Below are 144,179 nucleotides of genomic sequence, written 5' to 3'. Positions count from 1 at the left end.
ACTTTATTTTTCGATATTTTCGAATTTGAGACCGGTACAAACGAACATTTTTACGTTACGAACCGGTACAAACGCAGTACAAACGTATAGTATGCAAATATTTATAATTTTCAAAAGTGGTCCTGCTAAGTTCACATTCGTGCAAACTTAGCTGAAAATTTCGGTAAGAGTCGAAAACTAACAACACTAAGCACTATTCATCACTCGCAAAATTACTTATTAACATTTCATAAACTAAACAAGACTTTGCATGAAGTCTTTACTCCCTCAGAAAAAAGAGTAAACTTTTACCGTTCGATTCGGTTCGGAAATAGACGAAAATAAGAATTTTGATTTTTATTTCAAACTTAATTATATATAATTTCAAATACTTTATTAATATTGTTATTAACAGTATTTATCCTTTGTAGTTCTAGTTTCGAGCAGGAATACTATTTAAAATTTCTTTTAGATTAGAAAAACCAGGATTACAAAACAATATATATATATATATATATATATATATTTTCAGTTGTACTACTCATGAATCCAAACTGGACTGGATGCCAACTTTCATATTGTTTGTCATATTCTTATACACCTATCCCTAGGCCCAAGCTTAGAAAAATCGTACATGAAATAAAACTATGTCCTGAAAAAAAGTACTAGGGGAAGTAGGGGCATAATGACCCCCGAGGCAAGATGGTCACCCCGGCATATAAGGGTGTTCCTCTGATGACAGAGAACTGGTACTATTGCATAAGCTGTAGATAGTGTGGCGCGAAGTGTTGAGAAAGGGAGACGTCGCTACCTTCAATAACGTGAGAAATAAGCGGAGAAACCCATTTTCATGGTACGGCGATATAAGGTATGTAGTGAATATTCTACCTTTTGCTGAAAAACGTGATTACTTGAATAAAACATGTTACACACATAGATACTGAAAAAGATTTGGCCATCAAACAATCAGGCATCATTTGCTTGTGGAAGATGGTGGATAGCAGATAAAGGGTTTTGAATGTTATATCGGGATTGAAGCAAAATGGCCCGTTAAAATTGTACAAGGGACCAAACTGTCTTCCTGATCTTTCTTCGTCTTCGATTGGTGTTCTTCCAATCTGAAAACGCGCATGCCACTCGGACCCGTATCCACGGGGCTAGGGGCCCAGGCCCTCCTAAATTTTTCACGGTAGCCTTGCAAATAAACTATAATATAATTGGATCGTCCACCAAACTTCCACCCCCTACGTTTTTAGAATGACTACCGGCCTGATGCCACTCAAGCTTGTCGTTCATGTTGGAATCGAAAAAGGGGTGACGCATGCAATCACAATAGCACGGAATGCACAATTATCGATACACACAGTAAGATAATTCTTAACACACGTATGAAGGTCAGTGCTCCCTGTAACCAAGCGTGTGCCCTTTTTCTGTCATCTGTTGGCTTGTTAGAGACGTAGTCTCGAAATTTTTTGATAGCCCCTCTATTCCACTTTGTATTTTCGTTTTCATTTAGTTTTATTTTAGTATTATTCTCGTTCTTTTAGTTTTCAGCTCATAGTTTTATAGTTGTATAACTAATTGTTTCATTAACATTTTCAATAAATAAGGAAACTAGCATTTACTTATCGTAACAGAACATAATTTTGGTTACTATGTATATGCTCCAGGGAAGGGACCATTTTATCCAAGGGCGTGGGGTAAAACGGTCATTCACAATAGGTCAATTTATTTTCACATACAACTTTTTTGGTAAACCTTTCACGCCTTACACCTCTTTACATTTGTAGAAGAAAGAATAAAGAACATTGTACTGCAAAATCATCGACTATCCATCCATAGCAACGCTGTTATTTTAATTTCAACCTTAAGGTGTCCATTATGCCCCCACTTCTCCTATTTATCTATAGATTGTTGCCAACCTATGATGAAACGAAAGTATTAGAATGATGACAACAAACAAATGGCGAGAAAACCATTGAAAATTCACATTTACTTCTTGCAAATGACGTCGGGTGGCGCATAGTTGCAGCATACAAAAGGTGAAAAGGTTGTATAGACGTTCGGAGGATAAGATTGGTATTTGAGATCGGCCGCCTTCTCTTAAGAAGCTTTCGGAATGCGCTTTTGTCAAGCGGAAGTGAATGGTAAAGCTCAAGAGACTTTTACCTCAAAAGTAAAATGCAACCAGAGAATACCTCTCTTCATCTACTGAAAAATCTCCTTCGAGAAATCCCAATTCAAAAGCTTACAAAAGAGAAGGGGCTTCCAAAAGGAAATGATGGGGCAGTGTGAGGGAAACGTGATTGAAAAAATCCATCTAGACTTAATCTCAGTAAATTGACTTTCTTTCAATAAGATATTGCTGGTTCACCTCTAGAAAAGAGGGAAAATATGAATTATTTATATTACAGAGGGCGATGTTCTTTTTTACTTAATGAAATAAAAGTACGCTTCAAAGCACATTTTCTTGCTTCGTTATTTTTTTAAAAAACTCTATCATAAATAATCCGATTTTGTATATTCAAAAGATATAACCAAAATATTTTATTCTTACCAATAAACTAGTAATTATGTTTTCTTTCCAATGCACGAGAATTGCAAATTTATTATGTGATAACATTTGTAATAAAGTAACGGATTTCGTCCTTAGTTTTTCTAAACATCAATGGAAAATACACTTCATATATCGTATGAGCTCAACTGAATTCAATTGATATAGATCTGACTTGTCATGACAAACTTTACCTTAAATTGTTCTGCAAGCTTGTGAAACATTATGGTTATCTGGCCTTTAGTTTCTAAATTATGTGTAAAATAATTAAATGAGGGACGATTTTCTATGATTAAGCATAAGTTTACTGGTTCAAACACATTACAACTGGCTTCGAGGACATCATCTCACAAAAGCGCACCATAGGTAGAAGTAATCTACCTTTTCTCCCGATGTAAACATCGTATAAAATTTTCCCGGGAAAATTTACTTATGTGATATCGTATTGGTGTGAATAAAATATATACTTTCTAATACCTTATTGCCTCAGAACGAGTACGCCTCAGAACTCTAACAACTTGAAATAAGAAAGAAAAATTCGAGAACATTTTTCGCATTGTATTGTTCGTTCATCCTTGTGCGTACTAGGGGTAGAAATTGTTAATATCACAAGAAACGTACAGGAGCGGACATATTATCATATTTCAGGTAAAGCTACCGCACACCTTTCATTTATCATTGCTATTAATAAAATTTCAAATGTATTAAGTGTGATATATAAAGGAAATACGCTATCGATATATCAGAGTAAGATAACTAAACGAATACGAGTTAGTGTTAAAACAATTTTTATGTAATGAACTCGAAAAACAAAAGGAACGGAACGAGATCCTATGGCGCTAAATTTCTTAGTTATGATGGGTTTAACGGTACATTGTGGGACCGTTCTGAAGGGAGAAGTAAAATTACTTACATTTTATTATTTGTTGTGATAGAGAGAAGTGATAAATGACAACTCACATTAGGTTTTCATCCAGATTTCGAATTTACGGTCAGTTATTGTGCATCTGTGGTGTAGCAGCTAGGTGTGAACTTATTTTTCTTGATGGCCTAGGTCTAAAACTTTATACTGCACTAGTGTGTTGATTATTGGTAGGAGGCAAAATACGATATTTTACGATGAAGTTCCTCGGCCGATACATTAACCAGAGAATTGAGATGTGTAGGAATTGGGACGGAAGGAAGCGGTCTGTTAAGATTGTGTTACATATCATATCAGCATTTATCTGGTGAGAATGAGGAAAACACAGGACAGTCACACTCAGAATGGTTTGAAAAAGTCTTTTTCCATTTTCTCTACCGAGTGTCCACAACGGGAATCGAACCCAGGATCACCCACACCAAAAGCAAAAGTGTTAGCAACTATATTCTATTACGCGGGAACACTTCCTTAGAAACAATCTCGGCTCCAGAACTAAAGATAATGTCAGTTTCCACACTTCATATCACAGTGTTTCTCCCTGGTAAATAACACATTTTCTATTATTAGAGATTACTTCCCTGGCTGGTCGAATTTATTCTTAATCCCAAAGAGAACTGGGTCAATTAACCCGTAGTATTCTCTTCTGTAGATTTTGTATGTATAAACAAATTGAGGTCCTGTTAGCCTTTTCGGTGGTTTCTTCAATCTTGGAAGATTTCTGGAAGAAAATGAAGTTCTTCAATATTTTCTTGAAATTTACAAATATCGCAGAAAATATGTGAGGATTCTTCAGAATGAAAGTCACTAATTCCAATTGAGGTCAATTCCACAGATTTCAGAAATCCCGACAAGATAACAGTCCTTCCTTCAAATGAATTTTTCAGCAATTCAAGATAGGATAGCAATTCTAGGCTGTAATGCAGCCAAGATAAGCAGCATCATTTTAGAATTTCTTACGTAAACCACTAGATTTTAAGTATCTACTAACCTTCTACCAACTGCTCCAGAGTTTGTTTACAGCTTCATCAGTTTGATATTTTCTATACACAACCTAGTTGGACACGGAGGACATACACCGTATCAAGGGAAAATTTTCATAGGATCACATGTAATATGCTTTTAAATAGTATAATGAAATAAATATAATGAAATTTAGCATTTTTGAGAGACTTACTAAACGTATTGCCAAATTCATTCATACACTGAATGGAGTTTCTGCCGTGCCTAATGCACTACCACTCTGCTTCATGATTAAATTTACGCAATTGACACCCCAGTTCACATATAGTACAAGTGGCTGTTTTTCTATATGAGACTGAACGCTTTTCTAACTCACTCTTATTGCGAGTCTTATCGTAACATTGTCCTTGTAGTTTGGCATACGTGGATTTAGTTGAAGTCGTTAATAAAATAACTTCAGTAGTGGATGCTATAGCTTAATGGTTATTGTGGTAGTTCAGCAAAAACACGAAACTTTCATTAAATACCTTTCATTTAAACAATCGAATAGAAAATAAACATTTATGCAAGACATAATTAGGGTTTCCAAATTACCGAACCTCTCTCACAAATTGCCTATGATATAACCATGGCTTAATCGAATGGCAGCAATATCTGTGGTCCTGCCACTAAAATACAAGTTAAATGTCAACCTTAACCCTTTTAGGATTTTTAGTAACTTTTGTTGCCATGGCGTAGTATGTGGCATGGCGCTTATTTAGGTTCTATAACAGGTATTTAAGCCAAGATTTTTATTAGTCAAGTCAAGGATGGACCAAAGAACACCCCAGATGCGTTTTGGAAACAGATGGTCAACTTGGCGGCGCCAAGTTGGAGCGAAGGTGCGTGAAGTTGTCATTTTTTTCAAAAGCAAATTTTAAAAAGTTTTCACGCCTTAAGTTTTCACGATATCAGATTGGTACTTTGCATACGGATTGTGTGTACCATTGAGTATTTCTCAAAGTTTTCCGAAGTCTCTACGTGAGACCGGGGCCGGCCCCAGGCGTGCAAGTTTTCCGAGGGGGTGATTTTTTCCAGAAAAAATCCAGTTTTTTCCGATTTTTTCGGTTCAGTTATATGATACGGACATGTGAGTAATACCGTTGGAAAGGACTCATTATACTAAAGATAATAACGTTTACATCATGACTTTAGGTTAAATAGTAATGAAGCACTAAAGTGTTATAATATATATATATATATATATATATATATATATATATATATATATATATATATATATATATATATATATATAGAGAGAGAGAGAGAGAGAGAGAGAGAGAGAGAGAGAGAGCCTAAATTCAGGCCTTCAACCATGTTTTCCGCACACCAACTATTGTACACAACAACGTATTTTAGGGAAAAAATCAGATCCCTACGTCAACCCAGGCCTTGGTCAGAGGGACAAAGTGTTTTGGTGGGATTTTCAAAAATTCCAAATTTTTCCAAAATTTTCCGGTTCAAGTGTACGATACGGACATGTGACTGATGCCATTGGAAATGGCTTATTATACGGAAGTAAATGGAATTCAAACCATGACTCCAGGTCAAATAGCAATGACGCAATACATTTTTAGATAAACGTATTTTTAAAGCAAAATCCGATTCCTAAGTAAACCCAGGCCCGGGCCAGAAGGGCACAAAAATTTCGACATTTTCTTTTACGAAAAATCTTCTGTTTCGTTTTATTATTATTATTATTTTTTCGTTTCTGGTGTATAGTACGGACAAGCGAGTGGTACCGTTGGAAAGTGTGATCTATCAGCTGAAAAACAAACTAGATATAAACCATGGTTCTACGATAAACAGTAAGGAAGCAGTAGCTGTTTGAGTGAAAGTCTAAAATTTACCTCAGAAAGTGGAAATCCTAAAAGAGTTAAACATGACACAGAAAGTTATTAGATGGGGTGTATTCCACCTGCCTATTGCTCTAATGACGCTGGTGGAATATACGTTGGTGGCTAATGACGTTCATGGCACCGACATCATAAACGTCATCTGAGTATTTTAGTTCTCGTTCTTCATGTTTTCCTTCTATTTGATTTCGATTTATTGATTGTTCATTTACATTGTTATTTTAATTTTACGTTTTGCTGTTCCTTTTGCTAGAATCATAATGGTGTACTCAGTAACACATCTACTCACCAACTTAGAAGTAAGGGATGGTGAGTAATGGCTTTGTATATGGATACAACGTCAGAGTAATAGGTTGTATCTTTAATATTATTCTTTTATTGCAAGCAATAGTCTTAGATATGCTACCTCCAATTTCAGTAATGAATCGCATGGTTTGGAAGTCTACTGTAGATTCCTAATACGTAACGAAACTTACTTGTTACTTTGGCTGAACCAACTGCTTCTAAAACATTGTTTTAAACATTTTTTTGTTCATTAATATTTAACTTCTGATCTCATTTGTGTAGATTCATATGAAATGGTCAGTTTGAGTCAATTAAACACAATTTGTTGGATCACGGGCAAGTTCTTGTAGTTTACATACCCATTACATTAAAAGATCAACCACTCCGATAAATACACTATTAAGGTGGATCACCACCCGGAAGTCAGTACATATTTCAGCTCGTTCCCCTAACTACCGTGCAATGAAACGTTACGTATTTTAAATATTGTGCTATAAGATAAACTTATATTTCAGCTACAACACAAGACACTGATTCATTTGGTTGTCTTCTGATATCGAAAAAGAAAACAAACAAAAGAAAATATTTGATTCGTTTTACAATGAGCACACAATATGACACTTGATGTTAGATCTTACAAGAAGTGCTCAATTTTATGAAATATTTATTTGAATGTGTAATGTACTTTAAAGTAACGATCTTATTACAAAATAGATACCATTATATTGTTTGACTGTTTTTCGTGTCATGTTTCACATATTATTTAAATAATTATTTACAATTAAGGAAATGCATTTTGAGAAGAAACTTGCGCAGAACGCCATAGTACGTTGTTGCCAATTTTTTACGTTTAATTCCTAGATTCTAGCGTTGCAGTTCGAGAAGCGGAACTTAACTGTGAATTGCGGTAAGGGTCAAAAACTAATTTTTTCAGTAAGTATCCAAACAGAATCCCACGATTACTTCCTTTGTTATCTGGCACCAGTAAACACTCGACACTACCTGGCAACGCCGCACTATTCAAGCAATATTTATCATAGCACCGAGAACACCTAATGGTCCACCGTAAGTACGTGTATTTGCTACTATATTTTCTTGCAGTATCAGCAAAATATTGTCTTGAACTGTTTAATAGATTATTGAATTATGATAGCCTTATAGGATTAAACGTTGCTTCTAACTGAAACTGGTCCGCAAAAATAGACTTTCATTTTTAGGTACCATAAAAGAAAATTGGTGTACAATATAAAACAGCTCCTTTAGCCATGGTCACCCGGGACGAGATGCAAGTATTTTCAAAAAATATTTACTTCTTGGAAGTAGAAGTCAAGACATACTAATTAGCTTATTCCATGCTAGTACATCCTATATATGTACCGTGTCATGCGAAAACGAACTAAGCGCCACTTTCATACTTTTAAGAAAATTACGTTTAAAGGTTGATGTCCAGCATTAAGGTAGCCGTAATCTAAAGTGAAATTATGTTTCTTTTTTTTGGAAAGTTGTTGGTTTTCCTCTCTTTTCGATTGTGAAAAACGTTCTAATGCTTATCAAGAACCAATCGTCGCATTTACGTGGATTTTCAAAATTTGGCGCTTAGTTCACTTTTGCATAACACGGTACATATGATTTATGTGCATGCATATATCAATGTGTGTGTATATTCTCGACTGCGTTTGTTTGTCGGTATTTTGTCTCATCCTTGTAATCAGTCTTTTGCCTCACTCCCTTGGAAAAATCCTGCCGGTGTACTCTGCTTGAAGCAAAATTCACAACTTATTCTTACCTGATAACTCATATTATGTGACTTAATGACATTCAGGTTATTCTGAAAATTGTTGTTTCATCGTTAATGTGTAGATACATTTTCAATCCGAAAAGAAGACACATTTAACAATAGTCTAGTACCATGTTGGAAAATTATAATTTGATAGTCAAAATTATTTTCTTAAAAGAATAAGTAATCAAAGTGTTGATAACTTTGTGTACTACTTTACCAGTACATTTTGTTTGGTTTATGGACAATTTATACTTCCAAATTATGTTATCTACAAATATCGAAACTCTCGGAGAATGACTATGTTTGTATGTCTCTCTATTAGGTTTCCCAATTTTTGATAAGATTAAAGCATTACACACTTATTCAATATGTGCAGATCGCCGGTTTCTCATATCCAAATTTGTATGGGCATAAGTAGGTTATTTTACTCGCTGCAACGGCCACAGTCCCTTGCTTCTAAAAATTGCAAGAAGCTTTTAGAAGGCCTTGTTGTAATCACGTTTGTATTCCCTTCTGAGCCCCCTTCCCCACGCTCATCGTCTTATCTTCAAATTCTTTAGTTATTTCTATCTCTCTCCCTTTATCTTCCACTCCTGTACTTTTGTCATTACTCACTCAGGATTCCATCTAGTTTGGTCTCGTTCATTAATTCATTTATTTCTATTTTTACTTCTTTATTTTCAAAATTACAAGTGCAGTTTGTTTTACCACGACACTGTCATTTAACATAGATCAGTGAAAACTTATTCCATCATAAATCTGTTTTCTGCAAATTATGTACTTCATACTTTCTGTTGCTACGAAATTATAACTTCTTAAAAATCTATTCTAATTATGGAAACATAATTTTCTATCATAGTTTTACAAACAATTTGTTCGTGCAATTCTTAATGAAAGCAATCAAGCATTCGTAAAGATAACTATTTCTACCTCTGTTTACTCTTACATCTTATAGGAAACAAATAAATACTTGTAATTCCATAGTATAATTTAATATTGTATCATTTCAAAAATCAGTCACGGGTTAATATTTATCTATCTATTAAAATGCTACAATAGCAGTTAAAAGCGCCTGAGCTCCAACCTATAACTTTGGCATTCAAATCTTTCATTTACGGTTATGTGTGATTTCACGTTTAACAGAGACAAACATTTTAAGTATTTGTACTTTAAATAGTCTAAATTAGTTAACTATGTCTTTTTCATAAAGTTTATGATATAAAATTATTGTTCAAAGCCTTTGTAAATCAATGCAAATGAGTTGAGCTACCATCTTTGGAGTTCTTTTAAACTATATGCTTATGAGCGTTTATATGTTTGTGACCAATCCTTTCGACAATGAGATCTCGGAAACTACAAGCCCTAGGAAGATGACGTTTTCACTGATCTATTGCAAATTATGCGTAGATTGTCCAGTTCTAATTTAAAAAAAATATTGCCATTAGTTCTTTATTACATTTTTACGGATACACTGGTCGTGTTAAAATTAAAATAAAACTAAAGCATCATATCCTACGCATTATACAATCCAACACCACATACTTGTATATAGGGGTTGTATATATATATATTAGGCGTTTGTTTCCTAGCCAAATGATACTGAAAAAGGAAGGATAACCATTTCTCCAGTCTAAGATGAATTTTTATTTTTGGAGTGTTTTGCCCAATGAAGACCATATATAACTGACATTATAATTAATTATGTATGTAACGTATTTGCTTATTACATACTGCATGCAAGAAAGAAAACACTGGTCATACATGACTTGAAAACTCCAACAGGAACTAGGCTTAAATTTTGCAAACGGTGAAAGATATTGAGAAAAAATGATCGAAAAAATCTCCAATTTGTGATACTCCTTGCCGATTTTTTTAAATCAAGACGTCTTTCACTTGTGTCTGTAAAGGGACATCTACAGATGTTGTGAGGAATGAAAAGGAGTTTTATGCTCATATGCGAATGATACGCTGTGTAGAGAGCGCAGGTTCAGCTAGTCTATATATTAAAATGCTAGGTTTATACGTTTGTGGTCAAGAAAAGTTTACGTTTGTCTCCAATCCTTTCTCCAATGAGATCTCGAAAACCACAAGCGTCAGAAACGTGCGTTTTTGCTGGTCGATTCCAAATTTTGTGTAGATTGTCCAGTTCTAATTGAATATTTAAAACAAAACACGTCCGTTATTTCTTCATTACATTTTTGGGAGATACACTGGAAATGTTGAATTTTTTTTTAAAGTAAAGCATTATATCATATGTTATACATTCCAACACTACACAATTGTATATAGGGGTAGTATATCGCCCAGGCGTTTATTTCATGACCAAATGATAATGAAAAACAAAGGATAATCATTTCTCCACTCTAAGATGAATCTTTATTGCTTGGAGTGTTTTGCCCAATGAACACCATATGTCACTGATATTATGATTCATTGTGTGTGTAATGTATTTGCTTATTACATACTGCATGCAAGAAGAAAGAGAACACTGATCATACATAAATTACAAAAACTAACCAGACTCAATCTTGCAAAACAGTGCGAGATGTTGAAAAGAAAAAAAATCTCTCCTTTATGGTACCCTTTGCCGATTTTTTTTTTTTTTTTATCAAAACATCTTTCGCTCGTGTCTGTAAGGGGACATGTACAGATGTTGTGAGGAATGACAGAGAGATTCATGCTCATATATGAATGGTGCACTTTGTAGAGAGCGCAGGTTCAGCTAGTTTATGTTAATATTTAAAGTAAGTAGTAAAATCTTTTAATTTTTAATTGTATACGAAATTGCTGTTGACGGTGCACCTTAATCACATAAGACGTTGGTAGTAAAGACGGTGCACCTTAATCACATAAGACGGTTGGTATTGATACATTACATGACTATCTTTCTATTTCAAAAAATATCACAGATTTCAAAATGGCGGATTTCAAGATGGCGGCGGAGGTTCGTGATTTGCTCTCCCCATTCTTCTTTTGCCAATATGTGAAACTATCACCGTTTGCTTTGTCTATCTTTCACTATTTTCATGATTCAACAGTATATTCGATGTGTTTCAATAACATGGCATAGCCCTTCATCCACCAACTTTGATCCCCTCCCCCTCCGTTTCTTATGGTACACATATTTTCACGTTCTCTATCAGGCGCACTATGTCTCATCCCGCAACTCGATTCATCCAATTGGACCCTTTACTTGTTACAATATACTAAAAACTCAAATCTACTACTCTTATATTAATCATTTTTAAGTGCCCCAAACAATATGAAAAATGAGATAGAAAACTATCATAAGGTGCACAGAATACATTTATAATACAGGGTTCCCTATCATAGAGACCCCTAGGGCATCCTCCCAAAAATGAACACTTTTAAAAGGATCATGGGAAATCACACAACTTTTGTGGAGAATTGTGTGCCGTGTAGGATATCGTTTATGAAGCTGCCATAGTTGAATTCTGAATTATTTCAAAATTAGAAGAAAACTCATAGTTAAATGGTTGTCACCATTGAATTTTGAATTCTTCCATAGTCAGATAAAGCTCAAAGATAAACAGTGGCCATTTCGTAAACAGTGATTCCACGATTTTTAACCTACATAGTTGTTTGCTTTTTAAAGATCTTTTCAACGATATACAGAGTGATCACAAAGCCCCGTTACCCCCTATGTAGTTTATAGATGCTAATGAATTGTTGTTTCATATTGTTGCAGGTGCTGATTAACATGTAAATGATTGCTGATGAGTCTACTTTACCATGGAGGAACGGATAGTAATGAGCACTTTGGCTCACGAACGACTCCATAGAGGAAAATCAATGAGAGGTATTCAGTATAATTTCACTGTAAGCTTTCAAACACCTTCCCAACCAAAACCAACAGTTTTACGGTGGGAGAAAAAGCCATTTACAACGGTTGCATAAAAGATAAGCCCCGCTCAGAACGACCACCAACGTCTGGAAACGTTTGTGAGGGCTGCAGCGTCTATCGAACATTTGTCAGAAAAGTCCATTCGTAAGAGGTCACTAGAATTGGATGTTCCATACTTGACATTACAAAAACATACGAAGAAGCATTTGCAGTTAAAACATTTAAAGCTTCGTTTGCAAACGAATTGAGTGTTAGTTATATGCAAAAATGTCAGCAAGCATGTGGGCAATTGCTCGATGTCTTTACAGCTCTTCTTCAATGGGAAAAGTGTTCCTCTCGGGCAAGTGTGCAATATACCTCAGAACAAAAGCCAGAAACGAGTAAAGAAAATGCACATTTTTATGCAGAACTTTAACACAACCCACTTTAATGGATTGATCGATGTTCTGTCTATTCGCTTGCACGTTTGGAGTGGCCACCCCAAAGTCCTGATCAATCAACTTGCGACAATGCATTACGGAGGCTCATAAAACCAAACGTTGCAGCCATACGTTACAAGACAGTTGACGAACTTAAGGATGTTGTTCGACGTGCATTTACTGCCATCACGCCAACAATGTTGAGGAGAATTTCACCTCGTATTGGAGAAGAATCATACTCTCTATTATGAAAACGATGGTGTACACACAGACACACTAAATTTAATAGTCAAGAATAATCATACTACCTCAAAGTTGTCCTCTGCCATGATCCCACAGTAGTATAACGGGTCAATCCATGGCAAGTGATCGAGAAAAAGAAATATTGCCGCTCTATATTTTGAAAAAAATCTATTTTTTTCATGAATGTTTATACTATATAAGGGCACATCAAAACCACAATTAAATATTTTTTACATCTCGTAGCGACGCAGCTTCTCCCGCCATTTTGCATTTTCTCGATTTTAAACGTCTACGTTATTTTGAATATCCCAGCATGTATTTGTCCTAGCAAATTGAACATTGCTGGGCGTATCCAACATGTACAGAGCAAACACTTTGTTCTCTTAACATTTGTGCCTAAAACCACTTGAAAGAAGGGAAATCGGGGCCTACAGTAGCAACATTTTTGGACATTGAAGACATGTTTGGGAAGAGGAATCAACAGACGTAGAGGTTTGAAATTGTGTGTGCATGTAGTCCGGGATCATACGTTTATACTAAAAAATTTACAGACTTGTAGCTGCTCCCAAAGGCCAGAAAAAAGTAAAGTTGGGGAATTATGCCAATTTGCCATATTTCAATGTCCAATTTCTCCAATGGGCCTGGCTAAAAAATCTGAAATTTTGGGACAAGTTACTCCTTTAGCATACCATAATACACAACAAAGCGTGTTTTGTGTTTTTGAGCAGAACGGAATCAAAGTATTAAGGAATGACGTCATACTCTAGGAGCTGTTTTGTTCACAAATTCAACTGGAAATTCGTTGTTGTGAAGTAAAATAAAATATAATGAATGGCTAGTCCAGTCAAGGCTCTCAAGCTCGTTTCTTTCCTCTAGTTGTGACTCACTGTCTTATCATCCACAGCAGCACTGTTGAAGAATGCCGCTATCAGCAGAAAGCAAGAAAAGACAGAATGCATGCTTGGCGAAAAAAAAGAAAAAAAGAAAAAGAAAAGAAAAAGAAAAAAGAAAATTCCATAAGTACTCATTTCTCTTGCTACTTGCTATTTCAATGATATTCAGTTCTGTTTATTGTTGTTTTGACTGTCAACACATGCAGAGCACTGTTGTCCTGACTTGATCTACATTCCCCAGTCAGTGAGTGTTCACTGACTGTAAACACTGACTCGGGAATGTAAATTTAATAGTTTATGAAATTACTCCAATTCACAATTTTTAATTACTCCAAAATAAATTTTCCGTTTTTTTTTTTTTTTTTTTTTTTTTTACAAATGAGTACATCATACTGAGATAAGTGATACTTTGGGTTTGGCTACACTGTATGTAGTTCTCCAGATATAAGGCGCACAAGAAAATTCTTGATTGAAATATATCGGAATTTTTGGATCAGGTGCCACAAAATTTTTGAACGGCCCGTACATCGAGTTTTCGTATTTTTACGGAATGAGCACATCATACTAAGATTAGTGATAATTCATGTTTGGCTACACTATATGTAGTTCTCGAGATATGAAGCGTACAAGAAAATCTTTGATTGAATGAAATATATTGAAATGTTTTGGTTCAGGGCCCACAACATTTTTGAACTGCCCCTAAATCGAGTTTTCGTATTTTTACGGAATGAGCACATCATACTAAGTTAAGTTATAGTTTGGGTTTGACCACACTATATGTAGTTCTCCAAAAAGAAGGCGTGCATAACAATTTTTTATTGAAATATACCGGAGTGTTTTTGGCTCAAGGGCCACAAAATTTTTGAACGACCCCTAAATCAGGTTTTCGTACTTTTAAGGAATAAGCATGTCATACTGAGTTACGTGATAGTTTGTGTTTGGCTACACTGCAGTTCTCCAGATATAAGGCCTACAAGAAATTTTTTGGCTGAAATATATTGGATCTTTTGTTCCAAAAATGAAAAAAAAAGACACTTGTTACACTATGAATCACCAATAAAAGAACATAGTCCATTAAACATCTTCGACGGCAGACAGCAAATCTTATTTAGTTGTAATCAAAATAACAATAAAATAATAATAATAATAATAATAATAATAATAATAATAATAATAATAATAATAATAATAATAATAATAATAATAATAATAATAATAATAATAATAATAAGGAGAAGAAGAAGAACGAAAAAAATTACATCTTACTTTAGTAACCATAATAGCGAACACTTCCTTACCTCTATCCGATATATATTTAACATAACAGACGAAGACATCCATTTATTGCAAAATGTGAACATAATAACTAATATCCGTTTCTATTTAAATGAACATGTACACTTGCTCAACTTCTAATGAGAATCGAAATTTTCCTAGCCGCAGTGGTAATTCAGTTATTTTAAGGAGATTTCCAATTCTTCGGATCAACTTACTTTTTGCTTTTCCTTTCGTGATATGAAATTAAAACTGAAAAATTATACATTGATTCTGACCATTCCATGAACAGCTTTGTAATTTGTGCTTTTCATCACCCACGTTCTACCAAGTTAAGATGGTAACCACAGCCTTATCTTTTACACTTTTCAACTTCTTTGGAAGGACACAAGTAAATGAATTGGTTTTTCACCAGTTCGGATCATCAATCAAAAAATTTAAACCAGTAATTAATTATGAAGCATTTCTTCTATACAGATTGCATTTGAAATTTTTAGCCGTACATTTACAATATTCATCATGGAGTGGTTTCGAAATATTAATTTCAATGCTTCATTAAGAACAAGGCAATTCATAAATAAAGTCACGATATATCCTGTGATTTTTAAACGGGATTTTCGAAAAGATCCAAACGTATGATCTTTAACGTATTATTTGGTTTGGAATTTTTTAGTTAAGTTACCTATTGTCTTTAGAAGATACATAAATTGAAAATAACAATTCAATAAATGCAAGTTTAGAATAAATGTTTTAATAGAGAGATTCAGGACATCAAAGAAACCAATTTCTCAGTTGCAGTAGGAAAATTTATTATCCAGTTCCATCAAAATGCTTCAACTGATCTGTAAAACAGCTACTAAGGAGCAATTTTTTACTACTCAGCTTTCAAATACTTGAACAATATTTCAGTTGTATAGTCCATTTTATAATGTAAACGATATTTCAATCAAAGCATCATTGGCAAAATATACATTAATAGAGCAAAATTTAGATATTTTCTGCTAATGTTCTACGGCATTTCTCCTATCATTTGATCCCTTGTCGGCAACTCTGGATATTATTATTCTGACTACCATCTCCTATACAGCATTTTAATAACGGTTTCATTACTGATACGATTTACCTACGCCTTAAAACATCAGACTAAAGATGGTATTTATAAAATTGATTTTTTATTATACCAACAGCATTAAGTGTTCCAGCTTTGTAGGATTCAATCACACAGATTGTCTCCCATACCATGTTTTTGGAAACTTGACAAGTTGTCAAATCAAACCGACTTTATCTAAATCCGATATATATATATATAGGGTTAAGTTCCAAAGTTGAGCGTCCATTTCCAGCAATTTTTTTTTTAAATTTGCAGGAAAGATATGGATAATTTGATCGTTTGTGTGCTTGATAATATATAAGAGTCTCGAAAAATCTGCTTATTTGTTATATATAAGCGGTTATAAACATGGGACTATACGGCAAGCGGAGGAAACTACTTGGCGCAAGGTAACCGATCAGTTGCATTGCGGGAAAGTAACGAGCATTTATGTTATCAACCTGGCGAATGTACAAGGGCAAGGAACTAACAGTTTTAACATTTGTGAAGTAATACGTTGATAACGAGCAAAATATTTTAAAAGTTTGTGAAGGGCACGGATTAATGAACCTAATAACAAATTGCAGAATATGTGGAAAGGAGATAACAGCGAAAAAACGTGGCAACAGCGGATTCCCAACTTCGGAATAAATGCATATATATATGTTAAGCTTGTCCTGAAAAGATGTTATATTTACTATTTGAACCCCCGTTCACGAAATTGTGCGTACGCTACATCTTTTCACAATAAGAATAACTTAAAGTTAGATTCAACAATTACGGGAAATTGAAGAGTTAAAGAGTATTAGGAAATGTTTTGAGCCAAAACAATATTTGTTGAGTAATTATGCAAACACCAAGGTGTATTTTAAAGTTCTTCACACTGTCTTGCCTCGAGGCACGATTAACCTATAAATGAGAAGGATCTAGATTACCTACGTAAATCCTTTAAACAAAACTGTTCAATAACAGAATATTGAAAAGTATTAATTGAATGTCGGTTAACCGTAACACAAGATCGAACTTATTTGCACATGAATAAACTTTTTTTTCCAAAACTTTGAAACATTTCCTTTAACTGAAATATATAGTTGAAAACTTTCCTCGTCTCATCTTATCTCAATTTAATAGGACAAGAAGAGATTTTGAGCAAGAAGAATGCAAAGAAAGAGGAAAGAGAAGGAAGAAAAGGAAGAAGTACTGGCATAAAATTGCTGGAAAGACAAAAGATATGAGAGATTCAATTCCGTTACTTCTCTTCATTAACTTTTGAACACTTTAACGCCCTTAACGAAATCCAAGATTGTGTCTATAATCTTTAGAGGTTCAATTGATTAAGAGGAAGCTGGAGTGAATACAGCTTGTATGAACTAATATTAGCTTTTAACAGAGTCAATAAACGCTTTTCATTATATATATATATTCACTGTTGTCATACGTATTTAAGTGCATTAAATGCCAAAAATGTGATACGTAAACGAGAAAAAACGTGAATATTAAAAGTGCAATATGGTATCCTATGTTCGAGGAACATGTGTCTGAAGTGTTTTCCGTTAGCTGAGATTCGAAACCATTTATATGACACAAGTCATTGCCACTGTACTCATATTGCAATCATGTATTTACACAGTTTGTGAGTTTAATGGAGGGGAAGCTGGGGTTAAAGGTGAATCTGAAAAGGTAGGGGACGTCACGACGTTCACCTTGGCTATCTCTGTCCATTGTAATATTTTTAGAAAGATGGGGGACGCCACAGATATTTTCTTGAAGTAGAGGGACCGCGTACCCCTGCGTTACCCCTCATTTTTATCCCTGAGGGGAAGTGAGAGATAAGCTTAAGTAAACTACAAAAAGAATCTTGGAACAATCGGGAAATGAGTTCAAAAGGAGACGTACAGTATTATACGAATGCCGTATGTATTGTTACGTAAATAGGTTGAGCTTAATATTACGCACACACCAAAAAAGTTATAAAATAAAATAAGTAAATAAATAAAATGTATATTTGCGCACTTACTGCGAACCATTTCTTTATTTAAAGGTTACAAACTGAGCTATTAAGAGAGCATGATTTCCATCTTTTTCGCCCGATGACGCGCATTTGAAACAATTAAACGGAATTGCAGTGAATTAAGATCAGCTATGAGTCTTATACGTGGATTTTTATGATGAAACGAGGATCCAATGATAAGTACTGCCGGTGGTCTGCAATTACGTTTAAATTAATATGAATTTCTCTTCTTCTGTTTATGTATTAAAATATTTCTGCCGAAAATTTGTTTCATATTTTGCAAAAGAAAATGTAATATTGTGCTAGAAAGGGCTCATGCAAATATTGACGGCGTAGAGAAGAAACTGTGAATAAATTGTTCAGATATTTATTCGTTGCAGTTCGGCGATAAGCAAAAGTAAAGCTTAACCCCTTCGGGATCCTATGGTACAATTTGTACCATATGCACTTTTCATGGTACATTGCATTATTTCTCTTCTATTTGAGCTTTTTCGTCCGGTTTTTTTTTTTTTGGTTTCCAAGTCCAGAGGCCTTGCAGAAGACATTACGTACGGTTTCAGACCGTCCTGCGTCCAGACATAGGAGGTGATGACGTCATAAGTCAAAAATTTCTTTTCTCATTTTCTAAGCGTATGTTCAATATTTTTTGGCGGGCTTATTTTTCTACGTAGAAGATTGAAATTTTGCACAAATATTCAGTCCACGGAGTAGTATTTAGCAGATTTTTTGTTCCGATGTCAGTGCTAAAAAAGGGGGAACCAGAGGGGCAAAGGGGTAAAAATAGGAATTTTTATCCCAAAAATCCCGTTTTTCGTCATTTTCCCGCCTTACATACATGATAGGACCACGTGAGTCATACCGTCTGAAAGGCAGTTCCATTCTGAAGAGAACGACGGTCGAATTATTATCCTAGGGTAATTAGGGATGTCTCAGGGAATTTTTAAAAAATATACTTCTATATAAGGAAATATGGAGCATTGTCGGTATATATATTTTTTGGCGGGCTTATTTTTGAACGTAGAAGATTGAAATTTTGCACAAACATTCAGTCCACCGAGTAGTATTTACCGGATTTTTTGTTCCGATGTCAGTGCTAAAACAGGGGGGAACCAGAGGGGCAAAGGGTTAAAAATAGGGATTTTTTACCCCAAAAATCCCGTTTTTCGTCATTTTCCCGCCTCACATACATGATAGGACCACATGAGTCATACCGTCTGAAAGGCAGTTCCATTCTGAAGAGAACGACGGTCGAATTATTATTCTAGGGTAATTAGGGCCGTCTCAGTGAATTTTTATGCAAATATACTTCTGTATAGGGTAAAAGTGGGGCATGGTAGGGAAATTTTTTCTGGCGGGCCTATTTTTTCACGTAGAAGATTGAAATTTTGCACAAACATTCAGTCCACCGAGTAGTATTTACCAGAAGTTTTTCCGATTTCTGCGTATAAACAGGGGGGTCCAGAGGGGCAAAAGCTGAAAAAAGGGAAAATTTGCCCCAAAAAATCTCTTTTTTCAGGAATTTCCCGCCTTAGATACATGATGGAGACATGTGAATGGTACCGCCTGAAAGACAGTTCTATTCTGAAGAGAATGATTGGCGGATTATAGTCCTAGGGTAATTAGGGATGTCTCAGGAATTTTTTCCCCTGAGATCATAGTGTTTTATGGTACTTTGGGGCATTGTGGGAATTTTTGATAAAAATTCTCCCGCCCTTACTATTCAAGATAGAAACTTGAAATTTGGCACACACATTCAGTATACCAAGTACTATTTATCAGATTTTTTGTAGATGGCTACGATCACACGGGGGGTCCAGGGGGGCCAAAGTTCGAGAAAAAAATTTTTCCCTCCGAAATTTTCACTTTGACATTTTTCCCCGCTTCTGGCAAGTGGAACCATTCGAAAGCCAGCTCTATTCTGAAGAGAATGAGGTATGAACCATGATCCTAGGATAAATAGTGACGATACAGTAGCTGCTTGACTGAAAGTCTAAAAAATAGCCCAAAAAGCCAGAAGTACTCTCTTACGAAATTTTGTATACACTTGCAGTTCAAATGGAAAAAAAAAGTTTTCATTATTTGTTCTCTTTAGAATTTGTATACTACTTGATGGTGAACAGTTTCAAACTTGTAAGAGTTATTTTCTTAGAAAGAAACTAAAGAATCTACTTCAACTATATGCAGTTTTTAATGGTAATTAGTTGCTACATGAACTGACAATCATCTACTACGATGAAAATAGGTATGTTAGACCTATTAATTTACCTCAATACAACACATCAAACGGTCTGCAATAAATGTTCACAGAATATATTACATGTGCGCTTAAGTATTCCAGTTACTAGAGCACAATATCAGACAAGTAGGCCTATGTGTGACACGAAATGAATTAAAACATTCCGGAAAAATACAATGAAGAAAGACAGACTTAGTGCGTTAGCTTCAATCATTATAGAAACAAATTCTTAAGATATTAGCCCAAAATAACGCTTTGAAGAACAACTTAATAAACATATTTGATGGGAAGAAAAGCTGACCTCAGAAATCGATTTACAAGATGATATAAGTAATTCAGATGATTTTATTATTAATAATGTTAATTATTGGGTCTACCTTGTTGGAACTATCACTCTCCGCCAGTGCTTATCTTCAAAATTCATTACCGTTGACCACTTTGCATTGAACAATCTCGCTTATTACCAACGCGTCTGGAAATGATAATTCTCATATTTTATGATGTAAAGTAATTTATATGCTGTTTTATAATTAGTACAGTCCGCAGAAAAAAAAAACTGCAACATGAGCATGTAAGTTTATTGTGAAACTACGCCTAACAGCCCAGGGAATCAACATAACGTCTAAGTGGCACGAATCACTCAGAAGAAACCTCGGCGTCCTCAACTGTACACTTATTTTGTAGCAAAAGACTTCGGCGCTTCACAATAAACTTACATGCTCATGTTGCAGATTTTTTACTGCGGACTGGACATACAGTTATTGATAGAGTCATAATGACTTTTGCTAAAATATATTAAGGTATCGTTCTACTGCTACTTTTATTCTATTCAAATTGATTCTAAATTAAGACTATAGATTACTACACTTTTGCTTTAAGAAAGCCCAAACGTCCATCGTTATAGAAACAAAATTTAGTTATCTCACCAAATAGGGTAAACTATTCATTTCTTTAAAATGTCTCCACAATAAATGATTTACGGACACAATGTAGAGTTGATAGACAAATACTTATAACGAAATATTTTTTTCAATCACTTGGGTAGTTTTTTTTAAAGAATATTGTACCAAAGAAGCTCTCCAGGTAGTATAAAACTAGCCCTTGTCCATTCTCCCCAGAACAAAATATAAAACTTATTATAGATTTGCTATTTAAATGTTAATGTATGAGTTAGGCCCTAGAAAACAAAATATTTTGAGCTGTTTTGGAGAAAATCACAATTTTGGGTTTTTACCCTGAAGTAGACAATTCTTATTTTTGGGGATGGGATTTTGAAAAAATCGGAGTATTATACACACACGAAATCATATATCTCACAATACTTCCACAACCCATAGAGCAGGTAGCACGTGTGTTCGCAATGATTGAACGTAAAGTCGACAATAAACTGACCCAAGATGTAGACCGGCAAGCAGACAATTTAACACCAAACTCTTTAGTGGCAGTGACGATGAATGCCCAATGTCTGCTACGTGGAATCTTACTGTTTATATTTGAGCTATGGCACAACATAGTCGGAGAAAACAGATAAAAAGATAAAAACATCAGTATATTTTAATGATAATAGAAACTTCGAAATTCAATTTTTCACGATTTCCAGATCTATTGTTGATTCAAAATTAAAATAGATGTAACATGCTGCATACCACGTGCATAATTCTACTTGTAGTGTTGTATAGTAACAGCTTGAAGTATCAAAATCTTTGAACCTTAATGATATAGTTTATCTATTACTTTTTTTCGAATATGGCTAATCAACTCACGAATTAAAATTGTTTTCACATCGTGATATCTTTGTTGAAGTGAAATTTCTCCATAAAAACATTTCTATGTACTGTGATAGACAAATTAATAGGTCTAATTTTTATTTTCTCTTTAGGATATTCTACTCTAACTTTATTTATGTGGTGCTAGGATATTAACTAAAATACTCATGGTTGTAATGGTGTACAAATAGCACACATACATTGGTAAAAGCATTAATCTTCATTCGCAATACTGTCTGACATCTTTATGTGTTCAGAAATACTAGTCTGCTGTGGAAATGGAGATTTGAGACCAAACAAAAGATAAATACTCCTATTGGTGCACAAGCAATAAATGACATATGATGATGCTAACATATTGCCACTAATTACTATCTATTTGTAATATAAGGAAACAGTGTGAGGATTTGTGGATTGTAAATGCAATTCTGGTCCAGTAGTGATTAGTGGAAGTATGTATATTTGCAATTGTAGCATTAATCTATGTATGTATAAACTCATGCATCTGGTTTTGAATCGCCTTTCATATTGCGATGACGGTTATAGATGATTAATGATTACGTAATTGTTTCACAACAGATAAATTAATGCGCCTATTCAGATAACATTCAATCTTTGAAATGGTTTTAGTTCCAGCACCCACACCCACGCGTTAACAAGAATAGATCAGGATTTTATTTACATAGTAGTTCAGCTTACGTGTTTAAGATGCAAATCATTAGTCTGTATAGACGAGAAGCATGAAAATAAAATTTGGTGGGAGATTCCTTAACAAGATTAGAACAAAATAATAGGGAAAATTGTAATCCTTAATCTCAGGCTTCCTTGCAAAGCTAATAGGTTTGCTGCAGTCAGCGCCGTAGCTAGGGGGAGGGGGCGAGTGGGCCCTTAGCGGGCGCTGATAGCAAGGGGGCGCCTAACAAACAAGAAGAAAAGTATTGGAATAGAGTACACTACTTGGCGCACCGCAAAACTATTGGCGAAGTATTAAACCAATATTGTTGTCGGTTTGCAAAGAAATAGATTTGGTAAAAATCAATTCTATATCTCTCCGCTTGCTACACAAACGTTTCAATGAGACTCACAATAAGATTTTACTTATTATTTTAAAAAAGTTATTATATGTCGACGAAGATATTATAGGCCTATGTCGTCCAATATATATGTCGATGACGATTTGTTAATGATTGCGATATACAAGGTGTCGAATGATTTAATAGCTTCCGTGCAGCGTTTTCAAAATCAGAAACAGTCGAAGTCTTAATTACTTGTTCGGTGTTTTGATGGTGATGAACTTTGTTAGTTAATCCCACTTTTCTACCCTATCGGATTTGTCATAACGATGGGAGTGAAGGTATGAAAATTAGAGGATGAAGAGACACACACAAGCTGCTCTTTGCGCGGGAATATTAAAAATTAAGTAAGCAAAGGGAATAATAAAATTTTCAAACTTGAATCAGTTATTGAATAGGAGCTTAATCTGTCAGAACTTAATGAATTTATTCTTTCTCAAAGATTGATCAATACTAGTGATTATTTTTTTAATTTCCAACGACATATGAAATAATTTCAATCTGAAGGAAGATATTGGTATAATTTCTCCATCAACTATCTGTATCGCCAGGATTTTTTATGCATTCATATCTAGTAGTGTGATTTTTTTTATCAACTTGCACACACACAAAGATACATATATATACACGGTATATCTAAGTGCTTGTATGTGTGTTAGTGTATTTTTAATATGTTTGTTAATAATAGGTTTGTCACACTGCCTTTTGGAAAGTCACAGGTAAAATTCACCACTCTGCATGAAAAGACATATATATATAAAATGAACAAATTTCTGCAGGCGACAGAATTAAATGCAATGTAATAAAGGTGTATTTTGAGTTCACAGGTGTAGGGTTACTAGTGTAAAATAATTACAAGTGATTTACGACAGATAAAATAACTGAGTGCATATGAATGATGACTGTAGTAGATATTATTTTACATCAACGGTGTATTTCTGTACAGTGCATAGACCTTGTATTTTAAGTTTACAAGTAGAATGTTAGTACTATGAAGTCATGAAAAGTACTATTGAAACTCGTATCATTGCGAAAATCTACTTGTTTTCACTACAGTTACTTACCCGTATCTTCATCGTCGATGACGCGACAGCTCCGTTCGAACGCACCTCCTCGCCACCGCGCGTGCCCATCAGCTTCGCCTGCCCTGACTCGCTTTGAAAGCATTGTAAAAGAATTGTAACTTTTCAACAATATTATTACATTATTAATATTACATATTATTACATTATTAATATTTATGGGGTCACTTCTGGTGGCTCCCTTTAACTTTATCTTGCCCGGCGCAAATCTTTTGGATATAGTGAAAGAATTAATTTTTCTACAATTATTTCGAGTGGTGTGCCAAAACTTGACCTACATGATAATAAGTAACATTAAATTCAGAACTTCCATTCAGTAGCAAATTTAGTAATAACTGCAATTTCAAAAATAGCGGTATGTAGTAGCTAAACTACATTTTGAATTTTAATATAGCCTATCCATCGGACAATATTGAGAAATTTTCAAAGAATTATATTTCATGAAGTATTTCTTACTGTTAAAGAATCGAAATTAACATGCTATTTGTGTGGTCACACTCAGAACAAAATTTCAAAAGTTTACAATTACTACTGGAAAATATTTCTGTCCTCCATTTCGAACATTTTAAAAGTTTCATGTATTGAAATTTCATTCTTATCGCTAGTATGAAATGATATAAATAGTTGTAAATATGCTTAACTGTTTTCAAAGTGGAACTGTATACAAATCAAAGCTAGTTTTGCCAAAGCAATCTTTGCTAAAATTTGACTTCATGTCGAAGGAGCTGTAATTGTCCCAGCACAACACTAAAAGTGTTTTACAATGCCGAAAGTTGCATAAATTAATTACACGTTCAAATTAAATACATTGACATAGTATTTGCAGGATCCCTATTTGTCGCTAAACCGTGCTAGTTATCAAGAACGATAAACAAGATACATAAAATAGATTGTGGTGTGGCAACGTAAATACTACGACGCGACAAGCAGAAAGATTATCAAAATAACAAATAATGTTATATTCTATTGTATATTGAATTCTGGAAAACTTTTTGATTGGGATACATATTTAACTACCACTACACACAAATTGCTAGAAAGTGATAACTTTAAATGCGGAACTGGACAAAATTATAGCTTTTACTAGCTAAACATCTATGTGTAAATGGGTAAATTCAGAACACTTATTGATGGGGAGCACGTTATTGAACAACGGTGTAGGTTCTGTTTTCAATCACCCTTATACCTTTGTTGTTGAGGAGCCTATCAAAACCGACGAATCACTGGTGGTGGTGCAGCGTGTGTTTCCAATCTCTTCCGCGCTTTGTATCAATAACATTAGAATTATTAGCGTTCAGTGTACCCTTTGGTACCAGCAGGGGCGGATCCAGAGATCACCCCCCAGAAGAGGAAACTTTCTTATTTTATATATAAATAAAAACCCATCCCAGAGATTGGAACTCTGAGAAGTAGCTCTAAGTAGCAGTATTACAACCCATGCCTCCCTAAAAATCCGTCCTGTTTCGGCCCCTGAATACCAGTGAACTTACAGCTGAATATGGAATCCGAAATGCAAGAGGCCCCGCCGGGAATCGAACCAGCGTCACCTACGCCAAAGACACGTCCGCTAATCATATAGGCACAAGATAACTCATGTATCAGTAATAAAGAATAGCACATGACTAATGGCTTGTTTATAATTCGCTTATTTAAAAGGTCATTATTTGTACTTTCAAGAAAAAAAATCTTTGCTCTTCTTTGGTGTTGAATGTATTAGCTTTCCAAACAAGGACATTCTTTTTGCCGCATTATTTAACTCTACGAGGTCTTTCATATTTTCAAATCGGCCCATGACAAAAAGTACTGTGAGTATCAAACTTGTCAAATATCTGTTAAATTGTCTCACAATGCTTGGCTAAAACAGAAAATTCTATGTTAAATCCGAGACTATCCAGTTCAGGGCTAGTCACGATCTATTCTGCAGAAGGTCGGTCACCAAACTGAAAGGTTTATGAAAAAGAGACGAAATTTTCAACTATGAGTTATGTATATCTTTTATGTTAATACTAGCGTTTTCAACGATATCCAGATCAGCTGTTCCTGTTCCCCAATGGAATTTAGAAAACACAATAAAATCTTCCCTTATAATGTATTTCCCTCTGTACATACCTATGCAATGGAACATGCTACCATGAGCGGAAAGTTTCATCTCCCCCCTCCCATGAATGGGTGGAGTGAATTAGCCATTGTATCCGGTACATCCTAATCTGGGAAATGCAGATGTGGGGATTGTAAGTCCTTGGATTGCAAGAAGTTCCCAGTATCTAGATTTGACGGGTTGTAATCATGTCGGATCACAAAAATAGAGATGAGGTTGCCGTAATGTTCCGATCCTGACACTCTATATCGGTGAATTCCTTGCTAGAGAAATTTCACCATCAATAGGTATAACTAGTAGATGAGCTGATGGGCATATATTATTACTCTTGCTTGTAAAGGCTTCAATCGAAGCAATCACTGTACAGTCTTACAATAACACATATAATTAAAAACATGAGGTACCACCATGAAATGGTCCTATGTCCGATCTGAAACAGGTATAGACAAGGAATCCGCTGTGAACATACCTCATGGTATATCGTATAACTATTGTAGGTTAATTTACTGTTATCTAGTAATAATCTACTGATGATACTAACATTTTCGTCTATATACACAGAAAACGAGTAAAGAGCAATACCGGTATATCACATTCGTTTTTATTTATGTTTCGTGTTCTATGGAAATTACTTTGCAATCTTACGTATAATTAGTGTTTGTGTAAAGTGTAAGAACATAAAAGTTATGGACGTTTTAGATTAACATTATCTATGATTAAATTTTGATTGTAACACTTGCATACGTTGCATTTTGATTTATTATCATGTATGAGCACATTTTTTTATTATTCACATAGGTATGGGCTGCAAATTTCACTGGTCGGCATGAAAATCCTCCCACGAGGCCGAAAGGGTGTACCGGATAATTTCGAGACTCTGATTACGAATATCTCATCGAGAAAGTTCCAGCACGTTAGTTTTTTTTGGCGGGGTGCTGTTTTCATAATTGACAGAAAAATCGTATTTAATATGTGTTTTCCGTGTTTGGAGTGCATAATTCTGAATTTTTATCTTAATCCAAGAACTGTTACTAGGCTATATCCAGGAACATTCTTTTCTCTAGGTCACGACCCCCCGAAAACGTACCCCCTCCCGTTGGGATGCAAAGATTTATTGTCGTTCCACACTGCAGACACCAAATCCTAGGCGTTTGCGCCAAGACGCCAAGACATACACCACTTTCTCTCGTGAAACAAATATTTCAGTTTCGAGTTGATCTTCGTGATAGAAGGTGGTTACGCTGTGTCTGCGTAAACCGTAGGTGAAAAATATTTCTGCGTGAAATATTGACGTTTGTGTTAAACGAACATGCGGAGAACTTGCAACAATTTGACAGATTCATTCTGCTACATATGTGGGGAAGTGATTTTCAAGGGACAAAGTAGCTCATTGCCATCCTTTCTGAACACAGCCTACCATCTGTACTTCGGGTGTAAAATCGGCGACCAGGATCGCGTTTCGGCTCCAAAACAAAGTCGTAACTCTTATGCGCGTACTCTCACAGGATGGTTGAAAGGTACACATAAATCGATGCCGTTCGCCGTACCTATGGTTTGGCGCGAGCCCCGTGATCATGTTTCAGACTGTTACTTCTGCCTCACTAATATAAAAGGTTTCTCAAAAAACATGAAGCATAAAATACAGTATCCTAACATAGATTCCGCGAGGAGACCTGTGAAACATGATGTTTGTCTGCGTGTACCCGTACCACCAGATTCATACACCCTGTGCAGTGTTTCATTCGATGAAGAACCTGCTGCTTGTGAGGATGTTGCACAATCTTCGAGTATATAGTCAGATCCCAATTAAGCTCCAGTGCCTGGCACTAATGAACCACATGTGATAAGTCAGGAAGAGCTGAATGATCTGATCAGAGATTTAAACCTTCCCAAGTCTAAGAAACTGTTGCTTGCATCACGACTTCAACAATGGAATCTACTAAACCAAGATGTGAATATATCGATGTATAGGAACAGAGAGGTGAGCCTAGTTCCTAATTTTACAAAGGATGGTGATTTGGTGTATTGCAGTGACATTCCATCGCTTATGGGACAACTGAAGTTGAACTACAATATTGAAGATTGGAGGCTATTCGTAGATTCCTCTAGGATAAGTTTCAAGGCAGTGCTAATACACAATGGCAATGAAAAGCCACCCATCCCTATTGCTCATGCTGTACATATGAAAGAAACATACGAGAACATGCGAAACCCATCGCAGAAAATAAAGTACGAACAGTTCCAGTGGTCTGTATGCACTGACCTTAAGGTTATTGCCATCCTCACCGGTTTACAAGGAGGTTACACAAAGCACTGCTGCTTCTTGTGTCATTGGGATAGTCGAGCTAAAGATCAGTATACCATCACAAAACGGCCGCAAAGGAAACAACTGGTCCCAGGAGAGATGAACGTGATCGTCTTGTGGATCCGGAGAAAATATTCTTACCACCTTTCATATCAAATTAGGGCTCATGAAGGTCTTCGTCAAGGCCCTGAACCGGGATAGTGAAGCATTTAATCATTTCAGAAAACTATTCCCAAGACTCAGCGAGGCCAAGGTGAAAGAAGGTGTTTTTACGGGACCTCAAATCAGAGACGTTTTTAAGGATACTACATTTTCTTCTAAGCTTAATGAAGTGGAAAGTGAGGCTTGGGAGGCGTTTCGAGAAGTATGCAGTAACTTTCTAGGGAATCATAAGTCACCTGATTACAAAGACATTGTGGGCAGGTTAATTACTTCATTTCGTAACATGGGATGTAATATGTCCCTACACACATAGCTGTATAGTTACACTTCCTGCATTGCCACCTGGACTTCTTCCCTGAAATGTACAGCTTGGGGGAGGTCTCTGACAAACACGGGGAAAGGTTTCACCAGCAAATAGCTACCATGGAGAGACGCTACAGTGGTAAATCGAGTGTGAATATGTTGGCACACTTCTGTTGGAATGTGGCACGCGAGACACCCTGTAGTATTTACAAGAAGAGTAGGAAAACCAAGTGACGCGCAAGTGTTAAACTTCAACTTTTTATGCAATTTTATCTGCATAATTTATATTGATATTTAAATTATAATGGGCAAATTATTATGGGTGGAGAATAGCATCTTTGGGCGGATATTGAAACACCCTCTACTCCCTGTAAACTGATACGTCCTGGAGAAAAACGGGTTACGGATTCGAACTCAGGAGCTCGAAACCTATAGGAACCACCTATTTTCATTCATGGGAGCGAAGAAAAGTTTCATTTTGCTGAGCAGTGTTTTCTGTAGGCAACAAATGGAGTCACCCTATCTCCCAAAGACACAAATGGAATTATAAGTCAATGAAGAAATATTTGTTTTCTTCCTATTGAATGAGAGATGAGTTGAACACAGGAGGCATTAAACATGCATAGGCAGAGAATATAGCGTGTTTCCTTTTGTAGAACTAGGCTTGGGCTAACGTGACGCATACCATAGTGTTTCTGAATTATCCTTACAATAAATTGATTTGTAGTGCCAGATCCTTGCTATATTACTATGATCGCAAAGTTTATTTTTATATAGTTCTCACTGCATTTATTAGTTTGAACAAGCATTGTTTTTTCTTTTTTTAAAAAAAATCTGTTTCCTTTTATCAGTATGCTGAAAATAAGAAAGATTTACCTGATATGTCAGGTAGAGTAGAAAATGTTCTCATATTTAAAACTTAGTTCATATTTAAAAGTTATAAATTTGTTTGAGAAGTTATGAAAACTTAAAAGCATTTATTGCTAAAATTTCAAAATCGACTTTTGGAACGACACAAAACTTCATAATCGATATTTTTTATTTCATGCTTAATACAGTATCAAGACGCGTATTAATATACAATGTGTAACAGAATACGTTAGAACGCTTGTGAGGTGAACATGTTAAAGTTGTGGCAAGGTGTCACGTAGAAATGTAAAGTATTTACTATCACAGATGTGGGGAAAGAACAAATAAAGAGCAATGTGGTTGTCCTGAACACTACCACAACAAACAATTGGTGAAAAATTGTACTGATAGTGTTCGAAAAGAGTGTATGCAGTTCTTAACCATTTGAAACAATCGTTGTGTTTGTTACACATGCCTGTCATAGTAAATACTTACTCTTTGGTCCGTAAAACCAGAGGTAGAAGGTCTGGTATACCAACAATTTGCTAGAGAAACTATTGGAAAAATGCCAAATGGAGAGGCAACTCTTCCTGTGTAGATAAATGTTTCACCACACACACTGTCAACTGGTTCATCTCTCCTCCACTTATGACACATCACACATTGAGATGGTAAGTGTCTAGCGCCCGGCCTATAGTGCATGTTCTGGTATCAGGATGTGCTATTATCGACGAAAGTACTTTCCCCCATGAGCTGATTGGTACTCAAAGTACGAGAACATAAATTATCATTTTGGCAGCAAAATAGATTCTGTCTCTCGAAAGTGAACATCAAGTAATTGATAAAAGACGTGAGATTTCAGTTTACACACTTCTTGTTTCCCGGCTACTACATTTTAGTGCTTCTTTAGAAATTAGGTGAATATCTGACAAAGAAGTAGTCCACCATCCAAACTGGTGTAAATATTAGTATTTTACGACAAGATATCCGGAGATGTAAGACACTACAACTATTGTCAGTGATCATTGGTTACGTTAATATTCTTTGACGCGTAAAACCACATTATTATAAGAAACATCTGATGCGCAGACACGATTTTCAAACGGAACGTTCCAGGGGTAACCACTCATATTTTGCTTCTCGTTCACCTCCGGTGCTTGTGGTCCCTGGTTCGATACCAGCTCGCGCCGTGTGGACTTTGTGGTGAACAAACGCCGTACTCGTGGGTTTTCTCGGGGTTGTCCCGTTTTCTCCCACTTTCTTCATTCCACCATTTCATTCATTTCTCATCATCACCGTCTCTTTAGCCTAACCGTCATAACCGTGGGACTTAAAACTGAAAGCTTTTTTTTACACTGTAAGTGCATCTAGTGACTGAAAGTGCATCTAATAACTTAAAATTGACAATTTTTGAGTTGTGGCACTTTTGTAGTAATGGTGTGATATATTTGTATTGTGTATTTCTCACTACCTTCTAATATTGAATTTTACAATGATTTATTTAGATATCTTGAAACTAATTGTCCTCAAGAGGGTCCTGTTCTCCTGATTGGAATTGATTTCAATTTATCGGAAATAAACGGTAAAGGATTTAATTTTGAAACAAGCTATTTTAAATGCAAGAATGTATATGAATTTATGACTTATTATAATACAATTATAATCTATAATTATAAGCTACAGCTCTGCGGTTAGGAGCAGATGTTTGCGAACCAATATCGGTGTCGTGCTTGTAATCCTTTCGTCGATAAGAGAGGCTTACATGGCTTATTATGCAAGAGCAGCGCAGGTAGACAACCACGGCACTTAAGTGTGAACGATATCATTTTGAGAGCTGTCACATCTGCAGGTGTCCCATCAGTACGAGAACCAAACGGATATAGTCGTTTAGACAAAAAAAAAAAAGACCAGATGGCATGACTTTAGTGCCCTGGAAAAAAGGGAAAGCCCTACTTTGGGACTTTACCTGCAAGATACTAATGCTTCCTCCAATATTCCACGTTCATCATCACGCGCAGGTCTCGTAGCTGCTTGTAAGGAGACCGACAAGAGAAATAAATATATTAATTTCGTTGATAAATATTGGTTTGTTCCAATTGCCATTGAGACAAGTGGTACTTGGGGTCAAGAAGAAGCTAATTTTATCAAGGAAACCGGCCATCGTATTTCACATATAGAGGGAAATAAATTATCTAAATCTTTCCTTGTTCAACGGATCAGTGTCACAGTTCAACGTGGGAACGGGTCAGCCATTTCGGGTTCATTACCCATCGATAAAAAATTAGAGGAGATCTTTCTCATATAAGGAAGAAAATAACGACTTGGTTTCTAAGTACCAACGACGGAAAGATATTTTAAACAATATGCATGTAAGAATTTATCTCATCATAGCTGTCATCGTCATTGAAAGATACATTTTCATTTTCCCGTTTACTATCCCAATTTGATTCTAATGTATATCTTTCTTTTACTATAACTTCTTGTTCTGTTAGTATTTCTTGTTATGTTGCCACAATTTCGTCTTAATTTGATAGTAGGGTCTATTTGTTTTTCTATTAATTCTGTTAAGAGCTTGTGATCATTATGAATTAGTTTAAGTTGATCATATGTGTAAAAATAAATTTGGTGTATATCTACAATTATTCAATAATGTGCCAAACGTAAACAACCGTACATTAGATCTGATTCTGTCTAATAACGAATATAGAGTCTTAAGGGAAGGATATCCACTAATTTCAGAAGATGTACACCACCCATCTATAGTAACAAACGTGATTCAGCAGTGTACAGCGAAAGTAAAAAAAACAATATATCTGGATACAATTTTAGGAAAGCGACATGTTAGAGATATATCTTGAATTTTCGTATTTGAACTGAAACTGCCTAAAGGACCATGTAACGTCAACAACTTAGTTCAGTATCTGTATAGTATCATTTATAATGCATTCGATAAGTGGGTGCCGCTTAGAAATAACTCGCGAACAGATTATCCGTGCGGGTTCACAAATGAAATTATACTAAAACTCAAAACGAAAGTAATCTACCATAAAAGATACAAACGTTACAAAGGAGTATATTATCTTAATAAATTCAATGAATTGCGTAGGGAAATAAAGAAAGACATTAAGCTAGCGTACAGAAAGTTTATACAACAAATATCTCACTTGGCATAGCTAAAATTCAAAGGGGCCATCAGAAGTGATTGTTGAAACCTTACAATTATTTTACGATTTGCGTATATATATGGCGTCCGAATATGTGGCATAAAAACCATAATGCAGAAAACAACAACCTAACGAAACCGAAAATAGCATCAATAACAACACAAATGAATTATAGAACTTTGTAAAAAAAATTAGACTAACCATCCTCCTGGGGAGAAATTGAATTACGAGAGACTAGAACTTTATCGTAATAATGAAATAGCCAATGCATTTACACAGTATCTCTCTTCTGTATTTGTGCCTGACACAAACATCACTAATATTATTATAGACATTTAATAAATGATGTAAATTAAAAAAAAAACTAGAGTTACTTAGCGTAGAGGAAATCACTCAATCTGAAGTAGAAATGGCAATCAAAACATTAAAGCCCAGAACAGCTGTTGGACCCGATGGAATGTCTCTATATATTATAAAGGCGTATTACGTATCCACTATATCCCATTCAACCTCTTTCTGAAAACATGCGTTTTTCTAGATAAATGGAAGTCATCTATAGTTTGCCCAATTCCAAAAGCTAATAATAAAAATGAAATAAACATCTACTGGACCATATCAATTTTATCTACTTTTGCAAAGGTATTTGAACAAATTTTATACAGACGAATAATTTATCACATACAACCAGTAACCTCATCAACATGGCTTTATTCCACACAAATCAACAACAACAAATCTTGAAATTATCACAGACTTCACAGCTAACTCGTTAGATGTTCGATGTCAGGTGGATGTAATATATATAGATTTTGAAAAGAATTTTGACAAAGTCAATCACTAAGTAGATTGTGATAAACAACCATAATTTCTCCTCTTCGTTGATCAAATTCTTCTCATCATGTTTAAGCAACCGTAAACAAAATGTTATCTACAAGGAGTTTAAATCAACTGACTATACTTCGTACTCTGGAATTCCACAGGGATCCAACCTCGGTCCATTATTGTTTCTTTATTCATTAACGATCTCCCTGATTTCATATCTTTAAGTGACAATTTGCTTTCTGCGGATGACCTCAAAATATATGAGTTACAAATACACTTTATGATCTGGCAACGCTTTTGTAACAACTGAATATTATAAGAAGCAAGAAGAAAGAACTTACGATAGAATGTAGTTCTTGCGCAATACTTTTGCGAGCAGGTGTACTTTCTTATTACTATTAATGCGTATTTTTCGTGAAACAATGAGTAAGAGGATTGTACAATAAGATGAAATTGAAGCAGAAAACGTACAAGTAACATTGAAGCAACAATTAAGCAACATTATTCTCTGAAAATGATAGTGAATGGGATGATACATTAAGTGATAGTGGCGATTCTTCTGGTAGGACACCTAATACTAGTTTGTTTTGTAAACGTGAACGTAAATATATATCGGTTTCAAGTATACAGCATCGTACAAATTTCTTTAAATTTGTTCGTACAAATCAAGAGCCCAAAAGAATATGCAAGACCGAGATATTTTTGTATTTTACACCAGAGATTGTGCAACTAATTGTCAAATACACACATATGACAGCAGCTAGCAGAAACTTAAATCTTACAAACGAGAAGGAATGATAGAATTTATAGATTTCTTTTTGATAGTCCAGTGCAAAGTTTCTCAACCTGGGGTCGCGAAAAAATCGGAAGAGGTAAATGTAATTAGAATCTAATAACAGAAAATATTTTAAATATTAACTTGAATTTTGTTCTGATAGGCATATTTTTATTTTTATATATACTGTTAAGAACAACAAAAGTAGGTGTACTAAGCATTTCCAACATGTGCTGAGTTGTTTAAAAATAAATTTAAATGAAAGAGGTATGATACGAAACTATTAAAAACTGAATACTGAAATACCAGAAAAATGCAAATGCAACAAAAACTGCATATTGAAATACAATTAAAATTAAAAGGTAATGAGATTCCTGAGCATGGTGGGATTTCACTAGTGCGGCAATGTCCGGTTCAATCTTCGTGATGCACATTATCAAGTTATTTTCAACTGATAAACGATTTCTTGTCTTTGTTTTAATGCTTACCATGGAAGAAAAACCACTTTCGCGCAGATACGATGTAGCAAATGGAATTATTACTTTTAAAGCAGCAGATACCAGATGACAATATTATTCTCTCCACTTCAGTCAGAAGTCCAAGTCTTCGTTGTAGAAAACCAGTTGCAAGGACTTGTCGCATGATAATTCGATTAGTTGGTCAAGAAGTTGTGGGCTTAGATCAGCTACTTTGGTTGCCTCTTCAATGAAGGGGTTTAATATCCAACTTGAACCAACACTTTTATCGTAGGGAATATATTACTGTTACTGTATCCACTATATATGATACAAGTAATGGACTCTACTATTATTGAATTAGATGGATATCATAAGATCTCTGCAATAGGTATATTAAAAATCTCACACAAGCTTATTATATATCAGAAATTATAAGGGGGTCGCTGGCGAAAGGAAGTTATAAAATGGAAGTCATGATAGGAATTAAGTTGAGAACCACTGGTCCAGTGCAAACTTTCATAATGAACTGTCTATATCAGAGTTATGGTCAAATAAACTTGGAAGAAATAAATACAAAGGAACGATGAGTTGTGATAGATTCAAAGAACTATTATTAGTCTTGATGAAAAAAGTACCAGAGATAAAAGGAAGAAATTAGATAAATTTGTTCCATTGCGACAAATTTTCGACAATTTGCATTCGTGATTTATGGCATACTATACACCAAGCGAATATACAACATGGATGAAAAGCTTAGTTTGTACCTTTGTAGACACCTATTTAAGGTATTTATGAAAACTAAGCGAGGAAAGTATGGCATTCTCATTCGTATAATAGCAGATGCCGAAAATCGCTACATTTTAAAAATGGAGCTGCATTGTAGAAAGGATGGTAAATCATAGGGGGAAAGGAGCCATAAGGAAATCGTAAAAAGACTCAGTGATCTTTTAAAAGGAACAGGGAAAAACGTTACTGTGGATAGTTTTATACTTCAGTAGAATTAGCAGAAGAGCTCTTTTCCGTTAATAAACTAATAATTGTAGGCACCTTCCATATAGATAAGAAAACATACTCCACAGGTACTGAAGAGTATAAAGAGAGTTATCCCTATTCCTCCATATTTGAATTTACTGACCCCACGTATCAAAAGCTATTCACGTATTTCTTGGTTTCACACATGGCCCGGAAAAGTCCAGTACAGAAAGTTGTAATGCTCTCAACTCAGCATATTGATGTGAAGAACGCTTCCAAAAATCACAGTCCTGATATAATAATCCGCGACAAGAGAAGTAGATTATTTACTTACCTGCAATTATTTTGTACTCTTCTTGATATTGCTGTTGTGAACAGTTACATATTGTACCTCCTACACAATCGTTTATGGAAAGAAAATAACAGACAAAAGCGTAGACTATATACTGTATTCTCTAGGGGCTGCAGTGGCTAAGTGTTAGAGCGTTTCGATCCCAGCTCGCGCCAAACAAATTTTATGATGGACAAACACCGTGTGCGTGGGTTTTCTAGGGGTTCTCCCGTTTCCTCCCATTTTCTTCATTTCATCGTTTCATTCATTGCTCATTATCATCGTCTCCTTTAGCCTAGCCGGCGTAAACGTCGGATGTAACACTGGAAGATTTCATTTCATTTTGTATACATTCTCGAGTTTTGAGCAGTGACGACGCCAGCTTTAAGTTCTTAGGGGGCAAAGGAGGGGCAGATACATTTTCGGGGGGGGCGGCTATATGCCATACCAGAAATGACATATTTATTACGTTTGACTTATTTTACATTACATTTTGTATTTCGTTGCTGTTTTTATATTAGACCTATATGATTATAAATTAAAGTTATTTCAAGTAAAATTTGTTACTACAAATAAGTAACGTCTGCACATGAAATATTTTTCAATGAAACTTTTGAAGCCTAAACATAAATTGTAACACATTCGTCTAGTAACTATATGCTACGCCTCTCTCTCTCTCTCTTTCTATATATATATATATATATATATATATATATATATATATATATATATATAGAGAGAGAGAGAGAGAGAGAGAGAGAGAGAGAGAGAATTTACGAGGAGCTGCTGAAAATATCGTAGTCGAATCCAGGAGTGTAGGTACTAGGTAGAAAAATGAAACCGTAGTTTAGAAAAACATATCTCTGTATGTACAAATACAAATTTTCATATTAATAATGAAATTCTTATTGTTTCTCAGGCCTCTGAAGTGATTATGTGTGCCCAAACAGATAATTTCACAAACATCCAGACCCTAATTGTTATAACATTTTTGTTCCACCAAGGAAAGTCACCGAAGTAAATGAATTAGGAAATCAGTGAAACACCACGGAACTCTCCTCCGTTATATACAGTGGTGAAGATGTAAGTGGCTTAGTATAAACGTGGCGGTTTCTCAACAAATTATGCTTTACATCCAGGATGATTAAAAGCAATGACTCTTCCCGAAGTCATGGATGCAATTTGTGACATTATTCTTGAAAATTACAGGATTTCAGCCAGTGGTAGATATAGCCCGGGGCTGAAGGGCCTAGGCCACCCCAGTTTTTAAGTGACAAAAATAATTTAAGCTATTATTTATATAGTTTTTAAAGTGTATAGTAAACAGTCTGAGGTCTGGCTGCACCACGCTTTCTCAGTTCTGGGCATTTCTTTGGAACTCGTCGGTAGCATAACTCAGAATGGCTTGGGTATGCGCAAAGTTTACGGCATAATGAGATCCCAAAATATCTATCAGGAGAATAAAAGAGTAGCGGCATTAAGAGAAATCTTCTTCCAATTTGACCCTTATGCTGATCAATTTCGCTCACGAATAGTAACCATAGACGATATATGATTGCGCCACCATGATCCTGAAACGAAACAACAGTCAATGGAGTAGTAGCACTCATTTCTCCATCGCCCCAAGAAGTTCAAGACACAGAAGTGGGTTGAGAAACTGTTTGCAACATTCTTCTGGGATAAGTATGGAGTCGTACTCATAGACTACCTCCGCAACGGTCAGATATTTAATCCAGAATCTCTACATTACTTACAAAACTGAAAGAAAAATTCAAAGTTCAACGCCGCGGAAAATGAAAAGGAAGGAATTATGCTCCTTCAGGAGAATACACCTGTCCATCAAGCCCCTGCAAACACAACTGGCATTGCATAATCTAGGGTTTCAATGTCTAGATCATCATTCTTATTCCGCAGATTTAGCTCCGTCTAACTATTACGTGTACTTATTTCCTAACACGAACAGTGGTGCAAGGAAATCTTCAGATTTTTTAACTTTTCTGCAAAAACTAGAGCACTGTACAAGGTAGTATATTGACTCTCGGGGGAAGCTTAGAAGAAGTAAAACTTCACCATTCCACGTGCACTTCTTCTGGGTTGGGCTACGAATTTTTCAACAGTTCCTAGTCAATACGGTAGAAGTCACGTCAGTACTATGAAACAAAATAAGTAATGGGGCACTAGTATATACCAATTACTAACGAAAGGTCAGCACTCTGACAATATGTTTTATTGGTAATCAGTTTAATTCCATAAATTTATTGTTATCATTTGCACAAAGGGAAAAGACAACTCTTTTTATCCCCTTCAAAACAATAAGCCTTGGTAGTTGCAAACTAAGCTGTTATAAGCACATCCTCTGAATATTGAAAGCCGAGAATAATGTTTCAGAAAAAAGAAGTTTTAAATAAAACAAAATATGAAGCTGAAAACTTCAAACCTGGATAAATACAAACAAAAAATTAAATCTTTGAGTTTTACGTCCCACGGTTATGCCGGTTAGGCTAAAGGAGACGGTGATGATGAGTAATGAATGAAATGGTGGAATGAAGAAAGTGGGAGAAAACGGGAGAACCCCAAGGAAACCCACGCGCAAGGTGTTTGTCCACCAGAAAGTTCACTTGACGGGGGCTGGGATCGAACCCGGGACCCCAAGCACCAAATACAAACAAGTTACGTAACTGGTTTTACCTTTCTTTTGTTTCCAATCGAAGTTGATCCAATGAGAAGAAAACAAGTCGACCAAATCTACCATTGTTCGCTAGACACGATAAGTAAAAATCATAAGAAAGAAGTATAACTAAAATTTACCTCTAAAGATGCTAAATTAGAAAACAGAAATATGCGTGGATACCCAGACGCTCAAAGAAGAGAGACTGAGGACTAATCTGCCACATAGTAAATGCATGGAAAGTAGACTACAATTTGACAATGAGATTGGTTATGATACTCATATAAAATACTATATGTAGAATGTTTAAAGATTGTAGGAGTCTGGAGGGGCAATCTAGGTGGCAGTCAGGGGGGCAGAAGTAGCTACTAGGGGGGCGCTCGCCCCCTTGCCCCCCCTCTGGCGTCGTCACTGGTTTGGAGAGTCTCTTGTGAAGCCTTACGTGGACGAGAGAACTCACATGATGAGTGGTTTACAGAAGTCAACACTTTCTGCAATGCAACATATTTTTGGAAGAACTCTGGAAACTAAAACATTCGACCAAAGTATAACTACTGGTATGTCTCAACCTGTATCGAGAAAAGGAAGCTTTCAATGTGTTCTGCCCACAAATACAAAGTAAGTAAAGGATGCTGTAAAGAAAGTACGAAAACAATGTTCAATGTGTGGTAATTGTGTGGTAATTTTGTATGTCAACAGACTTCAAAATCAAACATAATGTGCGTTGCAAGTGGAAATGGGTGAGAGGAGAAATGGTCAATACATTTCTTAGCATCTTAGAAATGGTTAGATAACTACACTATTACTTCAATGGGGCCTGTGTAAATTTATATGCACTTTGGTTTTATGAATAAGCTAACATGATCTCTTTCAGACATTGATTAGACTTAACAGTAACAGATTTAGTATAGCAATTCGTCCAGAAATTCTAACATACTTCAAGGTACTTCATGTCTTCTAAATAAATGCTTAAGTAGGCTGTACTGAGACATAAATTTGTAATATTTCATATTAAAATAAAACTTCAGAAGATACATGATTTTAAAACTCATACTTATTGCTAGAAGTCATTAAACAACTTTAAAAGATATTAGTATGTAATAGTGGTTAAAAATGGATTTCACAAACTCGGGCAAAATTGAACTCCTTTCCGTCTACCATGTGGTCCCGTCTTTGTATGGTTAAGGAAATTACAATAAACTTAAAACTCATCGTAGAGGTTAATTTCAATTTTTAATATTAACATCATAGCACATATTTAATTGACCATCGGCCTTCTGTTCGATCTCTTCTGGATACTTAGACCTCTGTTGCTCTACATAGTTATATGAGTTAAGCAGGTACAGTAAACAAATAAAGGTAAAGAGAAAGATATATAGAAATATCACACCTCACAAAATTAACAAAGTCGTGCCTTTGCTGCTTGAAAACTGCACACGATACAATAATTTGGTTAATATTATATATATATATATATATATATATATATATATATATATATAGAGAGAGAGAGAGAGAGAGAGAGAGAGAGAGAGAGAGAGAGAGAGGAGAAACCATGAATTATGAATCGAAATGTTGGCTGAAAGTAAGGTAAAATTGTTCGTAATGTGTAATGGCTAAAGATGGAAAGAGGTAACCACAAGAGATATTATAAATTCATGGCCAGAGAATTGGCTTAACTAGAACACATATGGTTAGATTTCTATTATGAAAATAACCATACACGCGTATGAATTTTGTAATCAAAAAAGAAAAGCAATTGAAAAATAAATGTCAACTCCAAATTTCATAACTGTTCTCTAAAATTTGGTTTAAATTGCTATGGGACGTCTCTTTCCTCCAATGCTCATCTGGAGAAATGATGTAAAAATTATTTCTATTTATGGCTCGTAATAACATTTCAGTTTTACTTTGCTGTATTCGTTAGTTTCGAGAATATAGGTATCTACCGCAATTTCATTGTACAACACTGGTTAACATACAGATACAAATATATAAATTAATATGAATTCATTAGGTATTACGATACAATACATTATAGATCTTTCAAGGAAGAAATACTCAATTTTGGTGTTAGGATGTTTTCAACACTGAGAAACAAATGAACAAAATTGATAAATACACAAGTGTCCCTACAATAATAAACATACTATAACAACAAAAGGGAAAAATTACTATAAAAAAATCAGCTTGTACATCTTTGCTGTTATTAAAATTATCTCCTTTGTTCATATTTGTGTCTTGATTATATACATCTCCCATTTGTCGCTATTGTCCCATACTTTAGTTCGAACTTTTAGTGTAGTTTATCATGAGTACTGCACATTTATAATCTTAAGTACTGTTATCTTGAGTTATAAATTTATTTCGTGTACTCTTGGAAAATGATCGCACAGTGTAACTGATACAAGTTAAGTTCTTAACTTATACCCCTGGTTATTCCACTCTGCTGAAGTAACTTTACATTTTTCTTTATCTGGATATTCGGCTATCAATTATTGCTTTCCGCACTAGTACTGTTGTGGCTAGTCTATCAAACAAACGTTAGCCTACCGTAGTGATAAACTTGTCCAACATAATATGTTCATGTACGTTATATTATTAACCATAAATAAACATTCCTCTCCACGGTAGACATATTTACAACTGATGTACACCACATTGTCGGGATACACATCTAGGATACAGTTGTGCTTACGAGAGTCTTATTGCGGGACGAATTCGATCCCCTTTCTTCACTACACATTTGTGATATTCCACACTGGAATAACTTGTGCAAGGAAGTAAGGGCAACAATCATCCATTTGATATCAGTATTGACCAAGAAAGGCCCCACCTTAAGACAAAACCTTTATTATTCCATATGGTACTATGTGAACATGAATGTTTAAATTAATCATGGAATAGATTCACCACTTCCTGAAAAGAAAATCCATTTTTAAAATGAAGTACAAAACTGGTCCTAACGCATTTCAGTAAAACGTCTACTCTTAAGGACTCCAGAAATACTTTCTTAAGACTTTAACATGTGTCAAGCATTGTCTCCTCAATTTAAATTGTAAAGCAAATGGACGAATGGACCCACCATACTATTTCGTAAATAACTTAAAATAATTAAAAATACTTTTGCCGCTACACAGGCAAGTAGCCCACCCAAAAATGTAGAGGGAGCCCGGTAGAAGTCCTGAGCCCCGGGGGGTCCTGAGCCAACCATACTATAGTTCATCAAATAGTAACATCAGCAATTCATCATATTTGCTCTTGAATGTTTAAGTATTTTGCTTCTACTTAATTTTATTGTCCCCCTCTACACACACACATTAAGTTAACATTCTATAATCTACATGAAAAAAATGTGAATTTTATTAAATGGGTATTACTAACTACACGAATTAGAATTAAAATATAAATGTTATAATAGTCCCATATGTAATACAAACATTAAGATCAAGAACGAGAGATGACCTACTGTGAAGTAAGGACATTCAACTTTACTTAGACTCTTGTTTAGGGTTAACTTGCGAAGTTGCCCTTCCGTTTTTATCAAAATTTTTAAAATTTACTTAGAATAAATTGATAATTTGATTGCCTGTGTGCTTGATAATATGTAAGTGAAGCGTAATTTATGTGTAATATCTTTTGATAAGAGGTTATAAAGACGGCACTAATTCGCAAGTAGGGGGAACTACTTGTCTCTAGGTTCAGGACGGTTGGATTGTGGACAATTTTCAAGTAAACACGCCTGCAAGTGTACAGGGTCTTTGCGCTGGATGTGAATTGACAGTAGTAATATTTGTAAAACACGATGTTGATAATGAGGTTAATCTTTTGAATATTCATAGCTTAATGAATGAAAGAACAAAGACCACCAACAATCGTTCACGAGTTTCTGCTTGAGATAGGAGAACTCTACAAACCTAAGTACTTACTAAGGTAAGTGCGAAGTAGACATAAAATAACGTAAGTAACGTAGTAGTGCGTTATCCCACCTTACTTCGGCTTCTCGCTTCACTCGTTCTTCCCTCTCCCCATTAACTACCCACAACCGTGCTCTGCGCGGCCCGCCAGTCAACCCTTTAGGTTAATAATGGATTTCCATATGTAATTGTGGTTCCTACCGCGTACTCACACCCTCGAGGTAACGTAACAAAACATAAAATGAGTAAAGTTTAAGTAGAAATTGATGATTGTAGGCTTTATTATAGTTTTTGTTGAAAATTAGGTGGACGGGTAACTTTGAACTAATTCCCTTGTTACAATTACAGTTGTATTTTTTTAAAATATTTATACTAAATTCTTGTTTAAAATCTTAAATTAAACTTGTTTTATATTAATGATCCACATGCATACTATACCAAGAAGACACATACCAAAACAGCTAAAAAGATACTATAAGGTTATTCAAAGCTACACAGAGGAAAAATGTATGGAGCATACGTAATATCGTATGTTACATTTGCAAATCCTGTAGTTTTTGGACAACGTACAGCAAGCGTATAACTGAAAACGCATGTTTTATAATACTTTCTGTATAAGTGTCTCATCTATACATATTTTCCGTATGAAACAATATAGGCGGTCAGGATCTCACATACAAATGGACGCATATAACATATAGCTGACGAAGGTAACATACATATATGTATGTAATATAAGAAAGACTGTTAGACTTCAGACATCCTGTAACGGCATAATACAACACCTAAGGGCAGTGCCTATGTAGCATACGGATAACGTATCCTCCGTTCTGATTTTGTAATAAGCAAGAGGATTCCGTATATTTGTATATAAAATATACCACTGGCCGGAGAAAGGATTTTTCTTAATATAAGTAACACGCTACACCCATCACTGCTTCTTTCATGTTGAATTACAACATTATTATGCGTACGCGACTAAGAAGTAGTTCCAGTTTACAACGTTTTTATATGAAAACTAGCTACTTCCACGGGATCCCCCACTCCAAGTACAATATAAAGCATCTTGCTACTTAATGTCTCCTCTAAATCTTGCAAATGTTTACTAGTTCTGGCTCCACAACCCGGAACTTAATCCTTAAACTTAAACGTTAAATATGTTCACTTGCTCAGTTACTCATCTAATTAAGATAATTTAGCTTAACTTTATTCTTCTACGAGAACAAACATATGAAAGTCTTTGCAACCATTACTTTTTTGGTGAATGTTCCACCACAGTTCTTGTTTTACATATCACACCACAATAATTTGGACCCGACTAGAATCAATCGCCTTTAACGGAACTCGGAGCTCTTAATTCAATTCACAACTAATTGTCCCACAGTTAGTCTAAGGTTTGCTGTTGACGAGGATTTTACAATGAATGTATGTACTACCACTACACAATAAAATAACAATAACCTACCGCCGTTACTGCAACCGACAAAAGATAAACGCTTTGTTCCTGCTCCTGTTTTTATGATTTGGCTTGCAGCAAGCACTTCACACTTCGTCTCCTACCTTCCAGATCGCTATTACAACTGTGGCATGAAGTATTATGAACATATTCCTTCTTTTCGTAAAAACTTTCTTCAAAATGTATTCTGTCATTTCATATCGAGATTTGAAACGATTGATAAACTTTGCTTTTAACTACTTTAAAATATGTTTCGAAGTGTTCGCCAAATAGTTAAAATGGAAAAGTTCTTGGAATAATTTATTTTATATTGCATTGTATTCTTAGTGTATAGAATTAATCGAGATATTTTGCAAGCCTTCCATGAAAATTTTAGGGGAGCCAAGAAAGATTTAGGGGGTGGCCCCCTTGTCCCCCGTGGATACGGGCCTGCTGCTACATCATCTGAACAAAGAAGCATAAATTTAAACAATTTCAGTAAAACGCCAACTGGGACAGCTCAAATTTCATATTTCATGTTTTAATAGTAGGCTCAATATCGTATTTTTGTACGGGGTCCCAAATATCAATGCTTGTTCTCCGAAGAAAACTCCCACTTACGGGGAAGGTAGTTCCAACATGGATTTTATCTTCGCGAATGCTTCACATTGCTTATCCTTCACACTCTATACATCACAGGACTATGAAGAATTAGCAACAAGAGTTCGTGTCGTTGCTAGATCAATATCCATATTTTGATGTGTTTTATACGAGCAGTACCAACGAGAGTCTTCTGTTGGTTGTGCTTTTATCATGGGCGCTTAGACTTTAGGCTCAATTGCCTGTATTCTGTAAATAAATAAATAAAATAAAATAAGATCTTTGAGTTTTACGTCCCACGGTTATGCCGGCTAGGCTATACGATTACGAATTTTTTCCTTGGTTTTGTAAATAGCTGAATTATCTGTTCCATACTTAAGAAGGTTTTTCACGCATCCGAGATCATTTCTAGAAGCAGATGCAGAAACTAGTGATAGGAACCACACTTTCACATAAAGTTTAACAAGGAACGTAGACAAAGTAAACAACCCTTTTTCTTCTTGATGAGTAAGGTTGAATTGGTCTCTAAAAGCCATATTTTGAATGTGTACCGTGCCTTTGCCATGCATCTGGCGTGACGAAATAGCTCCGGTGCCGCAAATTGCACTCCACGGGGCGGGATTCCTCCAAGAAAGATAATAGTCAGTTCCAATAATTCACGATACTCGTCCCTTGGCTGGCTACATTGAAGATGGCTACGTGCGAAATCTATAATTTCATCCTTGATATTGGCCAAATCTATATTTCTTTCTGCGGAATCATAGAGTGTGTGATCCAAGGAGTTCCAAGCTTCTTTAAAACGCTTGAATATTGCTACCTCTGGGCCGGAAGATACACTTCCAAGTATACATTCCTTAAAAACTGCAGCCAAAACTATCTCCAGTGTGTGGTGACGACAAGCTAAATACAAAAGGCTTTTCTTAACTTCCCGCTCTATTATGACACAAGCTCCGCTATGGCGACCAGTATTGCTGTCAGTTGTGTCGAAGCACATTGCAAATACCTGGTCAATAACATCCCATAACCTCAATGCATCTAGTACGGCATCAGCTTGAGCTGTCCAGTTCCAGACTTCAGTTTTGGGACTCCGAGCATTTTTTCCATGCCAGGTAGGCGATCAATTGTTTCTTTTCCTGTTATGCTGGTAGAATTTTGAAATCCCAATGGACAATAAGGGCGCTTGTTGCTTGGAACTTCTCTTTATGATGGCATCTGACTTGAAGCGATTACGTTCACGAGAACGTTTGATGGATGAACAACTGAGGGTAACTTCGTCCAGATTCTGGTCCAAACATTTGGTCGTTGCTGCTATAACGAAAGTTGTTTCTCTGTCACATAATTTCGATCTAACTAAAATAGAAGCAAATTCGGGAGTAACAACTCTCACGCTTTCGTTTTGTGTCTGCGGACTTCTGCAGGGCATGCTGCTCCGTGGGTTTGTATTCGTCATCAGAGAAGTTTTTACTTGATTCCAAATTACTGCCACTGTCACTATCACTCGAAAAACAGCGTAGCTGCGTTAGTGGCAGTGTTAGCACTAGTACTTGCCTCCATCAATTTGTGTTTTCGTTGTTTCTTGTTTAAAGTGTTGGCTCCCTTTCGGGCAAGAGTTCTGTCAACTGACACCATACAACCACGTCGTCCCTCTTCCTCCTGAGCAATGAGAAAGTCCCTGTCATCCTTATTTTTTTTATTAGCCTAAGAGCATGTGGATGTGCTATATCAAATAAATTATTCAAACTTGCAAAAAAAAAATCTACCTTCATTCTCTTTTTGTGAGGTAGCTTTTCGGTTCTTGCTTTTCAGTAAATTTGCCCATTGGTCTCACAATTTTTCAAGTTTCACAATTGCGAGCCTCTTCCCTAAATTGTATAGTTCCTCGTATAACATCTCTAGCACTAACGTGAATTGTTTTTCTTTAAGGTCAGATGATAGTGAAAAATACAAAACATAGCCATTCGAAGGTAATTTACTTCCAGTCAAAGTTTTCTTGTCTGTTCCTAGTAAATAAAATCTGGTCTTATTTCTAGTGGCTTTTGCCATGACAGTAATGAAGTATATATTGACTGTATCACAAACTCACTATCACACCACATTCCAAGTCAATGCTAAACCACCACACTTCTAGCATTTGTTCTGGTAAACAAACGGGAACAATCTGCCGCTACAATTCGGTATTATCAGGGTAGTGCCACCAAATGTGTCACCAACTGCGGTGCCTCTGGCTTATAATCGTAAAACAAATGAAATGTGAGTTATGACAAATGAAGTGCGACTGCAACTTATCAATTGAGACGAAACCAAGTTATCTTTTGCTGAACTTCTAACGTAAATACGAATAAACTCGTCATTACAGTGAATATTGTTTAGAATTTGTAAAGTTTACATTGTGTCTAACGGCATGATAAATACAAAATGCGATGGATGCATCAAAGGAAATGAGATACCAATATAAAATGATAAGGCAGTCTTTGTTGATCATTGTTGGAACAATATTTGCTATAATAGCGTAGTTGATTTGTAATAAATAATGACATGAACTGGATATAAAACAAATGCTCGAAAGCAAAGTATAATGAATTGTTAATACAGCGACAATATAGCACTAATTTCGTTAAACTTTAAGTCTATTGCACAACCTCTAAATATTGAGCTATTGGTTTGAAATTTTGCTTATATCATTTATTTGTAACAAATTTAGGGGGTGCCACTGTAACATTTCAAATTTTCGAAATTTTGGACTACCCTAGTGAAAACATTTCTCAACTTGAAACCAAGCATGTTGATATGTTTAGGAAAGGAGCACTCTACCACGCAATGATCTCTAAATGCAACTTTGTTACAAGAGTAGTCTCTCACTGGTAAACAAATTTGAACCAAAATAATTAAAGTAATCTGTATTCAATACGATATCTTCTGGACAACTGACAGAAGCAATAGCGCACAATTAGCGAAGATGTACCTGGGGTTCTTACATAATGGTCCATTTATCTATTAGATTTCCCTTTAGTGCGTTACGTAAAGCGTTCGTACTGCGAAGCTCGTATTGTTCCACTCAATATTCGACATTCTTGTAGAATGTCCGGAATAGTCAGAAAATAATTATATAACACAGGTCTATAGAAGTACTTTGTTTTCCGCTGATAATGGTGTTTTAGTGACCAAATTATTGCTTTTATTCCTGGGACTATAATAGCTAACATTATTTCAGAATTATTTTTGCTTTCACAGTTTTCTATTAATATTTTTACTATCAATCACTTTTCTTATGTTTTACTTTCTTTTTTTTTTATTTGTTCTTTCAATTTTCCTGCTAAAAATGATAATTCTTTTATAACCTTTAAGAAATTGTTACTATTTATATACATAGTTTTTAAGATTTCATAGCGATTTCATTTGGTTTTCTGTGTTGTAGATATCATGCATTTTGAATATTGTTATAGTGTTGGATATTTTTTGTGACATACATGTCTCGATCTTCAATCTTTTCGCGACAGGGACAAAAAATAGCTGAGCTTGCATTCGCTTTAAAGCTCTAATCAATCAATCAAAAGATTTTTTTTTCTCACAAGACGATACACCTCCCTTTCAGCCAATTTAATGAGAACCAATTTATATGTGTAATTATTAACAAACGTATTATTTTTAAGTAACAGTATTTTTGGCAAGAAAGAGTTCGATTTTACTTGGTTTACTTTAGAAATGTGTCACGTGTCTGTTAATGAACATAGGATTTATTTTGAATAATGAAAATCCTAAAACTCCAATTAAAAGAATACTTAAAAAAAAACTTGTGAGCTTCAATCAATTATGTCAATAGTTACAACGACTGGGAATTCAATTCCATCCGATTTCCGTGTCGCACATATTAATAGGCATGCGTAAATAAAACAATATTATTTATTTCTCTTTATCTATATCCATCCATTTGAGTAAAGCATCATTGCGACAAAACGAATGTTTGAAAGCTTTTTTTAATACTTGCAACTCATTAAATACCGTATATAAAATGGTGCTAGAAAGCTCTTTTGATTTAAGTATTTCTTTAGCTCTTCTTTAGTGACGAACTGGCAGAGCCTGCTACTATACATATACAGAGTGGGCTCAGCGGCCCACCCAACTTTAGGTAGAGGTGGGCCTCATTAAACCTCAGAGAGCAGATTAGCAAAAATCATGTCTATATCCGATTGATTTCTATCTGCATAAAAAATAAGTTATAGTTTGAAAACAGATAATATTCTTCTCTACATTTATTGACATCAACTACTTCAATAGACGAACGGTTACAAGAACATTCTGAATTTTTCCGTCGCAGTAGCTGCTGTAAAATGTACCAGTTGATGTTAAGTTGGTACATATGTATGTAATTTTGGAAGTAAACCCTAACCTATTTGAAATCATTTCTCATGAAAGAATTTCCAAATCAGGCCAGAAAATTATGGCCTTCTTTCTCTGGGATCAATGCAGTGTCATTTTCATACACTTCTCGGAACATGGCTCCACAATTAACAAGTAGCGTTATTGCTTGACACTGGATAAGGGACGGCGTGCTTTTCAGTCCAGGAGACTAGAGGTGCAAGGTAATGTCATCAAATTTCATTATAACAATCCCAAGACTGAGAGAACCATGTGACACAGCAGGAGATCATGAAAACGGAATAGGAATTACTCCCTCAACTTCACTATAGTCCGGACTTGGCTCTTTCAGATTTCTTCCTCTTTTGATCGTACGAAGGCCCACCTGCGAAGAAAAATATTTGACAGTGACAAGGTACACATTTCTTGTGTGAAACAGTGATCTAAAAATCACCTACCCGAATTTTACCAACATGTATTCGAGATATGGAAAGAACGTTGGACAAGATGCAATATTGCCTTGTAGCCAAGCATCAAAGCATGTTCATTTAAAATTTCATCATAATATTACAATTAATAACAATATTACAACCATCTGTGCAAAATTACTTGCTCTTGTTTCAAAGTTTAATTTAATTTAGGTTCTCGTTTTACCTAAATTCGTATCGACGAGACTGGTCTCTGCTTTTTGTGGAAATATTAGGGTTGTTTAATTCATGTGTAGTATATGGTACAGTTTACAACTATACCATATATTATACACATGCCAATTATACATATATCATACTAATGAGATGCAATTAGTACGATAATGTTCATATTTAGACATTTTGAAAACTTTTATGAATAATCTTTCTGCTATTATATTAATGTATGTGAAACTATTTATAGTTTAGACAATAAACTGATATTTGATAAAGTATATAAACAATATGAAATACATTTACTTGTTAATGCAGCAATTGTCCTCACTTTAGTCTAGCATACTGGGCTTTAGTGTTGAAAGTACGCTTGTCTCGATTTTACTTGAATGTTTTATCATATCTGAATTACAAATAAAGCACTATTAAGAAATTTGAAAGAAAATGTTGATTGGACACATATTATAATTGCAATAGGTGACGTATGCAAGTATATATATATATATATATATATATATATATATATATATATATATATATATATATATATATATGTGTGTGTGTGTGTGTGTGTGTGTGTGTGTGATGTATAGAGGATATATCGACTATTTTTTAAAATTATATTCTCGTTACGTCGCACGAAATGGATTACATACCACTCGCAAAGGTGCATTGTACCTCTGTTTACCTTGGTCAGTGTGTTGAACGTACGTGTTAAAGAATGCCACTGAAGATCGGCCTGTACTGGGAAGCTGACAACGGATCTTTCTGATGCTCAATACAATTATAGTACCACAAATAAAATAGGCAGAAAACGTGGGTTCACTGCGGTGTCGAAGAACAGGGTGTTTAAAGACACAGGAAAGACGAGGGCTGCAGCGTTTTCTGGTGGGCAGAAAAGACCCAGTATCCGTTCTGTTACGAGCATTACATAAGGTGTTATCCGAAAAGTACATATTATGTTCACAAAGACGAACCGAGAGTCACAGAAATATATTATAAACTGTGTTGGAGTATAGTTCAAGAAAATTCACGTCATAACTTATCGCCATTTGGGATTTTAATAACGTCAAAAGGACGGGTCCGTAATATTGCTAAAATACATGAATGAACGAGGGATTAATAGTCAAGTGCTGTACGAGTACCATACTGGGCAATAAGAGGAAATACGTTGTTTTACTTGATGAAGCACATGTTATCTCAATGATCATAACAGTTCGTGCTTAATTTTCTACAGATACATGGTGTTATTGGACTTTCAGCGATGCCACTATGGATGTAGGTATTGTTGTGGCAAAGAGTTCAAAGACATTGTTGATTTCTCTTACGACGGAAAGTTAATGATACGTCATGGTCCAAAATGTCCAGACGAATTCCAATTGTCATCATAAGCTTCATGACAATAAGTTATCGGGGTCAAGTTCCTCATGTGTATAAGAAGAGGACAAATCGAGTATCGCTGCATCTATGCACATAAACATGAATTTATTTCGGGAGGGGCCCAGTCTTTTAATTAGTCCAAATCCAGTATGAGGATACATTAGATTAAAGTAATCTCCAAAATTAGACAAAATGTACAGAAAAGTCAGGCTTTCGAGGGAGATCCTGATCCCCGAACTCATTTCCTTCGTAGTACCTGTCCTTATCAAGACAAGGCTTCCAGCTGTACCTCTCTTCATCAGTTCTCATTCTTTATCAAATGGCAGAAGAAATATAACTCTGTGCCATTCTCTTCAGCCATATTCTACTGAAAATTTCAGGTGCCCACCCGATGGATTGTTGCACCTTTGCTCTGTTCTCCAACGGGTAGCATACATGTCACCCGACTCGTATTGTGAGAAGTTCTGAAAAGTTTGTGAAGAGAAGTGTTTTGAGACTGGATATTTGTGCAGTGCGTGCAAACCTCCTTCAATGAAACTTTTAAAGCAATATTTGTGAGCGGAGTGCGAACGCCTGTTGAGGAATATTTTACACAGAATTTAGAAGAAAGTTACTGTATTTCTTTTTATTATTTCATGTTAACAGTGTTCACGGAAAACAGTACTTCTACATGCTGTAAAAAAAATCACTGGTAAATTTACAAAAAAACAGTGACAATGGAAAATTACATTTTTATCAATAAAACTATCATACTTTCTTTTAAATTTACTGTAAATTTGTAAAAAAAAAAGAAGCAAATTTTGTAATTTAGTCTAAGGAAATATATATCAACTTACAAAATGAAGGATAAATGATTTTACATTGATGTTTGACAATTTAATTACATTTTTTTTAGAGTGCAGTACATCCAGATGGGGCGTACTAACGTGACATATAAAATCTAATCAATATTTCAGTTTCATCATCAGAATCGTTTTCACCATCATCCGCATTAAATGAGAAATAGGAATTATCTCTCACTCTTTACAAAGAACATTCATTTTGGAAACCTGTTTTTTTGTGCTTTTTTAAAATAGATTGCTACACTCAACGGAATGGTTGTTTGCATTAACACTTTAAAAGAAGTTCTTGTACAAGTAGCCATATTTTAAACAAATGATATATCGTAAGCTCCACGTACAATTTGGTTGTAGCTTGAACATATTACATGACCATAACTAATGAGAATATGTTCAATAGGTCGGAGAGCGATTTATTTATCAAAATGCAACGTTATAAGAGTGGTACACAGAAAGATAAATATAATTCATTCCGAGAACGTTTTAAAGTGGCTGATACTACTTACGTAACATTTTAACAACCCTTAAAAGCAGTCCTGCTTGCTAAGAGGCTGTTACCCAAAAGTCTGTAAGTAACGTTAAAATTTATGGCAAACTTTAATATTACATAAATAGCAATGATGCTAGTTTTAACAATTATATGTTTTATGTAATTGCGTGCCTCAATATTTGGCGCACTTGGAAAGTGTCTACTAAAAGTTGTAACTAAATATCTAACTACAAAACAAAACTTTTTACTGGAAATAATTTATCAAAAAACATTGCTTTTGGGCGAGTATGCTCTCCACAGATGTATTTCTTGTTTCTGACACTTGTAAATCAGTTTTTTCTGTTCTGCTTCCACAAACGAAACGAACATCTTCCAGCTTTACCTTCGACAGTTGCAGTTTACTGATGATCTGAAACTCCGGCGGCTTTTCGAACCCTTATTTGCAGTTCACAAGGAAGGTTTGTATTCGCTGCTCTGGGCTGGGACGGGTAGAAAGGGAAGTTATAGGGACTGGCCGCGCGTGTTGCAAACTTATAACGATGTAATAACTTTAAAAAAAAGCCCTATGCCCAGCACGTGAGATCGTGCGCGAGTAATGCAGGGTTAACTCAAACGTATAATTTTGTTCAGTACAATTAGATCTCTCGATTGTTATGTATCCTACTTTGAATATTTTTTTTGTTAGATGCTAATCATATCGAAGAATTAAATTAACATTAAATTCTTGATTTAATATCTAGTTTTAAGTAATTCAATTAACGTGTTTAGTCTAAAGGAGAGGAATGATTTATGAAGTTGAATTATTATAAAATAGCTGGTAGAAGGATAATATTGGAGTAAACAGGAGAGCACAGAGAAAATCTTCACACACCTTATCCACCACCTCACACGACCAGGAAAAGAATCAGATACCTCTCACATCTCTATCTATGTATCTCTATACGATCAATATAAACTCTATACGATTCAGCTATCTTGCCCGACATAAACTACCAGTGGTAGAGCGTTCACCTCTGGTGTTTGGGGTCCCGGTTCGATCCCAACTCCCGCCAAGTGAGCTTTGTGGTGGACAAACATCGTGCTCGTCGGTTTTCTCGGGGTTCTCCCGTTTTCTCCCACTTTCTTCATTCCACCATTTCACTCCTTTCTCAACATCCCCGTCTCCTTTAGTCTAACCGGCATAATCGTGGGACGTAAAACTCAAATATTTCATTTCATTTTTACCGACATAAACTACGTATACACCAAGATATTCTCAATATCATCTTCCGTTCCAGAAAACAACAAAGTATTGCGCGTAAATTTCCTTTACGACATTCTGCAACCTTCTGCAAGCAAACAACAAAACATATGAACAGCATTGGGTTAAGAATGAAGCATGAACACACAATTTATTGTATTAGTTCCTCAAATTTCGTTCCTAGAATATAGCATTGCAAAATGGGTCCCGTTTGTACTGGACACCCTCATATTTTAATGAACTTCTCAGGAACACGGTGAAAGCAGACCCTCGGATAGATGTTCGTGCTATTGCAGACAAGTTATTAACACATCATATCACTGCCGTACAATCGATGAGGTGAGATCATGGACTCATCGGTGCAATATGGATTTTCATTGGCTAACAAGCAAATGAATGTGTGCAGTTCTCTCAGTATAAGGAATAACAGAAAACGTTTCCTGCATCAGATTGTCAGTTCAGATTAAAAAAAATGAATGTGCGATGCCAGTCATAAATGCTCAACGTATTGACTTAATCATGATCAACGTCCAGGATGGTTTCCTACACTATATATCCACTCACAGAAGATGTTTGTTACTGGTATTGTAGTGGTATTGTAGTCTAAGGTGGGAGTGATTCATTATGTTTTCTCAGGCAAACGTGAACCATCAATGTACACTCATGTCCAAAATGATTGTCGCATATCTATAACTGTCTTCTTGCAAGAATAGAATTTGATAATGATTTTGCAGGGCACTTTTAATACTGATACTATACTTATAGTCGGGAAATGTATATTTGCGGTAAATTTCATAGGAAAAGAATTAGAAATACGAAAATTAGAATGAGTAAAATAAAATGTTGCTAAATGGGCAAGAAAGTTTTATTTTCGTTTTATTGTTCTTATTTACTGCTCTTTTGACTTGAAATTTACCACAAACATGTCTTTGCTGATTATACACATACTAACATTATAAGAAATACCGGGCGAAATCGTTACCAAATTATATTCCTGCAACAACATATTTATAGAAATGCGACAATAATTTTGGACATGAGTGTACATCATTACACTGCTGAATTCCATGAATTCAGCTAACAGCTAACTCGCCTGTAAGTATCCAGCAATGATTAACAGCCATGGTGTCCTAACGTTGCAGAACAATAAAGAAACACAAGTCGCACGAAGAACGTTGCAAACTCTCCCAAGAGTTACAGTATGAAATCACCCTATTATTCCGATATTTCTCCCATTAACATCCACATGTTCTGCAATCTCAATCACTATTTAGAAGGGAAGTTCTACACTGAAAATCGAGCGTTACAGCGTTAAATTCAGCACCTTTTTCCATAACAGATTCTACGTGTGCAGTTATTCACTTACGGAATTCAATCGTAGGCTGAGCAATGGTAAAAGTATGTTGTAGCAAACGAAGACTAACTCTGATTAACCAGTTGCCTAAGAGACATTTGCCTAAGATACATTGATCTGTGCCTAAGAGACATTTCATTTGTATTAACCTATTAAATGAGGTAAATCCAACCTTTATTGTTGAGATAGTAAATACGCGAAGTGTCTAAAATAGGCGACATTTTATTGGATATTTCATAAACAAGAGAAGGTGGAAAATGAAAAGAAAATGTTTTATTTTTTTCAGTACGATGACAGTTTTCTTATCTCTTGGTAGCAAGTTTTCGGGAAGGAAAAAAAGGCCGTTTCCATTAATAATAACGAATATAAAAATTGAACTTTCATTGCCAATAGTGTGACAAAACGTTTGATTGTTAATTATAGACATGTTTTCTTCTCTCCCGTAATATTGATTTATTTATAATCAACTAATCAAAAGAATATAAAAACGAGCTATTAGTGTTTACTTACTTGAGCTTTGAGTTGTAAGTACACTACAATGCATAATGCGATGTTAACAGAAACACGTAGCTAGACGTACGTTTTAATCTGCCATTTAAATAACATCACAGCCCACATGTACACCGTAAGATACGCTCTTATGATTTAAAATGCAAATACAGTTTTTTAAACAAGTAAATATTTGGAAATCACATTGGAATTTAACGTCATTTGTCGGAATTACGCTGTATTAGACGGGACATATAATTTAAAATGGAGTACTAAAATACAACTTGGTTGGTTCGTTTATTTCAAGTTAAGGTCCCGTTCAGAACTGAAGCTATATGGGACGTGGACCTGCAGCCTAGCAGGGATCTGAACAGTATTAGCTCCCACTGGAAATAAAACACAAGTCTCCCGCTCTTTAAGTGAGTACTAACCACTCCTCAGATTTGATTTTTACATTGAACTAGACTTTCGCTCCACTTTCACCACCGAGGCCATATGAAACATGGAATATAAAGAACGTGGCAATCCCTGGCCTCCAGGGCCTCGAGCGCGTATGTGATTTATTTAACCACGAAGGAGCATTATTATTTCCGAGGCAATTAATCCAACTGGAAATAACGTTAGTTGGTTGAGTTGGGGTTGAGTGTCCCATTCAGGAGTGAGATTATATAAGACATGGACCTATAGCTTAATGTAGGATTCGTGCTTTCACCTGGAATCGCCAGAAACCTCGTCCAATACAGAGGCGATCGGGGCGATCGACCCCCCCCCCATAAGAGTGACCTTTCTTATTCTATATATATAAATAAAACCCATTCCAGAGATTGGAGCTCTTAAAAGTCGCTCTAAGTAGCAGTATTACAACCCACCGTCCCTCCCCCCAGAAATCCGTCCTGAAACCGTCCCTGGTCCAATGGCAGCACACGTGACAGCCACTTGACGTGCAAAGCAAACTAACAGCACATTTCTAAACTTCTTTGCATGAAACAAACCATTTTAACCCTAAATTTGTTTGTTTAAAGTATTAATATGTGTAGATGATGTCTAGAGATTAAGAGTCTGTCTCACTAAAAATAATACGAAGTTTACCATTTTTCTTTTGCTTGTTTATTCATAAGTGAAATAAGATAATGAAATGCAACTTACCACAGTCATAGATAATGTTATTCTACAACAAAAAATATGAACCTGAAGGAATTTCAGTGTTGCCATCCACAGAAATTACAATATTGCCTGAATAACAACGCCCCTTAAAATTTAAGTTAAAACGGCGAATAGAAGAACGAACTCAACAGCATTTGATTACGTATCATGTTGTTTTGGTTTACTGTGAACTACTATTTAAACAATAGTTGTATTCAGTTCGTAATAAACAAAATAGTTTCAACATAAGTTATTAAAACTAAATAATAATGTTGTTTAAAAAGTATTTCACAGGAAACCAAAACGTAAACAAATGCAGTTGAGTTCGTTCTTCTATTCGCTGCCTTAACTTAGATTTTAGAGGCGTTGTTATTCTGGCAACACTGTATTTTCTATGGATGGCAACACTGAAATGCCTTCAGGTTCATATTTTTTGTTGTAGAATAACATTATCTATGGTTGCGGTAAGTTGCATTTCATTATCTTATTTCACCTATGAAAACCAAGCAGAAGAAAAATGGTAAATTCTATATTATTTTTAGTAAGGCTTAATGGGCAGGATTCGATCGGATTTCAATAATATTTTTTTAATCTTAAGACAAAAAAATAGCGCAGAGAATAGCAGATCGTTCTCAAGAGACATAATATAAACAAGCAGAAACAATACAAATAGTGTTGTTTAATGTCATATTATTTCGACACTAGTTAATTGAAAAACATTTTTTTAATTTATTTTCTTTATTTTATGACTCTTAACATAACAAACAAATCCGTTATATTAAAAACTGAGCTTAATTTTAATCCTGAGTTCCCAAAGGTATCTTTTGTTGGTGTTCAACATAAAACAGAAAATAAAAGTTACAGAAACTTTCGCATTTGATGTTTATTTTTTAACATCATGTTTAATTTGGAAATTGAATTAAGTCTTTTAACAGTGTCTAGTACATAGAAAACAGCAAAGCAAAAGGAAAGGGAGTTACGAACTGTAATGGAAACATCTCTTAAAATACATAAACTAAAAGTTATGGATAGTGTTTATAACAAATTGAATTCACTCGGGACTTAAATTGTGACAATTCATGACAGTGAACAGCGAAGAATGTAAGAAAATATAAAATATATCAACAAAATGTGAATCTACTTTCAACAACGAATAACTAAGTGACCAAGTTTCTTCACCTGTCAATTAATAGGAAGAGTTTATTTTAAATACTATCTGCAACGAAACGATGCCAAGCAATCTGTCATATTTAAAATTTTGACTGTTTTTACATACATATTGATTATGTTAATGTGGCATCAGGATTCGAAATTACAGACGTGTTCAAATTGTTGGAATAAACATTCAGTTTCTGAATATTTTACTGTTCTTACAGTATTACGTGAGAAAATACACTCGAACTTCGTCCAAATTACTACTTTGTAAATCTGTCTTAATTTCTAGTGGGTGTGACATATGCTTTTGTACATCAATAAAACAAATGCGTACATAACATTGGAATGTGATTACTATAAATTTTGTATATCCAAATTGAAAACAAAAAATGAAATGGAAACCTTACAAGAAAATTATCTATCTCACAAAGAGTAATAATTCTTATGAAATCACTTATTCTTTATTAAGTCTTTTATCCTTTGTGGCATCCTATGTACGAGTTTAGCACATTTTGCCTTTAATTCAGCATCGTGATAACATAAATTGTTGATCTTGATCAAGTAGAGTTTGGTTCTAATGTGCTTCTTCTCTAGCTTTTCTTTCAAGAAGCTCCCAAAGTTTTCAATCGGGTTCATATCAGGACTAGTGCCTGGACACGAAAGAACACTAATTTCGTTGTCCTCGAAGAATTTTGTCACAGCTTTGGCCCGGTGGCATGGGGTTCCATCATAAAGATGAATTGTACGTCATCAAACCAGAGTGCAGTCTGGGGAAGCAGTTCTTCTTAAAGAACTTGTAGGTATTGGTCGTACTTCATTGTCCTCTCTACTATATACAGTCATCCAGGCCTGAACATAGAGATCACATCCCAGACCATGACTGAAGTAGGATGCTTCACGGTTTATTAAAGATATTCCAATTTGAATTCCCCCCAGGTCAACGTTGCCCATATTGTGAACATTCATCAAACACAAAGATACATGATTCGTCAGTGAAACTCACTATTCTCCAATCGTCAGCAGTCCAATAGACCGCCCTATTCAAGGCCTCGTGCCCATTCGAGGCGCTTCTTTGCCATGATTGGAGTAGACTCTAATTTTTGTTTTCTTTTTTGACCGTGTTTTTATTCCCTCGGCACAAAGAATTCTTTGAACACTTTCAGGCCAAATGTCTGCGCCATACTCACCCATTTTTATGCTTAAGTCTATTAGAAGTTGCACTCCTGTTTCTCAGAGCCAATCTTTTTAGTTTTCTTATACCTCTTAGCGATAGCTTTGGTTTTCGCCCACATTTCCCAACCCTATTTTGGCTCTTGTTCATTTCAACAGAGATTGTACTGACAGATTTTTGTTCTATCCCAACTCTACTAGCAATGTATTGCCGTGTATATCTTATTTCCACCAGAAGTATTTTGTTAACTTCCATTTTACGCGGAGAAAGGTCTTTTACTTTTCCCATTATGCTGCAATTACAGGACTACAAAGAATAAAATATTGATACACGAAACACATCTCGATCATTTTAAACTTGCCCATTCGAACTGTTGAACGCTTTGAATGTCATTAAGTTTTTTCGACAGCAACCACAATACCTCAGACTGTAACTTGTTGATAGGAACCGCAATAGCTATATACAACTAAAACACCACTTTCACAATTTTCCCCCTCACTAATACCATCTGCTGTTCAACGGTGATATCACCACTTCAACTGTAAAGTAAACAAATGAAGGATCCTATAATTGTAGTTTACCCATTAAATTAAATATTCTAGAACTCAGAAATTAGGACTACTACATCAATTTTGCAATTTTCGAGCGAGAGTCTAGTAATTTCAACACGTCTATAGCTGACCTATCCTGATAATATATATACAGAGTGTTCATTTATTATGTAACCAAAATCCACTGTTGAAATCTTTTTACCTATACAAATAAAAAAGCCCATATGAACATAGTAAGAAAACCGCGTCGTTTCAAAGTTACGCGATGCCGAAAACGAGGAAGTGTAACTTTGAGGCTGCCTAGCTCGAAAACTATAAGATATATTAAAGGCGGTTAAAGAAATATCACAGGAACTAGTATACTCTATATCTAAATATCCATGTTTCAGAGTTAAGTCGTAAAGGCGCAACGAATTTTATAGATGAAGCTGGGGTATCGCAATCCTGATTTAAGCACGAATAGGAGAAAAGAAGATATATTTTGACAGAAAATGACTAATTATCGGTTTATTAAACTGTTAGGTCGTGTACATGAGTATTGTCGTTTGTAAATTTCACATTATCGCTGTTGTGTTGTTAAAATGAGCATCACGGCAAAGGATTCGATAAAATATTTGGCGAAGAGTGTAGGTTCTGTAGCTAAGAAGAATGTTACATTTATGTTTACAAAGTATGCACGTGCATACGAACCAAAATGAGTATGGAGAAATTAAGAACAAAAACGAAATTAGCGTGCTTATGATGACAGCTGGTTATATTAGTGTGAGTATGTAAATACAATATAGAATGGTATAAATGGAAACAAACGAAAGCTTACATTTAATATCACAGTTTCTACCCTTAAGATTCAAGAGCTAAGTGAATGTTAAAAGTGAATGATTATCCCTTTGGAATTCTAGTACATATTTTTAGGTACTAGAATAATGTCATTATTAGATTAAAAGAGAACCAATAAAACTTTCTACTTCGAGTATGTTTTGTTTTTTTCATGTCTAAAAGCATTGTAGAACACGTTATTTATGGTGCTTCTACATGGAGACATAGGGGTGATGACGTCATAACTAAAAATATTTTATTAGGCCAATTTTATTAATTTTGGCGGGCTTCCTTTTCCACCTAAAAGATTGAAATTTTGCACAAACACTCAGTCTGCCGAGCAATATTTGCCAGATTTCTTTATGATCTCTGCGTTAAAACAGGGGGTCCAGAGTGGCAAAAAGTTAAGAAAAGTTATTGATTTACAAAAATATATTTTTTCGCGATTTCTCATCTCAGATACATGATTGAGACATGTCAATGATACCCTTTGAAAGGATGCTCTATTAGAAAGAGAATAAAGTATTAACCATGATCTTAGGATAAATTAGGATGTCTCAGGAAATGTTACCTGAGACCCTGAAATTTTTTTGAGAGGATAGACCTATATTTATTACTTTATGGCGGGCTTACTTTTGCACCTAGAAGACTGAAGCTGTGCACAAACATTCAGTTTTCCGAGTAGTATTTATGAGATTTTCTCAGATCTCTGCGTTAAAAAAGGGGAGCTCCAGAGGGACAAAAATGTAAAAATACAACGTATCGTTGTAAGGTTTGAATGCAAATTAACATCTTTAGAGAAAAGTCCCATTGTTTTGTTTTCTGATGTTTCATTTCTTTAAATGGACAAATCTTCTAACACATTAAGACCATTCGATTGTACACTATTTCTTTCAAAATCAAATTTAAAAAATGGCTTGCAAATTCTTCAATTTCGTTGAACTCTGAATTACAAGGGAAAAAGTTATGCAAGCAAAAGTTAAGCTATTTATGTACAGAGATCATAAGCATAGTAAACAAATCTTGTGTTTGGTAAACAAATCTGGTATTCTTGTATTTAGTGCATTCACCTGCGCTTGTTTCATCTGAATAGACTCACCTAGTGTCGTCCTGTAGTAGACGTGTTTTTAGTTTTGCTATAATTCTCGTAGGCAGTTTAGTTGAGTATAACACGTGGTGCAGTGCGTGGCGTTAGATATTTTGGTATATTATGTTTGTCCCATGTGTGGTATTACTCAAATGGAATCAATGTCGGCGTACACATTTAATGAAATAGCAGATATGCATCTTTTGTATGGTAGTGCTTATGGGAACCCACATAAAGCACAACGACTATATCATGAATATTTTCCAAATCGTGTTTCTTCCTAACCGTAGTACTTTTGCTGCTATCGATACATTTGCGTGTTACGTATTATTCAGTTGGGAGCCCTATGAAAGTCTTGACTCCGGGTCAAGAAGAGAGAATTCTTGAGATAATTAAAGAATATCTTTGTGTCAGTAGAAAAAAGGTTAGAAATGCTAGAAAGTATTTCCCATAGAATCGTGTGGTAAGAATTTCGCAAACAACTGTATCCTACCATTTGCAACATGTGCATGGGATAGAAGAAAGAGATTATCGTCCGCGAAGACGTTTTCGCGAGTAATATCTTAATAGTGTGTGGAAAACCCTCTGTTTCTTTCATTAACCTTATTTACTGATTAGGTTGAGTTAATGCAAAATGGTGTTATTAACATCCACAACGAACACCAATGATCAGAAGAAAATTCTAGCGCAAATTTAGCTACCCGTTACCAACTTCAATTTTCGATTAATGTGTGGATATATATATTGGGAGACGAACTTCTAGGGCCATTCCTTCAACAAAATCTTTCGGAACGGTTGTAAAATGTTTCTTTCTCGAGAAAGTCTCAACTTTGGTTTAAGCGCGATGGTGCTCCACCACGCTTACTGCGAGACATTTCTGTATATCTTAATCAGCATCTCCAAGACAGATGAATAGGGCTAGGATGACCCATTCAGTCGCTCTTGCTCCCTTGACCTACATCTTTGGATTTTTGTTTGTGGGAACACCTCAAACGTATACTGTACATAACACAAATAAACGAAATACACGAATTGGATCAAATAATTCATATTATATTTGCAATGATTTATAATATTCCTATGCGTTTCAATCGTGTGTGTGAATCACTGTCGACTCGTTCAGAGTACTGTATTGAGGCTGACGGAGGGCACATCGAGCATCTGTTTTAATTATTATTGTTATCTGAATTCTTGTTCAGCGTAGTATGCAGAACATAAAAGATGAATACTCTATTAATACGTCATAGTACGTAAATTTGATGGATGACATCGTATTAATGGGTTTACTGGAGATTTCCCGTTTCCACCAACTTTTCATTCTATCATTTCTTTTATCATCATTTACTCGTAATATTTACCGTATCTACTGTTGAATACAAAATGTGAGATGTTAGTGAATGTTCTATGCTACACCCGCTCTTCAATATTTTTTTCTAATCCTTTGTCCTGATGTTCGTTTTCACAGCATTTCGGATTTCTGTATCTCTGCAATTATTTGTTTATCATATTCTATTTGTATGACATTTATCTTCCTTAGGTTACCGTTATCAAATGATATTTAGTGTTCGAATTTGGTTTCCAAGTGTTGTCAGCAACTTTTGTATGATGTTAAACTGTGTTATGTGTGGTTGTATAACAGCACATATTAAAATTAGTGATAATGTGAAATTTACAAAAGATAATACTTATGTACACGACATAACAACTTAATAAACCGATAATTAGTCATTTTATATCAAAACATATCTTCTTTTCTCCTATCCGTGCTAAAATCAAGGTTACGATACCCCAGCTCCCTCTATAAAATTCGTTGCGCCTTTACGACCTAACTCCGAAACATGGATATTTAGGTAGAGTGTACTAGTTCCTCTCATATTTCCTTAACCGTCTTTAAGATGTAAGTAAGATAATGGTAAGTGACATTATTCAGCTTCCAAGAAAAACTGTAAAAGAAGATTCAACATTCTCATGCAATTCAACGCAATGACACATACCAAACAAGCTTTCTTTGCTAGCTGAGTAAGTTTCCGCTATTAAACCATCTACGTGCTGTTCTGTGGTCCAATCCTAAACAAACCTGGAAATAGAGTTTTATCTTGCTTCTTATACTCTATAATATAAGGCTCCGCATGTCTTCACATCATGCTATGACCATATGTGTACTACACGTGTTTGCAATAAACAAATACAACGCAGAAGACCGTAATTAAGATGAGTCGTCCACCATTGCCAACAGTCGGCAAGACGAAGATCACATAAGATAGCCACCATTTTAGGATAAAAGATGTCAGCACACCTCGAGAAGCATCAATCTCTTCCGGTTGATCAAACTACCAAAAACCCTAAGGCGCCTGACCATTGGGAACACCTTACCCTTCTTATGACGCCTGGTCAATAGAAAGGAACCTTTCCTATGAGCCCTAAGACGGCTGGTCATTGGGTTCCCTTTTCTCTCTCACGACGCCCAGTCACCCAGAGACACTTCATCAAACAAACTCTCATTCCCTCTCACGACGATTCGTTAAATAGGGTAACCTCACCTGCAAAAGCCCTAAGACATCTGGTCATTGGGTTCCTCCCACTTTCTTACCTAAAATATTTGAGGAAACTACTAATTCTGATATATTTCTGTACTCAGGAGGATCTTTTATAATAAAATGGTGATGGGAAAGTCTGAAATCCCGTGTACCATGTTTTGTTCTACCTTACATAAATAGAGAATTTTACATGGTAGATGTGTCGGCGTCTATCCAACAGACATTCCTTTAGGACTTTCCTACGGGATACTATTTTTATTAACAGAAACGGACTTAGAAACTGATATAAAGTGCAGTGTATTACTGTTGGTGATAATAAGACAGGATTATATAAAAACCATATCCGTGTTGTTCTTGCACTCCCATAACACTCTTAACAGCTAATTGATTCGTTTTAGGCTGGTAGGCATTTATGCCGACAACTAGATCTGGAAAAATAGGTATTGAGAAAATGAAAGTAATTTGGCAGAATCAGGTTCCCCAATTCCTGTTAATATTTCCCATCTAACTAGATACTCAGGTCACAGAACAGACGACCTGGATCGATTTTCTTTATGTTATTCGATCATTTAGCTTTACTCCAGGCATGGACCCCCGAAAAGAAGAAAGAAATACTACCGATGTATTTACAGGATGTAGCCCTTGATTTTGTATTACAATTACAAAACCAAAATCAATTTAATAACCTAAATTACGAAAAACTTAAAAGCAAATTAATTTCATTGTCTCGTTCAAATTTGCCAGCGTATAAGGCAGAATTAGAAATCTTTCAAATACAACAGAACGAAAATTAACCGGTTGACCCATATTTCTTAAGAAAATTAAGGATCATTAGACAGCTAATGGCACCGGCTTCGGAGGAACAGAGGATCCATTTTCTCTTATTAGAATTACATAGATTTTTTTACAAACGGAAAATCAAAATTTTCAATTGACAAACTTTCTTCCGGCATGACTACGTTTATAATACTAATGACTTTAACCATTACATAAGTGTGTTCTGTCATCCATTTGCTACGCCTAGTGAGAACTAGACCGATATTAAATATTTTTATAATAGCGCCCTATAATACTGCCAACTTCACAACATATACTACGGACATTACTATCAGTGACGTAATTATAAATTATAATCACCAAAGCCTCCACAGCCTCTCCTTTGAATGAGATGATTAGGCTAGAGGAGAAACTGTTAGTGCTTCAACTTTAACTTCATTGGTATGATAGTGTTATATACAGTGTTATATAGGTGACCAGTGCTTTTAACTTTGATTTTGTGTTCAAGTGTTTCAGTGCTTTTCCAGTGTACACTCCGACCAATTTACAGATTCCTAATAATGAAATAATAATGCTATAGCTTATTTTTTTTCAAGCTTTCTCTGACAGCTGAGTAAATTTCCGAAATTAAACCATCTACGTGCTGTTCTGTGGTCCAATCCTAAACAAACCTGAAAAGAGAGTTTTATCTTGCTTCGTATACTCTATACTATAAGGCTCCGCATGTCTTCATATCATGCTATTACCATGTGTGTACTACACGTGTTTGCAATAAACAAATACAACGCAGTAACGAAGAGGAGTCGTCCACCATCGCCAACAGTCGGCAAGACGGAGATCACCAAAGATATCCGACATTTTAGGATAAAAAATGACAACACACCTCGAGAAGCATCAATCTCCTCCGGTTGATCAAATTACCAAAAACTCTAAGGCGCCTGACCATTTTGAACACCTTACCCCTCTCACGACGCTTGGTCAATACAGAGGAACCTTTCGAATAAGACCTAAGACGCCTGGTCATTGGGTTCCCTTTTCTCTCTCAGACGCCCGGTCACCGAGAGAAACCTAATCACACAAACTCTCATTTCCACTCATGACGCTTGTTCAAAGAGGGTAACCTCACCTACAAAAGCCCTAAGACGCCTGGTCATTGGATTCCTTCCACTTTCTTATCTAAAATATTTGAGGAAACTACTTATTGTAACATATTTCTGTATTCAACAGGATCGTTTATATATATATAAAAAAGTTCATGTAAAAGTGCAAACTCCCGTGTACCTTGTTTTGTTCTACCTTACATAAATAGAGAATTTTATAATATGTATCAAGAATCAATATCTCCTTTATCCAGCAAATGACTCTCAAATCTTTCTATCTTTTCTACTTCTCGTTAAATACTTCTTAAATACTGTAGTTCCTATTCCAACAGAATAATATTACTTAACAGTTATTAATATATGTCATATTTCACTCAAAAAGTTTAAGTAAAAATATTTTAAAAAAATGTTTTGAATAGAGAAAGTGGCAGTTGTAAGATGTTTCTATTCCGGTCATGCCATTCTTTGTCCTCCACCATTACATTTTCAAACATAATATATGATGTACACCCTAAGAAAAACCGTAAAGAATTTAGTCTCAAAGTACAAATAATATTCAGCGAAGTTATCCATACTATAGGTCAAAAATTTCTGATTTAGAAAGTAGATTTATTTCGCCAGTTATTACAGAGGACTATAGAGTTACGAACAATTTTTCCCTTTGCTTACGAAACATCGAAACGTGGTTACGAACGCATAATTTCACGAGGCAGGAGATGTTTTTTCACGTTTGCAAAAAACGTTATCTTTCAAACTGCTCTGATCGAAAATTAATTCTTGTTCTCTTTTGTACCTTTTATGCTTTCAGCCCTCATATTGATTTATCATAATTGCTTCTCGAAATTAGTATTACTTATTTGTCTTATTATTATTTTCATTCTATGTTCTTCCTCATTCAAAATACTTCAAAATATGACCAATAACTTATATGGAGTGTAAGAATTTTTGTGACTATTTTGAGCTAATTATTTTACTTAGTTTTAATGAAGTAAAATAATTTTGGTTTACTAAAATTCTATTTCACGACCGAATCAAGTCCGTAACCTTGATACGGAATAAGACCTCTGACTCTTTTTCTCGTACGAACGTACAAGTTTCGATTGTGTCAGTATCGTGAAAAAAAAATATATTGAGTTACTTAAATTAAGTAGTAACTGAACTTCGAAAGCCTGACGAATGTAATGGGACAGATTCGAATGTCTCTCTTACGGGCAGGGACCTCGGTGGTTCAGTGGTAGAACGTTGACCTCTGGTGCATGGAGTCCCTGGTTCGACACCAGCTCACGCCAACTGAATATTGTGGTGGACAAACACCGTGTGGGGGGGGGTTTCGAGGGGTTCTGCTGTTTCCTCCCACTTTCTTCATTCCACCATTTCATTCGTTTCTCAACATCACCCTTAGCCTAGCCGGCATAATCGTGGAACGTAAAACTCAAAGATTTCATTTAATTTCTCTCTTACGGGAAAACTTACTGAATTTATAGAAGAGAGAAATATTGAGCAGAGATAAGCTTGAAAATACCCTCTGCTAAAATCCGTACCTTTCTATCATATCCCTTCATGAGATTTAAAGCTGAGGATTTTATATATGTAGATGTAACGGAAGGAATGTTATTAATTGTCGAATATGCTATAAGACTAATCTTTTCTTCCTTATGTTCGATTTAACACGTTGAAAACCTTAATTGATTACTCTCTACATCCCTCAGTTTCTTTGATTATCCACATAGTACTTGCAAAAGGTTTCTATTACATAGATATTAAGATGTAGTGTTTTCCAAAATATTGCTAAAAGCATTTATTTTCCTGTTTCTTGTATTTACAACGTTTTTGTCTTGTATTGCGAAAGCATATGTTGCTTCTTTCTAGAACTTTGTATTCATATTTACTGTTTTCTTATCGATAAATGTATTTATCGCAATAGTCGCTTAACAATAAATTAATAACCAAAAAGCAACATCTTTATAGTCATTATAAACGTGAAAAATAGAGCCAAGTTCTCACACATTTATCACTTCGAATAGCCAGAAAAAATAATAGATATCTGAAACGAGGCCAAATTCTATTGAAATCACAGGTAAAAGTGAGGGGGAATGCGGGGGAACGACGCCCCCTCACCTCCAAAAATTATATGCGGCGTCCCCGCCATTCCAAAAAAAAATCAATGAGCAAAGATAGGCAGGGGGACTCCGTGATGTCATGACGCTACCTACCATCCCCTCAGCTTTCGGATCCACTTTCACCCCTGATTGAAATCAGAAAATCGAAATATGAAATGTACAGCTTTACTGCTGAAAACAACTTAAATGCTGTACTGTTGCTGTTTATACGTGGCATTTTAATTTTAGCTCGTGTGTGGATGTTTTTTAAATGTATTTTAATTAACTTATTTGTAATTTTATTACTGTTGATTTTGTCTTAGTTTTGTTTCCGTCTTTAAGTTAGGTCATCGCATGGGTGAAAAAAGATCTTGCTGTCGACGCATCCACAATATACTTTACTCTCCTCTCGCAAAAATTTATCCGGTAATGTCTTACCAGCATCAAAAACACAAACTATCCTTTAAGCAACATTATACGTATGCCACGAGAATAAAATTATAAACACGTGTTTATAAACTTAAAGAAGAGTCAAGGTAATATATTTTCTGACATATCATACAGTTCTTTCCAAAGTGTGTCATTAACAATTTAAAATATAATTTGAATAAGAAAATTGTATTAGTAATGGAATAGATTTGAAGAAGGTAGAAAATGAGAAAATATAATTACTTATTCAGTTAGAACTAACAAATTGTGACTTTCAAATGCAAACTAATTATCCTCGTAGTGAAAAAAAGACGAAAAAAAGTCTTATATGTTCGTGTTGTGGTTGGGGAAAACTTGGGGCACTCTTTTTCCTTATCATTTCTGTTTTTGAAAGAGAGTTAATTTCGTTAGAAAAGAAAAGAACAGAAAAGATGATGAAAAGTTCTTTAGCTTTTCCATTTCATTTCATTCTACGAGTATTTGTCGCTTCTTTCTTTCATCTTCAACTAAGCACTTTCGAGTGACTACAAATTATCAGAGAGGCGAATTAATTATTGATATGTTGGATAATATATAAGGAATTATGATTTTTCAATGTAGTTTTATCATAAATCTTTTTTAATGTTAATTATTCCGCGTCTTCGATTTACCCCAAAAATCAATCCATATTTTTATTCTTCAAATTTACAAGTGGTAATTGTGTAAATAAGTATATAAATATATATGCTCAACGAAAAGACAAATAAATTCAATGTGTTGTTGTCAATAGTGTATTTTACTACATATCATCATAATAAATATTTTGCCTTTATTGGTCATTGACAGCAACTGAAAAGTTCCTATGTTTCACAGTCTTCACGTACAATTTTTCTGTTTTGATGCTGAGCATCAGCTCTAGCCTCCTTCGCTTCCTCCCTCTCTTCCCTGTCACCATACCTTCTAGGACATCCCTGATGATAGATTTCAGTCTCAGACCATGTTCCAGGTGTTTTCTCTTCCTCTTTTCTATTACATCACATCTTAAAATTATCATTTTCAACCCTATTATTCCTAACACCTTCTCATTTGTTTTCCATTCAACTCAGTTAATTCTATCAATTTTGTCTTCGAGTGCTTCTAGTATTTTTTCATTGTTTTTGCATAATGTAAAAGTCTCTACAATATAGTACAATACTCCACATTAAACATTTTATGAGTGTTTTACTCAACACCTTATTCAAGGATCCACAAAATATATTTTTGTATCTCCTAAATGATTCTTTCGATACTGCAATCCTTAGTTTTATTTTAATAAAACTATTATAATAAAAATAACAAGCTGTGCCTGATTTAGGTTTGATGTGGCCCTGAGATATTGAAAGGGGCAATTTATACGTCAAAGTTTTGTTCTCAGCAACAAAATGTCGTCTTTTGTTTTGTTTGAATATGTGCTTTATGCTAATTTATGGACCTAATGGATATCTAAAGGGAAGCAATGCTCCATTACAAGCAGGGCTGGGAAATGAGGAATCCATTATAAGCGGGACTGGATAACAGGGGCCTCATTACGGGTGGGGTTGAGAAATAGAGATCTATTACTTGCTTCATAAAAGACTAGTACATAACAACACAAAACACCATTATTGTATGTGTGTATTTCTTATTTGCTTTTACTTCTTAATTGGGGTCCTAAACTATAGCTCATTTAGCTTATACGTAAATCCGGCACTGATAACCAGGTATCGAAACCTTGTCGCCTGTTTTATTTTATTCCCTTCTATTTGACACTCACTGCTTGATAATAATCACCATTGTTTTTACCTTCCTTACATTTATTTTCATTCCATATTACTCACAGACCTCCCTCAACGTATTCATAACATCTTATTGATTTTGTTTTCAGACTCCTCATAAACTTCTGCTTATACTTCACTTACAATATGGAATCAAAATTATTATATGGGTAAGGTTTATTAGTCTAACAAAATGCCTTTCAGCGGTTTAATTTTACGACATTTTTAGCATTTAACGAAACAAAAATTACAAAAGGTTACACACTCACAAACACATACTAATCGATAGATTGCAATGACCTGAACAATACTATACGCATAGGTAGAAAAATTCCTGCTGAGTTTTCAAGAAAATAAAGAAAAAATCTAATTTATTTCTAAACCTAAAAATTGGTGCTGAACCAGAACCATGTCACTTGATGGTTCTGAATATTAGCAATAGATGTATTTGGAATTTCGGACAAAGTATATGCTGAAATATAAGCACATGGGATCATTTTGATAATAGTAAGACGAACGTACATGGCAGTGTTATGAAATAAAGCATAAAATTATGACTAATTCGTACTTATTTCATATTCAAGATAACAGACTTTAGTCCCAGTTACAGTGTTCTTTCTTTACAAATACAATATATATATAGGGTGTTAATGAACTATACCGATAAACTGTAAGAGGTGATTTCTCACACTTATGGCGAAAACTGCATAGTTTCAGAGCGAGGATTGTCCAAAATCGCGAAAAAGCTAAATTTCAATAGGCTCTATTTCGAATTCCAGAAACTGGGGATGGTGGTTCTTATTAGCGTAAACGAAGCCAAGAATACTTAATCCAAAAGTGCATATTTCATCAATTGTCAATAGATGTAGAGGGTGTTCCCTACAGGGTGTAATTCTCACAAGAAAGGGTCACGCAGTGGCTCCGCTGAGATCCGAACAAGACAATTATGTTTGCATTTGATATGTTATGACTGGATGGATCCCAAAGTTATACGTGCTACCGGCCGGAATATCGTGAGTTGCAACATATTTTCTAATGTAAGAACTACAAAAAATTACCCTGCAGAATAGTTTGAACCGATTCATTTGTTCGGAAACGGTCGGGTAAGTGGAAACCTCGGCCAACACGTTTCCCACCATTGTCAACGACAAATTTTTTGTGGTAAAAAAAAAATGTCCCAGTGTCTCCCGCAGGGTCCCAGACGAGGTCCAACTCAAACTTTTCAAATGGCAAGGTGGGTTAAGTGGCACACCATTTGAAAGCTGTTGTAAAATGAAAAAATGCAGCAAGTCTCGACTCTCTACAACAACCCTGTGCAAAATGGCGACGGGTCAAAGTGTAAACAAAAACTTAATTGAAAAGTCCATGGTCATCCCTATAAATCGAAAACGGTGAGACAAATGTGAAAACAGGAAAGGAAGTGTGGCATTATTTTCAAAGTACAACGATTCAAGTGAAAATGTCTTGTCCCAGGGTCCCCACATGGTCCTAGGTGGGGTCCAACTAAAAAGTTTAAAATGGCAAGAGAGGTAGAACATCGTTTGAAAGTTCTTGTTAAGTAAAAAAAATGGAGCACGTCTCGACTTTCTACGACAACCCTGTCCAAAATTGCCGCGGGTCAAAATATAAACAAAAGCTTAATTGAAAACCTATGGTCACCTTGAATCCAAGATGGCCGCTTAAATCCTATATCGAAAAGATAGGCATACCAAACTGCTGAAGCTAGGAAAACCAAATTTGGCATGAATGTTGATCAGTAGGAGAAGAAAAGATGCGAAATGTTCAAACCGCAACGTCTTGAGTTCAAAATGCCCTAGTATGTATCGAACGCATGTCCAGCTAAAACCACGGTTGTTGGAGAAGCGAAATGTGGTATTTACGTTTATGGTTAATAGTAGATATCCAGAAAATATCGAAGATTATAATCTGTAATCCAATATGGCTGCCAGCGTGAAAAATTAGGTTGTATATAAATATGTTATTTCTTGGAATACTGTGACTAAACCAACAAAATTTGACGCAGCTCGAAGTACTGAAAGACTTACACATGGTTTGGTATTACTCGCCAATCTTGAAAATGAATTTTTTCTTTTTCTTTACTTTTTCTTTTCTTTTCTTTTTTCTTTCTTTTTCTTTTTTTTTTTTTTTTGTATATTTGGTATTGCTTGGAGTATTGAGATCAAACCAACGAATGACATACAAATGTAACCACCACGAATACGTTACAATAGAGCCACCAACCTACTGGTGCAGCAAGTCCTTTATGCATGAACTACGTATGACAAAATTAGAAAAATACCCGAAAGTATTCAACTTTTGTTTAGCAGTATGAGTAGGAAGTCAGAGTTGTCTGTTCATCGCATATTCGTTATATATTCAAGTAAATGATGTCGAGGGAACCGCGACGAAAGTGCATTAAGAACAAAATATATGTGTTGTTACCGAATGAAATAATAGTTGAGACTTAAGTTTGTGAGACTTGAGCTTTATGGTAGAAAGCCGTGCTTAGAAATGTGAATGTAAATTGTTCTTAATTAGTTTTTCTTTAAACAAAATGACAGGAACACTATATATATCATGCGTTCAACTGAACTTACTAATCTGAATCAAACTTGGCATGGTGGTAGATCTTAACCTGGTGTGCTAACTTGTAATGGCGCGGTGTATTTCTAACCTGTATGTGCAAATTTAAATCAGCTTAAGAGCGATTTTTTCTAAAACTATGTTTAAGTTTGAGCAAGTTTTTCGTCCTTCTAATCTCTTGATCCCAACAGGTCATATTTCGAAATGAAATAAGAAAGAAAGTTACTGATAGAGTCCTTTTATCCTCGCTATTGTGGTTGATTATACCGAAAGATTTTCTAACAACATTAAGTTAAATGCGTCGTTTTGTCCACGGTAGAGCGGATTTCGCCGAAGATTTATTTGATTCAAGTAGTGAGAAAAATGCGGCGGTTGAGCAATCGATAGTTAAAAGGGGTTACATGAGTACTAGTGGATCCATGTTGGTCCTGCAACCGCTGCCGCAACCGCAAGGATGAGTACCCTTAACGATTATCCGCTCTTAATGTTAAGGGTCGCTAGAGTTAATGTGCACGCCAGTGAAAGCAGGGTAACACTTTAAGCGCCATGTGCGTATATTTTATACATCCTTGGTCTATTACTGGCGACTATGTTGATATATGTTATGCACAATTCATTTACTATTCAATAGACCGCGGAGTAAAATATCTGATTTTAGGGCTTGGTGCTTAAAATGGTAACAAGAGAAACCAAAACGCCTGTACACAGACTTCTATGCTTTATGAGTTTAATCTGAAAAAAGAAATCACCGATAAAACTTAAATAATTTTATGTTGGGTAATTCGTATAGATGTGTGGCAAATGAGCGGAGAGTGAAATGTTCATTTAATAAATTAAAGCAAGGCAGGAAAGACTACAAACTATAGTAAGCGAGTCAGTCAAAGAAGGTATTGCAGCCTGTAATAGGCAAACATTGGAATAAGAAATCTTCAATGATAGTACAAGAGAAGTATCAGTGTCACGTAAATACTACGGAAAAGAGTTTGGTTTGTGCAGTGCAATATTTTCTCAATTAATATTGAAACTATTGAGTGGTAGTATATTTCTACCACTTCCTGTTTTAGTAGTACAGAGATTAGAATGGAGATGAAATACATTCTTAGGACGGACGTTTAATTGTTTACAGAAGACGGTCTCTCCATGTGTATTACCGTTCTTTATTTCCTAACGATCAACGTTAAAACTGGAAGTGGATGATTTCTACCATTACCTATTTGAAAATAGGGTTGAGAGAGGTAATATTACCTATTATCAAAATGCCGAATCCATTCCAAAACAACCATCGACGCGGTGGCTCTCATTGTCTTGGCTTTATGTAGATCAATGGAACCGGAATTTGTAGTAAATTTCTATCACGTTTGGTTGTAGAAAAGCGATAAAGATGGGGATGAAATGTATTCTTGACACGTTTAATCGATTTCAAAAAACCGCTTCTCGATATCTATTCTCGTTTCTGTTCTATAGTGCTTAAGTTTAAAAAAAGAAGTAGTTAATTTCCATCATTTCCGTGGGATGGATCACCTGCATCAGCGAATTTAATTCCCAAATTTTAATCATCCACATCCTGTCCGAAACTGATGATGATCCACCCAGTAGTTTTGAGAGATTTTTGTCCCCCGAACAGATGGACACACATATACAGAGACAATTCAGGTTAATGTGAAAAGGAATTTTGGTAAACCAAAAGTCTTAAAAGTCACTAATACAGAGAGCTACTTACGAGTAAGTCCAGCTTGTCTCGGAGTGAAACCCTCAAGGCTGTGGTTAAAAGTGTTGCCTTCTTGATTTACGCCACACAAAGTTGCTCGATCGAAAGTTAATTATAATCAAGTAAATATGCTATAATTTTCTTTCATCTTCTATTGAAGATTGCGTTTTACTCAGCATGGTACGCCAATATGCAAAGTAGAAACGATAAAAAAAATAATTTCTCGCTATCTGCGTGGATGCTTGAGGCGGCTTATTTTTCTCTCTCATCGTTTTTTATTACTTCCATTTCACTTTTTTCCTTCTGAAGAAAGACTCTCTTGTCTTATGAGTAATTTGCTGAACTGTCGTCCTTTCCACGGAAAAATAGGTTATGGAAGTAATTTGAACCTTCTTCCCCTCCTTCTCTGGGTATACATTTCCATGCAATTATAATGATAAAAATCCAAAATATCCTCTATTACTGAGATATTTTTGTACTCTTCCATTCCCTTAAGGTGTGCCTTGTAAACATGATAATATGATAAAAAAAAATACAGCTTGCGATAATTATTGTGTTCCAAAACTCATTTCAAACGGTTTAAACATTTCCCTGTGATGTTATCGCAAATAACTGATAACAGCAATTTTAAAATGGCGAAAGTAATTACCAAACTTTATCCTTTAAAAGCAGAATTTTTGAAAACTCCAGAACAGCTATTCGCTTTTCGTTCTAACCAACTAAGCTTGGGATTAAATTTAATTAGGATTGCTACCAATCAGCTTAGCGATCCCGAAAATTATGTAGTCGACACTAACGACTGTCATTTACATGTTACTCTCTTGTTTGAAAGTCTTATAGATGCTACGGCTGTCTTATCACAATAGTATTTTTTTTTTTTAGATTATTAGGCATCTACGTAGAAAATTTAGTTAACATTTCACCAGGCATTCTGAAGTTGTACTGGAGCATATACACATACATATTCATATAAATTTTTGTATAAAGAATGAATTGGACTTTAAAAATAAATATATATGTGTTCTGAAATTATTTGACACAATATTACCAAAATGACAATCCTTGTAATCAGAAATATGCATTTGAGGGGACTATACAAGTTGGCCTACTACTTTTTCCCCATTAATTTCGTAATTTATAAAATGATATGAAATGAAATCTTTCAGCTTAATGGATATAATTAAGCCCTTTAGGCTAATGGCGACCGATGATTAAGACAAGCGAATGATGATAAGAGAATTGATGCAATTAGAATATGGAATGAAGCGCCTTATTTTTGTGAAGCAACTTCGAGAAAACCCACAAACACAATGGTGTCCACCAAAGACTTATTTGAACGGGAATCGAACCAATTTGTGTCTGTAGGATCTTTTTATAGAGTAATTGGATTTTTATAATGTAATTGACTTACATTTAATACTTGGAATTTAATATTTAATATTTAGGATTTATTTTATTAATATCTTATACATTTACGGGATTGCAAATGAAATATTTACAATTATTATCTTAGGAGCAACATGTGAAATTATAATTGTTATAGGATAAAATAAACTGCATGTATCTGTTTACTCATCATGTGTGGATGTGCCTAGAGATCTCGTGAAATCGGATGCGTATTGGGTAAAAATGTAGGCCACACAGAAGATTTCTTATTCTTCTGTCGATCCTCTCTTACAACGGCAAAATAACACATCAACGTTTTTACTTAGTATTTTATACTAAATGTTGGATTTTCGGACATGCAATATTATTATTATTATTATTATTATTATTAATAATAATAATAATAATAATAATAATAATAATAATAATAATAATAATAATAATAATAATAATAATAATATGTTTTAAAAATAACATATTAAAATATTAAAAACAAAACTAAAAACACCTCTTGTCACCGCAATTATTGTTTGACATTGCTAAGATCATTCATGACACCATCATCTGACTTAAGTGGATTTCCGGACATTGAGATTGCCACCTGTTCCACTCTCGATCCCAACAATCATATCCGGAAACTACTGTTCCGAATCTTTCAGAAGGTGACACACGCGCTGGAAAATTTTCCAGGTTTATGTTCTGCTGCATTCCAGCACTATTTGATCCATAGTCTGAGTGCATGCTAAAAACAGGTTATTATTGTTTATGGGACTTTGTGATTTCCCAGGTATGTTTCAGTTTAATTTGGGTACCACAGACAGCCAAAAATGTGAAATTTAATCTTGTATGAGATAATTCTATTTGTTAAGATATCCTATCTTAAGGGGAAGAATTATGTTTTCTGTAGGTTATGTAAATTGAAAAATTCTATGTTCTGTAATTTATAATACTCCATGTGATACAGTAATTCTCTGATGATAATAGTTTCTTTCTTATATTATATCCTTTGGGAAACAATGAAAGAAAGAAATATAGTAGAAACACAATTAAAATTCAGAATAATGCAGTGTGCAAAATTGTGAAATGAAATCTTTCAGATTAACGTCCCACGATTATACCAGTTAGACGAACGGAGACGATGATTAAGCTCAGTGAATGATCATAGAAGAATTGGTGGAATGGAATGTAGGAGGAAACGAGGGTACCTTGAGAAAACCCAACGACACGATGTTGTCCATCACAAACTTACTTGGACAGGGATCAAACCAGAGATCCCATGCACTAAAGGTAAGCGCTCTACCACTGAGCCACCGTAACCCCGTCTTGTGCAAACTTGTGTCCAAGTAATGTTAAAGAAGCTTAAAAAACATATGTGCTGTTTTGCGTAGCTAATTAAGATAAGCAACACCCGCGATATAAGATGTTCAGTTAGATTTTTTTTATTTTTCGATTCCTTCGAAAAGGAGAAAATAATCGCACATCACTAAACTATAAACAAAAGAAGTTAAGAGTTTAAACTGTACAATACACTTGAAAAAACATACGTGAAGTACGTATAAAAGTAGGTTACATTCGTAAATCCTGGATCCGCGGCTGGTGCTGATGATAATCAATGACATGGTGGATTGGGAGGAAATAATGGAAAATTCCGAGAAGGGATACGGACAAAATCTCGCTATCGAAACACCACCGTCCAAAATCTCGCGGCCCAAAATCTCGAGAGGCCAAAACCTAGCCGCCCAAAACATCGCGTGGACAAAATCTCGTAGCCCAAAACTTTGCGTCGCCAAAACCTCGTAGTCCAAAACCTCATGGTCCAAAATCTTGCCTGGTCCAAACCTTGTCGTCCGAAACCTTGGTTGACCAAAACTTTGTGGGATGAAACTCCCTCCCTACCCCTAAGTTGAACGGTCAAAGTGAAATGAAAACAAATCCAGGCTCTAACCTTATCTATGTGACAAATTTAATCGAGATCGGTTTCGTGGGTCAAGAGCTATGTAGTTTTACTTATTTTTTATATTCCTCGCTTCCCATCCCCTTCGTCGTACCGTTAAAGTGAAATAAAATCTATCCCAGACCCGAACCTCATCTATGTTGAAAATTTGATCAAGACTGGTTGGGTGGCTCAAGAGATATGATATCAAAAACACAGCCCTATTCATTTCTAACCTATATAAATGAATTTAAAAAGCACGCGTTAGAATTTTTCTTGTCATTATTTTAATGCAATTGTGTTATTACTAAATATATACATATAGCAATACATAGAACATTCTACATCGAAGAAATCGTCGTGACGAGGTTTTATACTGAAGACATTTCTTCCTAGGCGAGATTACGTTCCGCGTAGTTTAGGCCAGACGAAATTCTGTGTCGCGAGATCAGGACTGCGAGATTTTGGCCGGCCAAATTTTGGGACGCGAGATTTTGGACGACAAGGTCTTGGCAAGACAAGGTTTTGGCCCGGTGAGATTTTAGCCCGTGAGGTTTCTGGGGAAGGTTTTGGCCAGGCGAGATTTTGGTCCGCGAGGATTTGAGGGGCAAGACTTTAGCTAGGAGTGGTTTTGGCCCGGCGAGGTTTTGGACAGGCAATATTTTGGGCTGCGAGGTTATCATTAGGCGAGGTTTTGGTCCGCGAGGTTGTCGCCGTGAGGTTTTGTACCCAAACCCTCCGAGGAAACAGACGCACATGGAGTTTGTCCACCAAAAAGTTTACTTGGAGAAAGGTGAAAACAAACCACGGACCACCTGCGCCAGAGATGAAGACTACGACGAGACCTTTTGCTGTTCGAATAGAAATATACTTCATTATGACGAACTAGCAGCGTTCACCCCGCTTCGCTGCGGTCACCCCGGAACGCAATAAACGTTGTTACTTAGATAATTTTTACTTTTTCGCTTTCAAGTGATATGATAAAAACCATAGAAGATTGCATTAAATGTTAACATTATATCGCCTGTCATTTATGTTAACCCGCCCCGCTTCGCTGCGGTCACCCCGGAACGCAATAAACTTTGTTACTTAGATAATTTTTACTTTTTCGCTTTCAAGTGATTGCAGTAAATGTTAACATTATAGCGCCTGTCATTTATGTTAACCTGCCGAGTGACACGGTCATGCGGGTTGCATATAAATACGTTTATTTTTACCTATGATGATCTAACAAAGGATTTGTACGTTATGGACACTTGAATGGTCAATTATCTCAAGACACTGGTAATTAAAAATTAAAGTGATATGATAAAAACCATCTAGGGTCCAAATCCTAATAACCCCCCAAAAATAAAAGAAATTGGTTCAGCCGTATTAGCGTGATGAGGGAACAAAGGATTTGTACGTTCTCTTTTATATATATAGATAACTGCGGAATTGGAACCCAGGACTTTTGTGTTATGAAGTAACAACTAATACTATTTATGACGTTAATTCGGTTTCTATTATTATTATTATTATTATTATTATTATTATTATTATTATTATTATTATTATTATTAAAAGGATGTTTAAGAAAATAGAAGTTCCTTAAAATGTAAAAAAGTGCGAAAAGAGAACACATATTCTTTACCTGATTTGCTGCATTATTTTGATTAAATTCAACTGTGTATATATATATATATATATATATATATATATATATATATATATATATATATATATATATATATATATATATATATATATATATATATATCTTTAACTCACTTTCTCTCTGCATAGCTACTTTATAAAACTGTCAGAAGACTGCGTAGAAAACAAAGTTAGTTCAACTGAGTTTATACGTTCTGACTTGGTGCAAACGTACATCTTTCTTTTTCTTATTTTTCACTTTTCTGTATCATAACAAAGGGATTTCCAGTCCATTCTGTCTTCTCGTAAATGTTGTTTCTTTTTATGGCCTGAGGCTTCTGAAAGACTCTTTCTCGTATATTTATTCCCTTGACAGTTAACATGTTTGGCAAACAACCGTTGCCGTTTTTCTTTATTCCCTGAATTCGCGGATTTTTTTTTTTTTAGTGGAAAATCCTGAAAAGAGAATTTACATTACGAAATCAACTTTGTTACTATTTCCGTTGATAATGAAATTTAAAATTCAAATTTATTTTATAAAATATAAATTTTATCCCGTATAAATCAAGGTATTGGTAGTTAATTAAAACTATTGTTTCTCTCAGTGGCGTATTTACGATTTTGTTTCGGGGGGGCTTTGATAGCTTTAGTCCTTGAATGTAAAAATTCTGCAAGATATTTCATTTACTTTAATATAGTAAATAAAATTTCGGAGAGGGCTTAAGCCCGGAAGCCATTCCCTAAATACGCTACTGGTTTCTTTAAACCAGTGATGGGGAAAATACGACTCGCGGACCAAACGATTTTCCCCTCTAAGTTCTATCAAGCTCGCGACATGATTTATTATCTGATAAATGAAGGCACTGGCGGCTATTGTTATTTACAATGAAATAGCTTAAATGCCTGTTCTTCGCATGGGAGAATAAATAGGTTTATGCGAGATATTTGAATTCCTTTCCCCGTTAGAATATGTATTTCAGTCAATGTGAATCATAAAAATACACAAGACACCATACCGCACTCTATCGCTCAGTGGTAGAACGCTCACCTCTGGTTTGTGGGGGTCCTTGGGTCGATCCCAGTTCGCGTCAAGTGAATTTTGTGGTGAAGAAAAACCGTGCGCTTCGGGTTTTTAGGGGTTCTCCCGTTTCCCCCCACTTTCTTCATTCTATTATTTAATTCATTTCTCATCATCAGCGTCTCCTATAGCCTAGCCGGCATAACCGAGGGATGTAAATCTTAAAAATGCCATTTCATTTTCATTTTATACTTTAAGTATAAATATGGAACCATCCTATCTCACAGAATACGTGTTTAATCACATTGATATGATTTTTAAAACCCAGCTTAAAGTAGTTTCTAGTAATTCAGATGTTTTCCGACCCCAAAAACAATGAATTCAATACAAATCACAGTCCTTTTGACAGTTTAGTTTTCACTGCCACTCAACTCTCTGCCGATGGGAATGAACTTGGATTTAAACGGTATTGGGATGTCACAATTCATTTCAGCGAGCACGAAAACTGTAGATTCCATACGAGGGTCACTACGAAAGTTTTGAGATGTGAAATAACTTACATACTTAAAATCAATTTAACACTTACATTTTCTCAAATTATTTACCATTACACTGTACACACTTCTGCATCCTCGAAAACCACTTTTGGAAGCAGTGTTGCCAGTCGTTTTCTTCAAGTGTTGAAAGTTCATTCTCGTAAGCCACTAAGACTGCAAAATCTCTTCCCACGCATGCGATCTTTGATCCTGGGGAACAGAAAAAAAATCACACGGGGCCAGGTCAGGGCTATATGGCGGATGAGTCATAAGTTGACCTCCGTAGATTCTGAAAACTGAATTGTGATGTTGGCCGTGTGTGTGGACGCGTTCTTATGATGAAGCAGGATCACACGCAATCTAGTTCTTTGACGCCGTTCCCGAAGCTTCTGGAATACTTTTGTTTGGCAAACAGTGGTGTGCCACTGAGCAGTAACAGTCCTTTGTTCTACAAGTGGATCAGTTGCAACATGGCCAGATTTGGAAAAGAAAGTTGCGACCATCTTCTTCCCCACACTTCGCGGTCGCTTCACTTTCGTGGGTGGATTTTCGTCTGGAAAGATCCAAACTGTAGATTGGCGTTTATTTTCATGGTCAAATTGATAGATCCAAGTCTCATCACCAGTAACAATGTCAGAGACGCGTCTTGAAGTGCCCCCATCAAACCTTACAAGCATTTCTTCACACCATTCCACACACATGCGCTTGTGCTGTTCAATCAAAGTTTGAGGCACCCAACGAGATGATCATGACGAGTCGAAGATGACATGAAGAATTTTTGTTACTGCTGGCGATCCAATGTTCACTGTAGATTAAATGTCCTTGAAAGTTGTTCGAGGATTTTCTCGAATCATTTGTTTCACAGCGGCAATGTTTTTACCTGACATAGCTGTTGCCGGACGTCCAGCTCTCTCTTCATCTTTAAGCGATGTCCAGCCTCTTCTGAATTCACCAAACTACCGAAAAATTGTAGCACGGGAAGGAGCAAGGTCCCCAAATGCCCCCTGCAAACGGTCAAGGCTTTGTGTCCCGTTCAAACCACTTTTGAAATCGTAAAGGATCACTGCCCGAAAATGTTCCCTTTCGAGCTCCATTCTAGATAGTCAAATACTGCTGACATCAACAAACAAGTGAAGGTGATACGGCCACGCCGATAAGCGAGGAGAGTTGAAACTTGCTTCGCTTCTTCGCTCGGGATACCACTACCGAACGCAACTGTTGGAATTCAAATACTGTGCCATAACAATGCGTATCTCAAAACCTTCGTAGTGACCCTCGTATAAGTCGTATTGCATTATTTTTACATGTACTCCTTCTAAGTCGCATCACTTAGTCGGATGTTTTACTCCCATACAATATATTCCAGAGTGAAAGTCATATGTCTAGCAAATTTTGTTAAAATTGCACTAGACGTTCCGGAGTTACACTATAATATAAATTCATACATACACATCCAAATACAGATAGATGTATGAGCAATGCTATCGGCGTTGCTCAGTAAATTCGCAATGCAGCTGATACTCGTTCATGGCTCAACTTGCGATTAAATGTCATCGATATTGTATCTTAATAACTTACCAACTGAAACAATGGATTCAACACTAATCCCAGTTATTTGAGACATTTTATATTTTATTGTTCACCCCCTATCATCCCATAGCAATGAGCGCTGACTGGAACGTTATCGGAAATGTAATTATTAATGAAATGAAATGAAACTTTTGAGTTTTACGTCCCACGTTTATGCGGGCTAGGCTAAAGGTGATGGTGATGATGAGAAATGAATGAAATAATGGAATGAAGAAAGTGGGAGGAAACAGGAAAACTCCGAGGAAACCCACGCACACAGCGTTTGTCTACCACAAATTTACTTGGCGGGAGCAGGGTTTGAAGCCAGGACCCCATCCACCAGATGTAAACGCTCTAACACTGAGCCACCGTGGCCTCTGTAATTATTAATTGCAGCGAAGGAGAGAAGTATAAATTTCACACTAACACCAGTTGTTTACGATTACGTTTACAAATTATCCCACCCGGACCTTCCTGAGGTGGGATATGGAGCCACTTTGAGAATTTAAATAGGGACCCCATTTTTTTATATATCAGATTCAGATTCTACGGGGAAAATACGTAAATTATATTCGATAAGTAAATGGCACTCTAATCAATAAAAACTAGTTGCACTAAGGTTTCTTCAATTGGAAATCTGCACGTTGTCATTTCAGAATTATGTGCAATAAACAATGCTAATCTGTCTTATACTTCTTCATGACTCGTGATAGATGGCTCTATATTAAGCAAGGATTTTTTTAAATGAAGAAAAACATGTTTTATTTAGTTATGCTTCACCGGTAATAACATTGATATGACAGAACCTGTTTTCTGTACGTTATCTCAGTATAGGCATGATTGTTTTCGGTATGACTCTTCACTTCTCATCTTTTAGTCAAAGTAACTACTCAAACTAACTAGCTCTAACATCCATGAATTTATTGATAAGCATTTCGAATAATTGTGCATGACTTAAAAGTGTGCCTGCAGTAGAGTTTAAACCGTGCACCTACATATGCACTCTGGTAAATTTTGCAGGCACATGAAGTGCTACTTTCTGTGAAGGGAAGATGATAGTACACATTATATTCTACTTTATGTTAAACTTTACACAATACATTGAACTAATTTCGTGACGTCTGATTAAACTTTTTTTTTTCAGATGATTAGACAATACATAAGGAAACAACATAAGTAATGCACAGAAGATGAGTTTACAATGCTGTGGCTACGTCTAGGGGAGTCATGTCAATCCGAGAAGCAGCTGAAAGGTTTAATGTTCCCAAATTTACTTTACGTGTATAACAGAAGAAATCAAACAAGAGCTTCCAATTAGAAAGGTTGGACTCAAAATGTTATTAGTGCTTCAGTAGAAAAAAATATTTGCAGAAAGAATTTCTACTTTACAAAAGACAGGATTTGGCTTTACCCACCACGACATGCAAAAGTTGGCCTTTGATTTTTTTGTTCAAGATATTCCACGTCCCCTTAACACAAACAAACGATTAGCTGGTTCTGCATGGTTCTCATTTTTCGTCAAGAAGCACAATTCGTCTCTAAGAAAACCACTAGACCTATCCAATGCAAGGGAGCAAGGGTTTAATAAAGAAACTATAATTCGTTTCTATGAGTAATCGAGAGAAACGTTGACAGAAACATCGTTATGGAATCACCCCGAGCGAATGTATAATGTGGACGAATCGATCTTGCAGCTCAGAACAGGTCGACAAAACTGCTAGTGAAAGCTGGAGGAAAATCTGTTGTCCAACTAACGCACGGAGAAAGGGAAGGTAGCACAAGAATGATTTACCTGTGGAAAGAAATTGAATTTTACAGAAGAAATTGCTAGTGCATTGACCAAAACAAGTGATTGTGGTAATTATGGCTTCTGTGGTAAACATTATTATGAATGTGACTTATAAATATGGTCCTTGGATAGAATAAGCAAAATGCAAAATATGGTATCATGTAAGATATGTTGGCGGTGGTGTTAATTGTTAATTTGTATATGGAAAGTGCATTTAACTTGAATTGTTTATATTTCAACAGCGTTCTTATTGCAAGAAATTATGTAGTATAATCTCTAATGTAATGCAAACATATTGTGGCTAACTAAACTGTGTGATTCACGTTTAAATAAACAATAGTCATTAGACTACTAGAAATCTAGTGTTTAAGGTCTTTACTCAGAAAAGTTCTAATGTTGACTTTTTCATTCAGAATCAGTTAAGATACACTACCTGTTGATCTTTTGTATACGTTTAGACTTGAAAATGAACCTATATAATATTTCTTATCCTTACTTATAATTCATTTGTATTAAGAAAACACACACAAGATAAGTCTTGATATCGTATTTGATGTGTCTGATGATTTTGTAACCATATTTGATTTTAAGAATATTTTCTACTTCGTACGAATTCGCCTCCCGTATTGTCCTCCAGCAAAACGGTATCTTCTCTTCTGTTCAATGCCATTATTAAGAGCAACAGGCTAGCACTTTATTATCATGTGTTATATGTAGACTAAAGTCCAAAGAATACTTGACCAGTAGATAGTGGCTCTCTCCGCTGAATTAAGATGGCTACAATACAAAATACCTGAACTGTCTGGATTCGCCTCTTTCTCTCTCTCTCTCTCTCTCTCTCTCTCTATATATATATATATATATATATATATATATATATATGCATGCAGATTACACTGACTTGCGTCAGTATTTTGTTTTTTTCTTCCCCTCTAAAAATCACTGCTCTAAATCGACCTTCAGGTAAACCAACTTTTCTTTATTTTGTTCAATAAGAAAAATCTATTAGAACCAATTTGAATGGGGTTGAATACAGTCACTATATATTTTTTTAAAGCTGATTGTTTTATATAAGGTATGTTTTTCTGTTTCCTTGAAATGAACCGGAATTTAAATTCTTTACGTTCGTGTAAGAAAATTCCTCCTGAACATCGCTGCTCTCTTCCGTTCCGTTTTTCTCTTCTCTTTTATCTTTTTAGTACTCTGTCGGCGATTGTATTTTGGTCAGTTGATTCGGATTTTCAAAATTTTCCATCACTCAGAGCTGTCGAGACGAACTGCACTGGATTTACATTCTACTACTTTTAACTTCCTGCACTTACTGTAACCATCTGCCGAACTAAATCCAGATTTCCTGGCACTCACAAGTGGGACACAACTATCTGCGAAATCAGAACAGAGTTTCTTCTGAAGGAAAATAGAGTAAACCAACTATGGATTTTCTCTTGGCAGAGTACAGTAAAACAAATCTTGAGTCAATTTTCTTGCTTCACTTTTGATTGAAACTTCTCGACGACAGCATTGACGAAATCGCAATCAATATGTGAAGAACGCTAGAGCTTTAACGAACAAGTTGTCGTTATTGTTAGCGTTATCCTGAGGTTATCGATAGCATTTACCCACATTCTTTAAGTTAACAATAGATGTTTCAGAGATTTATTTTGTGAGTTATCTAAGCTTGATCGGTTTTCTTGAGAGTTTAGTTCTTTGATAACTGTATTTTTTTCTGAAATTGGCGTTCTTTTGTGATCAATAATGCTATAGAGAGAAAGAGAGAGAGAGAGAGAGAGAGAACAAGATTGAGTCAATGGTCAAAATTTTCAAAACTTACCTTTTAAAATTCCCGTCAATTTGGTTGCCCGGGGAGGTTCTCTGACACCTTTGAAACCATCCCAGTGGCTCTTTTTGTCATTTTTAGTCTACGGACTACATTGCTATTAGTGTAGCTATTAAAATTATTTATACTATAATAGCTATTAGTATTATTTATTTGTCTTGAAAGAAAATAATATTACTTTCAGTCCATATAATTCACCAGAGTAAAATACTTTTAAAGGAAAAAAAACATACAGTATCAGTGCCAATCATGTTTGTGTAGCGGGAACTGATAACATGTATTTACATTGATTGTAGTCTAATGAGCAAAACAATTTTGGTTTACAGACAACGTTTAGAAACGGATAACGTTCGTAATCTATAGGTCCACTGTATTATGGAATAATCATTTAAAAATCATCTTATTGAAAATATACTTTCGTACTTATTGAGAGGTTTCAACGTTTTATTTATTCAGTAACATGCCATTACGATAGAGGCTAAGAAAATAAATGCTTTCCTAAATCCCATTATATGTAATTAGTTTAAAATGTTATATGATGTGCAATCCGAAGATCTCTTGCTGATATTACACCAATCATGGTATAATTGTAGATACGAGTATGAATAAGTGAATTAACAAATTTCAACTTTGGTTCCTTCTGCTCATGATCCCATGGATAGATATATAGAAAAATAGTACCCTTGGTTACGGCGTTCTTAAATTAGTGTAAACATATTGTTAAAAATTTTACCGCTGGCATGAGTTCTTTGCCCTGGCACTAAATATTAACACACAAGTATGTAAATTACACTGCCCTCTTCTGAATTGTATTTTTGGAAAGAAAAATTAGATGAAAGACGAGAAAAATAGAGCGACTACAAAATAAAAAGGCATTCTTTCATGTATTTAGTCTGAAGCAGTGGCGGATATAGCCCAGGGTTGGGGATCTAGGCCCCCCAGTATTTTAAGTGACACAAATAATTTAAGTTATTATTAATATATTTTTTAAAGTTTATAGTAAACTCATGATAGTATCATAGTCTGAGTTCTGGCAGCCCCCTAGTTTTACCTTCTAGATCCGCCACTGGTCTCAAGCTACTTTAAATCTATCTCGAAACTTCTGGGATGAGAGAGAGAGAGAGAGAGAATTTCGATTGGGACAATGAAATGTATTGCGTGGTATGAAAGGGAAAATATTATTATTGAATATGCCAGCTTGCTCTTTAGGAATTCTTTTAAAAAAAAAAAAAAAAAAAAAAAAAAATGCGCTCATACTCACATGCTACATACGAGTATATGTATTCGCATAGTACGTAGAATGTGCGTGTTTCTCTTCGTTCTCGCCACCCCAATTCGGACGGGAAGAAAATAAAATAAAATTTCCGAAAAGAATAAAACTTATCCGTTCGACCATTAAACTTTACGTGATACCGCATACAAATGAGGCTATTTTGTTTTTTTCTTCCTTCTCCCGGAAGCGGTGTAAGTACCTACTTTGGACGGAACTCCCCATTGCGTAACCTCCTTGCTTCGACTCTATCTGACAAGGCAAGAACTAACGACTCAATTCGATAGCGCTGAAGCGACAGAAGGATAATCAATGACATTTCGTTCGTCATTTTTTCTCCCCTTTGAAAACGACTTGTTTGCTCTGGGTTTAACTACCTATTTCGCCTCAGAACTAGGGTCATGACATAAATGTCTAGTTGAGAGAGAGAGAGAGAGAAAAGAAACGAATGAATATGTTCGTATCCTCGAATTCTGTCTTCCTATGACTTCCTATTTTCTTCTTAAGATTTTTTGGCCTACTTTTCTGTCAGTGTTATCTGCTACTAACGCAACAACAACGTGAGTTTCAAAACTCGTTGCTTTCTTTCTTTTTCATGTGTTTTTTTTCCTTTCTATCTTTCTTTCAATTTTACAGCTTCCACTTTCTCCATTCTTTTTCATTCATCTTCTGGCACCATTCTCTTGATGTTTAGCAGCCATATTTCCCAGTGTTTGCTCTGACACTCTTTTTATCTCTGTCACGCAGTGTGCGTCTATATTGTTCTTCATACCCCTGTTGCCTGGAATATATTTTCAGCTTTGGAATACAAACTTGGAAGTTGTTCGTACGAAAGCATCTGCAATGAATATTGAATTTATTATGCTGTTATAATTTTGGAAAACTCAACCTTCCTTCTTTTTTAAAAACTCTTATGGCCTAAGCGTAAGGTTGAAAACAATGTAGGCATGTAGTATTTTTCAGATATTGATGATCAAACTATCGACCGCGACTTACTGAAAGGTCACAGAAACTTTTTTTTTATTGATCATGGTAATCCGAACAAATTTTTGGAAAGAACAAATATATACAGGGTGATCACAAAATCCCTTTACTCTCTATCGTGTGTCCACATATTCGTAGATGGTCGCATTGTATGAATGTAGGATCATGACACAGGATAACTTTGAGGTAATGTAACTATTCTTTACTATTTATTCCAAAATGCCTGTGTGCACACCGCAGTTTTTTATAACAGATTGTAATTTTCATCCAAGTACGAAATGAAAGTCTTTTCAACATTGTTGGGAATAATGGCAGTAAATGCACAGCTTAAGTTCATAAACTGTCTCGTAACTTGTGGCAGCAACTTTTTTTCATGAACAACCATAATACATTGTTGCAAGATAACACTTAAGGATTTCGGTGTGGCCACTCCAAAGTTAAAGGCAAATGGACAGAACCACGTCCAATCCATTTATTAGCAAATACCTTATTGAGATATTTTCTAACGGCAATAGCATAATGGGATGGTGCTCATCCTGCAGGAAACTTACACGACAAAACAGTCCCCAATGTTGCACATATGGAATAAACCAATCACGTAACATGGTGAGATACGCAATGTGATTCACAGCACCGTCAAAGAAATATGGACCTACCAAGTGGGTTGCAGATATTGCAGCCCAGATCATGATATGTGGTGGGTTGTGTTCAAGTACTTCATAAAGATGTGATTTCTGTAATGTCGAGTATGGAACACTCAATCGCTTACGAATGGGCTTTATTGGCGAAGGTTTGAGAGACGTTGCAGCCTACACGTTTGTGTAAAGTCGTATTGGTGGTCGTCTTGAGAATGACTTATCTTTTATGCAAGCTGTTGCAAAGAGCTCTTTCTCCTACCGTAAAATTGGAAGGTTTCTGAAATCTTACAGCGAAATCATGCTGAATATCTCTCATTGATTTTCCTATAAGGAGTCGTTCATGAGCCCACGTGCTTATTACGTACGCGTTCCTCCATTTTGTAAATTGACTCATCAGCTATGATTTAGATGTATATCAGGACCTGCAACAATAAGAAACAACAATTCATTAATATGTATGTAATACATGGTGGGTGACGGAACTTTGTGATCACTGTGTATATATGTAAAGTAATTTTCTCTAATTGATGCTCATTCTGCCTATGTACCAGGAAACGGTTATATGCTCTTCTAATCCTGGTCTACTAGAGCGGAATGGTGTAATGGGAAACAGTCTATACTGTAACGGTTCATCGCCCTTATGCGAACACGCTAACTATACCGGATTCAAGCCCCTGTGTCGTACTTCGGTCCTTCAAACCCTGGCGTTGCATAAGGGCGTAGACTATAATGGCTCAAATCTTGTTAAACAAACATTCTTTCTTTACTTTAAAAGTTCAAGCAAAATTGTTATACCTTGTTTAATCCTCGGATACCCATGATATCTTTTAACTTCGAATTCCCAACAGGGGTGCAAATGTACCCGAATACAAATTTTTGCAATTAGAAACATCCTTATTTGTGGCATCAATAATATTGGAATGTTAGTTTATGTTGAGTCGCGCTATGTTAGGTTATGTTGGTTTTGTTACTGTATCTTAGTTTTAGTCAAGTTTATGTAGGTTGGGTTAGCAAAACGGAAATTCTTTATACGTTACAGAACTGTATTAATTTAGTAATATTTTTGTGGCAAGGAAGGTTGCAATATATGAATATGAATGTAACATTACAATATATTGCCATAGGCCCTAAAATTACCTCTTCCTCATTCTATATTTCGTTGAACAATAATCAAATTATGAAGTACTTGAAACAAATATGGTAACATATATAATCCAGGGGGTATAAATGTACCCCAGTGTAGTTTTAGCCACATACGTAAGCAGATTATCTTACAATATAATTGTTATTGAGGAATTAAGTACCTTTACAGTCCTTCCCACAATATAAAGAACGTTAGTCAACCTCAGGTGTCTGCCATAAAATATATAGTAAAGCATATGCATGCGGTACATTTGTGCCACCTTTGGATATCTGAAGGTTAACAAGGACGTTTCATGATTTTCAAAGTCTTTTATGAAGAAATGGTAATTGATGATAGGTTACCTTAAACAAGATGATACCAAGTAATATACTTGTTTAAATCCTAATCGGAAAGAAAAATGTGTTGTGCCTAGGTAGTTTTATTTTTACAAACACGCTAGTAAATCTTCAATATTTGAATAGCTTATTCTCCTAATACACAATTTATAAAACTTACGAAAAAAACTTATGTCATATAGCGGTTGGTAATGATGACGCTCCAACGAAAGTAGAAATCCTAGAATTTGTCAAGTGATTTGTAACAGTAGCGGCATTTTAGACTTTTCCAGGAAGGAGGCACGATTGTCCGCGGAGATAAGAATTTCCAGTCTTTCATTACTATATTAGTACGCGATTTATTGAAAAGCAACTACTGTTCCTCACAATTCTCTTGTTCTCCTTAAATGACGCTCTTTGGCGGATTAGGGATTAGATTTCTGGCCTTTCGGCATCTATGCCCATGTTAGACTCTTACATATATAAGGGATGATGCCCCTCGGCTATCACACTCCCTGCGAATTGGGGAGGAAGAAAAGAACGGTGAAGGAAGGAATCAGCCTGAGCTATTGTGCTAGGCACCATCCCGGCATTTGGCTGAAGTGAATGAGGAAAACCCAGGAGAAACTTCATTCATAATATCTGGCCTGAAAAAGCTGTTACACCTTTTCGAACTCGGAACCACTGACACTAAAGGCGGTAGTGTTAGCGAGTGTTACGCGGGGACATAAATGACGCTACTAGTTTGTAATTGAAGTATATGATATTAAACTGACTACCATACACTTTTGTTTTACGATTACAAATATATACAACAATTAAAACATCCAAACGTTTGGAATTGACAGATTACTCGTCAGAAAGCAAAGAATCATAATACAAGTCTACATTGCAAAATATGTGCACATTCTTGTGTACTCGGCAAAGTAAAAAAAAAAAAAAAAAATAATAATTAAATTCAGCACCTTGTCGCTTGACCTTCTTATAGAAATGAATTTCAGAAGCAAAATATTGGGTTATTGCGGTAGCTTTGTTGTAAGTAAAAGGTATATCTGTTATTGGACGCGCACCCAGAAATTTTCTCTGAGAGGAGTCCAATACTAAAAGACACTACTATGTAGTATTGAAGCGATACTATTCTGCACCAATTCATGGTAGATGGTAATGAATAATGATGGTAATGGTAATTGACAGTACTAACATGTATATTCTTTAAAAAGGAAGTAGACAAATCTTTAGGTTATATGAGTTCTTTCTGTTAAACAAAATTTATTTATTATTAAAAAAGTGTAAGTTTTGAAAGGGGTTCGATTTCCGGTGATCTGTCGTACAAGAATATCGTAACCCGAGCATGTAAAGTAACATAACTGATGAACCACTCATCAACGACTGAAGCAAAAAACTTGCTTTGACAACAAAAATATGTTCTACTGTACTCTTTTCAATAGTGGAATCTCAAAAGTGTTTGCAGAATCTGAGAGTTCAAGCATTTCTAGAAAGAAGGTATTTCTTTTTATTAAAAGTGCGCGTATCAGCTAGGCATAACTACTAGACCTGAAAATGCTTCTCCCCATAAATTAATCAACTGTTCTGCTCTTGCAAATATAAATCCAGCTGATAAAGAATCTGGATATTTGAGCCATCTTGTGTTTGGCCCATTGATTTATCTACTCAAAAACGGAATTAATTTTTCTTTTTCAAAAAATTAAATTTAATTGTTTTAATTTACCCATTTCTTTCTCGAATATAGGTAAACATACATTGTCTTTTCGAAAAAAAATTCATTATATTTGAATGTAATGTTACTTAAATTAAGTATAATTATGGATTATTAAAATTATGTACGGCAAAATGTTATTTTCATGAAATAAGGTATTTGAGCTCTCAAGGTAAAATCACTAAAATCAACACATTAAAATTTCAGCTTTTTCAAGGACCAAAGTTGAGCAGTATCGCACTAAATACTATGTGCAATGCTTTAAATGTTAACAACTGAGCCATACACATCACTTCAGTCAAATGTTTAAATTGTGGGGAGAACATCCTACAAACTATTATAGATGCCTGCCAGTCACAAATTACTCAGTCGGCGTAGTACGCAACTACACGTACTCAAGAAAGAGGAGAGCTCATTCGTGGCTAAGCGATTAGCGTAGGCGCCTTTGGCGTGGGAGACCAGGGTTCGATTCCCGGTGGGAGCTCACGTGGTTTACGTTAATTAGAGATCCCATCTCATACAGCCTCGCTGCTGAAAGGGACGTTAAACTCAAACTCAACTCAGCTCAACTCAAGAAAGAGGACTTTCTAGGCCCGTGCTGGGATACTAACGAGGGCGGTGAACAAGTCTACCAAAAGTGCACACATCCAAATGTGAATATATAACTTATAATGTAACTTAATTGTAACTTAATTAATGTAGTAAATGTCGGGAGGTGATTCCTGTCCCTGAGATAAAACGAAAAGTGTAGATTACCCTGAGTAGAGATGCCTCGAAGCTATGACCACCCAAAAAATTTCGGAGAATTGCAAAAACAAGCATACTAGAGAACAAAATGTCAGATCGCCATCGGGCAAAATGAATGTACATTATTAGTAGATTCCATTAGTGTAGAATCGGTTGTAGTTCAGTGGCGGTGCAAGGGATATTCCAAAACAAACTGGAGTATTCCTTCGAGTATATATTATCAATCATTGAATGAGGAAAATAAACAACAATCAGTCACTAAGTTTCAGCAACCAAAAGTAATAGTTCATCGTTCAAGCTAGAAGAACACTTAGAATTCGAAAGAGAGATACATAGATACACATGTCTGATTTATCTATTTTGTCTCAGCTCACAAGAAGAATTTAAATAAAAGGAAATCTATTTGACGTATCATAGTTATATCTTCTAGGCAATGGTAACGGATGGTAAATGAACGGCTTCCAGCCCAAGTTATGAGTTTGTGAAAATGGAAAAATTAACTTTGATCCAGATTAGGTTTTAGGTGCACAAGAGAGTCAGGGTCAAAGATCATGTATGATGAGCGAGTAAACAAGGGATTCTTAATATCACTACAGTGCTTCCCACAACTTATGTGAATACATTTTGGGCGAAAGTAAGCTACAGTGCGTCCCACTAGCTTTCGAACCCGAAAAAAAAACGTTATAATTTCCGAACAAATATATATAGGAAAATGAAATCCACAATACACGTACCTTGTTTCACAGCAGGTGCTGAAAGTGTCCCTGGACGTCAAGACATTTTGTACACGGCGTTCCATATTGTGAAAAGTCCGATGTAGAGTTTCCGGTGTGATCTCATGAATCGCATTCTCAATGTTGTTTCGCAACTCTTGCAGTGATCGTGAGTTTTTTTTTCTGTAGACACAACCTTTAAGAAAACCCCATAAGAATTCAGGTGGTTCAAATTCGGGGATCTTGGCGGCCACAATCCTTTGGAGATTATCCTGTCACCAACAAAGGACTCAATTACTGCCATGGCCACGTTGGAAGTATGGCATGTTGCTCCGTCTTTTTGGAAATAACAGCGACGCAGTTCTTGATCGTCCAGCTGATTCACAAATTCACTGAAGATGTTTATGTAAACTTGTGTATTTTCTGTATCTTCAAACAAGATGGGTCCAATGATACGCTGTCGGGAAATAGCACACCAAACTCCTACCTTCAAGGGATGAAGTGGAATCTCATGGTACACATGCTGATTTTCGGCGGCCCACACCCCAGTATTCTGCGAGTTCACACAACCGGAGAGATGGAACCAAGCTTCATCTGTGAACCAAGTATAGTCTGGGATTCCTGGCTTGTCATGCAACAAAGCTTGCAACCAACGACAATACATCATGCGCTTTTCCCAATCTGTAGTCTTCAACTCCTGGACGACTGTAACGCGATATGGAAACAGCTTGGCTCCTTTGGCGGCTCTTTGCACAGTTGACTTTGACATCCCTACCTCTTGTGATAATCGACGCAGGCTCTGCTTAGGGGACTGCAAAAGACGCTGCCGCACATTCTGTACTGTCTCCTCGGACATCCGTGGCCGTGCGCCTCCATGTCCGTAAGCAACGTTCCTGTTGTTTCGAACCTGTTCACCAAATGATATACTGATGATTTCGATGGTCCTTTACGGCATCCAAATTCACGGCAAAAGTCACGTTGAAACGGTCTAATAGATCCTGATATCCAAATTTTTTAACAATGACACGCGTTCCTGTACGGTGTACAGCACCATCCTCGTGATGCAGCGACTCGAGTCACACTAACGCACGCGCACCACGCCAGCAGCACTTCCCCTGGCACACCTATCGTATTTGTTTTGACATGTGCGTTTCTGTTCAACCCTTTCTCATGTTTAGCATAGAACAAGGTACGTCTATTGTGAATTTCATTTTCTTATATACATTTGTTCGGAAATTATAACGTTTTTTTCGGGTTCGAAAGCTAGTGGGACGCACTGTATATTAAAAGATTCCCTCCTCATAATACGTAATTCCGTGGAAGATAATAATTCCGAGAACAGAAGCTATGAAATTCAACGAAAACAAGCTTATGTACGTGTTGAGCAATGATAAAAATAAATACAGTTTAAAACTTATTGCAAAAGGCGTTTCATACCACCACCCCCTCCCCCCAAAAAAAAGAAAGAAAAAAATAAAGTCGCGTAAAGTAGGATGAAGGAGGTAGTCATAATACAGGTCCTTCTCTCCCAATTTAACAATCTGGGAATGTTTCATTTAAGCAAGTCTGCATATTCCTCTCAAAATGTGCAGGTGTGTTGTCATGCTGGTATCATATCTGCTCTCTTAGGCCGGCTATACACTATAAGATAGATCCTAGGAAATCTCTTACGATTTGTCCTAGAGTCAAAATCTCAACATGTATGGCATCAGATCGCATGTCATTTCCTGTGTTCTGAACGATCCTATGAGATTTCTCTTGTTTAGAGCACGCTCTATTCTGGAAAGAAAATTCGTAAGATTTCGATTTAAGCGACATCAGGTGAGAGAAAGTAAAAACAAAACAATTGAAAACACAACTGATGAGGTATCTTCTGATCGTGCAGGTTTACTTTAGGTGTACCACTCGAAATAATTGTTGAAAAATTATAATTTGTCATTGTTTCCTAAATGATTTGGTTGACCGACATGAAAATATCTAACATAGCATAGATAAAATCCCTCAAGGGAACCACCAAAAGCAATTGTTGATAAACTACAATAATTTTAGATTTGTGTACAAATACGGGGTCCAGATATGTAGTATAAAAACTATAGTGCAAAAACCGCAAACCAAGTTGCGCTAGGTAGTTTCTAGAAAGTACGAATGGTAACTAACCGAATCAGAGCATGGCGAAGCGGGAGCCCGAGCGTCAGCTAGGGGATGCGAGCGAAGGAAACAGGTGCGTCAGTGAATGTAGTGAAAACGAGTGGGTTTTAGCAATGATACGAGTTTGAACAGCACATGTCATGGTATCGTGGTAGTAGCGCTCCACTTATAAACATAAATTATAGCTTCTGTAAACTATGCAGAAATATACCGGTGGTGGAAAATAGTTCACCGGTCATCTTTCATATGCACTCACTTAGGTAAATGTTTCGCAGAAGGGGTCCAGAAGTAAGCAGAACATACAAAATTTACAGGAGAAATGGAAGATGCAAGTACTTAGACCTAACACAACCTAACCAAATCTAACATTAACTAACTTAAACTAACCTAATATTAATAGAAGTAAGCGAAATTCTATAACTTTTTGAAAATTGTGTTAGACCCATATACTAATATAATCTAACGTAACATAACCGTAACTAACCTGAACCAACCTAAACTAAATTAATGTGAACAGAAACTACCGAAATTGTAACATTTCTTAAAAAAAAAAAAAAAAAAGCTAGACCCTTTCTGCTAAACATTGTCTCTCAAATGATTTTACACTAGTAACCCTGCAGTTGTAAACATAAAATACAGGTGTACTACTTTGTATTTAATTATGTTGCTTGCAAAAAAAAATGTTCTTATAAATATGTCTTTTCATGCTAAGTATTAAATTTTACTTGTAAATCTTCTAATATATGGTGCGCCGAAAGTATATTAGCACCCTTCTGACTTTTATGTTTTTTTCTTTCTTTTTTTTAAAAGAGGTATCCAATTTAACAATATAGCGCCTGATATTAATATCAGTGGGATGTGCAGTGTGGTTAGCATAATAATTCTTCAACTTTGTATTTTTATTATATAGAACTATTTCACAATGTTGATAAACGCCATTCGGTCAGACAGGAAAACTCTTCACGTGTATGGCACAAAAAGGATAAGATTTCCTACAAGATATGTCATAACATTTTTCCGAAGATAAATCCTAAGATATTTCCTAGGATTAATCTCGTAATGTATAGCGCACCTTATGTTCAAGGACAGCTTCTAACAGTTTTGGTAGAACATTACGTAAAAATAAAAGATACGTACCCTACACAGGCGTCCCGATAATAAATAAAGACCTATCCCAAATTTATCCGCCATACCACACCGGGCCGACACTAAATATCTGCTTCTGATCTAGAGTTGACCTAAAGTTGCATGTGGATTTTTAAGTCCTACACATCGCTACTGCTAGTTTCAGGACAATCTCTGATCATTCTCAGTGCGCTGTCTTCAAATGCAACTGTCCACATGGTGCGATTTCCTCTGATTTCACGTAGAGGAAATTGAAGAGACCCTATCTCGAAGGCGAAGATGGAGGCATGGAAAATATACAGAGAAAGTTACTCTCCTTTGAGGACGACGGTTACGATATAAACGCCTCGCCTTTGGGCTATTTTCCCTCTAACTACCCATTAATGATGTGCATACCTGCCATCGCGCAGGCATGTACAGATTAACACAAACAATTTTTCTTAATCACAACGTCTACACTTTTACACGCCTGTGAATACGTGGACACAACCCTCTACAGTTGCACGCAACACTTCCCATCATGTTATACAGCAATTCCACACTTTACACCAGAGCATCGGATTATGGTATACATCAGTATCAAGTTGCGTAGATGCCTAATACAACACAGCCACGCTAATTGTCGCTTTTCCACAACAAAACTGTGAGACAGCCTTCTGCGATCCACTCGCAATTGGATCAAAAGGGACGATAGTTCCGTAGTATGCGACCAAAGCAAAATGCCCTTAGTGAAAGTACTATGAGTTACGTACTTGCTGCTTCTTGTGCGAAAGTGCCATATTCCATTCAGTTCTAAGGTACACTAGAAAGTCGAAAAAATTCTCCCCATTTTTGGATGTAATTTCAACGAACTTTCTTCTAAAAAAATCATCAGCAGTAACAAAATCAAAATGTACGATAAATCAAGTATGATGTCCCAGTGCATTTCTTTTATCGTTATGCAATGCGTGCAATATTTAGTGTTTCGTCCATTCTTGTTGCTTCTGTGCACAGAAGTATCATATTATACGGAATTACATACTTTGAGGAGGAAACCCTTCAATGCAGCTTACTTTTGCCCAATATGTATTCACGCGATACTTGAGAGTTCCTGTCATGTCGATAATCCCTTGTACACTCGTTCATCACATGTGATCTTTGCATTTTTGGATACTACATGTTACGTTTCTTTACATGCCGTTTGACTGTTCTATGCACAGTCGTTATAAACCTAATCTAGATCAAAGATTTTTTCCATTGTCACACCTACTAACTTGGACAGGAAGCCGTTCATTTATCATCCGTTACCATTAGCCTTGAAAATATAATTATGATATGTTAAAGATTTCGTTTCACTTATATTTTTCGCCGGAGAGTTTATTCTGTACAGAGACAAAATAGGTCAACCACACGTGTGTATCTCTCTTTCCTTCGAATTCTAAGTATTTTTCTAACTTGGACGATGTACTGTTACTTTTCATTGTTGAAATCTTGTACTTTATTGTTGAACATTTTCCTCATTCAACGTTTGATAAAATACTCAAAGGAATACTCCATTTTTTTTTTGGAGTCACCCTTGCGCCGCCATAGCACTAGATCCGATTGTACACCAAGGGAATGTAGACTAAAAGTAATAGACATTCTGTTTTACCTTACATTTGTTCTTGAGTTATGGCTGTTTTTACATTTTTCCGACAAATTTTCAGGTGGTCAAGGCGACGAAAGGATTCATTTTCACATCCAGGTTGCTGTAGACTTTTCGTTTCATCTCAGTCTCGGAAATCACCTTCCGATGTTTGTTGTATTAGTTAAGTTACACCCTGTATCTATAGAGCACCATTTTAAGTATTAAAAGTACAACTTTATGTATTAAAACCACCAAATTTTTGTGCTAAAGTAAATACCTAAACTGTGCAAACGTTTTTACTAGAAAAACACTTTTTTTTTTTGTTCTTGTAATACATTCTTTGTTTAACAAAACGAAGTTAAATATATGCGAATAAATCAACATAGCTATATTTTAGAAATACAATAGGCACTGATTATTCGAACACTACTCTAAAACAGACAGGAAAATCAAATTTGTAAATAAAGAATTCTAAAAAACTTGAATTGTTTAAACTACGATATATCTATTGGACTTAACTTCTGAAAGTTTCTGGGCAATAAATGAGTAGGAGCACAAAAACTCTTATATTATCTTACCAAATAGGCCTTCATGTTAATTGCTTTACTGGCTTTATACATATTTTTTGAAAAGTGAGTGTACACTTTACCTGTTCTCTGCCAATAGCAAACTGTATGTATATATAATACAAAACCGGTATACAGAAGAACAATTAAAACTACGTATCTATAATGTGATGATTCGCAGGGCACACTGTACCCTCCACGGGTTCTTTATCAAATTGTATAGAACTCTGCTATATAGAAGAATTAATAAAACTGTTTATCTTTGGTGTGGGTTCGCAAGGGCGCCTTACGTGAAGGCCGCACTATACCATTCACGGGCTCTTTAGGAACAGTAACAGTATGTATTCATTATATGGAACTGTGCCATACAGAGGAATAAGTAAAACCGTTTATCTTTGATGCGGTTTCCCAATGGCGCCTAAGTAAAGAGTACACTGAACTTATCATGGGTTCTTTACCAATAACAATGGTAAGAATTTGCTATTTAAGAGAAACCTTGTACCTTTATTTATAATGTGATGTTTCGGAGAGCGGTGTCCCGGTGGGCCAGCACGGGTCTGGGACTTTCCACAATTAACTTTAATTCCTCTCCAGTTCTTGTTAGCCAGCACAGTACCCATATGCAAGACGGAACTACCATAATCGAAACACGCTCAGGCTGAATAACCCAACTCTACCCTTCTGAAACTTCTGAATGTACTTAAAGACCTACAAGTCAGCAAGAAGCTACAAATTATCCAACACAAACTACCAAAATTGCAATCAGTACCCGATACATTCACTAAACTCTCACTTCTTTGTGAGGTTGATAATGAACGTATGACTTCAGACCATGAACTGCCTTCACTATGCAGAACTAACTTTGCCATAGCTACTTGATAACAATATATGCTATGTGCTACATCTACCACTCACTGGATCGTCCAAAAAACAAATCCTATAATGAGTCGGCCCCGGTCTACGACCATTTTTCTAATACTACTTCTTCCATCTACCTCAAGATCACTTTCTACGTAGATAAGAAGCAAGGTACTCCATAGTCTTGGAACTCCATAACTCAATCAAACTCGCCATTTAGCGTGAAAGTGCACCTGAAGTAAAATAAAAAAAATAGTTCTCCATATAAGACAATTGTCTAAACAACAAAAATGGGACGGGTATTCAACACCGTAGTAATGCTGAGACTTTTTTTTTTAATTTAACGACCAGGAATTTTAATATGCAGTTCCTTTAGAGTATAATCAAGTATTTTGTAAACCAAGGAGGTTAAAAAGAATGTGAATGATGAATAATATGTTACAAATTACTTATTGATGATGTTGAAACAATGTTAAAACATGTATAATAGGTCACCCTTATTTTTACACTTAAAACAAACGCACAATTAGGAATGTTTACAGTATATTTATAGTTATACACTTGATTATTGCACAAATATTAGATTTAACTAAAGAAGTCATTATTCATTAAACGTGAATAACAGAAAGTTTGATTTACCCAAAAATACCTGATCTTACAATAAAAATTGGAAATACTGGACCTAAAAAAAAACTTAATTCAAAACTTTATATTTTTAAAAAAAAAGCAAAAAAAATTGATATCTTTGTAGAAGGCTTTATGCTTAGTTTTCCATGTGAAGCAAATAAATTACAAACACTAAGAACTACAATTACATATATATCAACCATGCTTTAGTTTTGTTTTAAATGGAACTGATATCCACGAGTAGCACTAAGCAGTTTAATTTGGTTTTTACATGTTCTATAGTTCAGCACAAAAGATTCAATCGTTAACCTTTACACAGAATTCAGCTCTTGGTAAACTTGCATTGATACAGTTCCTAACTTTTCTCAATGAAGTAATTAACCAAACTTAATTTTAGAGCTTGTGACTGATAACACAGCTTGAACTATACTTTATCGTGTCTGAAGCTCTAGCACTGCCAAAGCAAACTCTGTACTTATAATGAAGTGTCAATACGCTCTTGCATTTAGTTTAAAACAATATTTATCATACATGGCATCGTCATCATCATACGCAATGTTTGTCAACACTTTTCAGGTACTAACAAGTTGATGAACCTGTATTTCTTTTCAACGAAAATTTACGTTAAAGAGTATGCGAAAGAAATACTGACATGACATTAGGTTTTAACTGATAATTGGATAAGGAACACTTTCCTCAAATACCTGATGTCCAATTTAAACTGAACAGGTGGCAACCATACAGAGAGTTGATTATTCGTATCAGTTGAATATCGATATCTAAGAAAGGGGCCAAAAAAAACATTAGCTTATGTTTTAGAAGGAAATCGCATTTGGAGTTTCCAACAATTCCTGACGTTACAAATTACACAAATCTCTGTTAAACTTGGTAGTCCGAGCGCCCTAGCTATAAGTCGATAATAGTGACTGTCGCATGCCTCCAAAAACGGTGACTGAAGTTTAGGTGGCAATGCTAATGCTCTCTGTGTTAATGCTGTCGAATATGGAAGTATTTTTGTTACAAGTACATGCTAACACTTAGATGTCTTTCTTGTCCTATAAATAGTAGAATAAATAATAACAGTATTCAGAAAAGAAACATGGTTACGTTTCTTTGAATTCCTTCATTTAACGGAGATTTATCGATAGAATTTATTTTCTTTTGTAGCGAAACGATATAGAAGATTTTATTTTATTTTAGGTGAAACGTGAAGGAAAAACAATTTTGTATGTCTTTCCTTTTGCCTTAAGCCTTCTATAGATATATCGCATTGACTTGACAGTTAGTCTTCCATTCCAAGCGCTGCTATCGGCTGAAGGAATACCACCCCCTTTCTCTCGCTTAGCAACACTTCAACCCTTATTGGCTTAACGCATGGGTGTGTAGCGGTGTGAGCTTTAGTTCTCATTTTTGCCACGGCGCAAGACATTTTGGCAGCACTATAGTTGATTTTCTCGGATTCTGTGTCATACACCGCTCCACCTGAGCAATTTTATTCTGTCAATTTGTACTCGTTTAAGATGTGTTTAGTAAGGTACATTCTACACATTTTGTGTTTCACATAGGTCGTCACTACAAACATTCTGTCGGCTATTATGAGGAACATTATGCCAGGAACAATATTATTATTAGTAGTATTATTAATAGTATTATTATTAGTAGTAGTAGTATTGTTGTTATTATTATGTACACCTATCTAAGCACCGAATGAACATGGAAAAAGAAACATTACAAATATTAGCTTCATAAACAACATGGACATAACAAAGCTCCGCAGCTTTTAGTTTCACATTGCTCCGGACCTCTTTTGTTTTGTCCATCCCGTACAAGTTATATAAGTCTAACATTACCTTTTACTTAATTTATTATATATCATTATACATCATTATAACAATCACGGTAAGTCAGTAGGTTTGTCAGTTTTCCATTGGACTGGAAATTTTCGCGGTATGATAACTTGGGATAAAAAGACAATTATCAATGGAGGCTCTTAGTGAAGTCACATGGGTGAAAATTTAAGTGTTATCACTACACGATAAGTGAAGAAAGTTTCATACAAATTTGGAAGCTTTATACAATAATTTGAACATTAGGTATGCTTTCTCCCCTTAAGATGTAACGGTTACATTTAAAGGTTTATCTATGTGTTATCATTCAAAAGAGCCGCAACTGGCTACGACTATATCTGCAACTTAATTCCTTATGCACATACCATTCAGAAGGTCAATTGAAGACTTTGGTGCAAAATCTGGCCAAAAAGTGAAAGTGTAAAGGGGATAGCTTCACAACGGTTTCTCTTCACCCGATGTTCTTCAAACTTGGCACCTATATACTAGACATTTTCTTTTGTTTATTTCGGGAAATATGTTAAGAGGGTAAAGGACCCTATTTAAAAAGGGTCCCCTTGATTGAAAGGGACACATTATAGAAATCAACGTCTGCCGATGCAAAGATGACTGCAAAGTAGGAAATACGGGTTTTGTTGTATTTGCGAGAAAACGGCTGCAGGGGAAATGCCCCCCTTCGAAATGACAAGGGACTCCGCACAATTCTTACGGAAATTGGATTTCGGTGGAATTGTTTGAAACCGTGATATATTGTAGATATGGTGTTCCAAGAAAAAGTCAATTGTCACAACCACAAATCACTGACTATTTGGAAACTACAGAGCCACTTTTTTGAAAACAACCCAGGATAACGACATTCTGGATTTCACTACAATTGACTAATACCGTGATATGTTGGAGATGTTGTGTTCCTGAGAAAAAGTCTTAACGGGCATCACTGATCGTTTGGCCACTACGAGATCACATTCTGAAACAGCCGAGCCGAAGATATTCTGGATTTCGATGAAGATGACTGAAACTGTGATATTTTGTAGGTGTTGTGATCTTGAGAAAAAGTCTCAAGGCACAACCATAAATCACTGACTGGCCACTACAGTGTCGCTTTTTTGGAAACAGAAAGTAACGGTGTTCTGAATTTCGGTGGAATTCCTTCAAACCGTGATATATTGTAGAAATTGTGACCTGAGGAAAAGTCTTAATGGGCACAACTACCGCTCACTCACCGTTTTGTCACTACGAGGCCACATTTTTGAAAGCAACCGAAGACAATAATTTTCTGGATTTCAGCTAAAATGACAGAAACCGTGATATGGTGTAGATATTGTCATCCTACGAAAAAGTCTGAATAGAAAGAATCACAAATCACTAATCGTTTGGTCACTACAGGGCTATTTTCTTGAAAACAGCCGAGTATAATGATGTTCTGGATTCCGGTAAGATTAAGTGAAACTAAGATATGTTGAAGATCTTCTCATCTGAGAAAGGTCTTACTGGATACAACCATCAAATTATGACCGTTTGGCCACTACAGGCTCAGATTTTTAACGCAGCCGGGTATAACGATATTTTTAATTTCAGTGTAAATGAATGAATCTGCGATACGTTGTAGATGTCGTGATCCAGAGAAAGATTGTCTAAGGCTTTCCAGGAGTTTCCTTTGTTCAGCAAGATGAACATATGAATGTTGTCTACGCTCAAATGATATTGGAAACTACTCTCAATATCCCTTTTCCGGGTTGTGGGATAAGACTTTTCAGGGTTTCATACAATTCTACCAAATTCCAGAGTATCCTTACCTTCTGCTGTTATAAAAAAATGTGACTCCTTAGTTGTCAAATTGTCACTGATTGGTGGTTATATCCATTGATACTTTTTCTCAGGATCACAATATCTACAAAATATCAAGGTTTGAAGCAATTCCAACAAAATCCAGAATACCGTTAATTTCTGTTTCAAAAAAAAAAAAAAAAAAAAAAAAACCGACAGTGTAGTGGCCAAATGGTCAGTGATTTGTGGTTACGCCTATTGAGACACAACACACCACCTTCTCAGGATCACAACACCTACAATATTTCATAGTTTCAGTTATTTTCATCGAAATCCAGAATACCAATATCTTCGGCTCTGCTGCTTTCAAGATGTGGCCTCGTAGTGTCCAAACGATCAGTGGTTGGTGGTTATGCCCGTTAAGACTTTCTCAGGAAGACAATATCTATTTTTACTGAAATCCAGAATATTTTACTCAGTTTTACTGAAATCCAGAATGTCGTTATCTTGGGCTATTTTCCAAAAACTGGCTCTCTGGCCAAATGGTCAGTGATATGTGGTTGTGACTATTGAGACTTTTTCTTCGGAACACCATATCTACAATATATCACGGTTTCAAGTAATTCCACCGAAATCCAATTTCCGTAGAGATTGTGTGGAATCCCTTGTCATTTCGAAGGAGGGTATTTCCCCCTGCAACCCTTTTCTCGCAAAAACGACAAAACCCGCATTTCCTTATTTGAAGTCATCTTTGCATCGGCAGAGTTTCGTTTCTTTAAAGTGGTCCTTTTAATCATAGGGACCCTTTTTGAATTGGTGACCTTTGCCTCCTTAACTTATTTCCCGAAAGAAACAAAAAATATGTATCGATTTATTTTCGGTCTAGTATATAGGTGCCAAGTTTGAAGAACATCGGATGAAGAGAAACCCTTTTGAAGCTATCTCCTTTACACTCTCACTTTTTGGACGTGACGGTATATTGCCCCAAAGTCTTCAATTATGGAACATCGTGAACTACGTACAGCTGTAATGTATTATTATCAGTATTATTGTTATTCGAAGGAAACGATTTAAATAAATTTCCACAGGGTGTCTCATAATTATGTATATAAAGTTGCAAAGACTGCAGTAAAGAAAATTTGCAAATTGATCGTGAAATTGAACACAAACACATTACTGTCATATCTTTCCTTATGAGAATTTTAGTCTCTGTTCTTTATGGTATGGTCCACCAATGTACCATCCAAATCAATACATGCCTGGAGACGAAGAACAACGCTCTTACAAGCAGTATGACAGGCCTTTGCACTGGTATCCAATGAAAATCTTCTGTGATACCTTCCCGTACTTCGGCCAAATTGAGTATATGATGTTGTTACGCTTTGTCTTTTAAAACACCTCATAAGAGAAAGTCACGTGGTGTGAAATCGGGAGATTTTGCTGGCCACTCCACAGACCCACGTCCACCGATCAAGCGGTTTGGGAATATTTCGTTCTACCACTCCCACACTGATATGATTGTAAGGTTTTACGTCCAGTGACCGTTATCTACACTCTCAAGCTACACAGTGTTGCCATATCGAAATATTGTGTTGAGAATTATAAATACTACACTCACTCAAAAGTCATATACATAATTATGGGCTACGGTATAGATTTACTTCTCACGTTATTCTTTAGGCTAAAAATGAATGATTAATGAAAATGAATGAATCATTATGAAAGAATTGGTGATTTTATGATTTAGAGAAAAACACGAGTGAATCTCGAGAAATCTCACGGACTGATGTTGTCCACCACAAATTCACATAGCCTAGGAATGAAACAGGAATCCCTAGCAGATGAAAGAGCCGCGGTGGTTCAGTGGTAGAGAGTTCACCTCTGGTGCTTGGGGTCCCAGGTTCGATCCCAGCCACCACAGGTGAACTTTGTGGTGGACAAACACCGTGTGCGTGGTTTTCCCCGGGGTTCTCCCGTTCCCTCCCACTTTCTTCATTCCATCATTTCATTCATTACTCATCATCACCGTCTCCTTTAGCCTAACCGGCATAACCGTGGGACGTAAAACTCAAAGATTTCATTTCATTTCGATTTCCTAGCAGACGAGAGAAATACTCAACTCCCCAATAATAATAATAATAATAATAATAATAATAATAATAATAATAATAATAATAATAATAATAATAATAATAATAATAATAATAATGCGTAGAAGTACCATAGTATACTACAGTACTTCTACGTACTATTATTATTCAGGAACACTGACTATAGCAACAAGAACACGTTTAGAGGCTTAACTCATTGTATGCGGTTTTCAACGTCAGACCTCTGATTTGAAGTAATGAAATATGTCAGCGACTACGCACAGTACGCACACATTTTCTAAATGGTAGTTAGCCATTACCATGTTCAATCACTACGAATGCTTCACCACGCCTATCTTTTGCGTGAAAAGTGTAAAACTTCGTTAATCAAATCAAATTATCTCGTCATGAGTGACACAGAAAGGGATAAAAAATAGAAAAAAATGAGAAAAAGACAGATATAAAGAATTGTTCATGTTCAATTTGTGGATGCATTCGAGAGAGACAGAGGTAGAGAGAGAGGTAATACTCCATTGAAAATTAAAAGGCTTTCCTCCTCTGTCCAATGGTATGCACATAAAATGTAATGTAATTAGGCAGAGTGAAAGTGTAATTCCGTTATCATTTGGACCTTGTAGAAACACCATCTATTCAGTGACTGGGAGAGCGAATTCTCATTCAGTAATTGAATCATCTACAACGCTCCAATTCTCGTTCTTTGAACGAAAAAATATTAAATTTGTGAAATCCATTGCACTGTGTATATCTAATCTTTTGCTCAAGAATTGAAGTGATTCACTAGTTATGGGGTTAAAGTTCGGTTTACAAGTGATAATGAAGTTTATTTTTAAAGTTTATGATAAAATATCGAATATAATGTAGTGTGGGCCGTTATTCTTGATATTCCCCTGTAACATTTAAACTAATAAGGTTTTAATTTTCCACCATGCAAATAGCAGTATGGGGACATTGTCTATCACATTGTGTGTCAGATAAATAGGAAAAATGAAATGAAATCTTTGAGTTTTACGTCCCACAGTTATGCCGGCTAGACTAAAGGAGACGGTGATGATGAGTAATGAATAAAAATGGTGGAATGCAGAAAATGGGAGGAAACAGGAGAATCATGAGAAAACCCACGCACACGGTGTTTGTCCACCACAAAGTTCACATGGCGGGGGCTGGGGTCGAACCCGGGACCCTAAGCACCAGAGGTGAACGCTCTACCACTGAGTCAACCAGATAAATAAGGTTGCACCCCGGGGAAATAGGGTTGGCAACCCAACATAAAGTCATATTTTGCAAATAACACTAAGTCAGGTTTCACATATTTCAAATCTACATGGTTGGGAGCAGGGGTGCCCACAAGGGAGGGGCTATGACGCAAACTGCGTCATTGAAATATTTGGGGGGGTTAAAAATCTATATAAATATATTTGATGGGGGTAAAATTAATCGAAAAGAAGATTGTTTCATGGAAGAACACCTACGGATAGACAATTGGGGGGTGCGTCATGGACATAAGGGGGGGGGCACGACTGGTTGGGAGAAAGTCCTTTTACACCCAAATTAAGAGCGTGTAACAATATAAATTGTTAAGATATTTAATATTTGCAGAAAAGCGAGGAAAACTGTAGGATCGATATGTTTTGTAGAACTGAAAATATTTGAAGATGTACAGGTTTTTCACATGAACACACTGAAGTATTCGCAGTTCTAGAAAACATGCATATGTTACATTTATTTAAGTTTTCTGGGATTTTCAGTAAACGGACAAGAGCCGTTTTGGAACTGGGCGGCTCAATTTAATATGCTACAACATCACCAATATCCAAATTTTCAGACGACTTTACAACAATAATTAAGCAACTGAGATGAATAAGCCGTGTATACCTAAAGTAACTTATAAGTTAGTGTCTTATATAGTATACCATAATACGACATTTTTGTAATGAACAGAACAAAGTTACAAGAATTTTATAATTTAATTTTCTAAATAAACATCTTATTTCGAAAAAAATGGTAAGTATCATATCCAAGGGTTTAGATGGTTTTCAGTAGACATAACATTCAAAAAGCCGTTTACAGTAATTTGAAATCTTAGGTATGATAAATATGTATTGATAAAGTTCGCATTACTGCTTAAAAAGGTATATCATTGGGGGGGGGGATATTTAAAATGATCGTTGCCTGGTTTTGCATCTACGTACAAATTATAGCGATTATATTTGATAGTTGTAATTACAATAAGTGTTTCCTTAACATAATTATAAGCATTGTTGAAAGCCTTATATATATATATCCTCCTCCTTAATGGTTCGAAATGTCAAATTGCCGCAGGCAGTATTATGACTTTTTTGTGTACTGGAAACAACCTAAGTCTTTACATATGATAATTACCCTAACACTGTTTCGAAACAAAGCCGTTATAAAGAATCTAGTTTTCAACTTAATGTTCCTGTTTATTCCAAGTACGTCTTATCATATCATAGTGTCCGACATTAAATTACTTTCGATATGCATGACCTTGCTAATGTCATTGTCTTTAATTTTTATTGCAGCGTTCTCAGAAGTTTTGAATATTTGTAATGCTTTAGCATCCTTAGTTGGTAACACCGCATAAAACGTGTGGTATTTAAATCTTTAAATTTACATGTGGATTTGAAAAATGTATTAATTTGACAAAGTGCTACTTGAAATAATAAAAGTATATGTTGAGTTCAATTAGTTTAGAAATTACAAGGAAGGGTCAGTTAAATCATGCGCAATATAAAAGAAGAACACAATAATCAATGATTTGAAAAATAGAAGAAAATATTGAGTTAGTTAAAAGAGGCAAACCAAAGATCGTAAGACGTGATAGAGACATTTCCAAACGCAAACTAAAATTAAAAATTTTAGGAATGGTCAAAAAATGCATCAAAAGATTGCGATCTTGGCCAATATTAGTCTTTGGATCAGGGGCCAAATTTTTTTTTAACGGCCTCTAAATCGGGTTTCTTTATTTTCTGCGAAATAAGCACATCATCCTGTGTTAAGTGATAGTTTGGGTTTTGCTACACTGTATGTACTGTACTTCACCAGATATAAGACCTACAAGAAAATTGTTGATTGCAATATATTGGTTCTCTTGATCCAAAAATGCCAAAAGGCAGAGTAATTACTACTGCAACAACAAGAACAACAACAACTATTACTACTACTACTACTAATACTAACACTAATACGAGCATTATTATTATTATTATTATTATTATTATTATTATTATTATTATTATTATTATTATTATTATTACTATTATTATTATTATTATTATTATAAATACAAGTTCCAGCCACGTAGGTCAACTACGTCCAGTTACGAAAAAATGAAAAGAGAGGAAAATTTTTAAAAATAAGTGGTTTTCAGTCTGAACTTGTGAAGATTTACAAATTGCGCAAGTCATGTGGGCTCCACGTTAGTAAGATGCCCTGTGTTTGAAATGAAAACCAAAGTTGGCAGATCAACAGGCTGCTTCTTTGACTTTTCACCATACCAACAATACAACATTGTTGTTAAACGGCTTTGACGTTCTCTGATACAACAATGTGCACGTTTCATGTGTCATTTTTGCGTATCCCCATTGTGATTTAGTTTGTGTTAATCGGCATAGTGGTTGCAGCCAGTGTTTCTTCCAGGCATGTTTTTTTGGAGGGGCAATGCGTCCCCTCGGAGCTCTGACAGTACCCTCCCGGAGGAGACCAAAATAATATGTCTATAATATAATAGTAAACAAAATAGTACCAGCAGTGCCCCCCAAAAATACTAAGTGCGCCCCCCGGAACATTTTGTCTGAAACAACGACTGGTTGCAGCGATTGTTTGCGTTGCGTTGATGTACGCAGAATTTTACGAAGACCTGCCTAAAATCACAAATTATTATGTTCGTAAAGTAAAAGAAGTTACCCCGATGTTAGAGAAACATCTCATACATAGAAAACGTAGCGATAGAGAACAGCACGTTACATTTGTGATGAGAAACACTGGAATATAATCTGCGAACTCTGATCTTTTATAACTTGGAGATCCAACTAATGTCCTGGACCTGAAGTTGGTCGTAAAGCAAAATGTGTCTGTAGACGTTGGACGCTAATTCTCGCAGTATAAAATACTCATTCCATGACAAAGTCTGATATTTCCCAATATATTGAGATCAAGAATGTGGACAAATACAATGTATTTATATTTTATTCTTCAACACCTTGAAATGCCAACAAATCGAAGGTCAAATTATAATAATCATTTACATTTTTCGTTGTTCAATTGAAGATATATTTTTTAAGTGACCAAATATCTAGACGTATAAACTCTGCTATAGACATATTAAAATTATGTTTGTGATAGTATTATTAATCGAGATTGTTTTCAATTTACCAAACTTTCCACCAATAACCGTGTTTTTCACCTTTTCGCTTATTAATTTCAATACATTTTTTCACCAAAAACATACTAGGCCCTAGTAATAACTCATTCCTTATACTTTTCATTACAAAGTTGGTGGTAGTGTTTGCCATGTTTTGAATTACGATTACTTTGCCGGAGCTATTAGTTAAAGATCTAGAGCTGCTGAGGATTCACCAAACTGTATCTGTAATCCTCGAAGTCTATAATAGCTATTGCTATAATGTCAAAATGTGAGATACTAAATCAGCCTAAAATGTTAATATACACCCTAATGAAACCATATATGATGATATTGCTGTATCTGTCTCGTACGTTCTTTCCCCACGAGAAATATCATGCCTAAAACGTAATAAAGATGCATCTGTTGAGACTGAGTTGTTCTCTACGTTGTTACGGAGATAGTGCTTTGGGAGAATTCACCTAGCAGACTTTTATGTCGAGCATATTGCCGACTCTTAATAAGTTAAGATGGTATATGAATCCTTATCCAGGTGATAACATCTGCACTTCATGATATGAATACCCATCTTAGTCAATAGTGCTGCCAAGTTATATTTGTGATGAGATCCACTTTTCTTGTTGATCTAATTAGATGTTTCGTCATTCCATCCATATCGTAGCTTTGGTGTCATATTTTTTTCTCCGTATCTGAGTTTATAGACATCAGAGAATCTTTGCAACAGACTCGGAATATGTAGTGTACGTATGTCTTCAGTAGATCTCAACAAGAGGATCTGGAAAAGCTTAAGAACGACATCCTAAATAACCTATACATCACTCTAGTTTAATGGTAGCATCCGCTTCAGTTTGACGACTCTTGTTGTTGCTGACTCCAATGAAGATGCGTATCAGTAGCAAATGTAAGTTTATTTTTATTTTGAGATAAAACATGCAAGTAGATGCTGAAAACCTTTCTCGTACATTACAGTGAGGTAAACTTCATATTAACATGGAGCAGAAGTTTTGCACATTCGACAACTTTCGACAACTTATGTTACATTCGACAACTTTCGAATTCTCCTGAAGACCAACCTCAAATTATTCCTTTAAAATTAAACAATCAAACTTGTTCCTCACGGAAGTAGATAACTAACTGTTTCTTTCTGTCTGATTGTTTCAAGTTTTAACTGGCACACAACTCAGATTTGTCACAGTGGATGGAAACTGTTGACTGCAAACTATGGTTGAAGAAGTTTGTGCACTTTGAAAATTGAATATGAATCATTTGAAAAAAACGGAACATAAATTACTTTCTTGTCAAAATGCTCACATAGAAAAACCAGGATGTGAGAAATACAAGAGAGAATGCGGGTAAACGTATGTGTTTCGCTGCGGTGAAAATAAGTAAAAACGGTACTATGAATGAACTGAATATTGATGCTAGTAGAATGTTCCACAAACAAAAAGTGCAAAAAAAATTTAAAAACCTCAGTGTATAACGAAGATACAAATAAAAATGTTCAGTGATTTTATTTAATTACTTGGCCGTTTGAAGTGCTAAAACGTAGATGTGGAAGCATTTTTTAAAAATAAAACAAAAATTGTATGCCTGTAGTTCTTGCAAATTCAAAGGAAATGACAATGTGAGTGAACTTGATTGTAAGTGAATAATATCCGATGTTATTTACATTTTTTCTACTTCCGTAAAATGATGGCACAACTGTTGTATTCATAATAAAAATAGTGAGTGTGTATAGTAACAGCATGTGCTAGAAGTGACTTTATATGCAACCACTGCTTGAAGAAAACTATACATACAAGGTAAGTGTATTTGGTGCTATTTCCACTGACTTGTCAGGCCATAAAATACATAAGAGCCACGCTCGCGGTCCAGATCGAAGATTAAAAACCTGTTTCCCAAACACTTACAGCCAAACTGAGGTCGAATCCCTTCTAGAATACCTACAATATATGCAACCAAATCTACTTCCTAGTCATTTGGGTTGCGTACCAAGAAAGGGCAAATTTGCACAAATTCATAACGCAACATAACAATCAAAAGATTATTTATTTATTTTATTATTTTTTTTTTTAATCTTTCAACGGAAGGTATCCTGGTCGTTTCACGATTAGGGGCAAGTTTCATGTCGTGTGTTAAAATTTCCTTTTCTAAACAGAAATACAATTTTGTGTTTGTGGACATAAGTAGCTAGTGTCACACTAACGTACTGTCAATACGTAACTTTGAATTATTTGTTTTTATTTTTTTTAAATTAATTATTTTATTCGTAAATATCACTACCATAACGTGTCCCCAGCAACAGGTACGTGAACATTCATGGTATTTTCTGGTATATACAAGTGCGAAAATGTATTTGTTTATTTGGCCGCTTAGAGAACTTGAGCCCATTTATATAAGTACATAACAGTATTTTTTCTTTTCTTTTGTTTTAAGGTTACATTTTCGCGATGAAAGCTGTGTTCCTAGCTTTCAGTGTCAGTACCGTCACTACTTACTCTTTTTGTACTTAAATGCTTTCGATTTGGCAATATTGCATCAGAAACAAATGCGCAGCGTAATTCGTATCAATTGCATGTGCGGGAGGCACATGGGATCCAACGCAGGGCGGTCTGAAGATTTTTATCGTCGATTTTGTCTGCAGGTTAGTTGAGTTATGTTTTCTCATTGTCATAACCCTAACACAGTTTTATGCTATAAATATAATATATAATTGAATGATGTAACATCTGTTTTGTAATCCTTGTAGATCAGGTTCTTGGTGAATTCATTTCGACTTCCCACCTATGCAAGGTTTTCTAGAAGATTCTGTAATACAAAGAAACGTCATTCCCATAAAGGTCCTTACCGTTACGTCAAATTTCATTATAGAAATGACTTGTTGTTTTGGTAGTGACAATAAGAAGGCTATGCTATATTTAAAATATGCAAAAAATAATAATAAAACGTGCTGTACTGTTATTTTGCAGGTAAATTTAACGAATAGAAATAATTCAGTTATCAGCTTGAATCATCAGTATTCATATTCGATTTTGATGATGATGACAAAAAAAACTTTTTACAAACTTCATTTTGTATTCAATTTTGAACCAAGAAAATGATATGTCATGCATGCAATATTTTGAAAATCAAAATTCAATATCAATGACTAATGGCATATTTTTTTTTTCAAAATAAATTGTTAAAACACGTAAACTGTTACGGTATGTGCTGTAGAATTTTCTTTTTAATTTCCAGTTAAAAGTGTTAAAGTTTTTCGTATGTATTTATCTTAAATATTTTTTTTATTTGTATCATTCTATTTGTATGTTTATTTATTCTACAGGTATCATGGCCCCTTGGTCTGCAAATCAGAGATAAGCTCGTTACCGTCAGAAAATTAAAGCCAATGCAGAAAAGTATAAAGAATATTTAGAAAAGAAGAAGCAAAGATACAAGGAAAGAAAAGCAAGAGGATAAATAAAACTAGTTGGCAAGTTAACTCCAAGAGAACAAAGATAAAAAAGAAGACAGTGCCGTGAAAATCAAAGAAGAAAGAGGCAAAGAGATAAACATGTATTGAACATTTGTAACAAATAGACACCACCTGCTTCTCCTTTAACAGATCAAGCAAGGTAAGTTTTCCCTGAAAAATTCAAAGCAAAGTTATACGTTAGTTAAACCTTCAAGGCAAGGCGCAACAGGAGGAAAGTTGATATTTAAATGCAAAAATAGTTTTTTTAAGCTGCTTCATTGAAACAGACAGGGAGGATATTTTTTTAAATCATCTTTTTTATGTTTTAATATTTTTTGCTACCTCATAATAAATTGTATGTCAAGCGTGTGCGGGCAAAAGAGCGTAAATCAGAAATTGGCCAAATAAGTTAAGTCGATATTTGAGATCCAGAACTAATTCCCTATCTTTGGTTTAAATGGCAGGGGAAAAAGATGTTTCCTGTTTTCACAGCGTTTTCTGACTTACGCTGTTCTGCTCGCACACGCTAGAAGTATTATTTTGGGGTTTATTCATCACACACAAAAAAATGCCGAATAATTATTCCCATTCGAAAATTTGAAAATAGTTCATCAAGATTTCAAAGAAAATCAGTTACGCTCTATGTACAAGGAATTATGTTAACAGCTAGCAGAATGCATACTAGGCTGAATTAAAGATACTAATATACTTTAGAAATGTTGTAGCGCCCCAGAGGATGGCCCGGAACTTCTGAGTGCTACAGAGCGGAAGGCGTCTAACGTACTTAGAACGCAGACTAAAGAAAATCCAGAAAACTAAGTATCAAGGGGTCGCCAGTCTGTGAAAGATGATATGGCAATGAAGAATAGGGAGCACAGACAACGTCCGACAACACGAGGCTTGCCCACACCAGCTCTACGAGAAGGCATGAACAAACCCCCCTTCCTCTCCTTGCTCCCGCATATACTATAATTCAGAAATAGCTAACCTTAAATTGAACTTATCTAGCTACCAGGGACTTGCACTTGAACAACTACACTTAAAATGGAAAGGATTATTTATTATTTGATCAAAAGTTGGTATTAGGGCCATGGAAGCCTGTTATAGAACAGGTATTTCATAACAGGTACATATACTATCATGCACGAGAACATATATGCGTATATTTATAAAAACAATAAAAAAAAGTCATGCGTGAAAATATTCAGTTACTGATGCATGATTACATCAAAATTCTTGCAGCTATAAACAATTGAGGAGGGACAACCATCTTCACCTCCCTAGTATAATGATTGAAACATTAACACACTTCATAATAATATACAAGTTAGATTCTTACCAAATTCCAGAAGAATTGTCACTTCTGAGGATGATGAAAGAAATAGTTTAAATTTATCATGCAAAAGATAATATCGTATCACAATTGTTAATTGTTGTACACTGCAATTAGACTTCAAGAATAATAATATAGCTATAAGGTGCTAGCCAGAGTATACCCACCATCGGGTGCGCGCCTACATGTGCACTATCCAAACATAAGTGCAAAACTCAGTATTAAAATTGTTACCACTAAGAAAAGGTATGCAATAAAATTATACACATTCATCTAATAACCCATTGAGACTGATTACCTGTTACTATGAGATTTACATTCCACATATGGGCATTCTGTGCCCTTTTCTTGATTGAACTGGCAACATTATGCTCCACCCCGGTGAGAGTGAAGCTGCCGTGAACACATATAGCGTTAAGCTTGTTTATTCAACATTGTGATTCTTACCTGAGAATATGCACAAAGCATATTTTCTAATGAATGATGCATGTATTCAGGATTGATGCTGAATAAGATAGGATAAGATAAAGACACTTTTGTGTAAACAACACAACTGCACTAAAATGCAAGTGGCCAACATTATATGGAGATAATAAGGAACACCTAGCACCAGTGAGAACACAAAACAGCTATTCGTGAAGTAGCACTGACAAATAATGGAGGATTCAGCTTACTGCAGCCATGAAGCAACATAAAAAAAAACAAGAAAATTAAGTAGCGCACCACACTTGTAAACACAGTTCTTCAAAGAACACCATTGAAATGAGCTTGGAAGCTGGAGGATTCACTATTATTATGAGAAAGCACTGGCTAATATGCCACTTTCACTCAACTCAGAAAGCACTGAACATTATAAACACTAAAGAGGGCTTAGAAAAAGTAAGCTTTCGAAGAGCTTAACTGGGCCTGATAAATTAACAGGCTATATCAAAGATGAGCTTTAATACGCACAAACATGCTCAAACATAATTGAACATAACTAAAACAATATACTCATCAAAAATGACGAATGTGGTTGCTACGAAGGCAACCTTTATCAGGAGAACACCTTTAAACTGCCCATCTTCATATACGAAACACTAACACAACAGCATCTCATCTCACCACCAGTCGATCTTGAGCCAAGGCTGGGCGGAGCTAAACCAAAGGGGGCTCCAAGGTAACTCTTTAATAATGGAAAGAAGTATGAAAAACTCCAGAGAAATGTATTGTGGTGTAAAATAACATGTCCCAGAACTGCATTGTCGCTCGACTAAACACTGAGCGAGCGGCGGCGAAAATAACGGGTAGATTCTTCATGCTGCTCATTCACCTGGGCCATGGGCCACTAAAATGCCTCTAAATTATTCCAACTGATTATGCGTTTGGCATAAATTCTGTACCACTCTAAAAGCTGCTTGTTAATAGACTAACACTGCTCACTTAAGAGACTGCACTGGTTCACAACAACACATATGAAAGGATATTGATTTAGAATAAACATGCTACTTGCTACTAAAATGCCATAAGTAGCTATAGAATCCAATACTTGGTACAGTAACAAGCCCACTAGAATATAAAGAAGCCATATTTTGTTGAAGTACATGTTTAAGTTCAAGGAAGTAGTGTTGTAGCAAATATATGAATGGGAATCAGCATTTAAGTCGTTTGCACGTGAAAACCAAGTTACTTCCTGGGAAGGTACATTGCTGATTCGTTACAATCCTTGTAAAGATCTGGACTCTTGATGATTCTGTGCTAGAGGTTGAATACATTGCTTCCTTCACTGATATGATACCGGATAGAGCGTGCATGGGGCGGGTTCCCACAGAAGTTTTTAGTGCTTCATTATGGTTTCATACATTATCACAACTAAGAAAAACTTCACGAAAATTGCCATCATCGTATTAAATGGAGAATGTCACTAGGACGATCACAGAAACTTAAAATATAATTAATGGAGAGGCACACACTGACAGACAAAAACTTGTAGCTGTAACTGAACACGTGGGAGACCACTTGCTCTTCTTTATAAATTCCTCTTGGAAATTGCACACCAAAATTATGATGAAAAAGCAACCGTAAAGCTTCACTTACACTCAATGTTGCTCTGTCAAAACTGTTGATTACTAATAAAAGAATGATGGCTACGAGAGGCCTAGATTAACTATAATTTTAGGCTTCATTTTTACAGATATCAAGAAGCCATGCGGTACACAATCTCTTTCTTCGTAGTACTGCCGAAGTCTCCCGCTCGTCTTCCCTCCACAGAAGCGGAAGTATCAATGTTGCCAGATCTTACAAAAGAGAGTTAACAATACTACTTAAAAATATTACCATTATAAAATAGCACAATTACTAAGGGCACTACATCCTCGCCCTAGTTGAATAAAAAAAGAAGAAACTTTGCTGTCAAAGTTTTTTTTTACAGGTAAGTGTTTACCAGCAATTCCTGTCTTTTCTGTAAAGAACAGTTAAATAATTTTACATTATCTAAGTTTTGAGTACCAACCCATTTATTATTTAAATTTACTAAATCTACGGTATTGCTTTCCACACCAATCACCAAAAAAGGTCCAAGATATTTAACAAAAAACTTACTGATGGTTTTATCTAACAATGAGCTATGTTTACGATTTTTAACAAATACGAGGTCACCGATTTTAATCTCAGTGCCTGTTTGTTTTACCTTGGTTTCATTCTTCTTATGACTTTTCTTAGTATTCAATAATACATGTTGATGCCGAAGGCATGGTCTACATTACCAAATTCAGGAGGCCAATTTAGCTCCTTTTTAAAATTTTCCAAAGCTGAATGATTTAGAAAAAGTTCTGAAGGTGCGTACCCTGTGGTAAGTGACACAGAGTTGTTCAACAGCGTTTGCACCTCAGATAAGTGTTGGCTCCATTGAGTGTGATCATGACTTATAAATACCCTTAGTAACCTGGATATCTCTGAATGATAACGTTCCACCGGATTAGCTTTGGGGTTGTACGGACTCAAAAGTAAGTGATGTATACCACTCCTGCGACAAAAACGGCGCCAGAGGGACGAGAGGAACTGGGCGCCTCTGTCAGTTATGATTTCCTGAGGGATTGGAAAATGATAAAAGTATCTCCTAGAGATTATGGAAGTGATTTCCTTGGTGCTAGCATTCCTAACAGGGTATAATACAAGAAATTTACTGTAAACATCTAAGATAGATAATATATAATAATAACCATTACTTTTTGGTAACCTGCCAACAAGGTCCACACTCAGCTTGGCATGTGGGCTGTCAGCATCCACATGGCAGATTTGATGTACAAGGATTTGAGATTTACTTTTAGTTCTAGCACGTTTCACAATCATTAGTGAACCTAGCTATATCTCGTTTCATGTTCGGCCAGTGATATAACTTTTTACAATGTAGATAACATTTGCATGAGCCGAAATGAGCTTCCTTGTGAATTTCATCTATAACAATGTTTACTAGACTCTTAGGAATTATTAATTTCCAAGTATCATCTTGCTTAATATACACTAAATCTAAATGCTTACAAAAGTTAGGATTACCCTTTTCCAGTTTAGCAGAACATCTAGCCACAAACTCATCAGAGGTTTGTTCTTCCAATAACAGCTTAACAAAAGAAGATTGACTTAAATTTCGGAATACAGCATTTACCATGAAAGTAGAATTAGTCGTATTCTCCTCGTCAGTAGGATTGCGTGAAATAATGTCTGCAATACGGTTCTCTGCTGAAGAGAGATGTTCAAACTTAAGGTTAAAATCTTGCAACTTTAATAATAGTCTAGTTGTTCTAACATCCAAATTTCTAATAGTTTTCAGATGAGTAATAGCTTTGTTATCTGTGTGAACAATTACCTCTTTTCCCAGAATGTAATCAGCAAAACGCTCGCATAAAAACACTACTGCTAATAGTTCAGTTTGAAAGATGGACAGAGATCTTTCCGTAGGTTTAATGCGCCTGCTGGCATACGAGATAACCTGAAAATCATCTCCTTCATACTGCCCTATATAGCCTCCAATGGCAATTATGGAGGAATCTGAGAACAAATGAAATGCCTTATTCAGGTCTGGGAGCACTAAAGCTGGCGGAGAAACCAACGCTTTCTTTAACAGTTCAAATGAATACATCTGTTCAGGACCAAAGTGAAACTTTACGCCCTTACGCAATAAAGATACTAAACTTTCGGTGAGGTCTGCGTAATTGTGAATAAATTTCCTTCTCCAATTCGCTAGACCTAAAAATTGTCTCAATTGCTTACGGTTCTTGGGAATTGGAAATCTCTGTATGGTTTCATTAAGTTTAGGATTAACTTTAACTTCTTTACCTGATATAATGTGACCTAAGAACAACAATTCTGAAAACATGAACTTACATTTCTGAAAATTTAAGGAAAAGTCTAAGTTATTCAAGGTATACAACACGAATTCCAAATGCTCAAAATGCTTACTAATAGAATCGGAAAAACAAAGTAAGTCGTCTAGATAACAAGAAACAAAATGCTTAGTACTTAAATCGAAAATGCTATTCATTACAAATTGAAATAGACTAGTGGCAGATTTAAGTCCCATGACTAAATATTTGAAACAATATTGCCTACCTTCGAATAAAAATGCTGTTTTTTCATATGAATCTTCCTCTAAAGGCAAACAGTAATAACCGTCTCGGCAATCAAAAGAAGAGAAAACTACTGAACCTTTGAGACGTGCTAATATGTCTTGAATTGGCTCTACCTTAACATTAAAAGATACCACTTTAGTATTTAGATGTCTTAAATCTAAGGTGGGTCTTACCGATTGTTTGTCAGCTTTATAAACACAATGAATTGGATTGAGATAAGGAGATAACCTTTCTTCGATCACTCCCCACTTAAGCCATTTTTGAATGAGCTTTCTGAAAGGTTCCCGCATAGCATATGGTATGGGGTACGGGTTACATACAACAGGTTCGTTGTCTGTTAATTCTATCTTTAAAGGCTTAACCTTAGCGGGCCTAGGGCGTTCAGAAAACAATGATCTATAGCGAAGAAGTAGTTCCACTAATTTACTTTTAACTTCAGATGTTAAATCTGTTCTTTGGAAAATTGTATTTCGAATTTCACTTTCAGATACTAAGTAGTCTTCCTCTTTACCAACTTCCTGTATCAGAGGTTCAGATTCTACCGAACTAACCCAAAGAGAATTTAAATTTAATTTAACAGGTTTACCATCCAAATCCTCCAACGTTAAGATTTGCTTTGAAAAATCAACTACACAATTATATTTGGTTAGGAAAGGAGTTCCTAACAAGACGTCCGACTTCATTCCTTCTACAATAAAGAAAGGAATTTCTAAAACATGATCTGAAAATTCTAAATACAGTATTTTCTGTCCTTTGACATTATACTTTTCATCACCTACAAAAGATTGCAATGTTACATTTCTAGCCGGAGATAACTTAGCATTAGGCAACGTTTCTACAATTCTTTTCCAAACACCAAAGTTTAATAAATTAGCTTCACAACCACTGTCTATTATACATGAAAGAAAGATACTGGCTATTTTACCTGATAAGAATGGGGATTTGATAAAAGAACCAACATCATCATTATCCAAAGATTCACTCTCTTTCAAAATAAAAAACACATTCATGGGCTTTTGGGTATACCAAGTGCCATTACATCTATTGGAAAAATTACCTTCTGGCCGCTGAGTTTCAGTTTGGCGGACTCCAGGCGACCATTCGGGAGCCTGCCTCACTGGTTTAACGCAGTGCTGCATTGAGCATAAGGCTCGGAAGAGGTGGAAGTGGTTGCACCAACCTCAGTATAGCTGCTTCTAAGGTTAGGACAATGAGCGCAAGCACAAGGTGCTACTCTGGATTCAAATTGATCACATGAATTAACTAAACATTTAGCCACAGAGCTATCAGTATGGTCAGAGTGAACATTGTTCTGATTCTGATTTCTTACATTTGCTCGTCTTACATTACCATTATTTGGCCTACCCCTAGGGCGATTGTTATTATTATTAGCAAAATTATTGGTATTTGGCCTAAAATTACTATTATTGCTTCGTTTATTAAACCAAAACTTTTTCTTATTACTATTGTAATTGGCATTGGATTGCTTATTATCAATATATTCTTTAACACTAGGGTAACTAGTTTGAACCCATTTGTCCTTGGTTTGCGCCTTGCCTTGCTTATCATTAACTTGAACTGAGCTAACCTGATCATCAACCGGTTCCTTGTCTATAACTGTAGCCAAGTTTACGTCAAAATGAACATTACGTTTCTTATTTTTGCTAGGATAATTATCTGAGTCCAATCCAACCTTACGCTTGGTACCTACAGATTCTATGAAATCAATGGACAATTCAATAACTTGGACTTGTCAGGAATTTCAAGTCTCATTAACCGTGCAGCTAGTTCTGACACAGAGGCAATATCCACTTGACTCAGAGTAAATTGATATTCCTGAGGTAAGGTATCAATAAGGTAGTCTACCAACTCTTCTTGAGGAATATTCCCTTTAAGCATTCTAATACCTTTGGACAGCTTCCACACGAACTCTGAAGCCTTACCGTGAACATTAGGATTGTACTTTGTAGACAATAGATATCGCAACTGGGCCCTACACACCTTAGGATTAAGGTACTGTGCAAGAAACAAGCGTTTGAAATCATCGTATGAAAAGATTTGATCTTTAACCTGAGAAATCCAGCAAGCAGCTGACTCTTTCATAGACCTAACTGCAACCAAAATCTGGTACTCAGGGGACAAATTGGCTAACTTAAAGTTTTGCTCTAATTGCTGAAGGAAATCTAAAGGCGAAATTTCCAACACATTTCCTGTAAATTCGGGAAAGTGACTAAGATCGGATAATTTTAATGACTTTTGACATTTATTGGACGAATCGGAAACAGCCAGTATGGGACAATTATCAGCCCCTAGAGAGGAACTGGGCATGTTCTCTCTCAACATTCCACAACTACCAGGATTAACATTATTCGCATTAGCAAATGACACACCAGGAACCTTATTCACACCTACTGTGCACGAGGAGACTACAGGATTTATAGAAATGCGACTGCTAACTCCAGAAAAGTTCCTATCCCCACTGTCTAACTGACCTCTATTTTGCGAAAAGCATGAATGAGTACAACAAGCGTGGCTTGGAGCATGAGAGAATGAAGTGTGAGTATTATTACCACTATTAATTCTGTACGTATCACTAACAACATTTAAACAAGAGGATGGAAAACAAGATGTAGTAACAAATGAAGTGGTTCCCATTAATGGAGTGGAAACAACCACCGGGACCTTCGGAATGGTGTCATAAGAGTTACTTCTAGTATGAGAAATTCCCAAAAAAACGGTCCACATCTTCAAAATTCCTAGGTTCTACATTTATAACTGAACCAGTCTGTTCACCACTTTCTTCTTCTTCATCTTCACCTTGTTCAAATAAACTATCCAATTTCTGTTTCAACACCTCAAGGTCTTCCCTCATATTAAGACATGAATTAGTATTACGCTGAATTTCCTGCATCTGATTAGCCAAACTATTTAATTGACGCTTACTAACACTGTTGTCCTTCAAGACATTTAGTAATGCTTCTTCTTGAGAGGCTAGATTTTCATTAACAATTTCAATTTGATGGGTAAGTTCTACAGTATTATTCTCCAAACGATTACTTAGAGAAGTAATTCTGTCATCCTGTTCCTTGAGATGACGATCAACAGTTTCTTTTAAACTAGACACTTCTTTATTTATAGCTACCTTTACTTGGGAAACCTCTCTATTTACCACCTCAGACATTTCACCAATGACCACTGTTTTTACCTGCGAGACTTCTTCAGTCACGGTGGCTTTCATCACTGAGACTTCTTCAGTTACGGTGGCTTTCATCACTGAGACTTCTTCAGTTACGGCCACCTTTATTGAGTCTATTTGACTAGAAAGCTGAGACATCAATTCAGCAAAGTTGGAGGTATCACTACCTTTTTCACTAATGGTATCATCCTGATTCCTAGTGACTACGACTATAACATTTGAATCTCCATTCTCAGTGGAATCATTTATTGACCTACTGGGTTGTGCTACACATTTATTACAATCCCAGAGGACTTCAGGTTTACTTCTCTCACTAAATTCCTCTTCTGTTAACTCGGTGCAATGTCTACAGTACCAAGTGTTACAGGAGGTACACTCTAACAATGTGCCGACATGGCCACATTGTCGCGTTTTCTTTTTATTCTTGTTCATTGTGACACTAATAGTTCAACACAATCAAAAAAAAAAGAAATAAAGTTCACTATATTAGCACTACACAATACTGTTTATATATATATATGAACACCAATTCATGAAGATGGGAAACCCGTAACCCTTGCACTCCTGTTCCGTCTCAACAGCGATTTAGCAGCCTTGCTTTTTTTCTTTTAGGAACCACATTACTACATCAAACCAGAAATGATATTCAAAAGAATCTCAAAGAATATTTAACTATAAAGTATGACGCGCTGACGTAGAGAATGTTTACCTGCTTTCCATGGCCAACACAACTAAATAAACCAACTAATAACACGTGATAATTGACTCATAAACACAAGAAAAGAATCAAGACTTCCAGGCACCCTAACGCAAGTTATGACTAACAGGAACCGAAATAGTCAATACCAATGAAAAAGAACGATCCAGCAAAGAACCTAGCTAAGGAGAGCCAGAGCAATGGTATGAGAAAGGGATCAGAAGATTTCAGCTGAAATCCTGGCTGGGTCGCCAAAAAAACATACACACCCTGTAGCGCCCCAGAGGATGGCCCGGAACTTCTGAGTGCTACAGAGCGGAAGGCGTCTAACGTACTTAGAACGCAGACTAAAGAAAATCCAGAAAACTAAGTATCAAGGGGTCGCCAGTCTGTGAAAGATGATATGGCAATGAAGAATAGGGAGCACAGACAACGTCCGACAACACGAGGCTTGCCCACACCAGCTCTACGAGAAGGCATGAACAAACCCCCCTTCCTCTCCTTGCTCCCGCATATACTATAATTCCGAAATAGCTAACCTTAAATTGAACTTATCTAGCTACCAGGGACTTGCACTTGAACAACAACACTTAAAATGGAAAGGATTATTTATTATTTGATCAAAAGTTGGTATTAGGGCCATGGAAGCCTGATATAGAACAGGTATTTCATAACAGGTACATATACTATCATGCACGAGAACATATATACGTATATTTATAAAAACAATAAAAAAAAGTCATGCGTGAAAATATTCAGTTACTGATGCATGATTACATCAAAATTCTTGCAGCTATAAACAATTGAGGAGGGACAACCATCTTCACCTCCCTAGTATAATGATTGAAACATTAACACACTTCATAATAATATACAAGTTAGATTCTTACCAAATTCCAGAAGAATTGTCACTTCTGAGGATGATGAAAGAAATAGTTTAAATTTATCATGCAAAAGATAATATCGTATCATAATTGTTCATTGTTGTACACTGCAATTAGACTTCAAGAATAATAATATAGCTATAAGGTGCTAGCCAGAGTATACCCACCATCGGGTGCGCGCCTACATGTGCACTATCCAAACATAAGTGCAAAACTCAGTATTAAAATTGTTACCACTAAGAAAAGGTATGCAATAAAATTATACACATTCATCTAATAACCCATTGAGACTGATTACCTGTTACTATGAGATTTACATTCCACATATGGGCATTCTGTGCCCTTTTCTTGATTGAACTGGCAACATTATGCTCCACCCCGGTGAGAGTGAAGCTGCCGTGAACACATATAGCGTTAAGCTTGTTTATTCAACATTGTGATTCTTACCTGAGAATATGCACAAAGCATATTTACTAATGAATGATGCATGTATTCAGGATTGATGCTGAATAAGATAGGATAAGATAAAGACACTTTTGTGTAAACAACACAACTGCACTAAAATGCAAGTGGCCAACATTATATGGAGATAATAAGGAACACCTAGCACCAGTGAGAACACAAAACAGCTATTCGTGAAGTAGCACTGACAAATAATGGAGGATTCAGCTTACTGCAGCCATGAAGCAACATAAAAAAAAAAACAAGAAAATTAAGTAGCGCACCACACTTGTAAACACAGTTCTTCAAAGAACACCATTGAAATGAGCTTGGAAGCTGGAGGATTCACTATTATTATGAGAAAGCACTGGCTAATATGCCACTTTCACTCAACTCAGAAAGCACTGAACATTATAAACACTAAAGAGGGCTTAGAAAAAGTAAGCTTTCGAAGAGCTTAACTGGGCCTGATAAATTAACAGGCTATATCAAAGATGAGCTTTAATACGCACAAACATGCTCAAACATAATTGAACATAACTAAAACAATATACTCATCAAAAATGACGAATGTGGTTGCTACGAAGGCAACCTTTATCAGGAGAACACCTTTAAACTGCCCATCTTCATATACGAAACACTAACACAACAGCATCTCATCTCACCACCAGTCGATCTTGAGCCAAGGCTGGGCGGAGCTAAACCAAAGGGGGCTCCAAGGTAACTCCTTAATAATGGAAAGAAGTATGAAAAACTCCAGAGAAATGTATTGTGGTGTAAAATAACATGTCCCAGAACTGCATTGTCGCTCGACTAAACACTGAGCGAGCGGCGGCGAAAATAACGGGTAGATTCTTCATGCTGCTCATTCACCTGGGCTATGGGCCACTAAAATGCCTCTAAATTATTCCAACTGATTATGCGTTTGGCATAAATTCTGTACCACTCTAAAAGCTGCTTGTTAATAGACTAACACTGCTCACTTAAGAGACTGCACTGGTTCACAACAACACATATGAAAGGATATTGATTTAGAATAAACATGCTACTTGCTACTAAAATGCCATAAGTAGCTATAGAATCCAATACTTGGTACAGTAACAAGCCCACTAGAATATAAAGAAGCCATATTTTGTTGAAGTACATGTTTAAGTTCAAGGAAGTAGTGTTGTAGCAAATATATGAATGGGAATCAGCATTTAAGTCGTTTGCACGTGAAAACCAAGTTACTTCCTGGGAAGGTACATTGCTGATTCGTTACAATCCTTGTAAAGATCTGGACTCTTGATGATTCTGTGCTAGAGGTTGAATACATTGCTTCCTTCACTGATATGATACCGGACAGAGCGTGCATGGGGCGGGTTCCCACAGAAGTTTTTAGTGCTTCATTATGGTTTCATACATTATCACAACTAAGAAAAACTTCACGAAAATTGCCATCATCGTATTAAATGGAGAATGTCACTAGGACGATCACAGAAACTTAAAATATAATTAATGGAGAGGCACACACTGACAGACAAAAACTTGTAGCTGTAACTGAACACGTGGGAGACCACTTGCTCTTCTTTATAAATTCCTCTTGGAAATTGCACACCAAAATTATGATGAAAAAGCAACCGTAAAGCTTCACTTACACTCAATGTTGCTCTGTCAAAACTGTTGATTACTAATAAAGAATGATGGCTACGAGAGGCCTAGATTAACTATAATTTTAGGCTTCATTTTTACAGATATCAAGAAGCCATGCGGTACACAATCTCTTTCTTCGTAGTACTGCCGAAGTCTCCCGCTCGTCTTCCCTCCACAGAAGCGGAAGTATCAATGTTGCCAGATCTTACAAAAGAGAGTTAACAATACTACTTAAAAATATTACCATTATAAAATAGCACAATTACTAAGGGCACTACAATGTCTAATTAGGGATCGCAAAATGCAACTCATGGTTTATTGATAGAGAAATAAAAAAACAGAAACAAAACCAGGGTATAATTTGTTTTGCAAAAAAAAACTACTTGTTTATTTTTCTGTTCAACAAATTTGCGTGAAAGTTTCAGGATATTCTTCTGGAAGTATCCAGTTGTATCCACATTTGAGACAAATCGGAAAAGTATATATATTTTAAATATATTACCTGTCTACGATAAGTATCAGGTAATTCCATTTGTTGGAGCAGCTATCCCAATTTCACAAAAGTCTAAGCCATGTTTCGTACACAAATATCTAAGAAAATAAGATTGCTTGAAATTTAAACTACCAAACATTGGTTTGAAGGATTTATGAAATTACTAAAATAAGGTCTCCAACTTATTCTCTTCCTAATTTGCTACAATTTATCTCTCTTGAATTAATTTTATTTACGTTTTATAAATTACAATTTGATGACTAATTAAACGCAGTGAAAACGTTTCTTTTTTACAGTTCGTCCAGCCAACGGAGGACAGGAAGGAAACTTGTACGCAGAGATAAGGCCCGTGCATACAAAAGAATTAAGCAGTTGTATAAGGAATTGGAACAAGAATAGGGAAGAGCTGCCAGATACAAGAAAAAAGTCCACCGTCTACAAAAAAGGTTGATGACACAAAGGATGTGAAAAGAGACACGTGAAGTATTATTAGCAGGCAATTACCAAATAAGTAGAAGACTTTTATTTAGTAATGTCGTGTTATCCTCATTGCGCAAAAGGTATCAGGTTTTGAAACATGAGAACGAAAAACAAATTTTTCATAAATTTCTGTGTTCGGATATTCTGAGAAAGTATCGTCTTCAGGCTGAAGCAGGAAAGTTACTCTCTCTTTCTTTGAAACGCCAACGTTTATTGTCGTCACCATCATGTCTGAACCTCTTGTCATATGAACGATCTAGACGTACTGATGCCATTTCTGAAGGGTTGAAGGAAGCAGTAATAAATTTTCTCTCCGATGATTTAAATAGTCGTCAATTGCCAGGTAAAAGAGATAAAAGAACAAAGAAGGGAATTAGGAAGCAAGTTAGAATACTCTCAGGCAACATGCTGTCTCTGCACAAGAAGTTTCTCCTGCAATATTCTCAGACAAGCATAGGATATACCAAGTTTTGCGCTCTCAAGCCATTTTATATTCTAGAACCAAAAGTAGAATCACGAGAGACCTGCGCTTGCAAAATGCATTACAATTTACAGTTCAAAGCAGATAAATTGAAACTTTGTAGGGTGGTTCATACAAATAATCTACAGAACTTGCTTAAACGTTATGTTGTAATCCCAAACACAAATCCTGTTCATACCGAGAATGTTTGAAGTGCAAAAGCAAGTCGCTGAATATGACAATTCCAAATCCAGAGGAACAGACTTTTTGGTATTGTTGGAACAATAAAAAATAAAAAAAGAACGAAGTACAATACGAACGGCACATCCGAAACAATTATAGTACGAGTTACAGAAAAAGAAAAGGTAAGAGGTCCGGTGACAGACTTAGCACGTGCGTTTACAAACGGTATGCTGCCTTTTCTTAGACACAATTACAACGTATATCATCAGCATTACTTAGTAAAGACACTAAAACAGACACTTACACAGAAAGAATGTGTACTCTACGTTGATTTTTCTGAGAACTATCAGTGTAAGTGTTCTCAAGAAATACAGTAGATGCATTTCGGTGCTTCTCGCAAGCCGTTACATACTTGTGTTGCCTATGTTTCTTCGCCCCATGGAGAAAATATTTTGCCATTATGAACAACCTGAGAATGTACGAGACATGATGCATCCGCCATATGGGTGCACTTACATCCCGTACTAACTTACATTTCACTGATATCCGATATTGATTATAAATATCGTTAGTGATGAGCCGACAAGCCAGTATCGTTCTAGAAAAATATGTTTTTGTTTTTAACTTTGTCTTTCAGCAAGCTACAATTTTAAGTTTGTGTCCTGGAATTTCTGTGAAACAAGTCACGCAAAACGTGCTGCAGATGGTGTTGGTGGAGCAGTTAAAAGACAGGCTGACATATTAGTTTCGCATGGACACGACTTAACTGATGCAAAAGCAATGTTCAGTATGTTAAATAGGTCTGAAACTTCAAACATTAAGTTTTTTTTTACATTGATACTTCTGCAATTTCGGCTGTTGATTCCTTAATATCTAACAACTTGCTAAAAATACCAGATTTGATGAAAGTGCACCAAGCAGTCTCAGAGAGGAAAGGTCATTTGAATGTAAGTATTATTTCCTGTTTCTTTAACAGATCAACAGTGTGCAATTGTTTCAGGCCCAAAAAAGTGGACATGACAAATCTGTAAAAGTTGTATTGTCAGAAAAAATGACGAATAGTTTATTAATATTGTTAGAAATGAAGGTTATTTGAATGCGGGAATACTTTCTTAAAAAAAAAAAAAACAGATCAGCAGTACCGTACAAAAAAGAACATAAGTACATAATTATTTTTTCTATTGATCTGAAACAATTGCATAGTGTTCATCTGTTTTATCAGCAGCAAATTATGTTTTTTTTTAGTCTTTTATGTGAACTGCAATATTCTCAAACTGATTGCATTATTCACACACTCTATTATTGTGTGTATTATTATTGTATAATCATTGTATTTTATTGTGTTATTGCACTATAAATAAGAAATTACTGTGTAGAGCATTAGTATTCATACGGGCTTTGTGCAGAAATGACATAAAAGAAAAATAAAATTGGCTACAATATCTTGATATTTTGTTAGAAGAGTAAAAAATGTTTGGCTAGTGAACAGTACAATATGAGCTTTAAATTTTATTAATGGGGTACACCATTTTTGCACCAGACCACTGATATAGGAGAATTATATTAATGTGTTAGTGTATTCTGTCAAATATATTCCAATAATTGCATTCTATATGTCATAAATCATTTCCATTACATTTTTATCATTACCTTCACGATAATGTATTTTTTGTTTCAATAAAGTACTAAAAATGAATAATACTTTTATGTTTTTATTGTAAAATATTTTTACACCTCCGTTTGTCAATTTGTATCATAATACTGCCTTTTGAACAAGAAAAATACAGAATAAAACGAAAATTTGGAAACGTGTTGCGGTAATGACAAATTAATCTAACGCGTCTGGAAACTTTGTCACGTACCTCAGAAAATATAAAAAATCCTGCGCTGTCGTACACAAGGTGACATTAACGCTTTATATATAGGGCATATTTATGAAAAACAAAAGCATTAAGCCTCATTTTTCCCAGATGTTTCACCTTCAAACTTGCTCCTAATCGTGAAACGGCCCACTCCTCAAGTTTATTGAAATTAAAAATAAACTACAACAGATAGAACGCTGTTTTATCCAGGTGGATCAAATACACTGACACCTTGATAGGGACATTTACTGGGTCCAGAATGAGAAATCCGAATTGAATCTTCTATGATTGAAGAGGGAAAAGAAATAGAAACCAAGGATATGATAAGACAAAAGTGATTCTTGTAGCATGCTCTGCTACATTGAGTTGGAGCTGCTTCTATTTTGGAACACCCTGTATATCCTGGTCTTTGAATGTGAAATGAAAATATGGACTAACGACAAGAATAATGAAAGAAATGAAAGAAAAATGTATAATCTCTAATTGTGTAAATTATTACTATCTTTGTTATTCCTCGATTGAATCTATTGTGTTTGCTTTTTTAAAAGAAAAAGTAAGTTCTTTAGGTAAAGAGAAGAAGAGCGAAGGTTTTAGAAGCGAGTTTGTTATGTAACAAACTCAAGGTTAGATCGTATGACGTAATTCTGGTGGTTTGCGCGTGGGCAGCTGCCTCGCTTGTGAGCGGAAGCCGAGAGCCAAGCAGTTGCTGCGTCGAACAACCATCTGGAAGTACCTTACTGGTTGTGCTCTTCTGTTGTGTCTGGTCGAATGTTAACGGAGTATGGAGGAATAGAAAGTTTTGAAGTTGAATTTTTCTCTTCGTTTTTGTATACCAGATCGAAAGAATACGAAGTAATTATAAGTTATCGGTTTGGCGTTCTTTAGAATCATCAGATTTCCTACCAAGTTTTCTTTTTTAACTGCACTAATTGGGAACGGTAGAATTCAGTAGAGGTGATTCAGAAAAGACTATTCCAATGGCAGAATAGAGCAGTTTGGAAATTGGTAAGTACAAACCAAGTTGTAGTTTCTAGAACCTAAAACCCTGGTAACCTTGGTTTAGGTAATTAATTAACAGTTTGACTAATAAGTCTTTCCTGATAACGCAAGTAGAAGTAGTTGTTAGATTATTAATCTCTAGTTTTAAGACTTGGTATGAAAATTGCCCGTGAATTAATTTCGAAAGAAAAGTTGCATTTAGTGTCCCATTTTTGTACTTTGAGATTTCTATTGAGATATAGGTTTTTCGACGTCGAACTATTTTTCTTGTTTCTTGCTTTGCGTGTTTATTAGTTTTGGATTTTTCGCGTTATATTGTATTTAAATTGTTGGTCAAGTCGTGGTCGCTTTTGACTAAGTTTTGGCACTTTCTATTCCGGTTAAATTTTTATTAACTTTTGAAATTGTTTAAAGTGCTTGGATTGTTCTTGTCTGGAATTATTTATTTAATCAGTGAATTTAAATACTATTTTTCAAGCAACATTCACTTATTATTCAATTGCATTTAATCACGTTTTCGATTTTTCAAAGTAAGCAACTCATTAACTGAATTTAAATTGTTGTTGATAGTTTGTATTTTTAAAAATATTTAATTGATTGTAATAAAAAGTAAATTGAATATTTTCTTTTATTTAAAATAATATCTAGTAGATGAAACATTATTGACTTAATTCAATCTTGATAACCTTGCCTTTCAGATTGGGAGATTTGAAACCTGTATTATTTGGAGGATTCCTTTTTTTTAATGCCAGATATTAGAACCGTGTCAAAAGATAGTTTGTCTAAACTTAATCATTGCTTATTTGTATTGAATAGAATTAAGGTGGGTGTCAAACAATCCTCGGCACAAGGTTCGTTACAAGTTCGACGCAGCACCTCTCCTCTTGTTTGATGAGGCATCTCTCCCTAAAAGTTGTAAGGCAATTAAGTTTTTCATTTTTGAAATTATTTGTTAAAATAAGGTTAATTACGACTATTTTGGTATATATTAATGCTATATATTCAGAAGAGAGAAAACTTTCAGAGAGCGAGGAATCAAAATCTGATTAAATTGCATATGTTTAGAACCCTGGGGATAGTTTCTGTAGTATCTCGTAGTAGTTTGCTTGGATTTAGTAGTAGTATATTTTGTTAATAATATATGTTTAATCTCTTTGCTATATTTTGTATTTTGCATGTTATAGTTTATAATGCCTCCCCGTTAAACACCACCTTTACGAAGACACTTATGTGTCGGGTGGGGAGAATTGCGTACTACAGTGAAATTTAGAGCTGTGTCGATGGTAGTTCACTACCAGAAGGGCCACCCCTACCGAATTGGTCTAAATGGAGTAGCCAGACGAAGAGTGTTCTGGGAGAAGGCAGCAGTTCTCCAGTAGCCAAGTTGGCGGAAATCATAGTGATTGGTACGGCAACTTGGACATTAGTCCCAGGCGTGGTCAGAGTGACTGTAACGGCTGGGATACTGCGGGGTGGAAGGCAACGGGAAACCACCACTCTATTTTCCCTAGTTTGCTAGCAGCGAAAAGAGAACATATGAACAATGGTCTTTCGCAGGTCAAAATGTAGTTCCGGAGGTAAAATATCCCCCCATTCGGATCTCCGGGAGGGGGATGGCTTGGGAAGGACTATTGGACGAGAAAGTAATAATGGGGGGAAAACAAACAGAGAAAGAAAGACAAGGAAGAGCAAAAGATTTAGGATAAGGACATGGAACGTACGTACTATGTTACAGGGAGGAAAATTTGAAAATCTTAAAGAAGAAATGAAACAAAATAATTTAGATTTGGTAGGAGTTTGTGAAGTTAGACGGGAAGGTAATGGGGTATTGAACAACGAAGGATATAGAATGTTTTACTCAGGTAATGAAAAGGGCGGTCATAATGGCGTAGGAATAATTCTTGGAAAGCGCTTAAAGGAGAAGGTAGTGAAAGTAGAATTTATTGATGATAGAGTTATGATGTTAAGACTTAAAGGGAAAACGAAGGATCTAGTGGTGATCAGATATATGCACCGACGACTTCGCATGCAAATGAAGAAGTAGAGGAAAATTATGAGAAAATAGAAGAAATTATAGATAGGGAGAAGAAGGGTGCATGCGTAATTTTAATGGGAGATTTCAATGCAGTTGTGGGAGAAAAACAGGAAGGTAGTATCGTAGGCAAATATGGTTTAGGCGAAAGAAATGAAAGGGGAGAGGGACTGGTGAATTTCTGTAGACAGAATTCACTAGTAATTGGGAACACTTGGTTCAATCAGCACAAGAGAAGAAGATATACATGGAAATCACCAATAGACGGCGGTAGATATCAGATAGACTAGGTTATGATTCAGGACAGATATCGGAATAGCTTAAAGAACGCGAAGACCCTTCCCGGGGCTGATATTTTCACTGATCATAATCTTGTGCTGGCCGAAGTAGATATTCAACTGAAAAATGTAGGCAGAAGAAAAGTAGGTAACAAAGTGTTGAATACTGAAAAGTTGAAAAACGAGGAAATAAGAAATCTTTTCGCTGAAAAATTCGAAGAAAAATGTTCAAACGAGGAAAGGATAGGCGCAGGTAGTAACGCACGGTGGGAACATATTAAATGTTGCTTACAGCAGGCTGCAGAAGAAGCAGTAGGTTACCGCGAACACAAAACTGCTAAGAAACCATGGGTTACAGAGCAGATGTTGCAGAAGATGAGGGAGAGGAAGATGTGGAAACAGGTTAATACAGAAGAGGGCACAAAGATGTACAGAAAGTTAAATAATGAATTACGAAGAGAAACAGACAAAGAGAGGGAAGAGTTTTACAAAAGAAAATGCGAGAACATAGAAGAATTAGAAAGAGTTGGGAAATATGAGGAAATGTACAAGGAGGTGAAATCTATGGAATTTCGGAGGAAACAAGGGAGTATCATGATGGCAGTAGAAAATAAGAATGGGAAGGTAGTCAGCGAGAGAAATGAGGTCATAGGAAGGTGGATAGAATACGTTGAAGACTTATATGAGAGTAGGGATAGACCGTGTAGCCTAAATGTTGAAGTAGAAAATCAAGTAGACGAGGATGATAAAGGATTTAGTATTCTTAGGGATGAGTTTGAAAAGGCTATATCCGAGATTAGGAATGGAAAGGCAACAGGAATAGATAACATACCAATTGAATTCATTAAAAATATAGGAGACAAGGGAAAGAAAGAATTGTGGCGACTATGCAATGAAATATATGAAACAGGAGAATGGCCAAGAGACTTTCTGAAAACGATCATGATACCGATGGCTAAGAAATCGAACCCAAAGAGATGTGAGGATTATAGAACTATTAGTCTTATATCTCATGCAGCTAAAATTCTGCTCCGAATACTGAACAGAAGTTTATATGGAAGAACAAATAAAGATGTTGAGGAAGAGGAGTTCGGGTTCAGAAGAGGCAAGGGCACAAGAGATGCTATTGGATTATTAAAGGTGATCGGTGAAAGATTTATAGAAAAAGGGAAAGAGGTGTATGTTGTATTTATTTATCTAGAAAAGGATTTTGACCGCGTGAATTGGGAATTATTGTTGGGAGTTCTAACAAAGATAGGGTTGGAATGGAAAGATAGAAGACTCATAAGAAACTTATACATGAACCAACAAGTAAGTGTTAGGATAGGGGAAGAACTGACGGAAGAGAGTGCAATTGGAAGGGGAGTTCGACAAGGATGCTGCCTCTCGCCAACACTATTTAATGTCTATCTAGAAGAGATAGTGAAAAAGAGTCTACATGATGATGATGGCATTTCGGTAGGAGGTAGAATGATTAGATGCATAAGATTTGCAGACGATATGGCCCTTGTTGCAGAATCTGAAAAGAAAATCAATAAAATGTTAGAAAAAATGAGAAGGGGCTTTGAAGAATATGGGATGAAAATAAATGTTAGAAAGACAAAAGCCATGGTGATTGGAACAAAGGGGTCTGTGTCAAATATAAAAGTAGGAGGGGAGAAAATAGAACAAGTGAATAGTTTTCGATACCTGGGTAGTATTCTTAATAATGACATGAAATGCGAACGTGAAATAAAAGCAAGAATAGGAATGGCGAAAGAAGCCTTTAAAAGAAAGAAAAGTCTGTCTTGTGGGACCTTGAACAAAGAGTTGAGAAAAAGACTCATAAAATGCTTCGTGTGGAGTGTTGTGCTGTATGGGGCGGAAACGTGGACATTGCGTAAGGGTGACGAAAATCGACTGGAAGCCTTCGAAATGTGGGTGTGGAGAAGAATGGAAAGAGTTTGTTGGGTCGAGCGGAAAACGAATGAGAGAGTGTTAGAAATGGTGGGTGAGAAAAGAACACTTTTAGATATTATTAGGAAGAGGAAGAGAAACTGGTTGGGACATTGCCTAAGAAGAGATTGTATCATGAGGGACGTCCTAGAGGGTATGGTGGCGGGAAAGAGAGAGAGGGGGCGAAGGAGACTACAATTAATGGATTATTAAAACAGAAAGATCATACGCGAAGACGAAAAGTTTAGCGGAGGACCGTGGAGCATGGAAGCTTCTCAGCTGCGGCAAGTGACCTGCCAATAAAGGCAGAATACCTATGATGATGATGATGAGTTTATAATTTATATTCTATTAAAATGTCGGTGGAGTACGTAAGCATAAACATACCTGATGTTGACTCGAGTTTCGATTGGAATACCATTGATCAAACCGGATTTGATGAAAGTGACTTTGGTAGATTGACAATGAGTTTAACGCCACCGCTTAGAGATTCTCTGTTATATGTTAATTCAAGAGAAAATAGGGAAATTCTGAATAGCTCGAGTGATAATAGATCAGAAGGAGACAGAAGTTAGCCTAATTTGTTTTGTAGGTCGAGTAGTTCAAGTTTAGAAAATCCTTTTAGTAGAGACTTTAGTTGTTTAGCTTAACCTCCTTCAACTGTTCATAGGTCCTTTGAAAGAAATAATTTTCATTCTAGAAGGAATTGTTTTCTAATGAGGCAGAATTAGGACAAGCCCCCTCAAATGAGTATGTTGATAATAATGCCCCTTTAGGATGTGCTAGTAATTTAAATCCTTTGGGTAGAATTTAACTTACCACCTGAGAGTTCTCAACCTGTGGGCCAGAGTAAGGGATTTGATAAATATCAACGACTAGGCAGTATGATAGGAGAGTATCTGCGATAAAAAAAATTCTACTCCATTTAATCTGTTTAGTAGAGGAAATTCTATTTTAATAAATAAAAATAGTCAACAGATATGTGAGGGTTGTTCAAAAAGTAAAGAGCATTTAGGGGAATTAAATTCTAAACCACTTCCAAGGCTATTTTCTGGAAATTATTGTGATCAATTTATTTTTCAAAAAAATTGCTGAATTGTTGGATCAGAAATTTAAGAATTTTAGGGAAATTGATGGAAAAAATAGTTATGTTATTTCTGATTTGTTAGTCAACTTAGAGCAAATCATTGAAAGTACCAGCTTCCCTTTGAATGCTATTTATAGTACTTTGTTATCTAAAAGCAAAGGAAGGAGAATTTCTGGAGGAAATTCAGCGTGCTATTTATTTGAATATTTCTTGGCTGCGCTTTAAGAAGCTAATATTTGAGAAATTTATCACGAATTCAATTAGGCATGCGTTAATATCAGAAAGGCTATTTAGGAAGCAAAGACTAACTGAATCTGTTGATCAATATATTAATGATATCTATTATACTGCTTTAATCTTGGATTGTTATGGTGATGAAGAACAATTGATACGTATCATGCTTGATGGCATGAATCCCGCAGTGAGATTTAAAATGTTTGGTCTTTCTATTCCAAGAAATTTAGAAGAACTTAGAAGAATTTCGTTAGAATTTTCAAAAATCTTTCGAGATCAGGTTGAATATAATAAAAAGATAGGATATAAGTCAACGAGTAATTCTATTGCTTTAGTGAATAAAAATGATAGAGAGTACCGTTCTAAAGAATTGAATGTTAATAGAGGAAAAGTTGAATCATGCGATTTTGGTAAAAATCAAACAAAAAATTTCCAACGATCAATGAATTCAAATACGAGTTCGGAAAAACAGAATATTGTACCTTCTCAATTAGACGGAACTGTAGCTGCCTTTGTTAATGTTCGAGTTAATAACGAATTAATTCGCGCTTGTTTAAATAGCGGGTCGTCTTATAATTTACTTACTTTATCTGTAGTTGACCGTTGTGGGGTTGCGCATTATCTTCAGGAAACCACTCCGATTGTAATTCGGGCACCATTGGGATCATTTTACGAATCCAGTAAGGAGATCAAACTTACTCTAAATTTTTCTGGTTGGTTCGAGCGAGTTAGTTTCTTCGTTGTTAATGAATTGCCATATGATTGCCTTCTGAGAACTCCATTTCTGAAAACTACCTCTTCGAGTGTGGACTTTGTTCGTGGAAGATTGAATTTGCGTAATAATCGCAAATCAGTTATCCTGTATTTTAGAGATGATACATTATCCTTTCGGAATCCGACTTCGGGATTTGAATCAGTTGGTCGTGTTGACCATCATGGAGGGAATGTAAGTTGGAATGACCTTAAACCTAAGAAGTCGACTTCGTTGTTTTTTCGTGATAATTCGTCACTGGGAAAGGAATTTAGATCGGGGTACTCAGTTGGCAAATCAAGATCTTATAGGAATTTGGAAAGGAGTCCGTAAGTTCTTCATGGTAGAGGATCATTGGATGTTGGGGTCCAATGTGATATTGAATTGTCAACTATTGAGCGGCAACTGTTGGAGACACCTACTTCGGTACAACTTCAGGAAATTAATCGTGTTTTCGGACTGAATCAACCCGAACAAAAAGAGACTTTAATTGGACACTCTTCGGATTAAAATTGCATGAATTTAGCTGGATCAGTTCAGAATATTGGTTCTTCACATGATTTGGGAATTAGCCAACGTAGACCCGATTATCTTCAGTTTGTGGCAAAAGAATCTGATGGAGATGCGAATCCGAGATCGTTTCCTTCCACATCTTTGCATCCAGGAGATAAGGATAACAAGATTGGACTTGAGTTCAAGAATGGAAAGGGAGATACAATGGAGATTGATATGAAGAAGAAAAACAAGAGAAGGAAGAGAAAAATCAAGCGTCGTCGAGTGGTGATTAAATATTCTACCTCTTCTGAACTTGAACAGAAATCAGTGGAACGATGTGTGGGAGGAAATGAAAAAGAAAAAGACTGTGTTGCGGCGGTTCATATGAACTTCTGTGACAGTGATTCAGCAGCTTCGGATATGGATTTAGAGCAATCCAATAAATTTTATGATTTAGTGAAAAAAAATAAAAAACAATTAATAGATCCTGAAGACAAATTACAAACGGAGTCGTTTTCGAAAGATAATAGTAAGGATAATTTTATAGATTCGGGTCCGGATTTTCAATATAAAGATAAATATATTTTAGAATTCATTGATGGTCTTCGTAGTGAATTTTCAGATGTTATAACAGAAGAAATAGGATGTTGTCAAGGGTTTGAAGCAAAACTTTATTTAAAAGAACAAAAACCATTTAAGGAGCATCCATTTCCGATACCTAAAAATAAAGAAAAATTTTTTTATTGTATTGATGACCTTGTGTCTCAGGGTATTTTGACCGAGGTAGATTATTCGGAATATGGAAGTAGTTGCTTCTTGGTACATAATAAAAATGGTTCTCATCGCATTGTGGGTAACTTCTGTAAGGCGAACTCTTTAATTGAGGATGACGTTTATCCTGCGCCTAATTAAGAAGAGTGTTTAACGAATTTAGCGGGAAAGACATTCTTTACGAGCCTGGATCTTACCAAAGCATATTTCCAGTTGCAACTGGAAAAGGGATCACGCGAAATAACCACTATTGTTACCCCACGTGGCAGCTTTTAATATACGAGGGTGCCTGTAGGTATAAAGACTGGAAGTTGCATTTTAGCGAGGGTAATTGATAAAATACTTGGTGATATGAGTTATCTGGGCGTAAAAACGTATTTGGATGACATTCTAATATGTACTTCTGATTTAGAATTGCATAAGGAAGTTTTGAAAATGGTTCCCGAAAGATTGAGAAAATATGGAATTACAGTTTCTCCGGATAAGAGTGCTTTCTTTTATAAGAAGATTAAGTACCTTGGATTTGTTACTGATGGGGATACTATTGAAATTGATCCATCAAGGGTTGAAGCTATAAAGAAAATCCCACCACCAAGAATAGGCGCGGAGTACAAACAATTTGTGGACTTTTCTCGTATTATGCTCGATTTTGTAGTGGTCTTCAGGAGTTGATGGGACCATTAAGCGAATTAAAATCAACAAAAAGAAAATTCGAATGGACCATCGAACATCAGAAAATTTTAAATAAGTGCTCCATTTCACTGGTGCTGTTTCCCCTTTCCCCCGGCACTCCTTACTGGCTTATTTGGATTCAGGAGTGTAGTTGTGAATCCATGTTTCGTGAAAGGTGAAGATCCGACTCAAAAATGAATCATCTTTTCCGGTCAAAAGGTGAGAGATCCATCTGTAACACACTCTACGGAACTCTAGGTCGTTGTTGATGATTGCCTGACAGCTCCCATAGCAGATTCCGATTTGTTCTGCAATTTCTGATACTGTTACTCGTCGCTCGTCGTCAATAATGCCTTTAACTGCACGAATGTTTTCATCCGTAATGCCGGTCCGAGATGGCGATCGTGTTGCTGATTTTCCACATATTCTCGTCCTTCCTTGAACTTTTCACGCCAGGCATCCACACGCGTCCTTGACAATGTTTGATCCCAGAACAGTGCAGTCAATCTCTGGGAAATTTCTACAACTGTAACTCCTTCACGAGCAAGAAATTTTATAATTATGCTTTGCGCAGTGAAGGGGTGCACTTGTTGCTCCGTCATCATGAGCGGTACTGACGAAATGGCGGGAAATATCTAACAGCACGCTCTCTCTACTCCCAGCGGTACCGCCTAAACATTACAGAAGCGAGCGGCCAGTCCTACCAACTGTTGCTGTTCAGGAACAAAAATCCCGTTTATATCTCCCCCCCGTAATTGTTTATTATAAGAAGAAGAAATACGATTAAAAAATATAGCTAGTTAAGAGGCCTAATTGTGACGAAATTAAACTTCCGCTTATTTTACAGATTTTGTGTATCTTCAAAATGGATAAAATTAATCAAAAAGTGGAAAAGACAATATTATTTTGCATGAAATACCGTTATCACGACTCACCTAGGTACTTTCGTTTTGCAACCATTATTTAACGTGAAAATAAATGTCGTGTCTATAAACTGTCCGCAAAGCGAAAGCAGATAGGTGAGTCGTGATAACGGTATCTCATGCAAAATACTCTTGTCTAATATACTGCTTTTCCACTTTTCGATTAATTTTATCTATTTTGAAGATATTACAGATCAAATCCCCTCCGTGCATGAAGTAATGAACGCAGGTGGCATTACTTTATACGCACGGAGGTGACAAATTCCGCCATTATGGCACGATTAAGTTTTACCCCTAAGGTTAGATTCTGTTTACCCTTATCTTCAGCATTAATTCTTAAAGAGTAACATTATGATTCAACTAAATTAAATTATCATCTATAAATATCTTCTTATAATTTCGAACCGAGTTGACAGCTTCTGTTGAACCAAATTATAACAAGTGCGATTTCAGACTAATAAAAAGGAAAAATCATCACCAACAAACTTACCTCGCTTAACTGGCGCCTTCCTTGGAAAGTTCTATAAAATAACAAGTTCTGAGACTACGACAAAAATGAAGTTGAGACATATGGCGGAAATATATGTTTTTTAAAATGCAATAGCATGGAGGTGACAAAAAAAACTGGATACAGAAAAGAATGCTACTTTTAATAGCATAAAAAGCTTTAGCTTATAAATTTATTTCCATCTATTCATTGATATTCATAGGTTAAATAAGTCGTCTAATACTTGGCGAATAAAAGATAGTACTTAAATAATTTCGAATCATTCAAGTAAAACTGTAAGTGGTTACAGCGCACGAAGGTGACATATCACCTATTTTGACATGGATATTTTTAAATAAAATTATAAAAATATTACTGAGTTCATTATTAATTTCAAGTTACCTTTGCAATGTATGTACTTACACAATTTCAACGTGTTTTGATTTTTACCTGCCCCTCAGCATACATCAAAAGTCCCATTTCAAATAGAATTACCCATATCAAATCAATGAAGAAAACAAAAGATGAAATTTCGGACTGAACCAAAATTAAACAAGATGTTTCGTGGTAGAAGTCACCTCAAATATGACCAAAAAAGCTACAAAATGGTCAAGTATGAGATACATAGAATAAACGATCTCATAACGATTAGTAAACATTGCAAAGAAGACGAGAAAGTCTGTTTGTATTGATGCAAGAGAGAACATAACAAATCTAATTGCATAAATAAAAACAAATCAAAAGCATACATCCCATGTTTAAAAAAAAAACAATGCAATGCAAAACCGTCTAAAGTGTAAATCTAATAAAAATCGTGTTAAGAGGCAACAATAATAAGAATCTATTGGATCAAGAGATTCAAAATATTTCAATTAAAAATTTCCTTGTAGGACTTATGTCTGGAGAACTACATATAGTACAACCAAACCCAAAATATTAGTTAACTCCGTATGATGAGCTTATTCTGTAGAAAATACAAAAACTCGATTTACAGGCCGTTCAACAATTTGGTGGCCCCTGTTCCAAAAACGAATTATAGACCAAGATCGCAATCTTTTGATTCATTTCCTAATATTCTTGTTTTTAAACAACACAAATATAAACATTTATCACATGAACTCATATGAACAAAATGGTTAATCTAACAAGGACAATAATAATTCGATTAAGTGCAAAAGAATACAAAATACGAACGGACAAAATTTAATCACTTGGCGGTAAGAAAAGCAGACAAAAATATTAAACATTCTGTACATTGAAACATTGGGGACGATTATAATTGCACAAAGGGAAATCAATATTTACGAGATACATGTGAGAAATCACAGACATCCGTTGCAAACAGAAATAAAAGTATACAGATTTTAAATATAATGCAATTTGGTGGTAATTAAAAAATGTGTTGAGGGTTAAGAACCCATTTGAGGGATTTTAAACTAGTAAACTCTTACTGTCAACTTAGATTGGACAAAGCGTCATCTTATAAACAACATATTACATTTTCGCCACATATACGAAGGAGATCATATTTTAACTTAAGTATGTACACTAAAATTCTGTTAATATTATGCCATAGTAGCAAAACTGATAAAGATGACAAATAGTGGAAGACCTAATGATGAATAATACTGTAATTTAATAAATGACGAACACATCAACATATAGAAACAGGCAAAGAGGTAAAATAAAATATTGATCAGACATTAGATCAACAAGGATAAGCAAAATAATAAAAAGAAGGTAAATGTTTAGCAGACGGGATCCAGAAGTACGTAAAGAGTAAAAAAATAATGGGAGAAATACATGTTGCAAGTACTTAGAACTAACATAACCTAACCAAATTTAACCTAACCTAAACTAAACTAACTTACACTATCCTACACTAACCTAATACAGTGAAACCTGTCTATGTTGGCCAGGCCCGTGCTGGCCCACCGGGACACCGGGACGTGCCCCGGTGCGCCCTCCGAAACATCATATTATAAATAAAGGTACAAGCTTTTTCATAATAAATTCTTACAGTTATTATTGGTAAAGAACCCGTAATAAGTTCAGTGCGCTTGTTACATAAAGCGCCCTTGTGAAATCACATCAAAGATAAACGGTTTTACTTATTCTTCTATACGGCACAGTTCTGTACAGTGAATACATAATGTTACTGTTGGTAAATAAACAGTGATGGGTACAGTGCGCCCTTTACCTAAGGCGCCCTTGGGAAACCACATCAAAGATAAAAGGTTTTATTTATTTCTTGTATAGCACAGTTCTGTACAATTAATAAATACTGTTGATAAATAACCCGTGAAAGGTACAGTGAGATCTGCGCATAGAGCGCCCTGCGAAAAATTGCATTATAGGTAAATGGTTTTAGTTGTTCTTCTGTATACCAGTTCTGTATAGTAAATTCATATAGTGGCTGTTGGTAAAGAACCTGCGAAGGGTACAGTGCGCCCTGCGAAATATCACATTATAAATATTCTTTAAATTCTTCTGTATACCAGTTTTGTATTATAAATTCATACAGTTGATACTGACAGAAAACATGTAAAGAGTACAATCACTTTTCAAAAATGTGTATAAAGGCAGTAAAGCAATTAATATGTAGGTCTAGTTGGTTAGA

This window comes from Thermobia domestica, chromosome 8 (genome assembly GCF_964235325.1).
Source record: "Thermobia domestica chromosome 8, izTheDome1.hap1.1, whole genome shotgun sequence".
Lineage (NCBI taxonomy): Eukaryota > Metazoa > Arthropoda > Insecta > Zygentoma > Lepismatidae > Thermobia > Thermobia domestica.
The sequence above is the reverse complement of the archived record's forward strand: the minus strand, read 5'-3'. Positions refer to the sequence as shown.